Source organism: Drosophila biarmipes, chromosome 2L (genome assembly GCF_025231255.1).
Source record: "Drosophila biarmipes strain raj3 chromosome 2L, RU_DBia_V1.1, whole genome shotgun sequence".
NCBI lineage: Eukaryota > Metazoa > Arthropoda > Insecta > Diptera > Drosophilidae > Drosophila > Drosophila biarmipes.
Genome location: NC_066612.1, coordinates 16,760,971 through 16,901,243, shown reverse-complemented (window position 1 = coordinate 16,901,243; position 140,273 = coordinate 16,760,971). Strand labels below are relative to the sequence as shown.

The 140,273-nt window shown below is 42.1% G+C and overlaps 10 protein-coding genes and 2 long non-coding RNA genes across 27 annotated transcripts in view; 6 read left to right on the top strand and 6 right to left on the bottom strand.

Moving 5' to 3' along the window:
- The window catches only part of LOC108033673 (dual 3',5'-cyclic-AMP and -GMP phosphodiesterase 11), a 43,310-nt gene extending 92 nt beyond the window's left edge, over positions 1-43,218 (top strand). Inside the window, exons 1-17 of one of the 3 annotated variants that reach the window (XM_044094325.2) lie at positions 1-940; positions 6,965-7,036; positions 30,465-30,918; positions 32,562-32,708; positions 33,165-33,597; positions 34,115-34,254; positions 35,302-35,452; positions 36,809-36,964; positions 37,303-37,824; positions 38,402-38,578; positions 39,607-39,693; positions 39,748-39,915; positions 39,978-40,087; positions 40,146-40,334; positions 40,396-40,612; positions 40,671-40,754; positions 40,814-43,218. The exon at positions 1-940 is cut by the window's left edge and continues 92 nt beyond it. In XM_044094325.2, coding sequence (XP_043950260.1) covers positions 6,976-7,036; positions 30,465-30,918; positions 32,562-32,708; positions 33,165-33,597; positions 34,115-34,254; positions 35,302-35,452; positions 36,809-36,964; positions 37,303-37,824; positions 38,402-38,578; positions 39,607-39,693; positions 39,748-39,915; positions 39,978-40,087; positions 40,146-40,334; positions 40,396-40,612; positions 40,671-40,754; positions 40,814-41,911 — 4,194 coding nt within the window. In that variant the 5' untranslated portion in view covers positions 1-940; positions 6,965-6,975 and the 3' untranslated portion in view covers positions 41,912-43,218. Of the gene's footprint in view, positions 941-6,964; positions 7,037-27,111; positions 27,532-30,464; positions 30,919-32,561; positions 32,709-33,164; positions 33,598-34,114; positions 34,255-35,301; positions 35,453-36,808; positions 36,965-37,302; positions 37,825-38,401; positions 38,579-39,606; positions 39,694-39,747; positions 39,916-39,977; positions 40,088-40,145; positions 40,335-40,395; positions 40,613-40,670; positions 40,755-40,813 lie in introns of those variants that run through there. The other 2 variants (XM_044094327.2, XM_017108118.3) reach the window with 2 other exon arrangements.
- A 209-nt stretch (positions 43,219-43,427) lies between these two features.
- LOC108033672 (uncharacterized) lies at positions 43,428-58,783 on the bottom strand. The gene is made up of 9 exons (XM_017108117.3): positions 58,063-58,783; positions 48,260-48,840; positions 47,236-47,971; positions 46,606-46,881; positions 46,326-46,543; positions 44,733-46,265; positions 44,263-44,671; positions 44,040-44,193; positions 43,428-43,981 (listed from the first exon to the last, which is right to left on the bottom strand). The coding sequence occupies exons 1-9, from the start codon at positions 58,098-58,100 to the stop codon at positions 43,742-43,744; spliced, it is 4,185 nt and encodes a 1,394-aa protein (XP_016963606.1). The 5' UTR covers positions 58,101-58,783; the 3' UTR covers positions 43,428-43,741.
- Positions 58,784-63,091: 4,308 nt separating this feature from the next.
- On the bottom strand, positions 63,092-67,032 carry LOC108034190 (UDP-glucosyltransferase 2). Of its 2 annotated transcripts, none has more exons than XM_017109012.3 (4): positions 66,876-67,032; positions 64,726-64,981; positions 64,214-64,660; positions 63,092-64,155 (listed from the first exon to the last, which is right to left on the bottom strand). In XM_017109012.3, exons 2-4 carry the CDS (start codon positions 64,979-64,981, stop codon positions 63,266-63,268), a joined length of 1,593 nt encoding a protein of 530 aa, XP_016964501.1. In that variant the 5' UTR covers positions 66,876-67,032; the 3' UTR covers positions 63,092-63,265. The 2 variants fall into 2 exon arrangements, with proteins under 2 accessions (XP_016964501.1, XP_016964502.1); XM_017109013.3 differs by having other exon boundaries at positions 66,896-67,027.
- A 5,697-nt stretch (positions 67,033-72,729) lies between these two features.
- On the top strand, positions 72,730-89,667 carry LOC108033824 (chondroitin sulfate proteoglycan 4). 3 transcript variants are annotated; one of them, XM_017108451.3, is made up of 12 exons: positions 72,730-72,887; positions 75,337-76,013; positions 81,098-81,294; positions 81,353-81,583; positions 81,724-81,905; positions 81,965-82,553; positions 82,809-83,837; positions 84,246-85,645; positions 85,708-85,861; positions 85,920-86,583; positions 86,642-87,545; positions 87,620-89,667. In XM_017108451.3, exons 2-12 carry the CDS (start codon positions 75,932-75,934, stop codon positions 89,325-89,327), a joined length of 7,140 nt encoding a protein of 2,379 aa, XP_016963940.2. In that variant the 5' UTR covers positions 72,730-72,887; positions 75,337-75,931; the 3' UTR covers positions 89,328-89,667. The 3 variants fall into 3 exon arrangements, with proteins under 3 accessions (XP_016963940.2, XP_050740827.1, XP_050740828.1); XM_050884870.1 differs by having other exon boundaries at positions 72,737-72,903; XM_050884871.1 differs by lacking the exon at positions 75,337-76,013 and having other exon boundaries at positions 72,737-72,887.
- On the bottom strand, positions 89,361-92,362 carry LOC108033825 (protein grindelwald). Its single transcript, XM_017108453.3, has 3 exons — positions 91,639-92,362; positions 90,531-90,839; positions 89,361-90,457 (listed from the first exon to the last, which is right to left on the bottom strand). The coding sequence occupies exons 1-3, from the start codon at positions 91,871-91,873 to the stop codon at positions 90,276-90,278; spliced, it is 726 nt and encodes a 241-aa protein (XP_016963942.1). The 5' UTR covers positions 91,874-92,362; the 3' UTR covers positions 89,361-90,275.
- A 968-nt stretch (positions 92,363-93,330) lies between these two features.
- LOC108034145 (putative mediator of RNA polymerase II transcription subunit 26) lies at positions 93,331-104,416 on the top strand. Of its 8 annotated transcripts, none has more exons than XM_050885093.1 (11): positions 93,331-93,916; positions 100,617-100,679; positions 100,743-100,881; positions 101,279-101,393; positions 101,453-101,677; positions 102,167-102,403; positions 102,461-102,580; positions 103,088-103,141; positions 103,329-103,795; positions 103,956-104,064; positions 104,124-104,416. In XM_050885093.1, exons 1-11 carry the CDS (start codon positions 93,841-93,843, stop codon positions 104,238-104,240), a joined length of 1,722 nt encoding a protein of 573 aa, XP_050741050.1. In that variant the 5' UTR covers positions 93,331-93,840; the 3' UTR covers positions 104,241-104,416. The 8 variants fall into 8 exon arrangements, with proteins under 8 accessions (XP_050741050.1, XP_043949892.1, XP_016964433.1 ...); XM_044093957.2 differs by having other exon boundaries at positions 93,332-93,916; positions 101,453-101,530; XM_017108944.2 differs by having other exon boundaries at positions 93,332-93,916; positions 101,453-101,779.
- On the bottom strand, positions 104,273-105,518 carry LOC122818793 (uncharacterized). Its single transcript, XR_006368280.2, has 2 exons — positions 105,138-105,518; positions 104,273-105,076 (listed from the first exon to the last, which is right to left on the bottom strand). It is a non-coding gene; the product is annotated as an uncharacterized LOC122818793 (long non-coding RNA).
- Positions 105,519-105,794: 276 nt separating this feature from the next.
- LOC108034090 (uncharacterized) lies at positions 105,795-122,510 on the bottom strand. Of its 3 annotated transcripts, XR_007763381.1 has the most exons (5): positions 122,427-122,499; positions 119,838-122,355; positions 106,700-106,765; positions 106,473-106,513; positions 105,795-106,413 (listed from the first exon to the last, which is right to left on the bottom strand). It is a non-coding gene; the product is annotated as an uncharacterized LOC108034090 (long non-coding RNA). The 3 variants fall into 3 exon arrangements; XR_006368278.2 differs by having other exon boundaries at positions 119,838-122,510; XR_006368279.2 differs by having other exon boundaries at positions 122,285-122,499.
- Positions 122,511-124,487: 1,977 nt separating this feature from the next.
- On the top strand, positions 124,488-129,562 carry LOC108033958 (leucine-rich PPR motif-containing protein, mitochondrial). The gene is made up of 5 exons (XM_017108661.3): positions 124,488-124,718; positions 125,123-125,648; positions 125,739-127,047; positions 127,110-128,828; positions 128,892-129,562. Exons 1-5 carry the CDS (start codon positions 124,579-124,581, stop codon positions 129,434-129,436), a joined length of 4,239 nt encoding a protein of 1,412 aa, XP_016964150.1. The 5' UTR covers positions 124,488-124,578; the 3' UTR covers positions 129,437-129,562.
- Positions 129,563-130,065: 503 nt separating this feature from the next.
- Positions 130,066-134,592, top strand: LOC108033965 (pre-mRNA-splicing factor CWC22 homolog). 2 transcript variants are annotated; one of them, XM_050884971.1, is made up of 4 exons: positions 130,066-130,774; positions 130,992-131,374; positions 131,417-132,387; positions 132,449-134,592. In XM_050884971.1, exons 1-4 carry the CDS (start codon positions 130,160-130,162, stop codon positions 134,449-134,451), a joined length of 3,972 nt encoding a protein of 1,323 aa, XP_050740928.1. In that variant the 5' UTR covers positions 130,066-130,159; the 3' UTR covers positions 134,452-134,592. The 2 variants fall into 2 exon arrangements, with proteins under 2 accessions (XP_050740928.1, XP_016964162.1); XM_017108673.3 differs by having other exon boundaries at positions 130,992-132,387.
- Positions 134,593-135,668: 1,076 nt separating this feature from the next.
- LOC108033300 (40S ribosomal protein S26) lies at positions 135,669-136,457 on the top strand. Its single transcript, XM_017107569.2, has 2 exons — positions 135,669-135,808; positions 135,892-136,457. The coding sequence occupies exon 2, from the start codon at positions 135,900-135,902 to the stop codon at positions 136,242-136,244; it is 345 nt and encodes a 114-aa protein (XP_016963058.1). The 5' UTR covers positions 135,669-135,808; positions 135,892-135,899; the 3' UTR covers positions 136,245-136,457.
- Positions 136,458-138,422: 1,965 nt separating this feature from the next.
- Positions 138,423-140,070, bottom strand: LOC108033330 (pyruvate dehydrogenase E1 component subunit alpha, mitochondrial-like). Its single transcript, XM_050885342.1, has 2 exons — positions 139,428-140,070; positions 138,423-139,282 (listed from the first exon to the last, which is right to left on the bottom strand). The coding sequence occupies exons 1-2, from the start codon at positions 139,927-139,929 to the stop codon at positions 138,510-138,512; spliced, it is 1,275 nt and encodes a 424-aa protein (XP_050741299.1). The 5' UTR covers positions 139,930-140,070; the 3' UTR covers positions 138,423-138,509.
- Positions 140,071-140,273: the final 203 nt, after the last annotated feature.

Genomic DNA, 140,273 nt, shown 5'->3' with positions numbered 1-140,273 from the left:
GTGGAGGCAAGCCGGAGCGAAAAGAAGCAAACGTACTAGCGGCCTGGACGCGGATTATATATTTGTGGGATCAAGATAGTGCTGATCCGATCGGGCTGAACGTGTTGTGCGCGCGTGTTTCGCTTCTACGCTTTTACTGCGGCGAGAGATTCGAAGTCGTATATGGTGAATCGGAAATCGGGGGAAATTTCAGAGCCCCTAGAGTTGCCTCCCCTCCCCCCACCAAGAAACAGTGAAGTGTATTGTTTAACAAAAAGAAAGAGCGCATAAAGGCCGAAGAAGGGAGCAAAGCAAGGCGAAAGAGGGCGAAAGCGAGGCAGAAAGAGGCAGAATTACCAATCCAGAGTCTGATTCGCAGCTGTGTTGGTGTGTTCGCAGTGCTAAAACACAGTGTCGCAGTCCCCCAAAAACACCTTCCTAATATGTGCTAAAGGAAAGTGTTGAAGACGTTTAGCCCAAAGTATACAGCTTTTCGGGCGGGACTTATAAGCATTTTTAGCGACAACGCCGCACTCAGGCAACAAATTACGGCCGCCGTCTCAGTTCCATACATCTCCTAATTTATTATAGGCAGTGACAGTGTTTTTTCATCGCTTTCTGCCTGCCCGGTCCGCTGGGAGAGAGACTGGGCCAGAAACAAAGGGAAAAGAGGCGAAAACCGAAATAACACAAAAAATAAATACAAATTAAACGCGCGAGTGTTTCAAACGAAAGTCGGAGCGGGTTGAGTGAATTAATGGAATATATGTACTCGCACACAAAATCTATATACGCGCGTTTTTGTGATATATTGAGAAACGCTCCAATAAACCAAATTTATTCCAATTGTTAAGTCGGCGGAAAACGGCCAGCAGATAAGTACGTCAACAAACTGAGCAGCATCAAAAGGCAGCCTATAAATTTGGATTAATTGGGAAAACCCCAAAGACGGACAAATACAGTAAGTTTTTCATAGTGTTAGGGGAAGATTTTCATTGTAGGGGAACTATGAGTGGGTTTTAAATTATGGAAATATTAAGAGCACAAATGTTAATGTATGAAATGTTATGTTTGGTGTAAGATCCGAATACTACAGAATACTTGTTTAGGCTATTTCTTTTCTGTCTTAAATCTCGGCCATTACTGATTCTAATGGCCGACTTTCTTAACTTGGCTCACACCTTGTGACCGTCAATTTCTTTTTTAGTACTCGTGCACTTGCTCTAATTTCTTTCTCTCCACGATCCTTCTTTTAATTGCATTTTAAGCTTGCTTGAGCATTTCGCTTGTGCCATGAAGTGCCCGCTTGAGACTGTCAAAAAAAGAAAATAAATAAAATAAAGTGAAATAAAATGAGGCACGAAGAGATTTTGCAAGCTCGTTAGCCGAATAACGGTCGAGGTGGAGAGTTCCACGTTATATGGTCATGAGATAAGACACTTCAGACAGCACTTGATGTTTATGGCCTGCCTTCTGCCTCTTCTACCGTTCCCGCCCCCCAAGCCTTGCCCCCCACGGGCGGTTCCTCACCTGAGCGGAGTATCTCTACGTTCGCCGAATGACAAGCAGCTGTCCCGCCAGATCATTTGGGCTTACAGTGCGGCAATCAAGGGACCGACTTCTAATCCGCCCTTTGCGTTTGATTACCTATTCGAAAAAGCCGGCTCTAAGAACTGGCTTACTTTCGTAACTCCCGATTGTTCAAGCTATCTTTTTAGATTTCATATAGATATCTTTCAGTAAACTCAAGATTCTATAACTTCACGATTTGTATCTAAAAATTATTTGGTAATTTCAACATTCTATAACTCCACATTTTTCATTTAGAAATCTTTCAGTAAGCTCTTAAGCACCACGTTTAAAAATAGTACTAGGAACCAAATTCTAAACAATATCCAAAGATCTTTGGATACCGCATACATATAGTTTACAAAGTATTCAGAGATACCAACACGTATGTGCTTACATTTACATACAATTTTAGCATAATAGTCGTATAAATATGGACTTGAAAGTACAAAATGAAATTACATCTACATTTTTCTAGTTACCTTTCACGTATTCCAAAAAGCCTGCTTTTGTGGCTAATAGTTGAAAGTAGTTCTTACAAATGGACTAATAATGGAAGTTCTCCGTTTAAGAACTTTTCCGTTTCCTTCATCGAAAACTTAGTTGCAAGCGCGCACAGTGCCCGCGATAGGTGTGCGCCCTGAACACACGATAAATCGTGCAATGACTTCCCCGTCGAAATTCGGGTTCTTCCTGTTCCATATCAATCACGTCGTTAAGGTCTCCGGCTGACATTTTCCCTCAGTTTCAATCGATTTGCGGCCGCCCAACGTGTTTGGCATTTTAACTATCATATTAACCGCCGTGTTTCGCTATTGTTCTGCGTCGCCGGCATACAAAAGTGTGTAATTAACTCAGGTGGCAGATACAGATGATAATGATGATGGTGATTATTGTTACGAACGTGTGTGGGCTCTCCGGAGCGGTGGGAACGGGCATTTGTCTAGCTGTCAGAGAACTGGAGCAGCCCCGCAGACCACGTGAATCAGATAAGCGCCAATATTTGTTTATCAAATTTTCAGGGAATGACCAGATGAGTGGCAGATAATATTTAAATTTAAGCCAAATAACAATAATAAATAAATATTACTTATTTAGTATTATATTAAACTGACTCCAGGACTTTAGCTTCCAGCACCCCTTTTTTCAATTTAAAATATAAAAATAAAATAAACAAACTTACGCCATTTCATAACCAACTGCTTAATGTTTGGGCTTCCCATGCGGCAATTAAATAATTTGATTTAATGTGGAAATGTTTGACAACCGGTTGGATATGTGTTCATTAACTTATTATTTGGCATCCATAAATTAGTAACATCGATATTCAAATTCAATAAATAAAACTAATGAAGCAAATAATGTGATTATCATATTTAGCAGTTGAATTAAATTATGCATTGTCCTAAATTGAGACTTATATATTTATTAAAATTGGAAAAATTCCTTAAACTTCACAGAGGCCAGAACTCTCGCCTAATGAATCAAATTTAATCATGTGACTCAGGCACTTATCAGCGACTAATTAAACTTTGCATATTCATTCACTGGCAGGGCCTTTTCCAACTACAGAGATAAATATTCCCCGGCAAATGCCAGGTGACTCAACTGTCAGGTGTGTGTGGGGCCCGATTATAATATCACTCCCCCTTTCTGGGGATTAATGCATTCGCAGTCCATCAACTTCAGTTCCTCAAGCAGCCAGAAAGCCCACAAGTGACCAGAAATAACTCGATACCAAATCGGATACGTCAGAGGTTCCGATGTTTGCGTCACCTGAATAATGCACGTCACCGAGCCAGAGTGTGGAAAGATTTTGGATTTTTGCATGAAATTGTTAATTAACTGGTTCGACAGAAAGACTCTGAGGCGATGGCGATGGCGATGTCGCCACGTGAATCACTGCATTTTTCCGGCGGCTGGCAACAATAGGAGTTCCACATTAAAGCCCCAAATAAGTAAAAAAGAAATGTGTTGAAAAGGTGCTGGACGCAAATGAAATTGACTCGCTTAATCAGCACGCTAATGTTAATTCGAAATACGCGTGGCTTTTAGCGATGTGACGGCTCGACTTCCCTTTCCTGCCACTCTGGTATCAACGCTTTTATCAGCGGCAACAAATCTGCTCAAATAACAAATATGTGCCGAGCACACTCCATAGTATACGATGGTATACTATACACTCGGCTTTGTGGTATATCATCAGGTACTATCTTATCTCTGCACGACATGCATGTCAGCATTTAAACGACGCATTAGCCATCGCCCATAAGCCAACTCCATGCACTTCGCTCTGTCGAGTCCCCAAACATACGAGTATATAAAAGTTTGGGCCGAAAGGAAAGTGTTTGGCATGCCGCACGGCCACAATGAAAACGCAAACAAACCAATTTAAGTTTGAGTCTGTTTAAGTCTGTTATGTATGCCAAACAATTACCCAAACTTAAACAAAAAAAAACACACAATTTTGGGACTCTGGAAATCCACGGATAAGGTTTAGATTTGCTGATGCTCTGTAAAAAAAGGGTTGTATACAAAATAAGTATCTCAAAGATAGCTTCACTTTTTGGCGGGAATTTAGGCATATATGGACATGAAACCTACTCAAATCAAGTACAAATTTTATTTCTAAAATATTTAAAACCAAAGCCTACAATGTAGCTAAATACTTTATAGGCCTCACACCTTTTATCTAGCAGCTTAGTGGGTAAAGGAAAACGTTAAGTCATTTTTCAAATATGGGGCTTAGCTTCTGGCGAGCTTTATTAACATGCTCAAGATTTCACTTAACCGGCTGTTTTACAGTTCAGTTTTTATGGCTAGCAATACTCGGTTTTCAAATATGGCCAAGGCCCTACAACAACTCTATTCCAACAGCCTTATTGGGGGTACACACCGAAAGGAGAGGCAAGGAAATAAATTAAGATTGCAAAGCATCATCTCGGATGGCAGCGCAGGAATATTAAAAATGCCAAACAGGTCGCAACTTTTTCGTATGTATTTTTTGGCTGATTGATTTGTTGCCTGTCGCCTTGGCCGCTCCACCCACAGCTCCACAATTTGCTGGGCGTGGGTGTTGCTGTCGGCCCGCAGATCTCACCTGGATTCGCTGCGCTCTCCTTTTTACTCCCGCTTTTGGCCCGGCCAATTTGGGGCCTCCGCCGCTGTTTGCCAAGTTGCTCCGCTCGTGTTTTATTGTTTACCGGGCTCTCTAGCTGCCTGTTGTTTACCCATCGTCAGCTGCTGTTTGATTTGCAACAATAATTTTTGTTTACGGTTTACGGTGGCCCCTGCGAGCGTGGACTGTTATTATTTAGATGATTACGCATTTTATAGGCGCAAGGCGGTCAACGTTTGCGTGATATGCGTTTCATATTAATTATGAATTATTATTCCTCGGCCACTTTTTCACTTACTTTTGGTAATTTTTGATGGTTTTTTGAGAGTGCTCATTGCGAAATGGGATTGGGCAAGTGTTGAGGTATGAAGTAGTTCAATGACAATTTCGAGGGCACTTTTAATCAGGTTAAACGTCTGGCACAAAAGCTAAATTCTCAAACTATTATAATGAAAGAATAGTTGATTCTGTTTGCAAACTTTTGGCGATCAGTGTTCTGGAAAAGTATCAGCCCAAAATAGCGAAATCGGTTGTACATTAGGCCGTTACCTAATGATAGTGCTCTCCTCCCCTGAAAGCCGGTTATCTAATGACTTTTTTCCGTGCCGTTCTAACTGTTTGCATTTCATTTCGTTTCACCACTGTCTTGGCAATGTTTTTTGTATTTTGCAACCACTAATTGCGAATAAATTGTGCGCAGTTATAATCTGTGGAAACGGGCCCTGCCTCGGCCCCTAGCCACCCCTCGATCGTGTGTGATCCGCCCCTGTCGACTAATCTTGAACACGCTGATCGACGAATGGCGCCAACTGACAATGAAATTTCATAGACATAAATTGACAGCCCAATAAATAAAGTGAAAGAAATGCACAGGGAAAAACATCCTGCCATATAATAGAAATAAATATTTTTAAAGTGATTTTTTTAATATTATAGACTGAATTTTAGGTGTATAAACCTTTCCTACAATATCACAATCAAACTCAAACTTTTTCCGTGTAATCCATGCCTTTTTCTTTGATTTTTACTTTGTCGCTTGCAATTGATTGCTTATCAGGAAGTGGAAAAGCGTAAAGCGTGTAACGTAAACAAAACAAGTGCGGTAATTGAATTGGCTGTAACCAAGTGTGTTTAGAACCTCAGCGGAATGGAATCAATTCAGCTCGGATCGAATTGAGAAACCGTCCAGCAGACAGTCGCGATCGCTTGCCGCTCGGTTCATTGACTTTTCCACGCCTCGGGCGACTGCTTGAGTGGCGGCGCAGATTGAAAAGTGGCGTTCCAACTGCGAGATATAAAGTCAAGGTCGGCCTGCTCTCTTTTCCGCTGATAAGGCGAAGGCAGCAATGTGTCGCGATAAGAAACCCCAAACATGAGCCACCAGCAGTGCGCAGAGCAAAGCCATAAAGCACATACGATATCGCAGACAGTCAAAGGAAAGTTCCTCTGCAGGCAAGGGGTTTCGTTCAAGGAATTTGGCAATATCGCATTTATTGCCGATCACACTTTGGCCGAAAGCTGGTATTGTTGTCTTAACAAATGCCCACTCAGTTCAGACCTTTGGAATTGCCGGCATAAAAGCCTTTTGTTGACCTAATGAATACTTCTATAATATTCACCATTGGTAAAGTGAGTTCAAATAAATTGGTAATTTATGCAAAGCTCTTAGGTGTCGTTTGTTGAGAGTCGGTCAACATTTCACAGCACATTATCTAAATCGGACTTAAAATATTCTTAGTGTTAATGTTTTAACGTAACTGCAATATATATTTATTGCTGTATCGTATTTATTATGTTTATCGTATTAAAGCATGCTTCATTAAACAAAAACTATAAATTTGGCCTTCCAACAAATGTGTCTGGAAATTATTTATGATGGAAAACTTTGCCGGTCGATGGTATACATTTCGTTTTTGGTCTGCCAACTTTTGCATATTTTTTGTAAACATTCATAAATGGTCTAATGATGTTGCTTGGACTGCTGACTCCATTAATCAAAGCTTGTCACTCAGTCATTCACCCGTTCAGACCGCCATTCATTCGCTGCTTTTTTGCTGGCGGATGTATCTTGTATCTCGGGGTGTTCGATATTATCTTAGGGTTTGTTTTCGGCATTTTTATGTTGGCAGTTCCATGGCCCCGATGAAAAGTTTTTGCGGGATTCGTGGCTCGAGGGTTTTTCCAGTGAACCATTTGAATTAGTGCCGCAATCAATCAGGCGATGTAGGAACTTAAAAATGAGTTTCTAGGTAAATCCTCTAAAGAATATGAAGTAATGTTTGACCTCTTCAATTGCAGATTTCATCGGAATGGCTTCATCCCCGAACAATGCGGCGCCGCCTGTTTTATGGCGGGCGAGACGTAAAATCGGTAAGTTCCCCCAAAAGATTTGCCAACATTTTTTCAGCTAAGCAATCGGCACTGCTTTTCGGTCGTTAATTTTTAACCAGATTTGTGTGCTGAATTTAAAGCCCGAAGGCGTCAGGGTTCAATGTCATTTGTGCATGCCTAAATGTTCATTATCCTGCCTGCCGAACAGCCGGAGGATGGACGTAAAGTCTTTCATTGTGTTTGCGCCATCAAATATTAACGAGACAGGCAAGATTTTAAGTGGCGTAAAATTGAAAACTCGAAATCAAAGGAAGGTTTATGCATTTTTGAACAGCCCAAGTGTGTCTGCAATTAGCAAATTCATTTGGGATCAAGGCAGAAATCAATGCGAAGCCGATTTGCGGTTTTCGCTGGGCTGATGAGTTAGTTGGGGTCAAGTGGGGTTTTTCGGGCACCTCATAGTAACCCAAACTTCTGCTCGGCTGAAAACAATCACATAAAGTTTTAATTAATTTCAAACAAACGGCCAAACAAACAGCGGGCCAGCCAAACAAACAAAGCCAACCGACAGAACTAGAGAACTTTGCACAATTTATGGTCGCTGTCGCGTGGCTGCCACGCCCCCCTGCCCCGTTTGGTACAGTGAAGCCACTACAGGCGGATTTTGTGTTTGCCTTTGTAATGGTACGAAGGGGCAGCAGAGTAGGGCCGGGGAAAATACTTTGCACGCTTTGTCAACACTCTTCCGGAAGCAGAAGTCGCTGATGTCGGCGCTGTCACGCTCCGTGTGGTTTATAGGGACTCCCGCACACACACACACTTCGGCGCCGTCATTTCCGTTTCCGTTTCCACAAAGAACACAGGCAAACAGGGGCCGAGGCAGAACGAGTTGAAAGTAAACTGAAATTATGCAGAAAAACGAAAAGTCCCCTCTGAGTCACCTTAAAAATGAAGATAGTGTGAAGCTCCGCTTTAACACAACATAAATAGATTAAATTTATCGTTTTTTTAGTTAAAAAATATAAACAATTATCACTTTAGGACAAATTAAATATTTTCATTTAATAACATACATATGCTGATATTAAGTAATTGGTTTAATTTAGAATAAAAACTTTGCATTTGTAAAATCTCAGATTTAAGAAAAATATTTAAGTTCCTTAAGATACTCACTACATAGAGTATCTTTGAGTGTATTTGCCTTTACTCCCGGCTTTACTTTACTTTGCTTTGTTTTGATTCGCATTGTTTTCACTCCACTCCATCTCCGTTAGCCGGCAACTGGGCAATGAGCAAAAGTTTGGTTCCGGACTCAGGAGGGGGGCCAATATCGTAAGTTTTGAGAGCGGAGGGGCTGGAGCTTTTTATTGGCGGAGCCAAAGCTGCGGTGAAGTTTATCCGAAAGTTCAACTTGAACAGCTGCAGTCGAAAGCGAACTTTGAGCGATTTTGAATTATATTCTCCCCTTTTGCGATTTTTGCTGCATTTTTTTTCCCATAGCCGGTTCTTTTGTCCAACTGACTGAGAAGCACACAGATACACCTATCCGTGTGTTTGTGGGCCCTCTGTTATTTTTCTTGTCCAACTAACGGTGCATTTGCCGACACAATAAGATTCGATTCGGTTTTGAGTCATGTCGCAGATACATATGTTTTTTGGGAATAAGTTTAGGGGAAAGAAGAACAGCTGTTACTGTGTTCGATTCCAAATCTCCAAAAAATAAGGAATTTAATTTAAAAAGTGTTTTGGTCAATAAAGCCCTTTTCCGTTTTGCTGGTTCTTTTATCTTTGATATAAAATGACATAAGAATGTTGATCAATGTGTGAATTACCTTTATAAAACGGCATATAACAGGGCTTTTGAATCACTAAAGTGAAGTAAATACAAATAATTTAAAGTAATTTATTTTAAATTTTTAAACTTCCTGAAAATATTATATTATAATTTTTATCCATATATTGTTTTATTTATTTATGTTATGACTGTACACAATATAATATGTTTACTTCAACAACAATCTTTTAAAACAAATTCAGTTTGTGAAAAATTCTGAATATTATAAATATAATTAAATAAAATTAAAAAACTTCTTCAGTTTAAAAAACTATATATATAAAAAAATCTCAATAAATATTAAAAAAAATTCTGAACTCAAAAACAGAGGCTCTTTGAACTACGTTCAGCATTTTAGTTTTTCGCCATCGATTAATTATTCTATCAGCAGGCAGCCACAATCAATTACGGCCATGGTCGCATTACCGTTAACAGCGACTGAAAAAGTCGCGTATTTCCCAGGTCACAGAACACAGATACAATTGGTATTCGCTGATAAGAAATCTGAAAAAAGGAAAAATTTAGCGCTATCAACAAGTTGAATGCGAATGCCAGCGCGAAGGGAATAGGCGATGAACGAGCGGCGGAGAGCGAGAACAAAAAAGAGGGGCAGAGTGGGAATCAAAAGTTCATTAGTCGCTCGCGATAAACTAAAAACGGCAAATGTAAATAAAAAGCCAAAAACAAAGAAAACCACTCAGACTCACACGCACACTCACAGGCGACTTGAGTGACTTGGCTTTGTTTATTTTAGGCGAATTCGCCGCGCTCGTTTTTCGCCGCCTATCTGGCAGCTACGCTCGCCGCTCGCTTTTCGCCTCAGTATCGCTCAGATATTCAAAGCGTTCGGCTGGCTCGAAAAGAGAACGCGCGACAAAAGCGGCCCGAAATAAATTACACTTAAATACTGCCCCACTGGCAGCCCAGAGAAATAGGAAATCGATCTGAGAACCATATATCTTGAAATCGGGCAGAGTTTTGTGCGCGTGTGTAATGAAATGCAGAAGGAAAATCCCAAAGAAAACCCCGAATGAAAAGTACAAATGTAATCATTTCGAGATGATCCAATGAAACGTTTTTATATGCGATCAACGGTCGCGTGCTCAATTCGCCTGTGTGAGAGTGTGCGTGTGTGCGGGTCTGTGTGTCGCCAAGGTGTGAAAATATACCTACATATATACATAAATATCTCAAACGATACAACGAAAAAGTATCTATATACACAACTGCATAAAGCGGTGCCACAATTAACGCAAGCCAAATAAAAGGCGTAAAATTAAGCACACCAATTTGAATTTCTAGATCGTCCGCTAAGTGGCTGGGTAAACCAAATGGATTTTGTGATCCGCCGTTTATTTCGCAGAGTATCTCGTACCTCGAAGTGGGAAAAGAAGATGCATTTCATTCTTTGCAGCTGATCAGCGGCTCTCTCGCTCTCCTGCGACACAGCCAGTGTTGCCAGCTCCGCATTTTCTTGCCCAGTGTGCTTATCGCCATTTGTGGGTGTGCGTGAGCTCTTCGCTATTTTGTTGTTTATTATTTGATATTGTTGCGGCGAATTTGCAGAGCGTCGGCCAAGCGTGCAAAAAAAGTATGAAACGTTACCCTCGACGAATTTTAAACTGTTTTCCTCAGATGACCTCTCACTTTTTCGGTGATTCTGTAAGAACTAAAAGTTCCTGAGGTCTCCCTGTGAAATTTTACAAAAAATCCTTTGATTGGTATTTTCATAACATTTTGTTTGTTTTTAATGAAAAAAGTTTTAATATATTTTTTTTAGTGCAAGTCAATTTGTTTTTAAAGAAAACATGAAGATTTCTTTTAAAATTTGAACTTGTTGCCTTGTTATTGCTTCAACTTATGAACAATTATTATTATTTATAACTTAATATAATGTTTGCACTTAACGAATTTGGGTTTTGTGGGTCAGTTGGGTGTTAAATGGTTTTTTTTTGGCGGAAACTGCGTTTTCCTCACCTCGTATAAAAAACGAAAGAGAGAGAGAGAGTGCCGTAACGCGTGAAAGAGAGGGGAGAGTGCGCAAGTTTATAGGCGATAAGCTGTCTGGGCAGCCCTTGGCCCCCTCCCGCCCCTCTCGCCGGCGGACAGGTGCGTTCACCGAGTTCAATTCGCTTTTGTTGTCACTTTGCTTTTATTGTTGTTTTCTCGCTCTTTTATCAGAGAACAATACCCACACGCTCACACATGTTTTCCCCTGCCAGTGTATGGGTGCTCTCCAAGTTTAGTCATTAAAGTCTTTTGCCTGTAGTTGTTGTTGGTACTGCTGTAACGGAAGTGGTTTTGTCGCTCTTATGTAGTTGTTGCCCTTTTTTCGGCAGTATCTGAGGGATTGAAACCCCACTTAGAACCGTTTTTAGCTACGAAGAAAGGAATTTTAAAAATACACACGTTGCGTGATTAAAGCATAATGTTTATTCAGATTTTTTGACAATAAAAATGTTTATATAAAACTGTGACTAAGTCATTCGTCAAAGCCTGTTTGCACCAGGATTTTCATGAGCAAACTTTTTAATTTAATTTCCCAGAACTCACATATAAGTTAGGTTTTAACGTTTTTATATATCCTAGTATCTTGCACTCACGTTTAGTAAGATACATTTCATATGGGAGAACTGTTACTGCTATTTTATGGATATTTTAAAACGATTTAAAAAGCAGACTATATTAATATTGTTCAATTGCTCCTCAGTACTAAAATATACTACTCTAATCTTTGATGAAAGCCATTGTCTATTGGAATTCATAATTTGTAGGGAGCCGGACGTGAGAACACATCTTGTTTCCCAAAAACCGAATCCATGCTAATCAGCTGCACACACACAGACAGATTGGGCATCCCCTGCCCTGCTCCGCTGCGCATTTGCCACAAGACTGCGTTGTTTATGATTGTCATTATCAGAAGGAATTACCATTGTTATCCAGCTAAATCTAGTCATTACTCACTCACGCGCTCCGCATCTCGCTCGCACCCACGACGCCCTTATCAGTGGGGCGCCCGACTCGTGCTTTCGATGCTGATAATACATCGCCCTGACTTGGCTTACCTGCTCCAGAGTTCCAGTGGGGCTACGGCCTATCAGTCACATTGAAATGACGCCGTCACTTGGCCAAAATAATCATTGACTGGTCATTGTTGTTGACCGTGTGGGGGGAATTTCCTGGTGGAAAAGTGGGGGCCAGATAATGCAGTGAAATTAACGGAAGCTAAAATCTAGATCAAAGGATTGCAAATTTCTTAAGTTTTCCAAATTTAATAAAGCCGAGGTCTCTAATAAATTATATTAATATCTTCTATCTTACATACGAATGGCTAACGCTTACAAAGTCTCAAAGTCTCTAATAAAACGCAGAGATTACCTATAAAAATATATTTTGTAAGCTGAAAAGCATCAACGCTTAAAACTTTTTTGTGATTCCCCCACAAATTTTAATAATCGGTTAGTTCTAATGGCCATCATAAAGACGTCAATATTGTACCACTTCCAGGAATGGTCGGCCCAAACGATTTTTCAAAAGATATTAAGCTCGCTTTGGACTCACTTTTTTGCCTCGAAGTTTGCTCCGTCCTAATGAATACTCTTCTGGCATCAAGTTTTCTAATTAAGTCTCTTTGACGCACTTGCGACCAGTTATCCATGAGGTTATACAAGCCCACAGGAGTGTGTGTGTGCGGTTGTAGAGTATGAGATACAATATCAAGTAGTCGTCGTGCTGTCCAAATGGGCTCTGCATGGTACTCGAGCCTTGCTTAAAAAAGGAGAGGGGGCGGTGAAATTGACCCAGTATAAGTACAGCATCTACAATATAAAATATCTCAAGTTGATTGCAGTGGCAAAAGTTGCACACATATATGGTAATTACGCCCGGATTATTATGGCCAAATGCAGAAGGTGGTCCGTGGAGGCTGTTAGCTGGTTTGGCCCGACGGCAGACTTGGCTGCCTGCGACTGGCTTCCTGCTGCCCACATTTGGTCGGATTGGGCCCAGCTCGTTGGAGGCCTTCTTCGATGTGGGTTAACCGTTCTTGGAGGAATTCCAACAAAATCGAACAAAAGAATCGGACACACTCTTATTCCTCCTACGTTGCCGTTGCTTCATTGCTGCTTTGTTCTTGGAAATAATTGAATAAAATCAATTTTTTAAGGCCGGGCCAACGAATTTTGCCTTATTAATAAATATTAATTAATTGAATGAAGCTATTTGAATTTCAATGAACCATATTCGATATATTTTGTGTTCTTTTTTCATGTCTCTCTTATAAATTTGGTTATTGAATATAAATTTATATAATTTAAAAATTTGTTACAATGGCAAACTTTATGTGCAGTAAATCTGCAATACAAATTCAATACATTTTTAATTTCTCCAAAGCTTCTCTTTGTCTTTATAAGAACAGCTTAGTACTAGTTTAAAAATGAATATATTATTTGACATTTATTAACTTTGGAATTTCAATTCTACATAAATACCATCTGAGATTTAATAAAATTAAGTTATTAAATATTCAGAAAAGTATGCAAATTTCACAAAAGGGAATCACGAATCACGAAGCTTATCCCACTTTTTTCCTTAAAAATCTTTTTATTTATTGAAATCCATAAATGCATTCAAGTTGTATACAAGCCAATATGTTGATATGAAGAGTTCTTTATGGACACTTTATGTTTATTTATCGCTTCTTCGCCGAGTCTTTGAACCTTCGCTTGGTTCGCTTTGTGTTTGACACCTTTTGTTGTTCGCCTCACTTTGTTTTCCATATGGTTCTTGCTGTCTCGACTTTGTTTTGCTTAATTTTTATTGATGTTATTGCTTTTATCGGGGAATGCCAAACAGCTGTTTTACCTTTTCTTCGAGTGCTTCGGGCTCAGTTGCTGGAATTCGGCACGTGTCAGCCGGATGAATTCTAGTTGTATCTTCTGTTGCCGATCTTGCGGATACATTTTATTTTCCTTTATTTGGTTCGTGTGGCTGTTGATTTATTTAATTCGCATCTCGTTTATGGTTCGTCAAAGGCGATGAGCCCCGGCGGGGTTTTTTGGGAGGTGGCATGCTTGCCAAACTCGTTTGGAACCCCCCAAATTTAAATCATGTGCAGTATTTTCAAATTAATTATTTAAATATTCAAATGCCTTCGTTCTGCCGATTGCGAAATTCAAATTCTTTTTGGCTGATTGATAAAAAAGTGTTTTGTTTTGGCTTGCCTGAAAAAAGCATTATCATTGTATATATTTACAATCAAGAGTTTATTTGACATTCGATTTGATTTAAAAAACAGTTTTAATTTTGGGTTGGATAAATAACGTGTTCAAAGTGATTGGTTGCTATTAATTTGTGCAGAACTTCTGAGTTCTTCAGATACTCCCTGACTCATGGCAACAAATTGTTAATCCATTTACCACACGGAAATTCCCCCAGCATCTCTTTAATTTATTTAATTGTATGCTTATTCTTAGTGCTCCTTATTTATGTCGCTCATATGATAAAAAATCATGCGACTGTGACGGGGAAAAGATTTTATTTTATCTTACACAATTCCCGCGACTCGTAAAATGTCGAAAATATTGCCCGACTTTTGCCTACAAGAGCATTTCACTCGTACTTCTGATTATACCTACGCGCGCATATAGCTCACTCGCAGTTCGATGCCTCAAGGCTAGACCCAAAACATATGTAAACCTATTCAACAAGAGTTTTTCCACGTTTGACAGCATTTTCTATTAATTAACGTGACTCAAACAAATGCATTTTACTGCTTCGCAGAAAAGAAATTTCCGAGCACGGAAAATGAGTTTTTTTTTTGTGGGAAACCCATTTGGAACTGACTCACATCATAGGCATTTCCTCCTTGCGAGGGGGTGTGTGCTTGCGTTCGATGGACAAAAGAAAAATGTGTGCCAATTGAACGATTTAAAATTCGTGTATATACATTTGCGTATATAAATTACGATCGGGAGGCACCGAGGCAGCTGCCCACACACCCAATATGTGGGAAAAGGGGAATGTACGTAGGGGTTGAGGTGTCGTCGTACTTGGGCTCTCTCTAAGGTACACTTTGAATTAAGATTAAGTTGAGAAAAATCATAAAATTATAGGTAAAATAAAAAAATATATTTAATACTTATAAAAGATATTTCGAATATCTTGAGGATATAATTTATTGCGGTTCTAATGCTGTTTTTATGCTAAAACATTTCATTTTTAAACCGCCTTGTGGTACTCCACAGTTACATTATTTAAATCTCTTGCTAAAAATTTCGTGTAATTAAATTTAATTGATGTATAGTATTTTTCCGTGTAGATATGAGCACCGCGCTCTTCGCCAATTCGCCGCAAAGCGAGGCGCGCAGCTTTTGCTCATTTCCCCCACGCTTATCACTCCGTTCTCTGCTCCCCCCGTATTTATTTTATTCCCCGTCTCCCTCTGTCGCGATCTGCCCTCTCTTTCGCAGCTGAATTAGGGAAAAATAACATGCTGCTTGTTAATTAATATGCTTTAATAACATATATTCCGCTCGCCGGGCTGCAATTAATCTTCGTTTGTTTATTGAAATCAAACAGATTTAATTAATTTATACCAGGCATATGCTGAGGGGCTCTCTCTCCGCTGTTTGTTTTGTTTATGTACCTATGCTTTGTTTGCCTTTATTTTGTTTTTGTTTTCCTGCCGAGAGTGCTGGTGGAAAATTTTCCAGCGCCCAGTAAGTGTATGGAATTAGAATTGATTCTAAACCGCTAAAAGGGGGCATATCACTGCAGGTGGGACGGGGGCGTCGGGGCTGGCGCCAGCTCAAACGCTTTTGTTGTTCTAGGCAATTGCATTTTTCCCGTTTATATGTCTTTTTATCTCGATTTTTTTTTAATTACCCAAAGGGCAATTTGCAATTGTTGTTCGACCGCAGTTCTGGGCGGCTTGCGGCCGGGCTGATTGCCGGATTCGAACCCCTTGGAAATCATAGAAATTACACGACCACAAATCAGATTGTCTAATGTGCAATGGCCAAGATTCCAGTTCAGTTGAAATTACTCAATTAAATGGGGGAAAAGGGGATAAAAATCATTAGTATATTTTTCAACAACTACATTTAAAAGTGCTTTAAGTTATTTACAAATGCATACTCCCATCTTATTGGCTTATAAGCTCTTTCTGCCTGTCAGATGCATTCGCCAGCGAAAAGACAAAAGCATCTTCAAATGAACAGAAATTGCTTATGATTTCATTAGCCTGCTCATTACCCTTATCAGACGAGACGTCAACAACACTTGCAGTTGGGCAGCGTTTTTGAACTTCAAAGGAATTAACCTTTCCCCCGACGTCAGCTGTTCAGTCAGCATTGAGCACCGTTTCGAGTTTCCCAGTTTCCAAGAAGACACAAAAGTTCGCCGGAGTTGTTTACTTATTAATGTGCAGCGCCGTGCAATATTTTGATTATTGTATACCATTTTTTCCGGCGGACCGCCCAAGGCTCCGACTCAGCCAGGCGTCGTCTTACAATTTATGCTGCTGATGGGTAAATAACCAAGTCAAAGCCACTCGGTATGGGCTCGAAATTAATATGCAAGATACACAGTCGAGTCAGTGTTTACTTCGACAGGGTTTCGGGGAGGAAAAGAGCGGCGAACCTGCCGGAGGCTTGAAAGGTTCCTTCGGATCTGTTGACCCAACCAAAGTCGGCACTGATCCTCGCTAACCGTTTGTACTTACGATTTATGGCCCAAACCAAATAAACAAGTGCCATTGCATGTACTTGTTCCGAAACTTTCCAGTCCCTGGGTTCCCCGAACTAAGCCAACAAAATATCAAATACATATTATCGTACATATTTGTTTGGTTTGTGGTAACGGAGCATCGAGCTCGGGCCGATTTCGTATTATTTATTTGTTCGGTTCATTTCCTTGAGTTAGCCTCCGTGACAATTCCGAAATTCGATTGTAAAAAAGTTTCCATTAATGAATAATATTTGTAAAGATATTTGTATTTATTTTCGGTGTCATTCTCGGACATTGCCAGATCAAAGTCAGCGCTGAGCGCGAGTAACAAATATTGTCGCAGACGCTGTCTGATCGGTGGCTAATTAGCACTTTATCAACGCGGTTGGACAGTTGTCAAGAGCTAGATCAAAGGGACACACAATGGAGATTTGTAGAATAAAAGGGGTGATTGGGAATGGGAAATAGGTTCGTTCTAAGGACAAAGGGCACTCATATTGTGCTAAATGCTCAAGTGCTGTTTCCAGCCCGTACTTAGCCAAATTATCTTTTGGCGCAGAACTTACCTTGCCCACTCATAGATATTTGCCCTTCGGCTCTCGGCGCTCGCCAGCTGACAGACGTTCAAGTATTTGGCCACAGAATTTCCATTTATAAAATTAATTACTTAGCTGCGGATAAAAATCGTTTTAGTGATTCAAAATCATCTGCAAAGTTTTTCAATTTATTTCAACAGCATTCAAGTCAAAAAAGGCTGCTCGAAAGGCGAGGGCAGATCGTGTGCGAGTTGATTAGATTTTCACACGTTGGCGAAGAAGTGTTGCGAGTATTTTTCACATATTGCTAATTGTTGGATTCGATTTATGTAGCTCGCTTTTTATTCCCCTTGATTGATACTGACGTCAGTTTTCTCGGAACCAATGACGCTGTACTCCGTAACTCATTGGTCGTTTGGCGAATCACTCATACTTTTGAGCGCAAACAATTTGTCACCAGTGATGGAAATCTTCTCGCTGGGTGACTAATTTCCACTTGTGTTCCTGCTTACCTTGGTAATTAGTGCTCTATTTTCCCGCGTTTTCCATTGATGATTGCTTTCGACAGATTTTTATTGACAGCTTGGTCGGTTTTAGTTTTCGAAAGTGACTTCAACCTTTAGCGGTCCGTTCGCATCTGCTGATGGGTCCTGATGTCTTCGGTTGTGCTTGGGTTGACTGCACGCGCCGATGGCCAGCAGAGTAGAGTCAGCAGGACGTCGAGGTGTGGCCACGACTGCCAGGGCGGTCAGGGAAAATCATAGGGAATTTCCTGGGAAAATTGCTTGAAATGTGCTTGGGCTTCAGTGAATCGAAGCAAGTGCTGTTGGCTGGAAATAGTTTTAAAGTGGCCGAGCTACACTTTCTTGCTTTTCGCTTGCCTTAGTTTTTAGCTCCTTTCGGCAAAATCAAGTGCCAATTTATTTACCCATTCAGGTTATAATAAAGATTATTTTCCGTTCACCCATTAGGTTTTCAACCATAAACCATAAACATATTGCGTATACGCCCCGTTTAAGCCCTGCCTAATTAAAATGTAATTTAAATTGTCACACATTTAAATTATACATTCTTTTGCGCTAATTGGACTGCCAACATGTGCGTTTTGGTTTATTAAATCATGTCTATAATTTTTGCAGCGAAATGAGAAATTATTCTCGCATGATTGGTTTTTGCGTCCATTGTTTCTTTCTTTTGTGGCATGTGGCATTGTGAATTTTACGACTTGGCATTCTGCAGCTATCAAAATGCGATTCATGTATCGTATGTGTATGCCGCAGAGATGGAAAAAATTAGCAATTAATTTGACAGATTAATTAAAATCTTCGCTCCACGAAAAGACAGAGTTGATTGCCGGGGGGCGGAGTGTGGGAGTCGGCGCGGTGCGTGAGTGTGTGTGCAATCAGCCGGTTAATTGAACTGCACCCAGCCAAGCTCGCACACTCGCACACACAACGGGCACACACTCCTCGAAGGCAAATGCATTTGAGGCGGGGCCAAGAGCCACAGCTGAAATACGAGAAAGGAAGTGGAGATTATAAACACCATGGCTTGGTATACTCTTCTTAAGTTGGAGAAATTCGATTTCTTTCTATTTAGGATAAGATTTGGAAATGATATGTAAGATATATGTACAAATGGAACAAGATACAATTAAAGCAGCGATCGGCAGCTTGCCTGTGCAGTTATATTTCACAAATAAAAGACAAAGTGTCATCGTATAAACTAATTTAAAAAATTCTAACAGATATACACTTTGTGCTTACCATATATGAAAAGTTTTCTATCTCTATCTCTAGGTGATATATTTTGAGTATGTTGATCTAAGCAAATTTGGCTTGTGAGCCAACCATCGTTTGATAAACTGCCAAGTTGAATTATTAATTTATAAATTTTTGGTCTGAAAATCAAATTCTAATGAATAGTGGCAAGAGGGCAACCTTTCTTGAAATGTTTTGAATCTTTGCAGCATTTTGTTTTAAAATTAAATTTTAGGTTAACCATGTGTGAAGGTTTTCTATCGTTCCCTAACCATATGAACTGAACTGTTGATCTTAGGAAGACTTGGCACGTCAGTCCTTATAAATTCTGGTTCAAGAAAGGCTTTGATCAGATTTTTGTATGTTTAGCTCCTCTTTTTGCCAAGTTCCCAATACCTTGCGGCAGGGCATGGCGACGGCTCCTCGCTGGCGACTCGCTCGGAGGCGGGCCGGGCAGGCGGGACGGGACCAGGTCCAACAGTCAGTCACAGAAATTGCTTTGGCTGGCGTCACACTGTTGTTGCTGGCCGGCAATTATAAGTGCAACAACAATGGCTGGCTACAAAACATATTATTTTCTTGTTATTGTCTTATTGCGGCACTGGCAGCACTGAAACTTAACTGAAACCCAACCGAGCGCCGAATGAATGAACGACTGAGCGAGCGAGTGAATGAATGAGTATTTGAAAAAGTGCAGGGAAATGACACGATAATCAAACAGCAACTCCTGATAGTCTTCGACTTTTGCCAGCACTCTTTGCCCGGGGCGTCAGTTTTACGTTTAGTTTCTTTTCGCCTTTCCCTGGATGTGTTATTTTGTTTCGTCTTTCTCCGTTTCTGTCCCATTGACGCGCGAGGGGTTCATTGACTGTTTTGTTGACTTTTATGGTCGGATTGCTGGAAAATCTAATGTATGTGCATGGAATCAACTCGCACTTAGTGGAGGCGAAAGCAGCAGCCCCAGCTGCCGGGGGTTAATGGTGCCGGTGGGGTTAATGCTGCCGCTGTCGTCGGTTGTCGCTAGCAGGTCTTGAAAACGAAGGTCTTTTAACAATGTTGCTGCTGTCCTCCTATATCATTGTCACACGTTCAATCGTTCCTAATTTATTGGTTCCAATTTCGATGTCTTTTCTTATTATAAAGATCATATTGCTGGAGGTACCTCCCATATACTCCTACTAATATTAAACATTTTTGGAGGTGAGAGAGATATTTCCCTTTACATAAGAAAAAATATATTTTTTCCTAGAATGGCCTCATTAACTCCATAGACTAGTCCTTTTTTTCTTACAATTAAAGTTCCTTGAATTTTGTTAAGCCCTTGATGAGTTGTACCTGACTCTCTAGAATGGCCTAGAATGGCCTAGAATGGCCTAGAATGGCCTCATTAACTCCATAGACTAGTCCTTTTTTTCTTACAATTAAATTTCCTTGAATTTTGTTAAGCCCTTGATGAGTTGTACCTGACTCTCTATTTTCGCTAGAAATTTTGTTTTCACCTCCTAAAAGGATTAAATTCCAAGCAAACTACGCGATATAGTGAGTTCCGAGAATCCAATAGAGCTCAAATAGAGCCCTCGAAAAAGATAAACCATTCATATTATGACAAAAAAGGTAGATTCAAATTGGATTTACCTTTGTGTACACATTGCAGCAGCAAGTGTAATTGGTATTGTTCCTGCTGCGGTTGAAACAACCAGTGCTGTTTTTGCAGCTGCACTGTGTTGATTTGCATATGTGGTTGCTGATATTTGGCCAAGCTTTGTGTTTCTAGGCCAATATTTTCGTTGTCAAGGTGCCATGGCTGATGCAGATTCTGCTGTTGCAACTGTTTAAACTGTGCGGCTTCCTGCTGCAGCTGAAGTCACGTTTAATTGCTGGCCAAAAGTGGGGCCAAAGACAGCTCTAAGTCTTCTCAGCCAGCCGGGCCACTGAAGCCTTCTTCAGGTGCACCCTCTTGCTGCCACTTTTGACGCAGACAGGCATGTGTGCTTGTGCTTTTGCCGCACGGTATGCAACGTTTGCTGGCTGCTGGCCCAAAGTGCAGGAGGCAGGCTTCAGAAGGCAGCAGGCCAGAAGACCCCCAGCAGCAGCGGCCTTCGCCACTCTGTCTTCTGGCCTTGACTGGCAGCACAAAACTATTTTGTCTTAATTAGAGCTGCCGACGCTTCGACTTTTCCCCTTGACGTCATGCAAATGCAAGAGCAGCAGCAACAGCCAGATTTCCCTGTGGTCAACCTTTGTTGTTTCGGCTAATTTTAGCCCACAAGCAAAAGCATTGAACTCGCTTTGTTTTGGCGAAGGAATCGCAAGATGGTAAATTTCCACACCGAAAATAGAGTGTTTGCCCAGCTCTAGCAAATTGCCTGAGTTGACCGTCTCCAAAAAAAGAAGTCCGCCCACAGGAAACGACCATCAGACCATCAGATCTTTCTGTCCGTTTTATTTTCGTCGAGCAGGGTAGGTGAGTTTTCGCCCCATTCATAATTTTCCTAGCAACGGGCATATCTAATAAACTTTATTTTCTACTCTTTTATTGTCAGGTAATTTAATTAATTGTTCAGTTGAAATTGTGCAAATATTTTCTTATTGAGTGCGTGGCTGGAAACAGGCCAAATGATATGGGAACTTTCAAGTGGTTGCCAGTCAGAGATAATGACAGGGTGCCATAAGGAAGCGCTGTGAAGATTATGAGGGCGGCCATGGGGGGCCAAATAAATGTTATATAGATACATTCATGTCTCTGGCACTTGAAGTGCGGTCTCTTCATGAAGACTGCTGTGTGAGCTTGGAAAAATTATTTAATTTTCTATTCTTTTATGTTTAAAAAAACACAATTTCATCAAAAGAACATTCTCATTTCAAGAAGAACTTAAATCCCCGCTCCCAATGCAGCCGAGGTGTATCCCAAAATCCCCCACTCTCCATTCCTACTCGCCATTTGGCTGCTTGGCAGATGAAAATAGTTTAATCAAAATCTCAAATGGAGCATTTAAATTCTTGGCAAAGCTTTGACTTCCTGCACAAGCTCCATTCCCCTCACGACCTTTCTTGCCACCCGGCCCCGCCTTTTCGATAGACAAACAAACAAACTAATTTCGCCCCGCTTAGTCATGCTGCACCATGTTGGCCACTGGACATGGCTCTGGGAATTCGGCAGTGGGTTTTGGGATCGGGAGCGGGCTTGGGAGTGGGAGTGGGAGTGGGAGGGGAGTCTCCTAACCGAACATTCCGGCGACAAGCGCAATCAGCGCAATAACACTGGGGCACAAGCAGAAGAACAAGGCAGTCACTGGCAGCCTCCGAATGGGTGACCTTCATTGAGGGCTGCACAGAGAGAAATGAGGGTGGCTTTTGAACAGACATTTTATGAGAAAACCTATCTTTCTTTTGACGTATTTGCCACAAGACATTTAATTGTTCTAAAATAATTTTATTAAAATATAATTTCTACTAAGCAACATGTCTACCTCAATCAAAGGTATTATTTCAAGAACCACAAGTGAATGACCACCAATTTAGTAGGTATTTTCTCGCAGTGTAGCGCCAACTTGGGGGCTGAGTCTGTGTGCGGCCGCTTGGATAGTCAGGGCACGTTTGTCATTGGTAATTTCGAGCATGTCATAATGATAACTCAAACAAACGGGGGAACATATGGGCAGGAGTCGGAGATGCAAAGAGGCCAATGTTTGTTTATAATTTATTTTTAGGCCAAAAGTCCTGACCTCTTCCTGCGCCTGTCGAGCGACCTCAGCTATTAAGCTGAGACCTGTGCAAATATTTGGCCAGCGGCTCACGTAGTTCACTTCGTGTAATTGATAAAGGCGAAAAGCATGAGTACAAAAGGGGCGTCTTTCTGCGAAGCAATTCCTGGGGCTGTGGACGGAAAATGAAATTAAATTCCTGGAAAAGTATCTTTGAAGTGGTTCCGTTCGGCCAACAAATTGTCATGCAGCATTCAGCCATGTATTTTTATTAAAAACTGTTACATAATCCGCTCCAGTTCTTGGCCAGAAGGAAAAGGAGTGTAATAAGTTAGCCGCAAAAAACGAGATTTATGAGGAGAACTCAGTGGCGGCGCCTCTTGCTCGCGCATACAATTTCAATATTTCTTCATCAGGCCAAGAAAGTAGGGGAGGAAAGGCGTCAGGGGCTTCCCTCAGCCAGGGGAAGTAAATTGAAAATCTTGCTCAAGTAGCTGACAGCATTTTGTAACTGGCTTCTTCCTTTCTTATTTTTTTTGTCTGGGATGCGTTCAAATTGGAAATGCGATACGCAGCGAAAAAATGAAGCTCGGGGAGTTGGCCTGACGCAGGAGAATAGAAAGTTGCTCATACGCCGCGTGGTCGGCTGGTCTTTAATGTTTCGCTCAGCCATTAAAAGCGAGTGGGAAATAAATAACACTTGCATTCGCGTCATAAAAGCTGGCTTTAATTAAAGTCATTCGTTCGAACAACACGCCATTAGCCAGACTCTCCTGCGTTTCTTCCATAAGGATGGGTACTATTTGATGGCTCAGAAAATTTGGTTTTAAACCCGAGATTCCTGCAGTGCGAACGAGGGTAATTATTGCCTGGCTATAGTAAAATATAGAAAAACTAAATCTAATTGTTTATTCAAAAGTTTTTGAGCATGTACAGACCTCGAATCATTGCTATTTTAAGTGTCAGCATTAATATGGAAACATTTCCCAGTTGTTCGTAATTTAAGTGGTCTCCGTTAAATATGTTTTTAACCATTTTAATGCTCTTTTCGTGTATGCTAACTATTTTATTTGCCTGCTGCGTAGTAGTGGGTCCCACCAGTTGTATAATCGCCCCTCAGAGCTTCGCCTTTTGCCGCCAGACAAATGAGAACCGTTTATGGCTGCCATTTGGATAACTTTTTCCTCTCTGTGACCTTGGGGCCATGCATGAATACGCGTAGTTACAATATGCATGCGTTCGTATATAAATAAACTGTGTATATTAAAATATTGACTGCCAATAATAAAAGTGAGCAATACGGCACATATGCGGCTTGTACGTACTTTATATCTTTCGGACACATAACTGCCGTCTGTTTTTGAATTTCTCTGACATTTAATAAGGTTTTATTCATTGAAAATTCGGTATTCCTGGCTTTTAATCTTAGTCATTTTTGTTATATCTGCTAGTTCCCTCTTTTTTGATAACTTATCAAACATGTGTGAAACTTGAGCTCATCAAGTGCGTGGGGGTGGTGCTCTCCTCCCTGTCCCCCCTTTTCACCCCTTTTAACTCTCTTTGCCTTTTCGATGTTTACCAAGCTGATAATATAATTGAACACACGAGCCACATGTGATAATGAGATTTATTTATTTATTCAATTTAAATTGGCAGCTCTCTCCCGGCTCGCTCTCTGGCGCTTTGTTTTTCGTGTTATGTGGGACAAGTAACATAATTCGCAGGCAAATGCTAAAAAGAATAATATTGTGGCATTCCCTCGGCAGCTCTTTATCCGAGTCTTCGGTCAGCAACAGGTTATTGATCCAGGCCGGCAATTCGAGCGTTCCAGAATGCAAATAGCATTTCGATTCGTCCTTTTTTGCCTGTTTCCTTCACTAATCGCCGTTTGCTGGCTCATGACGCGCCAACGCCGCCGCCTAATGACACTTTTTCCCGCCTTGACCCGCCTCCTCCGGCTTTTCCGCTCCTCGGTGGCTTACGCCATCTTGCCCCCGCTTGTTTGCACTGCCACAAATACCCATGAAACTGGGCACAGATACTCAGATACACGGATACCCGGCGACGGGCGCACAGACACCGATACCGCGCAGATATATATAGTATACATGGCTTTGTTATCTGTTATCTGGCCCGCCTTTTGTGCCACTATCAACGGTGTCAGCCAAATGCAGACCAAACCGAATTGAGTTTCGCAGAAGGGGTGCACTTGGAAAAACGTAATGGAGCCAGTGGGTAGATAAAAAAGAGCAAAACCTATAAAGCAGATTGCATATACCATAAAACATTTTATAAGAAAATGTTACAAAAGTTAATGGTTAAAAACATTCATTTTCCTTTGAAAGATCACTGAATTTTTCGCTCTGTATGGCGTGCGCCACTAATGAACGTCGTTAGCTTATCCAGACTGACCCCCACAGTGCCCCCGGCCCTCGTCAGAATACCTACCTCCTACCTGCCTTACCTATGCCATTGACATAATGTAAGCCACCGAGGTCTGTCTGTGCGAGAGTACTTTTTGTTTCCCATTTGTTCCCCGGCTCTCGTTGGCATAAAAATAGTTTTTGTCATTTTTTTCGGTCCACCTCCTTTGGCTACCAGTTGCTAGGTGTGCAAAGATAGAAATGCAAAAAGGATGGCGAAAAGAAAAGCGAAGCCACCACGGTGCGTATGCTTGATGGCCAGACAACGTTGCGTATGAGTAATGGGGCATATCAGGTTGAGCAGCGCTTTGTGAGCCACAAAGAATTTAATAGGAACCGAGTTGAGCAATACTTACAGTGAATTGTTTATTAGGAATCCCACACGTATGATTGATTTGTTCAGTTTTGTGGTTGACATAGGCTCCACTTTATTTGTTGAGCGGAGAATGACATTTTTTCAAACGCTGTTTGGGGTTGCTATAATATTTCACATTTTTTATTGAGCTTAGAAAATGTTTCCCCCAGTATATGTTAATATCCTGCAGGCTAAGCTAGCAAAGTCAACGGTTTCAAACACCCAACTGCAACTTTTCCCGTCAGCAGCTCAAACTCATTGTCTATTCAAAATTGCGAACAAAAGCAGAAATATACATAGTTTCAGTTGCAAGTTGTGCTATCCCTTCACACTTCACAGCTGCCAAGCGCAGCACGATGAATTCCCATTGTTGCAGAACGGAAATTAAATCATTAAATCATTGTCAACTATCGCTGGCCCCTGTCGAGCAACAGCTGTCAAATGAAAAGCGGACGAGGACGAGGGCTGCGCGAGCGATTGAAACCAAATCGGTGAAGATCTGCTCATGGCAAGTTGCACTCACCAAGTTCAATACCGAAATTGCCAAACTTGCACCAGGTTTGGCGTGGGAGCAGGATGTGCGGCAGGAGCTGTGAAATTGTGAAAGCCGGATGAAAAGTGAATGAAAAGTGGGATGCTAGAGAGCAGGCTGTTGGTGGATTGGTTGCCAAAAACAAACGAAACTCAATGGGCAGCCCAATTGAGTCGAATTGTGGGAACGTGTTTCCCTAGGACTGCCGCTTGTCATAGGGTGTATAAGCTATGAGAAGGAGTCTGTGAAAAATGTTTAAGAAAGTCCTTTAGTCAATTTTTTCCCTAACATTACTTTGTAAATGTTTGTAAGAGTTTTAAATGTTTAGCACCAACCACAAATTGCCAATTGTCAAGTTTTTCCCTAACATTACATTGTAAATGTTTGTAAGAGTTTTAAATGTTTAGCACCAACCACAAATTGCCTTTTAATGAATAACACTTTTCCATTTAATTCGCACTTTTTGCACGAACCCCTTCAATCTGCATTCAAATATTTGTTATTAAGAGTGCAGCTTTCACAAACAGGTTCAGGGAGAATACAAACATCTACTAGCAAATTAAATGGAAATCCAGAGTGCTTTTTTCAATTACTTAATAAATACCTATTCGCAATTAAAATCTGCTTGACCGCAGGCCGCAACAATCCTTTCAGAGCATTCCCGTCCATTTATCCCTTTCAGACCCACTCTCGTCGCACTTTCCTGCCATTGTTTGCCATTGGCTTTTGGGTATTGGCATTGTTGACGTTCCAGCGATGTTTATTTTACTTAACTGACATTTTACTATGGCCTACGTGTCTTGGGCCGCGCCGTCTGTCCCGCCGCCGCTCGAATTTCCCGCGACATTCGGGGGTCTTGTTTGTTCATCAATTGGCGGGCTGTCTGTGGGTCCCGTCCCCCACGATAACCCCATTGGCGACCCCAAAAGCGTTAATTGAATTGCCTCTCTCGACACATGGAAAAAGCGGCGGCGTAAGGCTTTAAAAACTGCCAGGAAAATGGGATAAACTGGCGTTGTTAGGTGGAAACTCTCGAGTTACTCTGCGAAATAGTTGGGCGAAAAACTTTTAGTCTGCAAAGTTTCTAAACGCTGAGCACGTGAACTCTGGGTCATGCATAAACATATTTATTTATTCAAAACGAAACTCCAACAGGTCTTGAGGAAACTTTTAAACTCTCGCCAACTGAATAATTGACAAAGTAAACAAGTTATTATGAAAGTGAAACAGAGTGTAAGTCGAAACAAAAGCGAACGCAACCAAGGTGTGCAAATTAATCGAAAATTCGAGCACTTCAATTGGCTGACAACATCCTGCGGCCATTTGGCGGCAGTAAAATCAACAAAATTGATTCCACAAGTTCAAATACCACAGCGACAGCAGCCAAAAGATACAATTTACGATACGCGGCTGAGTTGCTCAAGTTCGACAAAATTCAATTCATTAAAACGGAGGGTTTAACATTCGCATTGCTGGCGGGCCCCATGGGCCAAGCGGCAAGTATGTGTCGATTTCGTGGTTGTCGCTACAAAAACAAAAACAAAAGCAGCAAGCAACATCAGCAGCAGCAACAACAAGAGCAGCAACAGCAGCAGCAACAGCAAACACCGACCCACAGTCCTCAGATACAGCATCATTCTGAAGTAATCCCAGCTACAACAGGTGAGAAAGTGGCAAAGAGGAAAAGTTTTGGTCATGTCTCGAATTTGCATAAATATTTTGTCACACGAACTTCGGGACAAACAACACAGGAAAACACCAAGGGGCCGAGGGAACGGAAAGAACAACAGTGCATGAAATCATACTGCTCCTACAGAAGCTCTTCTCCTTTTCCCACAACCCACAACCCACTTCCGCTTTTCCGCTCTTCCGTTTTTCCGCCTTTCAGCTACCCAACATCGATCCGAATGGCAGCAAAAAATTGTTCTCTTTTGCACATTTGCCAACTTTCAATTTGCATTTGGCTGCACTCAAGAGCAACAATGCCATTTACACACTGGTCCATATATGCTTGCAACCGGGTATTTGCAGATATATGGGGTATTGCATGGGGAATCATACTCTTTGTACAGCAGTATTATCTATTATATCACACATCTTTGGCAAAACAAGATGTTATTAGGTAATTTCAGCAGAAGAAATCAATCAACTACCTTTAATATTTTAGTTAGATGAAATGAAATATTTTATAAGATAATTCTAAGAAAAGAAAATAATCTTTTCTACTCTTTACAATATTTAAATTAAATGGAATACTTTACTAAACACTTAAAATTGTGTTATCAGGCTTATCCGAACCTTTTTCTTGGAATAAATCAGGCAATTTAGTTTTAAAGCTAGCCCCAACAACTTGTCAGATATACCTTTAAAACTCGTCTCAACTTACTCCCTTTATCAGTATCAATGTAAATCACATTAATGTCATCCCCGAAGAGTATTAAGTTTGTTATCACATCCCGGACAACCCTTGATCCTTGCTTTTTCCTGCTAAAAGTAAAATTCCATTACAAATGTTGTGTAAAAATTTGCCATTCGCCTGACACAGCCACACACCCCGGGGCCAAGGGGCCAAGGAAAGGGATTCGGGGCCAAAGTTGGTTGAGGGGCCATATGAATGTCTTACATAAAGCTGACGCATCAAACCGCAGCAAAGTGTTGGCGGCAGCAATGAAAATAGGAAACTGGCAGGAGTGGGAGCTGGTGGGTGGTAGGTGGCACAAACACCTCCCACCCGACTATGTCAAGTTGTCATTTGACTTCGAGTGCAGGAAATGGCAGGAAAGCAAAGGAATTCGGGGCGATGGGGGTGGGGGTGGGTGGAAAAGTGCCTGCGCTCTGGGCCAAATGTTTTGCAGCAGCTTAAGCATGTTGCATGTTGAATGTTGGATGTGTGTGCAAGGCAAATGCAGCTTAAAAGATTAAATTCCCTGCCCCCAAAGGGGGTGCCGTACATGGGTGGCATGTGTGCGCTGCTCAGTGAGGCAGTCTTCTAGTCCTTTCACATAAATTCCCCAGTGCAACACTAAGTAGCCGACTTTCAACTTATTGGCAAGCTAAAAAGCGAAAGACCAACGAAAAGTATCTAGAACCCAGAAAAGCGAGGGAGAGCGAAACCCTCCAGATGCTTAGCATCGAAATTTATGTCTGCACAGGGAAATTCTGGGGTACAAATCATGGGGGAAAGCCGAAATAAATACTTAAGTGAATATTAAATGGCAACGCCGAAGTGCCCGCAAGTAAAGTATGATCCGATAAATTCCAATTTAATTCTGCCTGCTATAAATTCCAATAAATAATGGAAAATGATTCAAGAAAATGTGGAATGATGCATGTAAATAGTATAGAATAAATATAAACACAGCATATTTCTCTAACTACTCTGGCCAAAAATAGACTTCTCCTAACGTATTAAGGCAAACCAAATATCCTTGGCTCTCATTGTATAGCAGCTTAGCCCGAGAGTCAAATTGTCAAGCGACAGGAACAAGTCGTTTGTTTGTTGCCTTTGTGTGAGTCCAAAAGCAGCACATAAATCATATTTTCTATAGAATAAATAAGTCAGACACACAAACAGGGAAGGGGAAAATATAGGGAAGGATAAAAGAAAGGAGTCCTGCCTCGCATCCTTGAGACATTCATCAGTGGGTTACTCGTTGTCGTATTTCTATCTATTTTTAGCACTTAATCAGGCCCTCAATGCTGCCATTACCGACGCCAGACACTCCCTCACATACACACAAGGAGTCAATATTTCAAGGAAATTGCCAATATTTCCGGTTAATGTTAACTGAAACACTTTGGGGGCCTCAACTGTCACTGTTATTTATGGCGTTACGTATACGCCGCGTTTGCCATGTGCTGTGTGTAGCACACACTGTGTGCGAGAGTCGGAGTGGATCCCTTAAAAGTCGCTGCTCGACACTTAATTGTTCAGAGCGGGACAGAGACGGCATCAAATTGATGAGCTGAAAAAGCAATTGAACAAATTTATGTGAATCTCACTCACAAGCAAATTGCTGAAATTGAAAAGAAAGCACCGGAAAAGCTGCGAAAAGAAAGCCATGGATGGAGGGGCGTGGAGGGGGCGTGTCGTGGTCACGTGCCAAGTGTGACTTCCCCAAAGAATATGACCCATTTGCAATGCAAATGCTGCGTCAAGCGAGAAGGAGATGGCAGAAAGATCATAAAGCTGTCAGCACATGCAGCGGAAAAATTACGTACAGTGCAAAAGTGCACCTTAAGTATTGCAAAATTATTAAAAATAAAAAGTATTTTATAACAATTTAATTTAATTCTTTTAAGACTTTACAAAAATTAAGATATACCTTAATAGCTACCTTTTCATTTTTATTGATACCTTAAAGTTATTTTAAATCTAAAGATTTTCACAGAAAACGAAGCCTTACAACCCAAAAAGCGAGCCATTTAACAATAAATTTCTCAGAATAATTACCCAATTCGTCCTTGAAGTACATCCCCTCTTATTTATTCACGGTGTATGGCTGTCAAATATGTGGGCAGTAAAAATCCAAAATTTAAACTGCTCTCAAAGCGAATTAAGTATTCATTTTTCCATTACTCCTTCCTCGTTGCAGGCCTGCACCTGCGGAGCATCGAAGAGCCAGCGACGACGCCGCTCCAGTTTCCGCCGGCAGGCAGGATGCACGCGGAGCAGGGGGGCACGGGGTACGGCGGCTACGGGTCCAGCGAGCACTCGCTGCTCATCGCCACACGCCACGCCGGTGTCCCCCTGCCCCTCGCCCAGCAGCAGCCACTCCCCGCCCACTATCAGCCGCAGAGCCACTCCGGCCCAGCCCCAGCCTCCTCCTCCGGCACCAACGGATCCTCCTCCTCCGGCGGACCTCCGGCGTCCGCATACCCGCAGCAGCAGCAGCAGCAGTATCAGGTGCACCAGCAGTACCAGTACCAGCACCACTATCACCACCCGGGCAACTCGCCGCAGCACCACAGACCCTACGATCCGGAGCACGCGCGGATGGAGGCCTGGTTGGACGAGAATCAGGAATTTGTACAGGATTATTTTATAAGGTGAGTCGGGGTCTTGTGACCTCCAAAAAACTCTATCCGAGATTATGCCAATAAGTTGGATAGTGTAGATAAAATGAAATATAGTAACCAAGAGGATCCAAAAAGCTAAATATTAACGAAATTATACTTATTTAATGGATTTTTGGACTCAAAACCGCAACGGGATTCCAAATAGTTATTTAATTATTTTTGTATTCTTTTGTAATTTTAAAATATATTAAAAATAGTTATGTTTTCCAATTTTAGTAATATCATCTAACAGGTTTACCACATTCTACTTCGCAGTTAAACTCTTGTTCCAAGCCCAAACCAATTTATTAAATGGATTCTGAATCAAGTAATTCCCCTTTAGATCCCAAAAGTCCACCATCTGCTTGGTAGTCATACAGTTAAAATCCTTTTCCCAGCCCGAACCATCCGTTTCGAATTCCTCCTGAAACATCCCAATTCAGCAATCGATATTTCTTCCATTAGCCCAGACAGACGGAAAACTAACCGAATCCTTGTAGAGACATAAATTGCATCTGCCTACAAGCGTTTTGCGATGAACCCGTGGAGCCAATAATCTGTTTGCCCATCGAACGGATAAATTCTTAAATTTGAAACTGCATTGTCAGTTGACCCTGCCGGCTTGCCAAACAATCGGCCATATTTATGGGCGTTGGTGATGGCGATGGTGATGGTGAGGATTTGGCCATGGGCGGGGACAGCTCGTTTCCGCTATAAACCGGAAATTGCCTTTGCCACAGCAGGACATCTAGGCCAGCCCGGCGGCGAAGCGACAAAGCGGGCTTAGGGACGTCAGTTGTCTATGACACATAATAAAAATCACTAACAACTAAAAGCATAAATTGGGCTTTATTTTCATGGTCGAGCGGAGCAGGCCAACGGCCGTCGTTCCTTCCTCGGCTTTTGGCCTGCGGGGCGGTCATTAAACGGGGCTGAAAAAGGCTTTATTCTGGTGTGTGTGTACTTTGCATAAGGATATGCCGCATGTCCTAAACAGTATTCCCATTCTCCGAAGTCCCTGAAGGGCACTTCCTTTGGCAACCCTATAGACGAAGCTATACGTTGCCTTTAGAGGGCTAAACGGAGGAGAAATTTAACCTTTTGCGAAGCGGTTTTTCTATTTCAAAATGCATTTTTGAGGAAGAGGAACTTTGGTATTTACAAAATTTGTAAACATTTGGATCGCTAAAACCTTTTGTTTGTTTAATTTGAGGCATTTTTGAATTCAAAACCTTGTACATAAATAATTAAATTCAATTGTATTGCTCGAATGTACATTGCTAGAATATTTATTTATTCGGCTTTGTTTTCCAACTTCCCCTCATTCGACTTTCCAAAGAGTTGTGTGCTGTGATTGCCCGATGTTTTGTGTGGTTTGGTGAGGGTTTTATGCCAAAAGCGCGTGCCCCAAGAGGACACATGTTGGTCAGGAGCAGGAGAAGGAGTAGGAGCAGCTGATGCGGGGTTGCCTCGCAGCCTGAATATTTATGAGTTGGCATTTTATTAGACAATTTTATGCGGCCCATGCATATAGAAGGCGGCGATGTGTCGGTCGTCTAGCGGCGATTCATTTGCGATTTTTAATAAGGTTTTAATGCGTTTCTAACTGAATTTTTCTTCGTTATTTCCCGCAGGAAAGCCACACGTCAGACGGTGGATGCCTGGCTGGTCTCACATGCCACCTCGGCGGGAAACGATGTGGTCAGCAGCACCTCGCCCACCCACGCCAATGGACAGACGAGCTCCTCGCGGGGTGGGTCCGGGGCCACCACACCAGTGCGGTAAGTAATTGAATGGGGCTTACTCAAACTAGATAATTAATATAATTATTGCCAGAGATATAATAAAAATTAAATTACTTTCTTAGCTAAAAAAAAGTATGCCATGTTGAGTAGCCAGAAAACCACTAAGGTGGCTAGAACTCACGTTTTAAAATATTTAAAATGATTTAAGTTGTAACTTTTTTTTCTGTATGCTTAAGTAGCACGTAAATATTGAAAAGAACACGTTTCACCTTTATTTACAAGATTTTTAAGTTTTTAACAGGATATCGTGAAAACTTTCATGTAAATATTAAATTAAAATCGTTGACTTTTTGATAATTCACTTTAAGTGCTTTCTTAAACAATTTTATATTTGAAAATAACTATTTCAACATTTGAAAATGTATTTTTAATTTATATAAATTATAAATTATATAATATAATTTATATATAAATTTATGAAATATTTTGCAGAAAAATCTCTGCTCACGAGTTTGAGCGCGGCGGCCTGCTGAAGCCGATTGTCAACACAATCGACGGCACGCCCACGTTCCTGAGCATTGGTCCGCCCCTGGACAATGGCGGCGTGGGCGGCAGCTGCGGCAATCTGCAGAACGTCGGCGGCGTCGTGGCAGGACAGTATCAGTATCACCATCAGCAGCACCACAACCACCCACATCTGCACCACAGCCAGCACAGTCATTACCAGGCGGGCGGGGCCGTTGGCAGCAGCAGTCTGGGCATCTCCAGCGGCGCCGGGGGAGGGGGAGGAGCCCCCGGACTGGGGGGCAGCGGTGGAGCCGGAAATGGGCATCAATATCCGTATTATCATTGCCACCAGCGACCACAGCGGCTGTCGCGCAATGAGCTCAAGCAGCTGGACGAGAAGGAGTTGATTTTCGAACTGGTAAGTGATAAATGAATACTGGCTCAAAAATCCACCTAAAGTATTCAAAACCCTCACAAGATTAACAAGACTTTCTAATGAATGTGAAGTAAAAGTCTGTTAAATATCAATCTCTGTAAATTAAAAGTTTTTGAGCTTTCTTCTGAAGCCCTATGACTTCTTAGTAAACACCACTCAAAAATACTATGACACACCCCTTTATATAAAAAGTAGTAAGTTGCTACTGAGTAAATGAATGAGTAAAATTTCCCTAGAATGCGTAATCATTAGATACCAAATTCATTGTCAGCGCGAATCTCAATAGTTCGTCAATGACTATTTGTTGAGTTCCGCAAACTTGTTTGTTTGTTGGCCCTATTTGGCTTTGTTGTCGGCCCATTGACGTTGTTATCGGCAAACACTCCAAAGACGTCAGTCACAGTCTGCGCTTCCCCTAGCTCTTTCTCTTTCCTTGGAACCGCGTATTTGGGCTTATCAGTCGTGTAACTAATGCGACTTTGTTTATCTCCGCCTCCAGGTAAAGGACATTTGCAACGAGTTGGAGGTGCGAACTTTGTGCCACAAGATACTGCAGAATGTGTCCATTTTGCTGAACGCCGATCGAGGATCTCTGTTCCTGGTGCAAGGACGATGCAACGGACCCGACGGACTCAAAAAGTAAGTGAATAACATCTAGAAGATGGGATAAGTCTAGAAATAGAAACGCCATGGGCTAGCCATTATGGTGAAATTCAATCATAAGTTGTTTAAATTTCGTGATTTGGGGCTCAAAAAGTATCTAAATAACGCTAAAAGATGGTTCATTTGTCGGGACGGAATTGTGCGGGTCTTGTGATGATTTGAACTTCTGGGGTATAGCTTAAGGCTTCAAAATGCTGAATCACATTATCCAGTCATACTTTATAAATAGAACTGCAATGAAGACACGCATCTACCATAACTCACTCATATTCTATTATCCTAGAAGTGGGCTGGGAGCATCGGTTATGGCAATCAGCGAAGTTGCTGCAGTCCTCCTCTTATTCTCAACAATTTGTTGATGACTTCATAGTGCTGCATTTTTGTGGACATTGTGGATAGTGCATCCCGGCAGAAGCAGAAGCAGCTCAGCTTCAACTTTGTCTTGGCAACATTTTTATGGCATTTATTTTTGGCATTTTATGAGTGCATTGCGTGGAAGCTGCGGATCCCCTTGCCCCGAAACTTGCCCCATAAATGCCATAACCCCGGTGGAAACCTGAATTGTGTTCGGCGTGGTGTGGGGTGGGGTCATTGGGGCATGTCAGCCATTTTGTATGCATCGTATGACGCCATTTTGCTGCCAACACTAATTGCCATTGTCTGCACGCGCATTGCCAAATGCATACTGTTGGGTAAAAACTTTTATAAGCCAAAGGAAATGGCAGAGAAAGCCGAAAAAGTAGGCAAGACACGGGGAGCCAAGGGTTTTTAATAAGGGTAAATATGAAAAGCTTAAAAGAAGGAAATGCAGTACATATTGCCTTTTGGTTTATTTTATTCACATACTTTGCCCATTTGGCTCGAAATAATTTTAAGAAAAATACATATTCTTGATTTTAGACATTCAGTATTTTTCCTCAGTGGAGGAGCAAAGGGTTCGCATTGTCTCCGATGACAATGGACGATAACTTCACCCTGCAACACAATTTATAATTTTCAACTTTTGATTCCGTTTCCCCGCAGATGCCTCGTCTCGAAGCTGTTCGACGTGTGCCCCCGGAGCACCGTGGAGGAGATGGAGCAGCAGGACGAAGTGCGGGTGGCCTGGGGCACGGGAATCGCCGGCCATGTGGCCGAGAGCGGGGAGCCCGTCAACATACCAGATGCTTACCAGGTCAGTACCGAGTGCCAGTGCCGAAAAACAAGTACTATCTTGAGGGAAATTTGACAAATTTGAATGCCAACTGGGTCGTAAATCAACCTCAACTGTGAGAGTTGGAGATTATTCATTCGATTGTAAGATTTATGGTGCCAGATAGGAACCCGATGTGTGTGTGTGTGTCTAGATGCTCTTTAAGTTTTCAATATTGCTCACTGAACTCGATGGCAAGCCAGCACTTTTCACATTTCCCAGCTTCCGACTGCCCACTCCCAGTCTTTTCCTATTTTTTCGGCCGTTTTTCTTCGGCCTGTCTGCCAATTGGAGCGTAATTAATCTTACGCCAAGACAAGGCCGTGTTAGGCATGTTATATCACCAAGATATGGAGTCCCCGTGCCTTAGTACACTTTCAGCTTTAAGCTGGTCGGCTGACGATAACAATTGCGGCTCCTTGAAATGTGTTCCCAAGTCGTACTAAGCCAATGAGTGCGGGTAAACTGCCCGCAAATATGTGACGCACAGACAGATCGCTTGTACTTGCGCCCCTCAGGTCTCCTGATTGTTGGCACAATTAATAAAGGCCTAAATTTGACACTTGCGTCGGTACCAGACAGCGCGACCAGCAGACGGAGAATGGAGAATCGGGCCCAAAGTACACCGAAACACACCGACGACTTCTGGTGCGAATGAGGCGCCGCATTGTGGTTATGGACACACCAGCTCCGCTCGAGTGCAGATCTTTCAGTCGATCCCAGTGGACTTTGAGTCGGCTAAATAGCTGGCCAAACAAATGTCAGCCGGCAGCGACAGTCGGAGGCGTCTCTGCGCTGATAACCTCCCAATTTCTGGGGGGAAAGGCAGATAGATCATGGAGAATGTGTGCCAAGCGGGCCTAAAATAGACTGGCCAAAAGGAGAATATTGATAGAGCACATGCTTCTGCTTGGCCATTATTATCAGTGTTTTTTTTAGGGAGAAAAGATAGATAAATATTTGGGAAATATTTCACAAAAGATGTGGGAAGGGAAGTGATGAAGCATATAAATAGTAATTAAATGAGGAATAATTAGTATGATGAATTGAGACAACATGTAGAGAAATGAGAATTTATTTAATTAACAAAAAATGCATTACAATCATTAATCATTAATATTACATTAACCATTTTGATATGGATAAGGTATGGATTGCATGAAAGGATATGAATCAATTTAATTAATCTTACAAAAGCAGGCAAGGAAACACCAAAGGAAGCATTGAAATCATTAATAAAGGCTTACGTACACAGGGATTAGCTTAACAGCGAAACCCATTTAAATGGGAAACTAATTCGAGCCCAAATTAATTTCGTTTCCCCCCATTTCCCCACAGGATGAGCGATTCAATTGTGAAATTGACTCGTTGACCGGCTATCGGACGAAGGCCCTGCTCTGCATGCCCATCAAGGATTCGGCCGGGGATGTGATTGGCGTGGCGCAGGTCATCAACAAAATGAATGGCGAGTGCTTCTCCGAAATCGATGAAAAGGTGAGTGGTCTGAGCGAGAGCAGGGGGAGGTGCGCCAAATGCGGAAGCGGACAAATGGGGCCATGTGGAGATCGCATGACGGGGCAGTCCGATGGTTTCTTTTGTTCCGAATAAAGCCGCATAAGAGCTGCACCCGCCCAGCCTGGCAAATTGCATTCATTATTCAACAAAGGGGGACTTGTTAAGAAAGCTTAGCAGAATGTCAGGCAAAATGCCATAAGGGATTATCCGGTGTGCGCCTGCCACGGGGACTCACTCATACTTTTTATGCCATTTAGCAAGCTCCATTTTTCTGCTGTTCTGAGCCATGTTAATCCCTTGCGGTAATCCCCTTGCAGGTCTTTGCCTCGTATCTGCAGTTCTGCGGCATTGGACTGCGAAATGCACAGCTGTACGAGAAATCTCAACTGGAGATCAAGCGGAACCAAGTGCTCCTGGACCTGGCCCGCATGATCTTCGAGGAGCAGAGCACCATCGAGCACATGGTCTTCCGCATCCTTACCCACATGCAGAGTCTCATCCAGTGCCAGCGGGTGCAGATCCTCCTGGTCCACGAGGCGGACAAGGGCAGCTTTTCGCGGGTCTTCGACTTCGAGGCGAACGACCTGAGCGAGGAGGAGGCCACCTCCCGGACCAGTCCCTACGAGTCCCGGTTTCCCATCAACATAGGGATCACCGGGCATGTGGCCACCACCGGGGAGACCGTGAATGTGCCGAATGCCTACGAGGACGACCGGTTCGACGCCAGTGTGGATGAGAACTCCTGCTTCAAGCACCGTTCTATCCTCTGCATGGCCATCAAGAATTCGCTGGGACAGATCATTGGTGTTATCCAGCTGATCAACAAGTTCAATGAGTTGGTGAGTACCGGGGTCTTTTGGGAAATACAATAAATAATTTATGAGAAAAATAAGATTTTGTATGCCAGTTTAAAAATATTTATGTGCTACTCAGGGAGGAACAACTTATTTTATGATTTTTTTTAAAGGTTAATGAAAGTTTTAGATTATTAAATACTAAAGCAACCCAATTAAACAGGTTTTTTTTAATTAAATAGCATTTTTGCGATATCCATACTTCAAGACAAAGTGCACTTGATTCTTTTGTAATATTTTTGAGAGCATTTCAACTGAGTTAGGGACGTCAGATTTACCTCTGTGAGGGAAATATTGGACCTTTACTTTCGAATCAATTAAAACTGTAAGCTATTCAATATATTTATCTATACTTAGTCATCTTCGAGTTCTTAAAACTGTTGAAATATATTGTGACATATCTTTAGCCCTTAAACTATTTAAAACTTGTGTAGTTTATCTTTATTTACTTCCAGCTATCTTTAACCCCTTACGATTCTTAAAATATATTTAGTAACAAATGTACAAAATTACCCTAATATACTAAGCCATTATTTTAATCCGCTCTTACCTGCTCCCCTAGGACTTCACCAAGAACGACGAGAACTTCGTGGAGGCGTTCGCCATCTTCTGCGGCATGGGCATCCACAACACGCATATGTACGAGAAGGCCATCGTGGCGATGGCCAAGCAGAGCGTCACCCTGGAGGTGCTCAGTTACCACGCATCGGCCACCATGGACGAGGCTCATCGGCTGCGGGTGAGTGCCACTGCCATCCGCTCCGTTCTAGAACGCTCGTTTTCTGGCATTCCGTTCCGGATTAAATTGCCCTCCCGGGTGCCGTTGAACGGAGGCCAGTGAAATGCTTAATTTTATTTGCACTCACTTAATTTGCCAGAGGCCAAGAGGTCGTCCACTAGTTTGCTCTCTTAATTTTTACGCAGGGCCATAAATTAATGTGTCCTGCCGGAGACCCACTTTGGGTGCTTCCCTGTTGCATTGTCTGACTTCTGTGTTAGCTTCACGGTTTTTATTCCTTTATTATTTCTGTGCGACTGAAACAGCAGCAACAAGCTGTCCCCCAGCCACCCAGCGGCCCATCCGCCCAGCTCCCCATCCTCGCCAGAAAAAGCTCCAACGTGTTGACAGTTGTAATTAGTTTGTTCGCACAAGTATGACAAAAAGAAACTTTTCTACTGAATCGTGCGACTCCACGTCGCTAGCTCCTCATCGCCGGACACTCTCTGTAATTATGCTGGGAAAATTATGACCGCCTGTCGAGTTGCCTGCCAGACAAAGATGCTGGGTTATTAATTTTAATTAAAATTATGCCATACTAGGCTCTATTCTCACAGCGAACGCAGGCGGAGAGACGATTATGGCATCAAGCTGGGAAAACCCTTTTTTCCGGTCCACAGTGGCCCCGGGCGGAGTTTTCCTTCGCACCCTCTAGTGGGTGCCTTGGCGGAAAAATGCCAGAAATTTTGATAAACTTCTCGGCTTTGGTGGCTAATATAGCACCATTTACATTTGCCGACAGCGAACAGATGAAGGTCCGGCGGGGAGATTTTCGTAATTTATTTCTTTTCTCGGTGCTGACTTGGGCTCGAACACGTGCTGCCTTTTTTAAGGTGTTGAAAATATGTGGCTCTTGTTCAAAGTTTAAGAAACTTGGAGATACAGTGGGTACTTATAAAATTAGACACTTTTATTGGTGCTTAGATTTAGAGAATTTTGTTTATGAAATGCAATACTGTGCTATATTTGAAACAATTTCTTATTTATAGCGCCTGCGGGTACCCTCAGCTGTACATTTCCGACTACACGACTTTAAGTTCGATGACATACACTTTGAAGATGATGATACATTGAAGGTAAGCTTGTGATGCAATACATAAATTTTAAAATACTAAAAATACATTTTTTAGGCTTGCCTTCGCATGTTTTTGGATCTCGATTTTGTGGAACGTTTTCATATCGACTACGAAGTGCTGTGCCGTTGGCTGTTGAGCGTCAAGAAGAACTATCGCAATGTTACCTATCACAATTGGCGGCATGCCTTTAATGTGGCCCAAATGATGTTTGCCATCCTAACTGTAAGTAAAAAACCTCAATTTATATACACAGTATCTAAAATGTTAAGTTATATTTATTTTAGACCACACAGTGGTGGAAGATCTTTGGCGAAATCGAGTGCTTAGCGCTCATTATTGGCTGCCTTTGTCATGATCTCGATCATCGAGGGACTAACAACTCCTTCCAAATTAAGTGAGTTCAAACACTTTACCAAAAGAATAAAATAACTAAATAAAACATTCATTTTTAGAGCCTCGTCGCCCTTGGCGCAGCTGTACTCCACTTCCACCATGGAGCACCACCACTTTGATCAGTGTCTGATGATCTTGAACAGTCCTGGAAATCAAATCCTGGCTAATCTGACCTCTGACGACTACTGTCGGGTCATAAGGGTGTTGGAAGATGCTATCTTGTCCACTGATTTGGCAGTGTATTTCAAGTGAGTTTTGGTGAATTTACTATTAATGGGATATTCCATAATTAATCGAATTATCTAACAGGAAACGCGGTCCTTTCTTGGAGAGTGTGGACCAGCCGGTGAGCCATTGGGTGGCCGAGGAGCCGCGTGCACTTTTGCGTGCCATGAGCATGACTGTCTGTGATTTGTCGGCCATCACGAAGCCGTGGGAGATCGAGAAGCGTGTGGCCGATTTGGTGAGCTCTGAGTTCTTTGAGCAGGGCGACATGGAAAAGCAGGAGCTGAACATCACTCCTATTGTAAGTTTGGCAACATTACAAAAAATGTTCAAATTTAATGATTAAATTGCCTCTTTAGGACATCATGAACCGCGAGAAGGAGGATGAGCTGCCCATGATGCAAGTCAACTTTATAGACTCCATTTGCTTGCCAATCTATGAGGTTTGTGTTGGATACTTTCTTGTGTATGATTGTATAATAATTTCTGGTTTGCTACCCAGGCCTTCGCCACCCTGTCCGACAAGCTGGAGCCTCTTGTCGAGGGCGTGCGCGACAATCGCAGCCATTGGATCGATCTGGCAGAAGTTGTGAAAACCAAAACTAGTCAGGATCAGGAGCCAGGGGAGGAGCAGCAGAAAAATGTGATATCGAACGGGGACTGCAAGGCAATGAGTGATGATGATGTGGCTGCGCCGGAAACGGAAGTGCCAGTGGCAGCGGAGCAAACAAGCGTAAATGGCGCAAACGTTGCCAGTACCAACAGCACCACTAATCAGAACATTGCCGTCGCTTCTCATCCCACCAGCACCCAGCCCAGTGATGATGATGATGCGGATGTGAAGCCTGACGGGCGGGCCGCCGAGGAGAATGGTCTCGATGCCGAAGTGGAGGAGGCCTCGCACAGCTCCTGCAGCTCCTCGACCGCCTCCAGTCGCCTGTCCACGCCACCGCCCACCGGCGAGGATGACAGCACGCCAGTTTCGCCCTCCAAAACCCTGCAGGCCCAACTGGTGGCTGCAAATCTGAATGCCCTGCAGAGGCAGCCATCCAACCCGGCGCAATCCCAAAAGCAGCGTTGCAAGAGCTGCGACCACTCCCGCAGCGGGCTGCAGGTTCGCAAGACGAGCTCCCTGCGCGGCGCCCAGGAACTCGAGCTGGATGGCAGGGCGAAGAATGGAAACAACGCTGCTCTCTGCAAGAGCACGCCCGTGATCAACAACCACAGCCATCACCATAGTCATAGCCACAGCCACAACCACAACCATAACCACCACCATCATCATCATCACTCGCATCACAATCATAGCCAGCATGTCGTCGGGATTGGCAGTGCCAGCATCGGTGGCAGTGGCCTCATCAGCCTGGCAACACCGCTGCTGGCGACGGACAGTGATAGGATACCAAAAATCGTGGGCAAACTCGGAAATCTCGATGGCCTGCCCTTTGCCAACGGCATTGGAAGCCCACAAAATGGTCATGGGTTGCCGTTGCCCTTCGGCAGCTACCAGCATAATCTTCACCATCATCATCACCTCCTGGCGCGTCGGCACTCGGAGACTAACAGCAACGGGGCCACCGCCGTGGCGGCTGAAAAGTAAATACATCCCAATCTGGTGTGTTCCTAGATGCTCATGCAGAAACGCATTAGGGATCCAATGCTAAAACTGAAAACTCCTAAAACCTATTTGTGATGTCTGAAATTATGCAAGGCACTTGTATTGGTCTAACTCTTCGAAAGTGTTTTCAAAACGAACCCACTGTAGCGAGAATTCTGGATCACATTAGCATATCTTCAATATGTACATAGTTCTATCCACCAACTCATCTTTATCGCCTCACACAACCACCACCCACTCTCATCTTGTATATAACATCCACTTTGAGCAACAGTATCGCAGTGCAGTAGGAAAGGATAATGAAGGGATAACACATACCATAAGCGAATTGTGGCACAGCAATTTAATAGCCTACAACTAAAACTAAATAGAAAGATTCCTATAAACGTATGTAAATCGTATATATACCTATGTATGTGTACATTTTGATCTGTGTGTTTGTAACTTAAATACTTAGTTCGTATCCTCGGCGTTAGTTAATGATAATGCAAAGAAGTCAAATTCTCTAGATGCTTAAGCACCAACCAACAAAGGAAACAAAAGAATAGTAGTACCAAAAAGGGGCACAGTAGTGGATTCTCCAATTGTCGTTTGCTTGCAAGTAACGCTCATCTTCTAGGGGAAACACAGCCAGGATTGAAGTATTGTAATGTCCCGAAACACATGCATATTCGAGTACGATAACACTGTATAACCGTAAACCGTAAACGTTAGTTGAATTATCTCTATGGGTACCAAAAGTCTAACTTTAGTAGCATTAACCAACCGCTTAGTGATGATGTTAGCTGTCGAGTGACGAAAACCGATCCGATCGCGAGCCTAGATTATAGTGAACACCCCCAAAAGTACACCCGAAGCAAGAAACCAGAAAACAAAACAAACACTAAGCGCTTTGACTTGCCCGTCTCTGCGCTCTTTTCGAATTTAAATAATTGTAATGTTATTCGATAGTAAGAAATGTATTTGTATCTACCTATGTACTCGATGGCCTCAGTGGGCTGGCCTAACACGCAAAACCCAGACCATCCAGGAAGCATCTTGGAGTGTCCTTGTAACTTCACACCAGCACGTCTAACGTTCTCAGTGTGTCACTAGGACCCGATGCTCGTACACATTTACCAGATGCGTCTTAATCCATGTAATCCTTCTTTAGATTAAATTGTACTTTGTGAGTTTTGTTATTTATTGTCGGCATTATAGAGAAACCTATCGAAAATACACAAAATATTTGCTGTAAAGGACCATGTTCAATAAGGCAAAACTAAATAAAGCAACATAATATCTAATAACTTTGTTTTATTTCTGGGATATGTCTAAACCTTTTGAATAGAGTTTTAAATTACTATTTGGGTGATCCTTTCTGGTACCTATCTTTTTTTATAACCTATGTGCATTTTAATATACTAATTTCTGTCTCTCAAGTTTTCAAAGAAGACTTACTGCTCCTAGATTATAAATCACTTTTGAATTCAACGAGCATTACCAACAAAACAACCACTTATTATTTCACTCACGAAGTGTTTATTATAATTTGTTAATAGTTATGCTGTTATTTTAATTAGGATATAACTAGGACACTGCGCAGAGCAAATGTCTGATGATGGGGCCGAGTGTTTTGTATCTTATGACGTACAGAACTGGCGAGTATGTGTATGTATGTAGATCTCGCTCATGCATTGGACAAGTCTTTAGGTAAGCAAACAACAACGAAACTTATGTACAAACGCAAGAGTTATTCACCAAATGCGCCATTATTGATAGCCTTTGCTTACTCCTACGCACTCAAATTGATTGATTAGCATCCTTTCCGCTTTACAAGGAAGCGATGAAGGGCGTCAGGTCGGGGAACTTGAAGAGATTCTGGTTGCGGGAGCGGGTCACACGAGGCTGGGCCTGACCCTGTCGCTGCTGGGGATTGAAGCCACTGGCCTGCTGGCCGGTGAGGTAAATGCCGCACTGCGAGTTGCACACCTCGTCGCGCAGAATGGCTTCCTTGGGCCACTGGCGGATCAGCTGGCCGCAGTCGGTGATGCGCAGGGAGGCGCACTGGGCCTAAAATGGAATATAAACTTAAGGAACGTTTTACTTTAAGTATTATTAGGTGACTTACCCCCTCGGCAGAGCAGACACAACTGGTGCAGGGCGACGGGAAGGCGGATTCGCCCACACGGACATTGCGGTTGCCAATCTGACAGCCCTGGACATTTTCGCGCCAGGCGTTCAAGTCAATCTGGGGCATGGAGGCGCAGGGAACACGTGGGTTCCTTTAAAAATATTCAAGAAAAATAATTATCACCCAAATAATAAATTTTAAAACAATAATCAATACTCACAGGAAATTGCTGGGCAAATCAAAGGCAGCGCGCTGCATGTCACCGGTGATCTCCAGGTTCTCGCACACAATCTTGGCCAGCGTCACCTTGCGGACCTCAGCCAGCTGAGCCTCCGTGAACTTGACCTCCGGGTTCTGGTTCTCGTACCAGAAGCGATCGCACTTCCTCAGCTGCCTGAACTGGATGCCAATGATGCAGGCCAAGGTGGGTCCCACCAGACCGCCCTGGAGGGGACGCTCAGTCATGGCGCCAGGGAACAGATCGATGTCATCCACGCTGGCATAGACCTTCTGGAAGCGGTTGATCACCTCGGTGGGGATCTCACGGCTCAGATCGTTCCAGTTGGTGGCGCGTTTCAGGTTGCAAAGTGCTCGGTAGTTGTTGTATGAGGGGATGCCATGATCACGAGCTGCGGGCAAATACATTTAAGGTTATATCTTCTCCAGAAAAATCATATTGCTAGAACTTACCTCTTTGGATATTCAGAGCGATTAAGTCAATGCCGGAGAAGGGAATCTTGCGGTCCTCGAACAGATGGTTGGTCACCTCGCCGGTGATGAACTGATCCAGGGTCTCCATGGGCGTGGCCACCAGACCGCGCAGGATCTCGTCAATGATTCCGGGCTGCAGAAGAGCATCCATGCGGAAGAAGCCATCGCGCAGCAGTAAAGGAGGCTCCACGGGCTGGTGCTGGACACTCAGGCGGGGAATATGGGGACGCAGCAGGGAGTGACCAATACGGAAGGCCGCAGCTGCAAACTCATTGAAGACAATGGGCGAGCAGGATGGATTGTAATCCTTGTAGTAGCCCTGGGGCAGGAGCTTCAGGCCGTACAGATTGACGGCATTCCAGCTGAGGATGCGGGGCAGGAACTCATTGAACACGACATGTTGCACCTGGGCGCCGACAATTTTGCGGGCATGATGGAAGAGCTGCTCTCCATTCCAGTGGGGATTCACTCCGCGCAGACCCTCGACAATCCGGTTGTGCTCCCGCAGAAAGGCAGTGTGGATGGAAGTCAGACCTGGCTGCTCGGAGGCACGATCATCACCTCCAAGGAAGCACAGACCGTTGCGGGATTTGCACTCGGGATGGGGCCCCAGGGGGAGAAGTTCCTTGCCCCTCAACTGAGTGCTGTTCATGCGTCCAGAGAATCCTCTCAGCTTGCTCGACAGACAAGTGGTCTCGCCGTAAACCATGGAACCATCCAAGAAGTGGGTGTTCTGGTTGATCTGGTCACGGGGTCCCAGCGATTGCTGGCCGGGCAGCGATCTCATCGAGGGGAAGCAGAATCGCTCGCCACTGGTCACATTCACCTCGGGATAATAGAAATCACCGGCGGGCACCGGGAAGGGATTGCACTCGGGATGCACTGTCTGGCGGGAGTTGCAGGGTCGGCAACTGGGAATGGACTCGTGGAAACCCTTGTGGATCGGGGTCAGAGTCAAATCGTGATCGACAAACTGCGCGAACTGCATCACCATGAGGGAGTAGCGAGTGTGCAGGTTCGAGATATCAGGGTGGATGGTGGTGGAAATGGTCCGGGGGTTGGGCAACTGGGTTCCAGTCACGCCAGTAATCCTGGGTGCCGAGATACCATCCTCGTACTGAGCGGGTAGCAGGCGGGAGAACGTGGTCAGCGACTTGCCCCAGTTGGGATTACGCAGATTGTTGCACTTTCCGGACAGAGTACGGAACGGAGAGTTGGCATCGCACTGCTGATTGGGCTCGGGGCACTCGTCCAGTGGCTTCTGGGCACCACCAAGCAGTCCAGTAATGTCCACCGTTTGCAGGGTGTCAGTCAGTTCGTTGCGATTAAAGGCATTCTGGTTGGGATTGAAGATCTGGCGCTTGCGTCTGGTGATGTGATTGAGGGTCTTCACAATCTCATTGGAGGTCAGCTCGAAGATCAGCGAGGAGTTGGCCAGGTTAAGGGCAGCCAAGTTGGCCTTGCTGAAGGAGGCAGCCGTGCCGTCGGGGGAGCGGGCACTGATTCCACCCTCTGATGAAGAAAATGGTCTAAGTAAGCTAGAATTTTGATTGAAAATCAAATAGAACCTACTTGTACGCCACACTTCGTACTCGAAGCGTTTGCGTTCCTCCAATTCCTGCTTGGCTCGTTCTACAGCAGCCTCGATCAGTTCGGGGCTCAGCTCGGCAATGGCTTCCTTGGTAGCTGGTTCCACTTCCACGTGTTCCACATGAACCTCATCTTCGGGGTTTACTTGCCAGGGCTTTAGGTCAAACTTGGGCAGCTGGTCGCAGTCCAATATTGAGTTACTAAAGAAGAAAAGACAGCTATAGTTATTTTGATCTTTATCATATAACCATGGTTTACTCACAGGTAGTTGTCCTCCAGAATGAAAGCCTTGGACTGGGCAGTGCTCACTTGGTGGGATCCACAGAGCAATCCAGAGAGGGATGTCTGGCGAATGCTCTTCAGCTGGTCCAAAGTGAAGGAGGAGGGCGGGATCTCGTTCTCGTACCAGAAGCGATCGGTCTGCTTCAGTTGCTCGAACTGCAGGGTCAGCAGGCAGCTGATGGTGGGTCCAAAGAGAGCTCCAACCACAGGCTCTTCAAGCAAAGCACCCACCAGCAAATCAATATCCTCAGCGTTTCTAAAAGAAAAAAGAATAATTTTCATTTCAAAAACCACTTATATAAACAAAGATTAACATTTTTAAACGAACAATGCGAACGAATTTCAAGTATTACTTATAATTATTAAAAAAAAATTGTATTTTTTTACTTCTTATTTTAATTTATTTATTTATTGTTCTAAATCAAGTATTGGTTTTTTATTGAACTTATTTACATTCGTGTTAATTCCGAATATGAAGAAACCTAATTTTTAATTTATTTTAATGGTACATAAAAGTTACTTGAGTATTAAAAAACAACTGAATTAAACCTGTTTTTAAAAGGTTCAGTTCGAATGGGGTTCCATAACTTAAGATTGCCATAAAACTCACTGGTAAATGTCACGCAGATTGGTAATGTACTCCTCGGGAATGTTGGACACCTGGGCCAGAGTATCGAAGCTCACATTGGCGGCAGCCTGGTCGGCAAACCGACGCTCGCAGAGATCCAGGGCGTGGACGTAGGAGGCCACTCCGTGATCACGACCACGATGGACGGCCAGTGCCAACTCGGACCAGCCCTCGGCATTCGTTTGGCTGGGAACCAGGGACTTTTGCAGGGCGGCAATGGACAGCAGCTCGTGGGCGGACATCTTCTTGGCCAGCATCTCGGGGGGATACATGCTCCAGAAGGCGGGCATGGCGGCGGTGGCGAACTCGTTGTAGATTCCTCCCCTCACCGAACTGGAGTAGTTGCTCGAGTGCTTCTCGGGCGTGAGTCGCAGACCCTCCTTAGCTGTGGTCTCCTGTCCCAGGACCAGGGGCAGGAACTCGTTGTAGGTAATGTGCTGAATGGTGGCCGTAATGATTCGCCTGGCCTCTAGGAACACATCCTCCTCGGACCAATCGGGATTGATGTGCGCCAATCGCTCGCCAATGTTGTTGTGCTGCTCCAGGAGGGCACGGTGCAGGGCTCCAGTGGCTCCGGCCACCTGGCAGTACTTGCAGGACTCCACCTTGACTCCTCCACTGATGTAGGTGCGCAGCTGGTCGAACTCATGGCGAGTAGAGCCATACAATCCGGAGCCATCGATATAAGCCGAGGCAATGTTCATCTGCTGACGCGTGTCTGCAAAAAAGAATAATTTTTTATATACACCGTTTCGAATTCTTCTTGGCTCTTCACACAGAATACAAAACGTTCATAAAACCGTTCTCTCGACTTCAACAGTAAGCAAAGATTGATTTGATCTTGAGTATATAGATAAAGTTTTCATTGTTTACGACACAGGAACTATTATTCTTTCTTGATTTTAAGAACGTTTCTTCTTGGATTAGTGAGAAGATGAATTCTTAAACAGAGACCATTTGATCTATGCTTTTTTCCTTTCTCAATTTGTCTGGGTGTTGAACCTACGTTTCTGGCACGCCTCCGTGTCGAATCCTGGTGCGGATCGCTTGTACTCCTTGCAATCGGGGCCCGCCCGAACGAAGCACTGCTGCAGCTCGCTGGGATCCTTGACGGCGGAGTCGCGTTCGCAGCACTTCCCGGAGATGGGCAGTTGTCCGACCTCGACCAGGTCATTGGCCAGCAGTTGACCCCAGGCGGGCAGCATGGCCGTGATGTGGGCGTGGCGCAGCTCGCCCTCCACATGGCGCTGCAGTTGCTCGATCACCAGTTCGGCATCGGGCAGAGCATGGGTTCCCTTGGAGGTCCTTGGCTGGCTAACGCCATCGGCATAGTCGGCCACCAAGAGGCGCTGGAAGATGTCTCCGCGGGCACCCCACTTCCGGTGGGACACATTGTTGCACTCGGCGGTCGGCTGGCGGTACTTGCTCGGCGGGCAGACATCGTAGTCGCCGGCCACACTGCCCTCTCCCTCCTCGGGGGAACCGCATTGGGTCAGGGAACGGGCACGCTCGGAGCTCAGGGCATTGATGGCCGCGTTCTCGAGGTCCTCGGGGATGCGTAGTGTCAGACTGGGAGCGCAAAGGCACCTGGAAAATATATGAAGAAGGGCAACATGTTAGTAAGATCTAAACATCGAATTATTTTTCGCTTATTTGATATATTTTTAAATAAATACAAAACAAATTTAAGGCTGTGTGTTTCAAAAACATAATATTATTAAGTCCTAAAGCTTCTACTATAAACATAATACACAATAACTCCAAGATATCTAAAATATGACCTTTAAAAACACGAAATTTAGGAATGAACAACCAATCATTGACTTGTTGTCTTAATTAGGGGTTTTTAATAATTAATTTAAAACGTTGAATTTTATTTTAAATCCTCATATTCTCGTTAATAAAAACAAGTTTTCATTAATAAAGAGAGAATATGAGCACAGTTTTATTCTTCTCATTCATTTTAATGAAACCAACCATTAAACAGTCCTATGAATAAAATACAATAAAACCACTCGTTAATAGACTTAGAAGATTGCTTACTCATCAAAACAACTCAGGTACTTTCTTTCCGGGTTAATTTTCCCAACACAATGATTGCTAATTTGTTGGCTTTGCCCAAAAATATTAAAAGCTTTTGCAATGGTTTTCCCTGCTATTTCGTTATCACAACTAGGTTTACCCCAAAAACTCCGACCACGTGCTAATCACTTGCGCGGAATCGTCTCCGTCTCATTCATTCATGCATTTTCCGGCATTTAATTACAAGTTTTCTCACATCGCCGTCGCTTGCTCACACTGTTAATTAAACCGAAACTGAAAACTATGCATATAAAAAGCTAAATAATAGAGGAGGCGTAGGTCTGCGATTTTCTGCCTAACCGGATATGAGAAACGTCTGTCGAACTAATCAATTTCGAATTATGAACAATGACGCCGACTGCCCCCAAAAGGCTTTGACTGACTGACTGAGTGACTGACTGGCTGAGTGACTGACTAGCTGATTGACTGTATGACTGATTGACTGAATGGCTTATTAAGCCGCACTTTGTGGCCTGTCATTATGCTATTCTATTGATTTCGGCCAGCCGCCTCGGCTCACGTGACGGAGTTTCTTTTGTGGTTGCATTGACATTAATTTCCGAATTGAAGTCTTTTGTCAACAGCCACAATATGCAATTTATTTGCGCTTGACGTCGAGATCCGAGATTATGCAACACTCTGCCATCTGATGGATGTGGGCGTAGAAGATCCGCTTTTAGAACCCGCCTAATGAGCTCATTTCAATGTTTGGGTAAACGTCCTCACCTTCCCCTACATAGGTTTTTTAGCCAACTCCGCTGATACAAAATGATACTCAAGCAGAGTTAACTTTCTGGTTTCAGTTTAATTGGTTTTATTTTTGCTTATTTTATCGAGTTATACGAACGTATATATTTTGTTTAGCACTCATTAAAAGTTGAACGTAATTTGTGGTATTTCGTTCGGGTTGTTTAGACGAATGTTCAAGGCTTTTGTGTATTTTTGGTAACTTTTAAGTGACCGCTTGACGAGGTCTATCTCGAAAGATTCCAGTCGATTTTAATGATTGAAGATAGCAGTGCTTGGGCTGTGAACTTGTCTAGAGTTCAAGAGCCACATAAATCTTATTTGTTGGAGAGAAAAAACGCAGGAAATGATTGGGTTCATTAAGAATGGAGTTTTCCATGGCTCAGATGTACGAGTATTAGGTGTGGCATCCTCTTTATGAGGTAATTTAGGTCACTGTTTCGCATACACAAATCTCACTCATTTATTCGCAATCAGCCAAAACCCATTACAAAATCATATTCATTATTGCGATTCTGGCATAAAAAAGAAATGCCAAATGAAGTAACGATTACCGAAAATAATTCGTAATGCGATTACCCATTTGCCAGGTGCGTGGCTGCCCATTGGGGCCAGTCGAAGTCGGATTCATTGGCCAATATGCAGGCAGCCGTCGGCTGGCAATTGGCACACATAAGTTAATTTATTACCGGGCACGAGTAATCCCCTTTTAGTTGTACTTGTGCAGAACTTGACTGCCGTCACGACTCTCGAAAAACTTGGCCGAAACTGAGCTGAAAGCGAAAGCAGAAGTGCTGGCAATTTACATTTGTTTGTTTATGGCTTTTATGCGGCACCGAGCGGGTCGCCTGGTATTTATGTCACCAGCTGAAATGCAAAAATGTGTGTCATGCCTCACCACTGATGGCACCCATAAAACCAACAAACAAACAAACAAAGCAGCGGTCGAAAAAACCGCAAATAGAAATGCACGGCACATGCCGCGTATACGTTATTTAACAGCATTATGACATCAATAGTTAGCATTTCTTTTCCTTTATATTTTTATCGAGCGCTGTTTGTTGTTATCCAAATGGCCCAACAATTAAATAAATCAAATATTGAAAAGGAAAGTTCGTGTTGGGCTTATCAATCATGGGCTACCATGGTCGAACGGAAGCAGAGATCGACTTTAAGTTGTCAAAAGCCTTTCAGCTGGACGTGGGGATTTTTACTGATTTTTCTGATTTGCGTGGCGGTTGCTTGAACTTGTTTTCGGCGAAATTTATTTATTTGTTTGACATTTATTTGGTTTGCTCAGCTGACTGGTCGGCAAACGGAAACAGCGCCCAGTATGGTAATCGCAGCGAGATGATTTTATAAGAATTCGCCTGAGTCAAATTCCTCGTAAAAATCGCACTTGATTATCGGTCACATCGACATCCTTTCGGGGTAAATGCAATTGTTTATTGCTGAAGGGGCTTATTATCAAGATGCATAAGCCCATTGTAAGCCGCTCGTGGTATTTGCATTTTGTTTATAGCCGTTTTACAATCGGTAGTTAGTCATACGGGCGATCGATGGGCAATTACAAAACACGTGAGTAAGAACTGTAAAAATACCAAATGGCACATGTAACAAGTCAAACCAGTTGCTGTGAAGAGCTGATGAACGCGTGCCAATCCTAAAATAGTTGACTTTTGTCTGGCAATCAAGCGGCTTGCATAAGCCCACCACAATAGCTTACAATAAATCACTGTTAATTTGTCTTATTTAATAAAAATTGCACAAGCGTTGGGGCTGGCTGCAAATTATGCTGTTTTGCGATTTGCATGAATTCCCGGCGATGCCGATAAGCGATTTATGTTTAATTTGCAAGTGCTGATAGTTCGGTAGCTGTGCGCAATTGAGAGTCACGAATTAATTGTCTGAGCAAATCATGAATTAAGTGGCCTTAGATAAGGCACTACCCACACATGAATGAGCACTCTGCAGGGGAATGCTTAGAAGCGGAAAATCTCCGAACACCCCCAATCGCGCTTTGCGCAATCGGCGGGAAAACAAAAGACTTAGGCAACAAACTCGACTGGCTGCCAATTGCCAAATCATGCAGCAATGGCAACAGCAGCCGATATAAAAATTACTTATGCCTCCGCAGCTTACACAAATGGGTTAGTGTGGCACCCAGCAATAATAACAAATAAACGCGATTGCGGAAGCCATCGAGTGTTTGGTATGCGCATTACTCATGCGAACGGCCGCTTGACGTCGTCTTTTCATTATCAACCGTCCGCAGCTGCTGCCGCCTGGCCAAATATGCAGACGGGCCGGCCAAACACATACAATGTATCTGCTTGTATATATCTTCATCCGTGTAGCTGCTACCTATATCTTTATGTATTTGCACGCCTGTCGGCGGCTGGCAACACCCCCTGGCATCCATGTCTTGCTGCAATTACCACAAAGGCACGTAGCGTCATCGTCATGTGACTTTGCACATGATTTCCTACCACCAACACAGGCAGCAGGAAAACCAGCAACGCCAACGACAGCAGCAGCAACTACAACTACCACAAAACCAGGGAGCACATCAAGAAAGCGAAAGTATTTCCAACAGAAGTCGAGTCCTGAATACCCTACTTCGAAGGGGAATTCAAAAAAACTTGAACAAGGTTTCTTGCTTCTTTTTTCACTTTTCAAAAATATATACATATTTATTATTTCCTTTAGTAAATTGCTTAATATCACATTTACTTTATGTTAATTTAGACGTTAGACCTATAAGTTAGAAACATTAAGTTTGTTGGAAAGTTTCTAAAGGTCCCCCACGGCTTTAAGAGAAATTATCTTTGTATTATTTCAGAACAATAAATAGATATAGAAAAGAATTTAATCTGCTAGTGCTTTAAGCACCTGTTTAAATATTATCAACTACTAGTGAGCAATTCTCTTTCGAATTGTTCAAATGTTCAAAAATTTTAAGATCAGTCGGTTTGGGCATTTTTCCGAGTCAAAGACTCATTTTCCTTGCACCATGTGATGGTCATGTGATCAGCAATATACACTCCCCAAACACTTTTTGTTTCACTCCAGCGTCGTGGTTTCTTTGTCGTGTTCATTAGACAGCCAGTTTCTTGGCTCTGAGCATTGCACAATGGGTGTGGGTAGGAGTGGAATGGCCAAAAACTAGACAAAGGCTAAAAACATACTCGTGATTGAATACATTACGCCCTCATTCAGTTTTTCTGCTTCTCTCAGGATGCATGAGGAAATGTGCTCGAGAAAAGCGGGCCAACTGAAGACCTGCATACCGAAATTTTCAAGTGCACTTCATTACCTCGACGATGATCATTGCAACTTTGATGATCAACCGACGTCAACGTCAGATGCAGGCATGATGCAATTTTCGTGTTTGCCTCTTCTTCCAGTGAGGCTCATCGATGTGGCTTCGAATATTGGTTACATTGCCAAGTCTGTAGTACAGTGTGGCGGCTGCAGATGGCTGCAGCCTGGTGAACGTTGGCTGAGCGCCAGCCAAGAGGCGTGAAGATCACAATTCTATGCCAGTGTGTGTCCCCATGGGGCCGTTGCTTTTTATGGCAAGAAAGTGTAAACGCTGGCAAAGTCACGCGCCGCAGACAGGCACATGGATATACGAAGAAACGAATAGCGGGGCGTAACTTTCGTTTTCATTGCGAAAGTGCATACAACTTGATATTGGTAAACAATCCGTAGAGCAGCTTTTGGCCCCCGTATCTCAACATCTTACAGGGTGCTGCCTGCATGCAAATCGACTGGGAGTTTTCATTTTATATACGATCAAATGCCAGCTTGTAACACACAGCAAGGTCGCAGCTCGTTGGCCAATCGCCGACCCATTTGGCAAGGGAAAAGGTAATAGGGCTATTTAGCTCAATTTTAGGCCTCAAACTCTCTAAGAGGCCCATTAAGGTGACAACAGCGATACGATCGCTCATAATCGACGAGTAATTTACCGAAATTGACAACGCACCCAGGTGTGTATGGTGAAAATGTTTCTGTGTTCCCTCGCCAGCAGCCAAATGCTGTGAAATCTTTTCGGGCAATTTCAGGTGAAATGTGAGAAAGTTAAATGAGCTTTTGGGTATGGAAATTAAGATAAAGATCTATAGGGGTAACAGTTAGCAAGCCCTAGAATTTGTAAGATAAGAACTTAATAGGATTTATTTAAAGGTCATAAATATAAAAAACATAAGCTTTAATGATAAATATATAACATTTCAAAATAAAACAAAATTAGAAAATTTTATATATATATATATAATGTTAAATTATCTTAGTCCTGTTAGCAATATTAAACGATTTGGGCAAAAAGGCCCACCATGAAAATGAGGAAAACTCCTAAATTTGCACTTTCTCAACCCCTTCATACTCATCATCTTCATTACCATCCTCATCCGACTTACGTAAGAAAGCAACCTGTTGTAGCACCTTGAAATGACGGAAGACGCCGGCTGCTCTCGGCAGGCAAGTGTCAAATAAAACCTCAAAAGGCTCTTTAAACTCCGTCTGAAGAGCGGGGCGCATTAACAAATACTTAGTTCCGTTGCTGGACAGCCAAATTACTCAAAAACCGAAAAAAATGGGGCCCAGTCAAGCCTGTTGGCCACTTCATCCTGTTGAAGTTGATTACGTCTTACGATGGAAACAACAAAAATTTCACTTTCGTCTGTTTGGCATTTTGTTATTGGGCTTTTGGATTTTTTTACGGACGCCTTGTACCGTTATCTCTTCAAGCCGCATCCGAAAAATTTCTTTTAACCCAAATAAACCAGTCGCAAGCAAGATGTATGCATGGGTACACATTTTATATATGTTTTGCGGTTGATTGTGTCACATTTTCGTGTATCGAAGGGAAAGACTTATAGAGTTATATGGAAAAAGACAATTGCCGGCCCGTTCCTTTTAGATTTTTCTCTTTTTTTGGTTCCAGTGGTTGTGAATATTGGTCGATACACATTTATTTTATTCGGGTTAACCCGTTTTTGGGACCTATGTGTGTAGAAATGAACAAAGTGGTCAGACAGGCGCTGCCAGAGCTGGACACTCGCAGAAATATTTGTGCGCTTTGAATTATTCTTGGCGGAGCAGAAAACGAGTTGGGCAACGGCTTCTTGATTTATAATCACTTGGAGTTGGCCAACGACAGAGTTATGCATGCTATCTCAGGGTCAGCAACTACACCGATCGCTAGTTCTGATTGCCTTTCACCAGGAAGGCCGAGGAAGAAAAGGAATTCTCGGCCATCTAGCCACGGGCTGAATGACGAAAAGGTTTATTCAACTTTTCACTGAAACAGCTTTCGATGTTCGGATCTCTAGCCCAGACAAACGATGATTAATTAGTCAATATATTAGACTTAGACATAAATAAAAAACGTGTCTCAGACGCAGCAAACAACGAATGAAATAAATATGATAAATGGCAGACCATCGAAAGACGGGCGAAACTTGCAAATTAAATTTACAAAAAGACATAAAAAACGAATTCTCGACCAAGAGAATTTGGTTTCAGTTTCAGATTTCGTTTTAGCCTTGAACTCGTCGTTCTGTTTTTGCTCTCTTAATTACTTACTTATCATATACACGTTGGCTAATTGATTTTTAAGCATTCTAGCAAACAAAAAATACGATAACATCTTGACTAATTCTGTCTTCAAATATGTATTAGCCGAGGAGGCGGCGCCAGGTTTAATTTAAGTTTAAATTTTAAATTTTGGCCAGGTGCTAATGGATGTCTGTGAAATAGATTAATCACCGCCAAAACATTTAAATGAAGATGGGGAAGCTATGCGAAATAGAAAATGTGTTTGAGAACCTTGCTGAGGATCTTCTAAAATTTATCTTGAATTCTTACTTTCAATTTTTGGCGTTCCTACTTGAATAAATCTTTTTTGTGCAATTTAAGAAAAGGCTTTAAGTTACCCCTACGTTAAATTTCAAACATGTTCAGTCCTAGCTTTTTAATATCATTGTTAATCTACAAGTAATTATAAAGTCTTTTTAGTATCCGGCATTTGGGATCTTTTAAACTAATGGTTTTCCCCAGTTCTCCTTTGGTTCAAAAGTCTTGACCTTCGAAAACTATCCTCTCGGTAGGCACGTGCCCCATTATTTCATCCTATAATTTCCACCCACATCCTCTTTGGCCTTGCTACCGTTTGAGCTTTCAGCCTGATGGTCAATTCAAGTTCGTTGCCTAAGTCTTTCGTTTCGGCCCACGCATGAGGTCCAAATTCACTTAAAATATTTCGCTCGCAAAAGCCAAAATTATGAGCCGGTGACATCGCTCTGGGGGGTGCCAAACCTTGACGCCGCAGTCAGTAAAAAATGTCAAAAAGTGTTTAAAAATGTTTGTATGCTGTAAAACACTCGAGAAAACTTTTAGCAAGAATTCTACGACATTTAAGTGACTTAAGTGTGTCAACTAGACAATGTCAGCATCTGGCAGCGCAGTCGGCAGTTCAGTTGGCAATCGGCAGCACTTGTGCTTAATTTGCCTGAGCAATCAAGTTGCTCGGCTGCATTCTGAGCGTCGCCGCATGACTAAGCCAAAGAAGTCACAACTGGCCAAGGCCTTTAAAATAGTAAATCTGGTGAGCCCGGCCTGGTCCACCAATGTCGCCAGCCGGCGAGGGGATTATCCAACCGATTGCATAATCGAAATGCTAACGCCGCGTTCCAATTTGCATAACTAACACACACTGATTAACACAAAACGCCAAATTAATGCGACCGGAGATAGGAGAAAACTTTCTACACTTAGCAGCCGAATGTGAAGTTACCGAAAATGAATCTGTTAATTAAAACTAGGCTGCGACGCCGAGCATCTCCATCGATAAAGCCAGATTAATTGCAGGCCTACGAATCGGATACGCCTGAAAATTATGTAAAGTTTTATGCTTCGGTTTCTTTTTTTTTGGGATGCCTACGCTGGAAATTATGTCAATGCGGTTAACACAAAACCCAAAAAAGAGGCGAAAAGCGCGGACTGAAAACGAAAATAAAGTCAAGATTGTGTAACCGTTCCAAAAACCACCTGGCACGACACACAAACATAAAAAGCGACAGAGTCTTTTGTTGCCGCTGACAACTTTTTCTCTTCGGCTGCCCTGGCATCTTCCCAGTCAAGAGAGGGAAAAATGAAAGTGAAACTTTTCAAATTGATTTTTCACCACTGAACAAAGAAATCCAATTCGAATCGATATTACATGATCGTCTCGGCTTCGATCACGTCTCGACACATAAATATTCAGATGCAGATTAACCAAGCGATTCCATCTTTGTCATCATGCAAATTCTTGAAAATAGTTTTCGATTTTGTGTTTGAGTTAATGGCATGCCTCAAGGACCATTAAAACGGGGAAGTCGAATCGCTCTGTGATAAGCTGACTGACTCTGTCAATCTCTGACTTCCGTTGACGCTTCTTGTTGAACGCGAGGCGGGTAGAAAATTCATGATTGATGATGCTCTCGGCCCGACCAAATGGCCAAATTGTATTCGCCTGCCTTACAAACTATAATTTGCCTTAATGGCCATCTGCGCTTTATGCGTGCTCACTGTAGTAGGCCGGCCATTTGGTCATTTGGCCTGGGCTCTAGTGCTCCGAGCTAATGCATAAATATAGTCATAAATGCAGCTGAAACCCGCCTTCAAAAATATGCCAAAAACTAGTTTTTAAGGTCAAACACATAAGTTGAGATTTACATATTCTGGCAATAAAACTAGCGGATTATCCATAATTTGAGGACACTTTAAAACAGAAACATATGTGTACTATAACTTTAAAAATATTTTTTAGTTCCACTTTAAGCCAAATGCTACGACAACACGTTTTCGTATAGACGATAAACACCTTAAATTTGTCAAACAATTTAAAGATTAAGCAAACAAAAGCCATTTTAATTCGGGACTCAACCAAATCTCAAGCATCAACGGCTTAATTAAGAATGTTCAACTCACCATAAAATTAAACTAATCAGCATTTCTGGCTTCTTCATGTTGAAGCCAATGGCTGCTCCTGCGGCAACTTCCTTTGTTGTGGGTTTTATGAGGATTTAAATTAAACGACTTACTAATTTATATAGTTAGGACTTATTAGCTCTTTGTTGAACAAAATAAATAGATTTAAATTATATTTGGCACGTTTTGCAAATTTGTTGATTGATATGTATTATGTTAAATAAATATCAGTAATATATAGATGTGTTGCTAGCTATTCTCCTGGCTGTATTATCTCTTTACTTCTAGCGCTTAAAGGCGGGTTGGGCACCGGGCGAGGATTTTGTCACCAGCGGTGCGACGGAGTCTTGCCAAAGAGATTGTAACCGATGATGTATGCTATGATTTGTATCCTTTCGGTAATTAGCATAACGTTGGCAATGCAGAGCACAGCATTGACCCGAATAGCAGAGCGACGAGCCTATCTTGGCCACCAAATAGGGGTGTTATATATCAATATATTTATGTGCTTTTTTTGGTTGTGTGATTAAAGCCGTGCACACGTCTCGATCCGTGCGAACGCGCCAACGAACTGAAACCGAAACTGACACCGAGTCACACAAAACGAAACCGAAGTCCGAAAACGGAGACCAAGATCCAAGATCTTTTCCAGACCCAGACCCCGACGATAAATCCGACTCTGACTCTGAACGCGGCAGAGGCAAAAACGTATCTGAAAGCTGCCCGTCCCGGTGGCCGGGCTTAAAAGGCAAGGCACACAGACACCAAAACGGATCTGCTGTAAGCCAAGCTTCACCCCATAGCGAAACCGGTAACACAGACTCGAAGCTCCGCTCTCTGGGTCTTGGGCTCTCTGGGCCAACACCTCACTCGCTCTCCTGGCGTCTTTCTCGAGCTTCAGCTTGGGTTTGGGGGGAGAAAGTAAAAACGATGCGACTGCCGTACACTCAACTACACAGCATGAGACAGGGCCAATACCACCAGTATTGACCATCAAAAAAGGAGATGAAAAAGAAATACATATAGACCCGAAAAAATCAGGCCAAAACTCACGCTTTTGTTTCGACTGCGGTCGGAGGCGCTTTTTTAACACCTTTTGTCTGCACTTTTGATTTCAAATCGCATCTTGTGAAAGGAGTCACGCGCTTTGTAATTTGCACAAGAAGCAAAAACAAAGGTTCCCCAAAAAAGCAGACGAAAAGTAAGAAGATATGTATAAATGCCGAGTGAGAAGGCAAATATTTATCGCTGGCAAAGAGTCGAGGGGAAACAAGTTTCATCTTATTGTGGGACGAGTAGAGTCTCGACTCTGGGATCTCCTGCTGTGATGTAAGATCCAAAGCACCCAAGAGCCCATTACCCCGGCCCATAGACATTCCCAGACCCAGTCTCGATCTGGGGGTTCCGACTCCAATTCCACTCTAAGACTCAGATTCGTAGGCAGCTGCAAAGGTCTCTCCTGTGCCATTGGGCAATGTGGCTCGTTTAGAAATCGAATGCACCGACAGGGCATCCCCGCGATGCCCAGACACAAAGCTGACTTGGCCAACTTAATTATTTGGCCAAACATTTCAGTTAGTGGCCGGGTGCTAAAATGCCAGGCAAACACCGCCGACAGGTGGCGCATGTCCGACAGCCATAAATTGGACAGCTAAATGTCATCAAAAAGGAGGCTTCGCCCCGAAAAGAAAAAATGAATATTAGGCTGACACTTGAATCGCTAATTGAAATCAGCCAAAAGCATTTAGACCTCTGAATCGGATATAATTTCGGTGCAGAGAAATTTGCATGGATCTGATGCATCAGCCTCACGTGAATTTACTAACCGAAAATGTATGGTATACATTGTATACTGTTCTTAATCATCTGAAATACCTACGTCATAGCTTTGTCTAATTTGAATAATTCTGTTTAAAAATATAGTCAACTTTGTTTAACGGGTGATATTTTATCAATCGGGAATTCCCCCTACATTGTGAAAAAAAACTTCAGCATTTATCAGCTATCATTTAAGAACTTACTATTACTTGTTATACTTATTAGCCAAATACAAATTTTTAAAATTCTAAATGAAGTTGTAATTTTGATAAAGTTATTTGAGTTCACACATTCTTTTTTACGAAATTTTAAACATTTTTTATACGTCAAGTTGGAAGCTAAAAACTGAAATGGAACTATGTACATTTATAGGTATTTTTCATATTTATTAGTTATTTATAATAAATAAATTCCCACACTCTTTAGCCCAAATCATTAGCCACTATAAACATGAGTAAAATATCTTCCCAAAATCGTTAACAACTCAAAAACAACGTCAACACGTTCCCGTGTAGAAAGTGCATTCTGACATGAGTGCCCACCTTTTCGTGTTCATTTTCGGAATAATTTCATCATTAAAGACATGAAGAAAACCGTGTTGTGTTGAATTTGCTCAGGCCGCAGGCATGCAGGTCAATGTATTTATCGAGAGCTGGAAGATGCGCATTTTCATTTGCATAATCTCACATTAGCTGGCATTATGTTTTCCTCATTCGATGATGATGAGACAACCTTAACTTTCCAATCAATCAGCGCAGGGGAGCTGAAACGCACGGCGACAACTGCCACGACATTTTGCTTTGGAAGATCTGCAGTCGGTGTCGTTTGATTTGTTGCTATTCCAGCTGTTGTTTTACCCTTTTAATGTCTCTTCATGGCTAATGGACGCCCCTCACATGACCTTGCGATGGGGCCTTAATTTGTCACCTCAGTTGACCAAAACAAAAGCTGAGCTTAAATTACATTTAAACGACCATTTCAGCTGCCGCTCGCTAATTACAATAGATGTGTCGACAAACTTGAGCTCACAGCGAGCCACTATCTCCATGAAGATATTTCTCTGAAAAATGAAATACAAAAACCATCGGTATCACAAGATGGCATCACGTGCTTTATGCTAATCTCCATTTTGGGGTTTTAACGTTTTCGACTTCGTGGTTTGCCCTCTGCAGCTTGACTCCACAATATTTAGTAGTAGTAACAGGAACCAAGTCCCAAGCTCTAACTAAAGACAACATCGAAAACTCGTACCAAAGTTGTTTGCTCGGTGGTTTTTTGCTGAAAAAACGCTTTGTTTTTGGCTGGACTCATGTGATCTGAACGACGCGAACGTCGAGAGGCAAATTTTTTTGGTTAACAATAATTAATAAATGCAATGGCGAGGCATACACTTTATATTACTTTCGGTTTTGACAAAACACTTGCTAATTGTCAATACGGATGTGAGGTCTTTATACGGCACAATCGACCTTAGGATCCTTTCTGCATATTTGAAGAAACAAAATTAAGGTGAATTCTATCCGGTTATATTCGATAGAGTCTGGCGCCAAAGTTCCGAACTTGTATCTGGGATTTTTGGCAGATCTCTTTTTATAGGTTTCGGTATCAGAAGAGGCTCTCATGTGTCATAGAGGGGCCGTTGTCCAATCTTCAGCCTCGAGAACATCGTGTGCCAGGCACTTAATCGCTTTTTTACTGCTCTTCAAATGGCGTCAAGATCTGCCAAGTTTCGAGGTCCGGTTTAACGCATTACGTAAAAGAGACGCACACAGAAAAATAAATAAATATCGCTTTAATGATATTTGAAAAAAATTTATACACAAAATAAGACAAGAAATGGTAAAAAATTCCGTTAGTCAAAAATAATATAAAATATAAAAAGCTGCCTCCGAAAAGTCGCTCAGGTGCTGAACGTATTGTTCACGTTATGTCAAACTAATTTCAATGACAAAGCAAGGGGGCGAAAGGGCCGGCCGGTAATTTATGTATCGATAAAAGAAAAATTTACAATTTAAAATCAGCAAACAGAAGACAAACAGTCGCGTCAAAAACAATTAAGATGCCCACATTGCTTTGTAAGACCGGTTCCTCTCTATCAGCAAAAAATTCGCACTCTAACCCCCCTCAACGTGGAAACGCAGTGAAAGTTAAAAAAAAAAGAAATAAGCTAAATTATTAATAGGTTTCACACAGCTGCCTAACTTTTTGACTTTAGAAACAATGTCCTAGTCGCAAAACAATAATGTATTTTTTAGCATTACGATTTAAAATAAAAATAAACTCCAATTCCTCGTTGCAAATAAAGCCCTCTCCACTTCAGCTTAAATTGCTGCATCACTTCAATTTTATTCCTTATAATCCAAAGAAACGTGCTTTGCGTGGGTGTTTTATGAGGTTCAAGAATGTCTTACACTTCGTGATTCTTGACTGAGCCGGCAACAAACAAAGCACTTTTAACTATTAAGAATTGGCATTGGCATTTTTTCATTGTTTTTGATTGTTTAACTATTTCCCTATTTCAGCTTAATTAATTGGCATAAATATAAATTATTTTAAAAATTGAATTGATTGAAGTGTTTTTATACAAACGTTTAGTGGATAATTTTATATACAATCACAATTTGATCTGTTAAAAAAAATATATATTTAATTTATACTAATAACCTATTATTCCTTCTTATCTGGTCATTCAATTATAAAGCTTAAGGAAATTCAATAGTTTTAAGTCCAGGCGCCTGGCGATCTTCCTCTTCTGTAAGTATGTTTCCTGATCTAGTAGGCTTGACCTCTATTTTGGTCTTTTTCTAAAATGTATGACTAATTTCTTGCTTCCCTCTAAACTCTCGCCAAATTGTCTTAAAATTGTCTCTAAATTCTTTGCAGGTTGTCATTCAACTTGCTTTTAATTTGCTTGTGGCAACTCTGGTGGCTTAAAATGAACAAATTAACTTTCTGAGAATTTTAAGGTATGGTTTGAGTCCAGGTTTTATTGTTCGACGTCAATACTTACATTTTACATATCATATCTATGTACCCCCAAAAGCATGCAACGATAGCTCAAGTTATTGTTTAGTAAACCGTTAAAAAGTAGTTTGTCACAGAAACAGAAAACTAAGGCAAGTTTTGCGGAAATTATCCAAATAATTGATTTCTTTGAACCAAACGATCGTTTGGTATACACATACTAGCAATGTTAGACATTTTGGCACAGTTTTAATGTATTATTAACTATTTTATTAAGCTTTTGTAAATATTTCACTTTTTATTGCTAACAATAGCAAGTAGTACGTACACAACAACAATCAAACTTGGTTTCTGTACATTTGTGATCTAAAAATATATCACAATTAATTATATCGGCGACTAGTTAAGAGCTGGCCTCCTCCTACAACCGCTTCTTGTTCTGGTTAAGTTTGTCGGAGGCCTCCCCTTTGAGCCACCACTTGTGGACCCTCTTGATCATCCGCCACGGGAGCCAGATGGCGAGGAAGGCGCCCAGCAACAGGCATCCCAGGACGTCGAGCAGCAGATACTGGTACAGGGGGATGAAGGCGCCCTGCGACTTCAGATGCCGTGCCCCTCGGTGCCGGATGGTGTACTCTATCCAGAAGGTGGCCTCGTCCAGCGGATGTATGGGATTATCGCGGAAGCGCTGCGAGACCTCCAGAGCACTGCGCTTGTACTGCGGATCGTTGATCAGAGTCTCGATATTGCGCACCAGTTCATCGGTGGTGAGTTTGGAGAACACCAGGGACCGGGCATAGCCCTCCCGCACCGATTTGATCGTGTTCCGGTGCTGGTCCCCATAGAGAGGTATGCACAGCATCGGAACACCCCAGTAGATGCCCTCCTGGGTTCCGAAAATACCGCCGTGCGTGATGAAGAGCTTGACATTCGGATGCGCCAGAATGTCGTTCTGGGGCATCCACTTCTTAATCATCACATTCGAGGGCAGATCGCCGATGGATTCATTTTCAAACTTCCAAATCACCTGCTGCTTGAGCTGGCCAAAGGCCTTGAGAATCAGGGCTGTCTTCTCTGGCGGCAAATCAGTGCTCTTCACGTAAGAGCCCATGCTAAAGTAGACCACTCCGTTAACGGCATTGTCCAAGAAGTTCTGAAGGTCGGTGGGCAGCTTCTTTGGTTGCTGAATGTGAGCCCCACCCACGTCTATGAGTCCTGGCATACTGGGTCTCGGAAGATCTATACTGCGATGGGCATTGATCAGGACAAGCGATATATTGCGCTCGAGCTCAAGAACATTGGGTAACGGACCTAGAAAGTAATTACTAAATAAATAAACGATCAGCTAGGTCATGTCTCAAGAACTCACCCTCAATGGATCCCTTGAAATACTGCTCTGCGAGCTTCTGCATTTTTGGTAGGTAAACCCAACGCCGCATTATCACATCATACAGGGATAAGTAGGCATTGTAGGCCCGCTGACTGAAGGTCATGCGATCAGTGTGCGACAACAGCAGATGGGGGATCAAGGACCAAGGAGTTATGAGACCCATGGCGTGATCGATATTATCGGCATAGCCCATAGTGCCAATGGTCACCACCGGACAATTAAACCTCTTGCCGAACATCAGGAAGGCCTCGTGGAAAAACTGCTCCAGTATGACCAAATCGTAATGATCATCCTTGCTCTCGATCAGCTGCTTAACTTTGGGATCATTGAAGGCATGCTCCGTGGTCATGAGCCCGATAGTCCACCAAAGATCCAGGTTATTGAAATCGCTCACAAACTGCATCGTAAAGATGTTCTCCTTTGGAACTGGATAATATAATATTATTTATTTACGAGTATAACACTTTAAAGCTGTATCTTATCCAACTCACAGTGTTTGGGTATGTCGAAGGAGGGGCTGATGATGATCTCCGTGAGATTCTCGTGGGGCTGCTTGGTGGGATGATTGTTCACACTGGTCACATGGTGTCCCTGCCGCAGCAGGTCCCTTTGGAAGTGCTCCAGCCAGAGCCAGTGACTGGGGGCGGGAAAGGGTCCCATGAAGAGTATCCGATAGCCGGAGCAAAGTCCCGGCAGTCCGATCAGGAAGATCAACATCCAACACTTCCACTGCAGCTGCATCTCCATCTGGTTCGAAATCAACATTGACAATTAACAGCCTCAATTAAATTGTCAGGCGAGTAGGGTAAAAGTCGCGTCATTAGCGTCAGATTAGCATTAGCCGCAGTTTATGTTCGGTGTTTGATTTCGTTATTAGCATAACGCAAAGTGCTTTAACACAATCTGATTGCAAGTGGTTGCATTATTGATGGTATTTCAGGTTTGATGGATCTTCCAGATGCAAAATGAATGTGTGGCACTTGGATGAAAGGGAAACTGTTACAACTGAATAATTAATTAAAGTCAAGACCTCTTGTAACCGCTTACGTTCGTGTGTTCTTTGTCCACTTGGCATAAATAAGTATTTAAATTATAATGCAACTAATAGGGGGATCATATCTGATCTGATATTTCTTCGTACTGCATCTGGATTTTTCAGCCTTTTATAGATTCAGTCTATTAAACGAACACACCTTCGGCATCTGACAGAGAATTGGATCTGATTGAAATGCAGCCAGGTAATTTCATCATTTTGAAATTAGCAATTAATATTTTATGTGGACCAGACAGCATTCTTGTTTGCTTACACCCCTTATATGGTAGATCTCAACTTATCACCATTAGATTTACAGACATTATAAAATTCAAGCAGATCATGCAATTTTCATTATGGTTGGACTTTCATATCTTTAATTGCTTATCGCTCGCTATCTGGAAGTGGGTCAACATTCGTAAACCGAAAAAGATTTCACTAGTTTATGTGCTTGAAAAAGTTAGCCCATACAGCCAACATAAAAGGTTGTTTATGGGCTTCAAATGATTGTTTTGTTATTTAATCGCATTTAATTTGTGGGTTACCCTGGCAAGAGTATAAAGTTAAGCCCTAAGAAAAAGTGTTTGGAAATCCCATTGACATTGGGTTAACTTGATTTCAACTACAAGTATATTTCATTTGTTTGGTAGCCTGATAAAAGTAAAGCAAAATTTATCTGTAAGTCACTCTACTTCACTTCATTAATCCCAAATATATAAGAAAAAGATAGAGTATTTCAACAGCTGCCTCATTTTTCCGGTCAATTTTACGTGTAACTTATAGTACGGGTTGACGCTCTATAGCAGCTAACTGAAACACAAGTAAACATGCTACAAGTTGTCGTCATTGAGCCGTGCTGATAAATCGCATGTGGAAATAATTTTGTCATCGCAGCCGGCAGCTCGCAATGCACTTTACTGTTATACTTTTATAGCACTAATGTATTTCCTCATATTAGCTACCGCTCAGTTTTGTTGCTGTATGTAATTTCAGTGGAAATGTAAGCTAACTAAGTTTTTCGAGGCGTTGGTCAAGGTTGGATGTTAGGGCATAATTGCGCTGTAATTTGTTTAGTGCTTGCCACCACTAATTGTTTATTTGTTGGGAATTAAAAATATATTATTTTTTTAGGCGCTGGAAGGTTTGGCCCTGTAACAATTTCGAAGATCTGATGGATGATAGAGTTGGGGCAAATGAGTATTGAAAGTAAAAGTAATTTTTTGTTATTGAGGTAAATGTGAAAGTTTTTTGTGCAACCGAAATTACTTGTTTTCATTTGGATATTTATATGAGTTGATCATTGAATTGAATCATTTGCGGGTTTTTGCAATACACATAAAATATTTTTTATGCATTATTAACTGGTTTCAATTTTAACGACATTAATTGCCACAATTAAAGCCGTTCAGTTTTAATTTTTTTTTAAGATCGACTGTTTAAATTCTAGTAATCTTCGTGTCAAAGTAATCTAACGTTTATAATTCAACAAAAGCTAGTAATGCTTAAAATAAATGTATTTTTCTATTTGGTAAGTCATATTCAGCTTATTTAACTTTAAAAATATTCAACCATTCTGTCATGTATTGTATTTGAGGATTGTTCATTAACCTTTTTTCAACTGAGCTCACTTTTTTGTGCACAGAAATAGCTCTTGAATATATATGCACTCGAAATTCAACAAAATTAGCACGTTTTAAATTCAAACTGAAGTTGAGCGCGCAACGCGACCACTGGGCACCACAGTGCGGTTATCACTAAAACTCGGCGGCACGAAGCGTTGAACACCTCAACTTAATCAGCATTAGCCTCAGCCGAAGTCGAAGTCTCAGCCGACGCCGGCGGACACACACAGCATATAGAAATAAAAGCTTAGCAGTATCTGTGGGATTCAAGTGTTAATGCCGCCCTGGCACTGAGACACAAAGATACAACCGGCGCGCCGACTGTTTGCCTTAATCTTATTGTTTGATTGTCTCGTATATGTGCTGTGATAATTACAATGGGGCTCAGTTGATTGCGAGTCTTGCCAAAATAATTGTTGGCTGTCAATTTCACCCCTTACCCAGGCGATCACGTGTCGATCGACAGTCCAGATCTTGCAAGCATATAATTTCGTACTGCGAAATAGACCTGGCCAATGAACTTATGACAACAGAGTTCAATAAATTAATTAGACTGGGAATTTTGACAGCAAACAACAGCGAACCAGCTGAGCAAGAAATTTGCTTTTTCGTCAAAACAATGAATTCAAATCCAAATTTAATTGTATATAGGTTATTTACAATTTTAACGGTAATGTTTATCCTACATTTTGCCATTTAAGGCAAAATAAAATGCAATCAACCATTTGAAAATCAAAAAAACATTTAAGTAAAAAAGGATTTCTTACTTCATATTCTTCTTATCTTCTTTATCTTTATATCTTCTTATCAACTAAGAATATAATCATTCTTTCTACAGAAATTGCTCCAGGATACATCGCTTTAAATACATCACGAATTTCTCTCGAAGAAAACCACTTGCTTTCCCAGGGGATTTCCGCAGCCAGTTACTAACCGCATTTCCTTGTTCGTCAGAATTAAAACAATGACCTGTCATCATTGAATAAGTTTACAGAAACGTGTTTCATATGTTAACGGAAAGGTAAGCCGACATTTTTCGTGGGCAAATTACATTTAGTATAACACGTATTAAATGAATGTATTTTGTGCATTCACCTTGGGAGCGGTCAAGTTCGCTTCACGATAAGTCGTATCATTAAATGATAATTGATGTTTGTTGACATTTTATGGTGGCAAAGAAATAAGAGTGGAATTTCAAAGATAGCCCAAATGTCATAAAGCCCACCGAGAACATGCAACAAATTAAGGCAGTAAGGGAATAAAAATAAACAAAACCAAAGTCGGCTAAAAAAGGGCACACAACACAAGATGCCGAAACATTTCATTGAAAATTGGCACGCTTCATTGAAGCGAGTCACAAAAAGCTGGAAACGCAGTCCCGAGGGGCGGAGAGGGCGCAGGGCGTGGCAGGGGATGGGCGTGGGCGTGGGCGTTCACCCAAACCGGCGACGATGATGGACGACCATGCCCCAGGCGCTGTTTTGATGGCAACTCAAGACATGGCCAGGAACGGCACTTTTGATGCAGACGATCGCCAGGAAAGGCCACCAGAAAGAAAATGTTCATTCATAAGACCGCAGTGGACATGCCACAATGAAAATGAATGGCCTGTAACACAAAATGTCGGAGGAGAAAGGCGAGGGAAAATGGTGGGGAGCAAGCAGCTCATTAAAGCAGGGGAAATAAATAAAAAATTGAATATATTTAATTTTCCAAGTGGAAGTCGAATAGGAAGTTATAATAGGGGCTTAGAACTATAGCCAAATAATCGTCTATTACTGACAGTAATCGTGTTATAAGAATTTATTTTAGGCATCTAATTTAAATTTATAAAATATGCTTCCCAATGAAACTTATCCATTATTGAATCAACCCTTGGCGACAATAAAGCATGATTCACTATGAATCATTTACGAGGTGCAAACGACAAATTGCCTACAAAACCCAATCCCACATAAAATTACTTTGTTCAATGGAACCATAACCCATTTCATACCAAAGCCCAGCCCAAATGAAAATTGACTAAAATGGGAATGAGATACAGAGCACTATTTGTTAGTTTGCGCCAATTTAATGTTGACTTTGCACTTCAGTCCACGCTACAAATTAGGGTAAATCAAACAGAAACGCATAGACCGAGACCTTTTGTAACTCATGATGCCATTAGTCTATATCTATCTATCAATCAATTAAGGCAACGTGCGCTTTTCCCAGGCGCGCTTTAGATAAAGACACCATCGAACCTAGAATGGGAACCAAACCCTGCGATGACGCTGACAATTTCCGAGGAACGTGGGCCTTCCAATGCGATCGCGTTGCGTTGCGCGGGTCAATTAAAAATTTCACCCAAATAGCAAACGTTGCGCATGATTAGTCGACGAATTTGAGGAGTTCGATCCGAACCCGCATCGGAAAAACTCGAGTCCCACAGTCAGCGGGTGGTCGGATGGCCCACGAGGCAGAAAATTGAAGAGACCGAAAGGGAGAGAATCTTGTTTTGGCAGCTGTCAATGTGTCAATATTAATTTAATATGTCGAAAGCAGAATTCAGCACAATTTAAAATTGAGTTATAATGTGACAGACGAGATGGTCTCGAAGTGCGTGGCACTTTAAGGGTTGTCTACAGAACTCAAGTGGCTGGGGATACTCGGTGGATCAGTGACCAACCCCGCAATGTCAATTGCTGGCTGGTATATTCTGGTAGCCTTATCCTCGACCAATTTGTTAATGGGCAAATTACATGGTCTTTGCATATAAATTCCAAGTTCATTACCTTAACATATCGTAATCCATTTAACCAGAACACTGGACACGCCCTTAAAGTGATTCACTGCCGCAGGAACTCCCCCACACTTACCAGGAATTTCAAGCATTTTCTTTCGTTATAGGCAAACACTATAAAAACTGCTGAAGCGTAAAAGGATGCACAGGCCCTTGGAAATATACATTGTAATAGGTGTACTTGCCACTTCCTTTCGAGATAGCGCTATCAGGGTTATACTGGGGATCCTCCATGGCTCAATTGCATCCTTCAGATGTTGTGTGAAGTGCAAGAGTGGTTTCGTCCTTAGGTGATTTAAGTAGTTACGGAAGTATAATATCTCTTTTATATACTTTATGATTTTTTCATTTAATGTAAGGAACTTTTGCATCTGTTGGTTTGCATTAAATTTTAGTTTATGAGGACCATAAACTTAATCTCGTCACCAAATGTTCTTTCACATAACACGCCCTATTTGGGGTAGTGTTTCGGTGAAGGGTCCCCAGAGGGTTGCTTTTTATCTCTTTTTATAAGGAACACTAATGTTAAAATATGATTTAGATAGACTACGCAAATACACCGAAATGTGGCCGAACCACTTGACAATCATGAGTGCAGACAGCACGTGAACATTAAGTTTTCCTGCCACAAACATAATACTTTCGAAACACATTTGACTTCGTATCTATCTCTCTGGGGCTTTAGTGTCGATTTGGTTTCGAATGTTTTTTCGGATTGCACCCAAGGCATTTTCAGTGTTCCGATGGTGGTGCTCCTCTGCTTCCCTGGAGCAATTAGTAAAAGTGCAGTTTTATGTGTTTATTTTTACATATGCCACAGCTGTGTGGCCTAACCTAGATCCATCCACGTGACGCTCTCGCAGGCACTCCTCCGGAACACTTTTACCGAACACAAATTGTGCGTGATATGGAGCCGTTGCCGCCGTCGTTATCAGGAACAGCCCCTAAGGGTTTCCTTTCCCGCTGCAGTTGTTCTGCTCAGCCTTGAAAGGGGGCGTGTAATCGAAGGCACACCGGGAAAAATACATATTGCTTTGTCTATATTTAAAAGCAAATAGAACCTTTTATCTATACATATAAAAATGAGTTATTACATATAAAGTAACATTACTATATACATTTTAATTCATTTAGTAATAACATCTACTGTTAATGGTTATAGCTTCAAGAAGGAAAAAATAATAGAGAACGTAAAGTTATATGTATTGTTTTACTATAGTTTTTCATAAATACTTTCCCCATTCAATTTGTTATATTTTTAACCAAAAAAGTGGCTACAAAGGATTTTGGATAGATATTATTTTTATTATTTTTCAGGTACTATTTTGTATGTCTAAGAAAAAAATTAATGTCTAGGCCCCTATTTCTCCTGAACTTGTTTTTGTCGGTGCAACTATGGCTATGCTCCCGCCCAGCTGGCTCAGGAGTATCCCTAGGTGATTTTGTGTGATTTTATGCATTTAATTTATTAATGAGCTGGCCGCAGCGAATTCTTCATTCGCAGCGCCTGATTTATGTGGCATCTGCTGTCAGTAGGAATTCCTGATGGCTGCCAGGGGGTCGAATAATCGCTGGGTGCGGGTCGCCGGTGGCTGAGTCCTCCTGGTGTCAAAGGGTTCATTAGCACGCCAAAGGATATTTACCCAACAGGACAGACGGAGGGCAAAACAACAAGCAGGAACCGTGTGACTTATGTAACTTAATAGGCTGATGAAAAATGGTTAAGAGATTTTTATCACTCGACGTGCAGCGACAGCCAGAGGAAGGCAAACAACATGTGGCAGAGTCAGAGGCAAAGGCGATGGCCCTGCCAAATTGCAGCCACATGTGTGGGTGCACAGGAAGAAATCAGTGCATAGTTAATGAAATCACTAATTAAGGTACTTAAGATCAGGCCTAAAATCATTATTTATTATTTTAAACTTTTGATGGTAAAATAATTCTGTTTTGTTCTTTTCTCAAGTTATATACATTTTGTTACCACACACTTTTAATTTCTCAAACCTTATTAATTTTTGTCCATGTACCAGACCCATGCCATCCACATTGAAGATGAAGATCATCAGAGAGCAGCGGCAGCAGCGTCCAAGACCCGCTAAACAAATTGAAAAATTTCAAGTCCTCAGCCTCTTGGCGCTCGCAATTGCTCAATCCGCGTATTTTCGCGTGCTGCACAGGAAAATGAAAATTAAAAGGAAAAGAGGGGAAAATGCGGAGAGCACCCAGCTTTGAAAATGAGCAGGGGAACAACAGAGTGTCATCAGCGGTGTCTCAGTGATGAGCAAAGAGTCTTTCCGATTTGGTAAAGGGGTGAATGGATCTTCGGAGAATCCTATAGTATACAATTAATGAAGCCGAAAGCACGGAAATGTACATTTCACCAGCTATGATTCACTAGTAATACCAGGAATATGTGACAAAGGAGACCAAAGATGGGTAATGTTATCTTAAAAGTAATTCCTTTTTGAATGGAAATATGATTCAAAAAGTCCCATAAATGAGAAAAATAACCAATAAAAAGACAAATTTAAAAAAAATTTTAATGTTATGTTAACAAAAAATACTTATTAGAGTTATAACGATAATGCTTTAGTAATGTAAATGGTCTTGTGCACACCATTTTAGCACATTACGATCATAACTCATAAATCAATTACTATAAGTATTACTTTTACTATTACTAAATCAAACGATTTTTCTAACATCGACTTGTGGATCTTTCCATTAAGGTATGATTCTAGCACAAATTGTGCATGTTTTGCGGAACCCCTTTTAATTTGCAGGACCTACAAGACTGGTGGATATTCCTTTGCATCCCTTGGATACGAGCAGGCGGCTCATCACTGCTATCTAGATAGAGATACATATTGGACTCGCGTTTGCGTTCGCGCGTTCGCAGAGCGCACAAAAGTCACTCGCGGGTGCGCCGTGGAGTGGTGGGCACGAAATCGACATCGGAGGCATCTGAGGCCTTTCAGCCGCTGAGGGAAACCATGGGGTCCGGGCCTCACTGGGCATTTCGAGCGAGCGCACTACTGCGTGCGGAATTTTCTTTCCTCTCGGCTCAGTCTGTGAGAAATCGTTGGCGTGTTCGGTTCGTTTGCTTATCGGAAAGTCAGTCGGCGATTCGAAAATTCGGGCGCTTCTTGGTGCGGGTGGCGGTAATCGGAAAACGCGGAAAACTCTGAGCGCGCCCCTTCAGAGTTTTTCTCCAACGTGAGTGGGCCAGTGTGTGTGTAAAAAATAGAAATTTAATTTATTTTTAAGTTCTGTTCTTCCTCCTCCATCTTTACGTTCGGCACTTTTCTGACAAGAATTCCGGCTAAAAACTCTTTGTGAATGGAAATGTTTGTTGTTGGCCCTTTGGATATCTTATTGGGGAAAGCACAAAAGATACAGAACTTTGCAAATTGACCGTGAATACAGTTCGTTATGATAATCTGTGAAAACTGCCAAAGGGCTAAGGCATACAAAGCCAATGATCTTAGAGGAAGTGAAGAAAAGATGTGTGTACAAGTAGCTAAGGAAAATCAAATATAAATAATTTCATTTTAAGGCACAGGAAGTGTGAAAAATGGGGTGCTGAAATCTTTGCCAGAAATTCGAGAAAATGAATGAATCAAGTTGTGAGAAATGAAAATAAATGCCGAAAAGCCAATGTGAAAAACAAAAACTGTGCCAAATTAGAGAATGATAATTATATAAAAATAAAACAAATTAGTTAACTGAAATCTCAACTGTGAACCAACGAAAATTAAAACTAAGTAAAAACGAAAGGAAAAAAGTTCCAAAATTTTAAACTCTATAAATTCAACTGTACCCAATTCACTCTTCCTGTGGATACATGTTTGCACCAATAAAACTCATATTTGTGACATATGGTGCTGAAATCGCAGCAGAGCACAACTCCATTCATCAATCGCAGTACTCAGCGATCATAAATCACAGTGCCCAAAAAGAGTGTGACTAAATCATCGAATGCAACTGAGACGGAGGAAAAACTTTGCACACCTCGGAGGCCTTTTGAGTTAGGAAAGCGTTCAAATCGGCGTGGGCAGTGACGCCTACCAATTTTCCGTATAAAAACGGCGTTTTCATGGCTTATCAAATCAATTTTCAATTTGGTAGAGCGGTATTTTGTTGACCTTTGTTTCCCCAAACTTTTGTGTGCCACCAATTTTTTAATTACCATAAAATATATAAACTAGTATCACGGAACGAACTCTCCCAAAAGTGCATAGCGGCAGCTGACAGACTCCGACTATCCGGTAGATGCATTTATTAATTTCTATGTAAATGGGGGAAGAAAGAGGGAACACGCGTCTCTCATAAAGCCTGGCACCCTGGCGATTGTCGCTTTATTTTTTCGGTTTCGGTGTCGTCTGCAAGCGGCAAGGCGTTTCAAATTGTATTTTGACTGCTGCGACGGGCTATAAAAATATTCGAAACGACAAGAACTTGGGCGGTGCATATAAAAATTAACAAGCTGAATTAGCAGAGCGATCTTAACGAGAACGCAAGACACGACCATGTTCTGTTCCTGGAGGCTGTGCAATTGACCTCATGATGTCGAACCTGCCGCAGATTCGTGCTGCATTTTCCCTCGGAAATAAATGCATAAACATAAGAGAGTCGTCTGGCGGTATTTTTAGATACCCCCGGCGTAAATAATTCATTTTCCAGTCACAGTTGTTGACGTTTTGGCATCGCCCGGAGTTTCCTTTTCCTCGGGGATCTTTCCCCCTTGGGATTACAAGTCCCACTCGATTTGCATTCTAAACTTGAGAGTGTCCTATATTTAGCATGCGAGCATTTTTGGTAGCCCAAAGCCCATGAACTTTTCCTGCTGTTGCAAAATCTCGAACTAGAAATTCCACTTTATAAGACAAAATCCCTCATATTGCCGGGGAAAAAGAGCTTAGGCTTCCCGGCCACTTAAGGCCACTTTTTATGGGGCGATCCCCCCGCTTCGTCACCACCGAAAAATACAATAAATTTTACTCAACTGTGCAGCAATTTCCAATGAAGTGGAGGAGCATACTCGTATCTCGAGCATGCTGCGGCAGCAACTCAATTAAGTCTCCATAAAGTATCTGTAGATACGCTAATCAATGATATATATGTATTCTCGTATGTAACCCCAAAGCTTCGGAGGTCTTGGGTACTTGAATTTATTAGAGATTTGTTTGTCTTAAAATCTACGGCAATTAAAATAACAAATGAATGACTCAAGTGGGAGATGTATATAATATTCGGAGAATATAAAATCAAATTGACCATAAAATCTTTGAAAATAAACAGGGCAGAGAGCAAGCGAAAGCAACCGTGAAAATAGTGTGTACTATAAAAAAATCGATTGATTCTAGCTTTGTTAGAGCAGTTTATTTCTAATAAATACAAATAAATGATACTAAATATTTTTCAAATCAGTTAATAAATTGGTACAGCATACTTAGCAAAGGCATTTTATTTGGCAAGAAAACTAAATCCACAAAATCAAGTTTCAAGTTTCAAAAACTAAAATAAAATGTAGTATGTAGGAGTAAATGTCTTTTCCCTACTGGCCAATCAAAAAACCATAAAACGTGCCATATAAATGCCAGTAAAAATTTAAATAAAAAGGAAAGCCCATGTGTAATACCCATAAATCTATTTCCAATTGCAGTGCAGTGCGATTGCCAAGAAAAATAACAAATAAGCGGTTAGGCGCTTCAGTCGTCAATGTCAATGTGTTTATGATAAAACTTCAGCGAAATAAAAACGCAATCGGGCGAAAGTTGGCTGGCAAAGTGCGGACATAAGCTGGCAAGGAAATTAAGAGGAGCAGCCGCCTTTCAAAAGGAAGCCAGTTCGACTGTCAGTCAGTTCGTCAGTCGCGACGATTCGAGGTGATGCCCCTTCCTGCCTAGCGAACTCATGAGTTCTGTCAACGAAATGACATGCAGCATCTGTCTATGTGGCCATCGGGCCAGGACGTGATGCTGTGCCGGTGCCGCTGTTAGAGAGGAAGCCTCGCCGCCTCGATGCCCCGATGATGCTATTTTTATGAGGCCCCCAGACTACGACGACGACGGATGCGTGGCCCCATGAAAAATCAATTAACACGCAAAATTATTAAAGACGAGAAACAAAAACGAATACGAACGAAGCGCGAGTGGTACTTGGGGTTCCGGATCACTGAGTCCCCCATCATCCGATCATCCTTCCCGACGATCCCCCTCCGCATCTGGCCTGTATAACTTCAAAGCAGCTGCAACGGAATGTCGCGCCTCCGTGGATTAGGATGGCTATGGCTGTTATTGCTCGCCGTACTGCAATTGCAAACTGTCGCAGCCATGAAAGGTGAGTGGTACAAAATATAAAAAATACTAAAAAAGAGGTAACAAGAAGCTGCGACACAGAACGTACAGTTAATTAAATGTTACGACAGCCAGGTAGCCAAAGATACGCGCCCCAGAACTTAATACCGCGCATAAACATGAGATTTATCATGGCAAATGATCAACGCACGATTTATGCTCATTACAAATATGGCCAGCCACGAGTTGGCCACAAAGAAGCGGTCCAGAGAGGCAGAAGCAGCTGAGGCCAAATTGCATTTACTTTGGCTGCCATCGAAGCCGACATAAATAAAAGTCAAAATAAAGAGTTGCAAATGGTGCAGTGCCACATACATTTTGGTGTTACTCGCGTGCGCCAAAGTACGGATACAGTGGGTCGGCTTGAGAACCTTGGAGCTTAAAATGGGAAGTAAATGGGACATAACAAATAAAGATAAAGTATATTTTTTAAAAAATAAGTAGGAACAAATTTTGGTAACCAAATTTGTATATAAAAATATAATAGCACACATTTTAAGTTATTTTTTTAAGATGATTGTGTTGAAAACAATTATTTTACATGTTCATTAAATGTTTGCAAATAGTTTTTTTGGATCTAGGTATCCTAGTAGATTGAAATTAAATAAAGGTAATATACAATGCCATACTGAATTTCTAGTCGATTAATTTAATGCTTTAATTAATTTTTTAGATTTTTTGTTTTGGAATTCAAAAGTATTTATTTCCTTGCCCGTGAGCAGACCTTTTTGAACCTTTGCTGCTCCCACGAATATTTTCTGTTGACCTCTTGAACTTTTAAAGATTTATGTCAATCCATTTCTCTGACTAATTTGACCAACTGGTCGCTGTCTACTTTGGGCTTCCTTCCTGTTGCTATCTACCCCAGATATATATGTATAGCTGTACCCGTAATTTGGCATTCGCAATGCTCCATGGCAACCCCGCCGGCCCATAAAATCCAACTACTTAACTACAATGCGCCGCTGCAGTGCACTTAACGCATTTTTCACGCTTGACATTTGACTTGGGGCGCACTTTTTTTTCGTTTTCGTCGTCGTTCCTGCTTCTCTGCTGCCTTTTGTTGTTGGGCCAAGCCAAGGGAAACGCCGAGTATCTGAAAAGCAAAGTATCTGTGCGGTGCACCGCACAAGCTATCCAAAGTCAGACGTGCTCTTAATTTCGTTGTATCTACACAACGAGACACACAGAAATGTGTACGATTTATATTTTGGTCTTGGTGCAAATGTGTTTTTAACGATATTTTTAGTTGGCATGTGACGTCACTTGGGGGCTAAAAAGCCAAACGTGAATCATCCGCAGCAGGCGAAAATTGTTTCTCTCACTTTTTTTAGTCTGTTTCATTTTATTTTTTCTGCACTTAAATAAATATTAATTAAAAAAGAATGAAATAAACAATTTTTACATCATTTATTGGTTTCCTAGAGCTTAGTTTTTTATTTAAACTAAGTAAAAACTAACTAAAATAAATACCAAAAATACAAATACCTCTGAGAGCCTTTTTCTGTGTGTATATTTAAATATATTTTTTTATTTATACGTGAATTGTAAATCATTTACACGCGCAAAGCGTTGTGCCAAATTTAACATAGACGAGTGTGGATACAAATGTATCTACACGTTCGTATCCGTATTTGTATCTGGTGCGCGCCATCTGCCGATCTGTGTGTCGCCTCTTGATTATTCATTTGCATTTGCAATATAAATATCAACACATGCTCAATGCTAACTGCAGGCGCACTAAAAAACGATTGCCTGCATATAAAATTCAACAATTTATTTTGGCGACATTGTCCGTTCCCCATTTTTCCCCTGAATCATGAGAAAATATGGTCTTTATGACTTGTCGATGCGATGTGCTCAATTGCCGATAGTCGCGTCTACCCTTTGCAGATACATAATTGAATTTTATGCGGCCCCGGAGTCTAATTAGGGTGAAGACGTTAGCATTGGCGACACATGTTCGCCCATTGGAGGCCATAAAACGAGGCAAGCGGCATGGAAATGCCAACTCAAAGGGGTTCTTCAGTGCGGTTTTTATTTGATTTAGATTGATCTCTTAAGCCAACCGATGGGGCCTTAGAATGTGACAGCGATTGTGAATGGGCGAGGAAACTATTTAGATGACTTCTTGGAAGATCACAGGAATTACTGCAATGGTTATGGCCAGCGAAGAAATGTAAGGAGGTTTTCCTGGGGAATTTGAGATTCTGTATAATAAATATTTCAATAAATAAAATTTAAATGTCTTCAATATGTGGGAAATATCTTACAATGAGCTATTCAGGAAAGTTTTGGATAATATTGTTGTGGGAAGTTTCTTGATGCAACAAAGAATTTGATTTGATTCAGTTACACAAAATAAAAAAAGGAAAAATAGCAAAAAAAAGCACAAGCAACAAAAATACACCTACATTGCTCCATTATTAATTTAAAAAAATAACTTTATTACGATCAACTCATGGGAAACATTTTAATACCCCGTTCACCTCAATCTCTTGGCCAATAATACCTCCTCTTGTTCGACCATCAATTTACCTATTAACGTCTATAAGCAGAACTCTCAGCTCCATAAATATTAACTGCACGTTGCAAGAAAAATCCACTCGAGATCACGTAATAAGCCCACAAATCACAAGCACCACTAATAAACTTTGACATTATTAGTGAAATGAAAACTACGAATAGGGAAAAATAATTTATAAATTGCCAATGTCAGATAAAGTTTTAATGAACGGCGACTTCAGCGGGCCACCAAAGGAGCATTAATTAAAGACCAACAGAAAAAGAGAAGCGAATAAAAACATGATCATAAAATCTATAGAAACCCGAATAACTCCACAGCCTCGGAGACACCGGGCGACATATAACTCAAATAAAATAAACATTGGCCATAACATAAATATTCGCTGGCTACCTAGCAGCTCCACCTCCGTGCTGCATAAAAGATAAACATAAATTTAGCATTTGATAGGGGAGTTGCCTTTGGTGGGGCCTTTGGCGGTGCCCAGAGTGGGTGGAGAGGTGCCCAGCATCTGTGGCCATAAGTCTTGCGTCGTGTGCTCGCCTCTGATGTTTCCCCATTTTTGGACGGACTTTGCCTGATGATGTCTCATTTGTTGCCGCCCGACATTTGAAATGACTTTTGACGCTGATGTTGATGTTGATGCTGGAGCTGCCCTCCTCCGGCTGCACCACATTTTGTTGATGCAAATTGCATTTATTGTTAAGCGTCCGACTTCCTGAAAGGCATGTGTTTGCCCTCACAAAGGGGTGTTTATTTCGTCCAGGATTGGCAAGAAGAAAGGATATTTTTGACAGGGCTTTTGGATTTCTGCATTTTGTCCAGAGGTTTACCACAAAAGATAAAATGAAGCTTGACTAATGTACCTTAAATGTTTGGTGGAAATTGCAAAGCTTCAATTTAGTTATAAATACCCCTCAACAGTTTGTAATTTACAAACATTTCTTAATATCAATAGCTCGTAAAACCTCTTCAAGCTGATTTGTAAGGTATTTCTAATTAACAGAGGTTTCATTCTTATTTTCTACTAGATTGTATATTATTGCTAAGTTTACAATTGTTATAAAATGTTTTTAGGATCTGTTTTTATTTTTTTAGCTAAACATTGGAGATCTCTTCTATTGTAGTAATATTTTTAAAGAGTATTATTATTTTCGGTGGGCAGTCGCTTGTCCATTTGGCTGTTGTTTAACCAACGATAACGCCTCCGCATCTTTGTTCGCCTTTGTTTTGGTTTAAGGCACGCGCATCTTCTGAAGATGAAAAAGTAGCATTTTCAACGGCAGCCGAGCACATATGTGGGTCAAATGGTTGGGCCCGCAGATGGGAAAGTGTTTTTTCTTAGGTTTTCCGCCGCTTTTAACGCCTGATTGCTGCTAATTGGCGTCAAAATGGTCCGGCCAACGCATCAATGGTTGACTGTTTGGTGCCCATTTCGCTTTGTTGCCTGTTTATCCGGCTGCCTGCTGTTTTGTATGCCATTCGTATGCAACTGGTCCGTGTTTATCCTACGTTCTCCATGTGGGTTAGGTCAATATGTCGCCCCAACAGCGGCGAAAAACATAGGAAAACAAATAGATAGCGAACATTTTCCCTTTCCCGCACAGTTGCGAGAGAAATTCTTAAAATATCTCTCGCGCAAAGTTGAATTCCGTGTTTTGACAAATGCATGTTTCCGAAATAATTTATTGCACAAGCATACAACAGAATATAGGAATCCATTAATCATGCAATTTTACGAGGTGGGATTGACTCGAAAGCCGAACGAGAAATGTGAAATTATTCAAAGAACGTTCGAAGCTGTCATACTCTCTTTTTGGGTCCATGTAATTTCCAAGAAAAGCTCGTTCGACTCAAGCCCACAACTAATTAAGCAAATCAAGATGCAGGAGATGGCTCTCAATAGATAGCCAGATAAATGACTGGCTGACTGAGTGACCTCGGCAGACATTGACTGACAGCCCGACAGCTGATGGCCTGATCTCCAACGATCCACCGATCTGGACAAATTTGTATACGGATTGCAATAGAAGGCGATTGCCAATCAAATTGGCGGCAGCTCTTGCAACATTATGAGCAGCGGACTGTTTAGTGTATCCATTTCCACGAGCTGCAGCTGTATCGCTATCTGTATCTCTGGTTCGGGTGCGTCGATTCTATAGCCTTGGAAAAGTGTGATACAGATACGTGGTTAAAATATACATATTTATAGTTAGCTAAGAACCAAAATGATACACAAAATTTAAAAAACAAATACTTAAAGCCTCGAAAAGATTTTGTAAGTGCCTTAAAATATATATTATTTTCTATTAAATTCATCTCACAATAGCATTTGAGGCTTCAATACTTGATGGGCAATAATATATCCGGCAAAAGCAATTCTGCAATTGAATTAAATTAAATGTTATAATAAGTTTATGTTTTAAATGGTATGGATAACCAATAGAACTATTAAAAAGTGTAAGCTTCTTTTCATACCCGAGTATCTTTGGCCATATCTATTCTGCGACTTTAATTCCCCGCTGTTCTATCCCATCCTCCAGTTTCGCTCTTCGGCGATGGCTACGTCTCGATGCCGCTGCAGGAGGCCAAGATGTCAACGAACATTCGCGTCAAGTTTCGCACCAGGCAGGAGAACGCCTTCCTCTTCCTGGCCGCCGGACGGACGGACTACTGCCTGCTGCGACTCGAGAGCGGCCTGATCAGTTTCAGCTATAAAATCGAACGGGATGTGGTGCAGGTGAGCCATCGATTACCCACCTTACATATGAGTGCAATTACAGCGATTCTGGTTGCAGTTGCGCTCGCCCAAAAAGCAAAAGCTCAACGATTTGGAGTGGCACGATGTGGCGGTGCAGCGGTTCGAGAATAATATCACCTTGCAGGTGGACGGCTTTATAATGCGCAAACAGCTCCCAGGCGATCTCACTGCCCTCAATATCCATTTCGGTACATTTCTGGGCGGCGTGGGGGACTTTACGGCCGGCTACTTGAATGATGTTATCGGATTTCGGGGCTGCATATCGGATGTGAGTATATAAATCGTGAAACACATACTGTTCTAAAAACAAAATTTCTAAGAAATTATTATCTTTTCTAAGAAACCATAGTTTTATTTTTATATTTTTTGTTAATCTTAAGTCATTTGCTTGTTTAAATATGTTTATAGGTCTTCTATAACAACATAAACATCATCAAGCGGGCCAAGGACCGCACGAGTCACACGGCCAGCACTGCAGTAACCTGGACTTGCAGCACCGAGTTCGATGGTTCGACACAGGACAGCATTAGTTTCCTCAAGAACGATTCCTACTCACTGATGTTGAAGGAGTCAAGTGCCATTGGAGAAACGTGAGTTCAGGGGTCTTAAATCTAAAACTTTAACATTTAATTTTTCCCACTTTGCGTAGTCTCTCCTTGCAATTCCGCACAATGGCTAGTGCCGGCGTTATATTCTTCAACGGCGGCTTTGATTTCATACTGCTGGAAATATCGGAGGAGCGCTTGAAGGTGACCTTCAACAAGGCCGGCAGTCTGGTGCAGTTCATGACAAACGAGCACATCTCGGATGGCAAATGGCATTCGGTTTTGCTGCGCTACAATGCCGCCATCGCGGAGCTAATCCTCGACGATGCCACGAGCGGTTACCGGGGAGCCCACGATAATGAGACCAAGGCGAGCATAAATCTCGAGAAGAGCGTCTTCTTTGGCGGCGTTCAGGAGGAGATGCGCCGCCGGCTCATCACCAAGGGATTGCGCATAAACGAGATCAGCTTCAGGGGCTGCATGCGCGACATCCGGGTCAACGACCTCCCACTGGGCTTCGCCGAGATGGCCATCTCGCGCAGCCTGGGGCTCGGCTGCCAGTGGAAGTATCCCTGCGTGGAGCACAATCCCTGCCTGAAGAGCGGTGTCTGCAGTCAGCATGGAGTGGACGGATTCATCTGCTACTGCGATCAGTCCTACTGCATCAAGGCTGATTTTCAGGGACCCTTTAAGGTAAGCCCACAACAAAACAGTACATTTAAAAATACTTAAAAAACAAAGATCTCAAAGTTAAGATAACGTTTTCTAAGTTTGGGAGAGAATTTTAATCTTTATTTTAAAACCCTTTCATCTTGAATTACAAATTTAAGAGAACTTTCGATTTGATTTTAAGAATGTATCTTCTCGAAAACGTGAAAGGTAGTTTTTACCACTCCCAACTTTCCTGGGTGTATCTCCTATTTAATTTTCCATTCAATTTCCTTTCAGATCTTCACCGAAACAAGTCCGGAACTGGAGTTGCTCTATGTGTCTCCCATGCAGTTATTAGAAGGTGGAACTGCCTTTCTTTCCGCAAACTACATTGACATAATTCTAGATCTTCGTCGTTATCCCAGCCTGAACGAGCAATCAATTGTTTTCCATGTGGTACATCAGCCAAAGTTTGGACAACTCTTGCAATACTCGCCAGAGAAAAATAACTTTGTGCCCTGCCGCACATTTAAGCTGGTCGACTTGGTCACGGACAAACTGAAGTATGTGCACAATGGCCAAGAGAACTTCAACGACCATGCCACATTGGATATGCAGGTCTTTGGGGATGTGCACAAGATACCGGAGAATATATTGGGCAAACACAGGTTCCTTTTACACGCGAACATAACACCCATAAACGATCCGCCACAATTAAAACTGCATTCGCATAAAATCCTGCGAGTGATCGAGGGGATTGAAAGGGTGCTGGATGTGGATTTATTCAACATTGACGATCCCGATAGCGAACCAGGAAATTTGATCTACACCATACTGCCTCCACACAATCCGCAGGAGACCTTTGGTTGTTTTATGGTTGGAGGTGCGACCACATCAACCTTTTCCCAGGCCGAAGTGAATGTGGGAAAGGTGTCGTATCTGTACAACTCCACGACAACGGAATCTTTCAGCTATCAACTGCAACTACAAGTATCCGATGGCATAGAGACGAGTGATACGGTGTATCTGCCGATATCCGTTCATCCGCTGGAGCTGAGATTGGTCAATAACACGGGTCTCATCATGATCCACAAGAGCTCCTTGCTGATCAGTCCGGCCAATCTGTCGATTGGCACCAATGCCGTGGACGAGCACATCGACATCAGATACGACATCGTCAAGGCACCACAGCATGGAGTTCTCCAGCGGCTGCGGCAGATTGATGGCTCCTGGGTTAACGTGGACTGGTTCAGCGATAGCCAGCTGCTGCTCGGCCACATTCGCTATCTGCACAGCAGCGATTTCCCTTGGCAAGACGAATTCAAGGTGTGTATCGTAAAAACCAAACACGAGTTAGGCTATAAATGGGCAGGGAGCCAACACTAGGTTGCAGGCTTCGGGGCGATGTAAATTTTCGGGGCCCACTAAGTCTTAACAGACTCCCAACTTTCTCTAAACTTCGCTAATCTCACTAGGATCCATCTTGTTGCAATGATTACTTTCGAAAGGGGCTCTTGTTTTAAGAGTTATCTTTCAGATACTATATTTTAATGTATATTAGATATCACTCTATCCTTTTGCCTATTGAAAACTTCTTAAATTGCATATCTCCTTTTTAAGCACCTACAGCCAATTCAGATTTTCCCCTCCTCACTGCTCAATCTGGTTTAGCTTCACCCATTTTCTTTGCTGTCCAGTGTAGCCAATAAATTTGCATTGATTTCACTTTCACAGTTTATTGCCTCGTTTGGCTTTGTGACCACGCAAACGTTCGATTTCCGCATCACATTCACGCGGCTGCGCATAACGAGCAACAGACCCTCGCAGATATCGATCGATGGCAGCCGGGAGATCCTCCTGACCAGCGACATACTCACCTACGAGACCACGCCCATCGGCAGCTTTCCGCGCAGCGTGATCTACAAGATAACGAAGCCAACCCGCTACGGGGGCATCTATGTGGAGGGATCCCGGAAGGCGGCCAAGCAGATGGACTCCTTCACCCAGCAGGATATAGAGACGCGAAGAATTCGCTATCAGACGCATCACACTAGCTACTCCAGCTTCACCGATCATCTGGAGTTCGTGGTTTCCGTTGCGGAGTGCGATGATGTGGTGGGATCTCTGGAGATTAACTACAGGCCCCCTGAGGAGCTAATCAACAAGCTGGGCTATCAAAACCACGAGGCTCTGCAGGTGCAGGAGGGCGAAAGAGCTGTCATCACCAAGAACCACTTTGGGATACGCTTCAACATCTACGAAAGCCTGCAGTTTCAGGTTTCCTCCAGTCCGGAACATGGTGTTATTTGCAAGTATGACGAGCAGACGGGCCTCACAACCCCCGTGGAAATGTTTACCCTGGATCAGTTGTTCCGAAATGACATATACTACTGCCACGATGACACGGAATCCACCAGGGACACCTTTGAGTTGCTCATACTATCGGGAGACGAAACAGACCTTCAGTTTGTCTCCACCATGGAGGTGCACATTAAACTGGTGAACGATAACGAACCCTATCGCACTGCCATAGAGCGCATTTTCCACGTGGTAAGGAATGGCATCCGGACACTCAATCCCACAGTGCTGCAGTATCTGGATGCGGATGTCAATACCAACCACACAGACATCCACTACATCCATGTCTCCAGCACCAATGGAGCCTTCTACAAGAGCGGCCACTACATAGATAGCTTCACCCAGGACGATATAGCGAACAGGAGGATTATGTTCCAGCACACGGGTGCCGATTCGGGAACTGCCTCCTTTATAGTCACCGATCGAGAGCACGAGGTTAATGGACTGCTGGAGATCCGAGCCTCAGACCCGTTCGTCTCCATGTTGGCCACCAATGCCTCCATTGTTCAGGAGGGCAAATTCGTAGTGCTCAAAAACAAAGACTTTATATTGGAAACCAATTTGGACATGAAATTAGATGAAATTTACTATGAAGTGATCAAACCGCCCTCGTACGGCATTCTCATGTACTTGAGCAGTGCCAATGAGGGTGAGAATGGAACTACCATTTATAAGGCCACAAACTACACGTCACTGAGTAATTTTACCCACTTGGATATTGAGCGGGAGAGATTGGTCTACTGGAATACGGAAATTGCTTCTATGGATAAAGTTAGGTGAGAAATGATGAATACTTATAGATTTAAAAAACGCAGGTTAATAAAACTTTTAAATACAGATATCGGGTGCACATCAAGAACATTACAGCTGAAGGAGAGGTCATGTTCCGGATTTATCCTTCGGCATACTGGGAGCCACTGCAAGTAAAACAGAACCACACACTCTATGTGGAGGAGTCCACAAGTGTACTTATCTCGAGAGATGTCTTAGAGGTGGGTCTTAGTTACATCCCTTGCAAAACATTCAACTAATCCTTGCTTCCATCCTTAGGTTGTTCATCCCAACATTTCCCCAGGAGACATTACATTTTTGGTGACATCCTCACCCATGCATGGATACCTGGAAATGCAGTCCATGTCCTTTGATGACGAATACAACTGCAAGGTGTTCGATCAGTCCTCTGTGAACACTGAGAAAATGTTTTACATACAAGCAGGGGTCAACCAATCCACGGATTACTTTGTGTTCGATGTTACCAATGGCATTACGTGGCTAAGACAACTGACGATGAAGATTGTGATCATGCCAGAAAAGCTGTACATGCACTCGAATATTATATCAGTGGTAGAGGGAAAGACTGTGCAACTGAACCCCACAGATATGCAACCCTATTCGGAGTACTATCGAGGGAAGATCTTGGAGTACATTGTGACCATTACTCCCAATTCCGGTCACATATTGGCCGGGAATTCGAAAGTCAAGAGGTTCACTCAAAAACAACTCGAACAGGGTAGTATTCAGTATGTTCACAATGGCAGTGAAAATGCCACCGATACCATTACTTTGGTGGCCATGGCCAGAAACAAGGAGAGCGTTCCCTTTGAGCTGGAGTTCGCTGTGGTCCAAGTGAACGATGAGGAGCCCATGATGGTCACCAACACGGGACTGCAGGTGTGGAACGGTGGACGCTATGTCATAAAAAACACTGATCTATGTAAGTTGAAGCGTACAATGTATTAAAACATTAAATTTTAAAATAACTTTTTTTACAGTGGCTCAAGATTATGATACCCCGCCGGAGAATCTCACCTTTGTTGTGCACCACATATATGGAGGTTATTTGGCTAGGAAATCCGCACCACATCTCAAAATAGAGCAGTTCACCCAAGCCCAAGTAAACCGCGAAGAAATATATTTCATGCACGACTCCAACTCCAGGAGAAACGAACTATCCTTTATAGTTACCGATGGTCTATTCAACACCACTACTCAAATGCTGAACATTGAGATCAAGCCCATTGAAATACTCGCCGAACACAATGAAAATCTTCATGTTTTTCCCTTGACCAAGAAACAAATTCTGCGTGATTATCTCTACTTCAAATGCTCCGATGAGGAGCGCGAGATCCGCTATAATATTACAGTTCCTCCAACTTTGGGTCGCATAGTAAATGAGTTCATTGATAACGGCTTCACCAAGGAAGTCAGCGAGTTCACCCAAAACGATGTGGATAATGGTCACATATTCTATGAGCACACAGCTGTCATAATGGAATTCAGAACCAATGATTCGTTTTACTTTGATGTGGTGGCCGAAAGAAGCGATCGCTTGTTGAATCAAAAGTTCAATGTGGAGATATCCGTTTCCTCCGGGGGCCTACTCAGATTCCTGCCTGTAAACAAGCTCAATGTGGATGAAGGTGGTTCGGTGCCTATACGACTGGATTTCTCAAAGATTTTAGAATATCTTAAAACCAAAGCTGGCATTAATAACCCAGAGTTGTTCATAGAGGCCATTCAAAAGCCCACGCATGGCAACATAGGTCTGGGTCACGAATTTAAGCTCCTGCAGAGATATCACCCAAGTGATTTCTTCACAAAGAAGGTCTACTACATACACGATCATTCGGATACTTTGGAGGATACCATACTCATGTCGGTTTACCTGACGCAAGGGTGAGTTTTCAAAATAAACTTTCATTTAAATAAACAGGAATTGCAATTTGATATGGTATTTTCAACATCTTTAGGAATATTTTCCTGTGCAATTTGACAATACCTGTGTCCATCAATCCCATCAACGATCAACCCTTCCACTTGGTCACCCACCTGCCACAAATGACGGTCGTCGAGGGTGAGAATCGCACCATAACCAGAAAGGATTTGCTAACCGAAGATGCGGATACACCCCCAGAGGAAATCATGTACGAAATAATGAGTGGCCCCACTTTGGGAGTGCTGAAAAAGATCACAAGCGATGGACAGCCGGAGGACCTCCTGGCCTTCTCAAATCAGTTCACCCAGGCGGATATTAACAACGATCGAATAATTTATGTGCACTTTGGCATGCCGCAGTCGACGACATTTTGCTTCACCGTGTCCGACGGACAGTCGAATCCTGCCTACGAAATATTCACCATCAAAATAGTTGCAATAAGTCTGCAGCCTTCTGCAATGCAGTTACCTGTACGAGTTCAGCAAGGATCCACCACAGCTCCAATGAAACTTGAACAAATCGGAGTGACCACAAACGTTCATGTGGAGAGGCTGTCTTATAACATAACAAACTCCCCGCTATATGGTATTCTAGTTTTCAAGCATCAGCCAACCCTGAGGTTCACCCAGCAGCAATTGGAAACATCGCAGATCAGCTATATGCAAACGGACTTAAATCGATCGAATGACACCTTCCAGGTGAGTGCCTATGTTCCGGGCACCAATTACGCAGCTCAGGTCGACGTGGTGATGGAAGTGGAGCCCGTAATACAAATCAACAACATAGTAATGAAGGAAGCAGATCCTGCTGGAGGAAAAATAAAGCTTATCACCACATTGGACAACGATAATCCCCTGTCCCTGAAGCTCAACAAATTCAATCCCAAGTTTGTGATCACAAGGATGCCGTCAACGGGGCAAATTAGAAAGATAATCCGAAGCACAGGCCTGTCAACCGACGGCCAAAATGATAGATCTACGAATATATTCTCCTACAAAGAGCTACGAAGCGGAGTGGTGTATTTCGTGCCCCACGAATCCTTGGAGGAGACCGAGGCGGATAATGATAGCTTCGATTATCAACTGCTCATAAAGACAGTACAACCTGCACAGGCCACTGTATCGATTGCATACCGTAGCCGGGTTGAGGAAACGGAGACGGTTCACTTGGGCAATGCAGGTTTATCCATAAACTACCTAGCCATAGGATGTGCCATATTCATCGTATTGATCTGCCTGCTTATCGTGCTGCTAATATTGAAAATCAGGAAACTGAGGAAGCACAAAGCAGATATATCCAAGGATCAGCCGCCGGCCCTGCCCTGTCCTCCAGATCTGACATCCGTGAGTCCGCAGCACCATCTGCATCACCACCATAGCCACCATTACGCCAGTTCCGAGGTGGATTCAGTGCCTCCAACAGGGAACTCAACACCCCTACCGGGCTTCAGTAATATTCCCCACTGCAAGATCATACCCGTGGAGTCCTATAAGCATGAGTTCCCCGACTACGATCCCGACGAGGAGGAGACGGACGACCAGTGCGATCCGCAGCAAATGATGCTGCCGCAGAGGTACAATCCCTACCATCTGGAGCACGATGCCTGGAGTTCGTCCTGCGACATGGCGAATGACTTTGCTGGTTATGCATCTGTGCCGCAGAGTATTTCCGGATCGGTCAGTTCTCCGCCCTCGGCCCCGCCCACCAATCCACTGCTAAGGCGGAATCAGTATTGGGTGTGAGTTAGAAATGCCTTAAAAACTGAGAAAAGGGGATCAAAATATATACTTTTTATATTTCCAATTGGATCGGAATTAGTCCTAGGTTATTTATTTAAGTGTAAGCTTACGTTTAAGGCTGATTTATGAGATTCGTTAGCAAAAGTTAAGCATTTTATACGCAAAACATTAATAATATTATGTGGAGAAGCATACATACATATCTGGCGTGTCATATACAAACGATTAGCCTTAAGGACGAAAACAAGAGTTATACTCAAAAAGCCAACTTAACTTAGCCTAAGAATTGTGTTTGCCAACGCGGAATACTTTTTACAATAAATGACAGTACACTTAAGCGTAATCCGTTGTTTTATTTAACATCTTACATTTTTTTAGGTTTTGTTAATTTTTTTTTTGTCGATATCTGTTTGGCCGGATGGAAGATGGGTGAGTAATTCTAGTTTTATATTTTAGTCTCAATGAAAATAATGATAATGTGCCGTCAAATATTATTTTGTGATGTAAGAGCATAGTTTTTTTTAAGGAAAATGGAAAACTAAATATAAAATGCGAAAATCAAGTAATAAATCTGACCACGTTTCATTAATTGCTATGAAAACAAATACACATATTCATTGATTAAACTTGTCTGAATCCGAAGTACAATTAAAATCTTAACTCAATTTAAATATTAACTTAAATTAATAGTGCATTTTATACAGTTTGTATTTAATTAAGTATTTCAGGCCGCATTGGTAGACGTAGAACGTAAGGCGTAAAATTAACTAATAAAATTCATTCAAATAAACTAGTTCATAAAAATATTAAAATCTATACGATTTTGTGTATAAAAAGAGTGTAAATTTGCTTTACAAATTACAAGAATATCACTAGTTTCAATGTGGTGTACTTTTCGCTTTCGCTGGACTGATTTAGGCTCAAGAGTTATTTTTAAGTGTTTAGATGGCTTTAGAAAGCGACGGGAGCTGTCGTCGTTGAGGGTTTCTCGGAAATCGGCGTTACGACCATGGCCTGATTGTCGTAACCATAGCCGATGTCCGTCATAACCGTAGTGGGCGTGGTACTGTTCTCCGCCGGATAGCGAGTGCTCACCGGCGTTGTCATGGTCACAACGGAACCCTCGGCGACACCTGCAATAAACAAGGGTATTGTAACATATACGAGTTGCAAAACAGAACCGGACAGGTAGATCCTTGCACTTACCTGCCACACTGTAGATCTGCGATTGCGCCCTCTCAAGGTCGCTGCCATGGCGGTTGATGGCATTCATGTTCTGGATGGTGGTGGCGTTGAGGTCCTTCCCATTCTCCGTCACCGGGTGAGGATAGGCCTTTTTTTGCAGACGGCGCATTAGCTTCTGGAAGCACCAGTTGCCTACCATCCATCGAAGGAATTGGAAGACATAGCGAATGGCGATCAGGACGAGTAGGATGGTCAGCAAAATAATGATCAAACGTTGGGTGTGTTGGATGTCTAGCATCTCCGCCTTCAGCGGCTCGAATGTATTGTAAGCTGCGGGTAAAACATATTTAAGTATCTTAATCAAAAAACATTTTATAAGCCAGCCCCTTCCAATGACTAAACATCAAATATGCAAAAGGGCTTTAAGTACCGTCAAATATAAACATTTAACAACGTGTCAGACAAACTAGTTTACAAAGACTTCTTACATCCTGTCTTGTCACACGGACAAAAAACATATAGAACGTTTCCTTATGAAGTCGAAGTAAAAATTAAAATTTGGATACACGGGGTTCATATAGGTATATACGTATAGGTATATGTATATAGATAAAAAAGGAAATTAAAGCCATAATCAAATTTCCGGACTATTATGATAATAGTGCGTGTATGTTATCATAAGCAAGCAAATCCCATATTCACCTCTATAAGTATTTAGGTACTTAAGCTCAGGGAAATGAGATAAGTTGGTGCAAATACAATATGACTATCTTGAAGATTTGCACTTACAGTTCTAACAAAGCAACGTTTTCAGATAGTGCATTTATGATATTTTATTAGACTAAGTCTTTGCTCAAACAAAAAATGTACCAATAAAAACCAAAAGTTGTTAGAGTATTAATATGATTCGCAGTGCGAATTCTAGCAAATCAATTTAAATATATACTATACATTTCCACGATATCTAGCGTCTTCTTTTAGCAACTCATGGGAGATGAGTTAATCGCCCGCTCAAACCACTGTAATTGCCAGACAATTGATTCCGGCTGGAAAAACCTGAACTCACATATAATGCCGAATTACCCTATGGATTGTGAGGGTATCTGAGGTAATCTATCGATATACTTGCCTGAGCATTCCTTTAGGCACAATGTCTCATCGTAGTTGTGGGTTTGATTGTTGCAGACCGAGGTGCAAGGGTGACAATTCTCCGTTACAACATAGCAAAATTCATTCACCGGATGGCAAACCATTCCGTGGCAGTCCTTACTGCCTCCGTTGGCCGCTGCCACCAGGGAAAAGCTTGGTATCAGAGGTATCCCGCCAACGGACAGCGATAGGGCACTCATTTTTCTGGCCGACATTTGAGGTATCTTATGTTATTGGTTGAATTTCCGATACTAAACTTTTTCGATATTTCAGCTACGGTTGAGCGCAGTTTACATAAGCAGGGCTTCCTCCTCGGAAGGTTTTGTTTTGCTATTTTTAAACGTATCCAAAGTGTGATTCATACACCAACAACGCGGCCCAAACGTTTTCTGACTTCTCTTTTAATTGTTGGCTTCTGGAGTCTGAGTATTTTTTGTTGCCTTTATGCCTAGTCACATGTGTATTGGTGCAAACGAGTTTATCTTGGCCAAGAGTCACAGCGTTTTCTTTGATTTCCCTTTTGGATTTTGCACAGTTTCACGCGTTGCTATTAAGCATTTCCGGACACTTGATATTTGGATTTATTTATGCAATTTTTACAATTTTTTTAAAAAGGTGATTTTTATCCGTTTTGAAATTTTTAACGTTGTACGCTAGCCAGTTCACCGAAGCGTTTTGAGCCACATTCAACTCGTTACTGGCTGTAATACCTCGATCGCTCGCTGTTACCAGCACTCACACAGAGGCACCGAACTCGAATACAGACTCATCCGCACTGTGACTTGACTTTTGTTTACCTTTTTTCACGTCGATTGTGGATGCAAAAGTATCTCTATATTTAATATCTATGCTGAGGCAGGTAACCCAAGTGCTTGTGTGTCTGCGATCGTCTGTTTATTTTCTGTTTTGAGTGAAATACTTCCCGAATTCGGGATACTTTGAACCCGGCTTCAGTTCGTCTCAGCAGTATTTGGACAAATGAAAACAAACAGCAACGGGAGAGAAAAAAATTTCATTGAAACTTAGTTACTCACTACATGCTTTAAAATATATTATTTCTAAACGTTGAATTAAAATGAATCAAGCTCAGGAAAGTAAAAAAAACAAATACTAAAAAAATTGAGATAAGAAAAACGGATGTTAAAGAAAAAATAAAAAATAAAAACGATGTTTAATTTTACATTAGTTGCAAAAATACTTTAAATACAAAATTGTCATAAAATTAAATTATACGTTTTTACCTTTTTGTTTTTAATACGCTAAATTTATCTTTCTCTTACACATATATTTCTTTTAGTGTCGATTTTTTCCAACCCGCCATCCTAATGCGAGGGTGCGTGTCTTCGCTAAACACCAAATTGATTGGCAGCATTGATGTTAGAAAAGTAAATAATTTATTAAAACGACATTACGAAGGAACCCAAATAAAAAAAGAAATTATTAAACTTTAGTAAAAGTAAAATTTAAAATCCGTTGTTAGGATAAATAAACCATTAATGTTAATAATTATTTTGAATTTCTCTTTCGACTTGGCAGCACTTTTTCATCTCCTCTTCTCCAGCCCTTCCAAGCGCCCGCTCTCTCCCTCTCTTCTTTCGCTCTCTTCCGTTGCAGTGCCGCCTGCGAGATACTTTTGTATCTGCTTCCAGTCGTGTTCCAACGCCGCTTGCAGTGTTATTATTACTTCCAGAGTGCTGGGCTGGATGGCCAAGTCAAACAACATCCATTCGCTGAGCGGCTTTCGCTGTTGAATGAGCTGTCTGCTGTTTTCGTGGAACGACGGCCGCCGCGTATCTTTCAGATACAAAAATTAAATCGAATCGAATTGCAGCTGCTGTTGCGCGCGTGTTTCCGATGGAAATTGTGGAATTATAACAATTATTTCTCGTGTGGAAGTGTGAAAGTGAAATAGTCGCCCCAAGAGCGACGCAATTAGATGAAAATATAGTTTACTCACGCTCTGTATCCCCCGTGTATCTTTGTATCTTTTGTGCGAGCCCGCTTCAACAAGTAAACCGAAATTTTAAAAATCACTCGAGTGGAAGGCGCGTCCTTGGGCTGCACCCAATTTTAAACACCTGTTTTAGAGCCCAGATACAGATATTCGTTTGCGATTTGATCCACCGAAAGAGGCAGCCGCAGCCAGTTAGAAAGAGACAGGGGAAGCGAGCGGGGGAAAGAGATGAATAATTTCACAACCGCAACAGCAGCCGCACCACCAAAGGAAGCGCTGCCCCGATCAGGACATGTTAATGAGGGTAAGCATGGGTTAAGAACCGAGCCGAACCATTTCGAAATTGGTTGAACATGAACAATTTCGTACGGGGCCTTGGATAATTGGAAATTGATTGGGTTTGAGTGGGGCTATTGAGATGAGGGAAAGAACATGGGCAGGGGCACTACATAGAAGTGATTAATTTGAGGTCTTTTAGAATTCCTCTTCGACGTTTCTTCAAGGGTAGATGTAAACTCTCTGGGTATTTCCCTAACAACGATTCTCGCTTGTGATCAAATGTATTTTTACAGAGATTTCTTAGGTTCCCTTTTGCACTAGTATTCCTAAATAAAATTCCTTTGTTTCTTAAAGAATTTTAGGGACTGTGTTTCTTGTTGTTCGTAAAAATCAATTTAAATAAATCAAAGGAGACGATCTAAAACTTTTTCACCAAATATATGTAGTTCGCAAAATCTCTTTGATGAAATTATTAACGAACATTATTCTTGCACTTCCTATACCCTCCTTCACTCCACCGATCAGATATCTCTGAGTGCCGACATCAGCCAAAACAAACATTCAAGTTCCCAGAACTTCTAGAGTGTCGTATGTGCCTTGGGATTCAAAATGTAAGCTCTTTTTCTGTTGATTCAGAAGTAAACAAACGCCATCGAGCACGTTTCCCCTTATCGCGTTTGGCCTGACCTTATGTAATAATCAAAACATTTGCATAGGAAAATGTTACAACATGAAAAGCTGGTTCATTCATCACATTGAATAAGCTGAGTTAATTGAAACCCTAATACGAAATACCCGATGACAAAGAAATGGCTGTTGGGCAAATCTCTTGGGATCACATTTAGTATTTGTTGTTATGCTAATGAAAAATATTGCCCAAAAGAAGAAAAATAAATACACAGAAGACACGAGCTGAAAAAACTTTCTCGACGCTCAGTCACAATCGCAAGAAGTTGGCAAGCTCCCTCTTTTTTGGGGGGCTTTGAAAGTCTTTTTGATACGATAAACAAAAACAAAGACTGCCAGTCAGCAGCTGAGGAAACCGCATAGTTCAGACCAACGACCGAAAGCGGACAAAGCTGTGAAGAAGAAATTTCAGTCGAAAAATAAACAAACACCGAGCTCTTATATAGTTTTCTTTTAGAGCTATCGAGGGGAAGCCGAGCGATCCCCGCTACAGAAAGGGAAAATACACTGTTTTTTTTTCTTTCTGGAGGTGCAAAAAATGAGTGCCGCCAGCACTTTCCATTTAATGGCTACACTTAAAAAGATAATAGATATATAATCCAGTTATAAGCTGTTAGCACACATTTTTTAGAGTTTGCCCTCCGTGATAATAACCCACTGAAATCATAAAAATCGCTGTGATACAATATGATAAATTTATATAAATTTAAATAATTAAAAAATCGAATTCTAATTTTTGAACAAATCATCCAATATTTTAAAATGTTTTATATGCAATATAATATCTTAACTTTGATTATAAGGTGCTGCCCTGAACTGAAATAATATTTGTTATACAATTTTCTAATCCCAAAGACTACTTTTATTTTTGTATTTATCATGCTATGTCTTCTTACCCTAAGTCATTGCTGAAAGGTACTAATGTAGTTCTGGAAAACCACTTTTCTGAGATTTTTCGCCAGTGCAGATATGCAAAAAGGCTGACTCCGAGCATTTGTATCTTCAAGATACAGCGCGTGCAGCAGGCAACAGCTGACGGTTAGCCGAGGGGATTGCAGCCGCTTCATTTGCGCCCAAGCACGCATGACAAAAGACCCCCACAAAGAGTGGGCCCTCGGTTTGGAATAGCCGTGCCTCCAACTGAAACTCACTCAACTGCTGGCCTCTTTTTTGCCAACCAGCCTGACTGACAAGTGAAGGGGTTTCTTTTCAGGAGGGGTCGGTGTGATGGGAAGGGGTGGCGGGGGCACAGCAGCCCCAACAGCAACAGAAACAGCAGCAGTTGCATGACGAGCCGCCTGAATGCAGTTTATTTCTTTTTCGCTCGCATGCCAGGAATGATTCACTTGCCAGGCCACGATGACAGGATGTGCGAGTGCCAGGAAAGGGGGCTCCTCCATTTGGGCCTGGCTCTTAGCGTTTCTATGGGGATAGCACTTAAAGGAAACTCAAACTCCACTCTTTTCTGCCCTTCTTTATTGCTTTGTCATGACTTGCGGTGGCCTATAAAACAAGTCCTCAAGAAGCCGAAATAATGGAGTTGGGCTATGCACCTTAAGGGCTGGTGCTTACAAATGAAAGTCTAGGTAAACTGAAGAGCTCTATGCAGAATTTAGGTAATGTTAAGAATGTCTAGTTTTTTCCCCCTCGACCATCTGGTGATTTTGTTCGTGATTAATAATACTACATTTTAGCATATTTGCACTTTTTAACTAGCCTATAAACACTGAGGCAACCAAAGACAGAATAGTAAATATTTAATCATATTGTTTATCAACATTTAAACTGCTTAGCCGACTTGCAAAAATAAATAAAAACTGATATTCAAACGCAAGCGACTCATAATCCATTAGTTGCAAATACAAACTGACTGGCTAATAGGCTCACTTCCGCTTTTCAAAAACAGAGAAAGCTTGCTGGCTTAATTCATTAGTATCGTAGCATGAAACCGAAATTAAGCTAATTTTTGGGCTTTGCTTTGCTGCCACAAAACACAACACTCGAATAGACAATTATTGGCCTTTCTGCTTTCGATGTGCACAACTTGGATTATGAGTGCCTGAGAGGCAATTCAATCAATCAACGGAAACCGAAACTGAACCCGAATTGCGAGTTCATTTGAATGAAACAAAAGATCGGAACGTTGCAGCCAGGCTAGGGTCAATGTAAGGCTGGCTAAATATACTGCAGTGTGTATCTGTATCCGAGGCGTATCTGTATCTGTCAGATGCAACATTCAAATAGTCGACATTGCAGGCCGCATTTCTCGTCCAGTGGCGGTGGCATGTTCAACAACCTTGAGTCAGGTTTTTCCACTTTCGGCGCCGCGCCGCTTCTTCGCCGCTGTTGCAGTGGCAGTTGCAGTCGTCGTCGAGCGTCAACAGCATTTTTTCCCGCCGCACACACATACTTTCCTGGATTTCGTTCGGGGGCTCTCTCATAAATTTTCCCGTCAAACTGCTTTCTAATTTTGGTTTTCCACCTTGTTTATAGTTTTTTATATGCATATATGCACAGGTTTATATATTCATTACCATCTCGGGTTGTGTAACTCTTCACGCGATCGGCGGACCATTCATGCGTGCTCAACCATTTGAACTTGGTTGCCAATCAAAGAGAATCTGAACTGGAGAAATGGGGAAAACCGAGCCGACAGTAAGGTGGAGGTGAAGCCCTGCAAATGCAGAAAGACCCAGACAAAACGCTGCGATCTGCGAATCGATTGGCCAGCAAGGTTAATTGAATGTGGCAGGCAAATTTGTAGAGGTTGCAGTGCAAACAGTTTGGCCAAATCGCAGGGTGCCGCATCGCCAAACAGTTGTTGCTGCACATATGTAAATAATTAAATGCCCCATTTAACTGGGTTCATTGCGAAAGAAAGGAAACAACTTGGGTAAATTTCAAAATAAGGGGGTTTCTTCATCAATTTAAAAAGTAGTCTTATCATCTTGAAACAGTTGCAAAACCTGTTTTTTTGTAACAAGTATAAAAATATTAACTATGTTAAATACATTATTTTATTGTTAATATTAAATAGAAAATAATGGATTGAAGTTTGAAGCGTAACAAAATATATTATCCTAATTCAAATCGAATAGTTATTCTTTGGAATTTGTCATCCAAAAAAGGCTCGTATCCACAACTTTCAATCAACCTTAGCTCAGCTGATTTTGGCCCAAAATTCTTCCCCTCTCTTCCCCCGTCTTGCACCCCCGCGGAGTGAATTCTTAAGAAACCTCCAGACCCATGAATCATGCATTTGTTGACTTACTAACCCGTTCTCGGACCGCCGTTTTTTGGTCAAGTCAATAAAATGCTTTTTGTGACCCACATTGCACCACCCATTGTAGTGTGAATTTCTGGGCCAGCAAAGGTTAACAGTTTCTGTTTTTTGGCGAAAACCCGTTTCAGTGCCAGTTAAATATTTTATTTTCCCTTCCAAATGGACAGCCGCATAAGTCAGCTGTCACTGGCGGAACAGGAAATCGAAAGAATTTCAAATTTGTCGTGCGAGTTTATAGCAACTAGCGAATTCAAATGGCACTAGCAATAATTTTCCTAGACTTATATGCTTTGCGATTTTTATGCCTCGGCCATTTCCTCTCGCACTCTCGGCAAAAGAAACACTATTTAACGGCCAGCGCATGGAGTACAGTAAGTTAATTTCAGCACTGGTTTCTTTGTTTTTCCCCCATATAGGAACATATATTTTTTTTCGTGCCGAATGATTTGTTTTCGTATTTTACCCGTTGCCCGTTGTGCATAATAAAAAGCCGCGCTTGCCCGGAGAATTATAAAGCAAAAGCGCAGAGACGCAGGAACAGCAAGAAAATCATATACACACAAACTGGCACTTATTCGAGACTTTGTAAGTTATACGCTGAAAGCGCAAAATAGTAAGCAACTGGGGTTAAAAACAATCGAAGATCAGAGTACCCATCTGAAGTCTCAAACTAGGTGATCTTTATTTTCCATAGAACAAATTCTATAAATAAATAAATTACTTTGAAAATAAATATTAACACTTACAAAAACACTTAATTTAAATAAACCAAGAGAGTATCTACAGATACCCACATTTTATCTGTCCAATCTCTAACGAATAAATATTTTGCCAAGTCAGCGAGATCATATTAAGATGCATCCCCCCATCTACATATAGCACCATTTTTTTAATCGTTGCAAGCAACTGTCTTGAATTACCACACGCTTCTAGGGTATAAACACAGTGTTGAGTACGCCAAGGGGGAGTGGTAAAAAACTGAAAGATGGGGCTTCGAGGGCAGGCGGGGTAAGCAACCTGAGCCGAGCAATCAGGCCGAACCACTCAGCAGACCGAGCGGGCCAAGAAAAGTGCGAGTTTGCAAAAAATACTTTGTTTTTCAGTTTATGCAGCGGCACAAAGTACGTTTTTTTCCTTAGCAGCATGCCCGGGCATATGTAGAATCCGCTTAGCTATGTATTTACGTGTATATAGTGTTTATGTGCAGTCAGAAATCAAACAACTAAATTGATTATGTCTGCCAGTGCGATGCCCCAACATCTCGGCTCTTCCTGCTGCGACTGCAGTTTCATTTCAAATTGCAGTTAATTAGTGAAGCGCCTCTAAGTGCATTAGCTGCACTGAGAGTCCGAACCATAATTCATTTTCAGCTGGAGTGTTCTAATTGCACTTGCCCTGGTGGCGTAGAAATCAAGGGTCAGAGGTCGGCTAATTGCCAGTTGACAAATGTCAAGTCAAAGAACCTTTAAATTAGAGCCACTATGGGGCGATCGGAGTGTAGCGATAAGGAAGTTATGCGTGTTAATAGATGCACTGAAAGGAAGAAGCTAATGGAGCTACAAGTGTGGGAAGCCAGGAAAATTATGGGGTCAAAGGCGATTAGAGTTGATAACATAAGTGTGGAGGTACTGAAAAGATCTAATCAGGGGGGCAAATTAACATTAATTATGAAAATGCGAGGGTTACTAAGGGGGAAAAAGTGATGGTAAAGGTGAAAAATGTATAACTAAAAAATATTTAAAATAACAAAAATCAAGTAGTTTGTTTTAAATTATAAGATCGCATACTTCAGAAAAATTCTTTCACAACAAATTATAGTTAGTAAAGCATTCCACATTTTCCAACAGCTGCTCTACTGCCATTGCCAGTCAGCCTATAACTTTCATATCTACCTAGATACCAACTATCAATCCGATAACAAGACGCACTTGAAGATACAATTCATAGCCTCTTCAGGCCAACAACTTTCCCACTTTGCCACACTTCCACTTTCCAGAGACAGTGACAGAGTCGCGGCTACCCCACTAAATGAAATGATAAATGACAGCAACTTAAACACAGACCAGAACACCAATCCAGACGGTTCCAATTGCGTGGATCGTTCATTAGTGCACAGAAAAAAACATTTTCCAACTTTAAAAACGAGGACTAAACTATTACCATAAAGAACACTTCTAGTTGAGTACTTCTAAAAACCAATATATATACATCTTTTAAATATAATTAAATTACAAAGCTGTCAAATCTAACAGATATTTCTCTCTGTGTAAACACATGAGCACACGACCGAACTGGAACCCCAAAGCGAAATAACAAAAACATATAAATAACCCCAAGCGAACCCCAACCGAAATTCTACACACACAATTAAGAGGAAGTTTGTACCACGCTTTCGCTTATCAACGAGCTGAGATCGCTCTACGGTCGGTTAAATCGATCAAAACGCTGTTCCAACTCCTCAAAAATAATCCCCCACTCCAGCTGCATTACATCTTCAATGGAATTCCTTTGTTCGGGCCCGGTTCTGTCCCCATTTCGAAAGACTGCATCTCGAGGGTGACTCATCGCCTTACCGGGGCATCAAGTGGAGCACACAGATTTTTACGATCTTGCAGGGCTTCTATGGGGATTTGACCGGTAATCCGATAGGTTCCGCATTAAATATCACTTGTCATTAGATACTGTAATTAGTGCCATAAAAAGAGGTGATTCAAGGTACTCACAAGTGCTTTTTTCTATCGTTTCCGCATTGCAGTGTGCAAGGAGTGGCTCGTGCGTGAGGATGGCGCTTTGGCCTACAAACTTCAGTCCCAGGAGAGTGAGTACCAGAGTGAAGCTAATGTCTGGCCATCAAACTAATGCATAAAACCATTTCCCCCAGTTAATGACTTCTATAAGGGAAATCGCTACAGAAACGCAGTGGTACGCGAGGACTTCCCGACTGCCCTGCACGAACAGATCAAGGAAAAGGAACACGCCCAGCGCAGGGTAGATGCCTACAGAAGACGTCTTACTGAGCAGTAGGTCCTAACTATACGAACAAATATTTCAACAAAGAAAAACACTTAAAAGCACTGAACAAATAATTACCAAACTTATAACACTCAAGGCAGCTTAAGAATTTTTAAAAAAGGTTGTTTATTTTATTCGAAAAGATTTAAGGCATTTTTTACGATTATAATATTCGTTTCCTAAAATAATTTGTTATTTATCTGAAATGAATTGCTTCATACTAAACTGTTTTGTAGTGCTACATTTTTGATTAATGATTATTTCCTCAAGCCTTTTAACACATATTAGGATTTTCGTAATTATTTGTTTCGTACTGAGAAATGGTTAATGAGTAACAGAGAATTCTGAAAGTCATGCAGACACTTTTCCACATTTTCAAGGAAACTAATCACAATATCTCAACAGGGAGGAGCATGACAAGCGAGTGGCCAAAGAAATTGCTGACAAGCTGGAGCGTGATCTGCAGGAACAGCAGCAGAAGGAGCTGCAACAGAGCGAGCTAATAGCCAAGCAGATGCAGGTGAGTACCTTGGATCTCTTGGCGTCATCCTCTCCCTTGAGTGATGAACTCGATTGCAGGAAATCTATGTTAATTTGCCGCCCGTGCCGCCGCCAGCAACACGAGACAAGAGCCGTCCGCCGCCGCGTCCCGCCAAAGCAAGTATACACCTGCAACAACAGCAGCAGACACAGCAGCAACATCAGCCAGAGGCGAGCACCTCACAGCAGGCTAGATATCACAGTCAGCAACACCAGCAACCGCTGCAACTGCAGCAGCAACACTTCTCACAAACAGACAACTATGTAGGATTATCGCTAATACCAAATATTGTAGATTTGCCAGCGGCAGCAGCAGCAACTTGCACCACTCCCTCTAGAAATGTACAGGCACACAGTCAGCTGTTGGTGAGTGATGTGTTATCATCGCAACACCAGCAGCAGCAACAGCAACATCACTCACGTTTTCATCAGGCACAACAGCAGCAGCAGCAACATCAATCATCATCGCCGGCACGTCGTCCACCAACAAATCCGACCACATCTGCAATAACTAACATGCCCAGCACTCCATCCATAACTCAGCACCCACCCACACACACCGCACACTCGGCTGGCATCGATGAGCTGGTGGACTACGCCGATGTTGCTGACAGCATACGCGACTACAATATCGCTGCCATGAGCTGCGCTGCAGCAACATCGGGCAGTGTTGTCGATGCAGCTGCAACATCACTCCAGAAACAGCGCTCCCCGTCACACGAAAATCTCCTAAGAACCGAACCGAAATTTCAGAAATTGTCGCCCGAGAAATACGATCAACTGGTGGGCAATTTCGGCTTGGGAAACGGAAATGGATCGGGATCGGGTTCTGGATCGGCCAAGGCAGCTGAGAGACACATGCAGCAACACGCCGATGACATCGAACTCTATGTGGATCCCTGCGATTATGCGAGCCTGCGGGAGATCGGACTGCCCATGGAGGAGATCCAGGAGATGAGCAAGAAGCTCAAGCAGGAGCAGAAGGATGAGGTGACTGCACAAAGCTCGCATCAATTGGAAATGTTTGACGGCATTTTGATATTTCAGTTGCTGGCTCGCCGACTGCAGGCCATTGAGTCCAAGGACTGTGTGCGCCAGGAGCACAGGGATCGCCTGCTGGCCATTGAGGCTCAGGACAAGGAGCTGGCCAAGATGCTGCAGGACAGGGTAAGGAAGTCTAAAATAGGCTAAAATAAACATCCATTACGGCCCGATTCAGGGGATGTAGTCAAAAAATGTGTTACCAATACGAATCTATTAAGATTTGATTAATAAGATGTAGTAATGGAAAAATATTTCTAAGCCAATTACAATAGTTTGAAGGTTGGAAGAACTTCTTATCAAAAATTACAAGGTTATTTAAGGTTACAGTATTCCAAAGTTAGTTAAAATATATCAAAGGTTGGAATACTTCCTTTAAAATAGCAAAGCAAATATGAATCCATCTTAAAAAATAATATTAAAAATTTACAAAATTAGTCAGGGTTAGCAAGGTCAAAATAAGCCACCAAACATTTGAATCAATTTTATAGAAAGCTTTTCTGAGCTTACGAAATTTTATATCTAAGATATGAGATTAAAACCTTGCAAAGACTAGAGCTCTCTGAAATATTTATTATTTTTTAATAATACTATTTCCCGACTCTAAATTCTGCACCGCAACCCAAACTACAGATGAATTCCAAAAATTCGTTATGCTATAGATACAACTATTTAGGAATCAGAAAGGTAAATAATCAAAACATTTTAAGTCCGCCTTGTTGATGTGTTATCGTTTTTATTTAACTATTTTTCACGTGTGTTGAGATCATGAGCATTACATTTGTACACCTTTACTCAATATTCAGTAAATTGCTTCCTTTTATTTGTTTGTGTGCACCTAATGCTGAAGTACTGCCTCGATCTGCCTTTTCAGGAAAAGGCCAAAGCCAAGCGGGCCAAGGAGAAAGCCCGTCTGCGAAAAAGCCAGCAGAAGGAAGCCGCAGAGGCTGCCAATGGCAACGGTAGTCTGCTCTGTGGCACCAATTCCCATTGTGGTCCTATGCTGCCGCTGCCCCCGGACTGCCTCTCCAGCAATGCCAATCATTCACAGGCCGACATCGATGTGGAGGCCTACTCCAATCCCATAGATGTGCTCAACAACAGTCGTGAGCAGCGGCCACACAATGGACCTTTGACCAACGGCAGCCTGACCAGGGATGGGGGCTCGGGCTCCAATCACAGCTCCATGCAGCGGCAGCAGCGGCACATGGCGCCCATTAGGGGAGAAGATGATATCTACACGCTGCCCGTGGACAGCTGCAGGCCAGGACCAAGGCCTGTTTCGCTTCACATGGCCGCTGAGGCGGTGCAGCAACTGCAGAACCACAATTCCATGACAAGGTGAGTTGGAAGCCCAAGGAAGCCCATAAAAGCAATTTTATTGGGAACGCTCTGAACCGTGTTGTAAAATTATGAAATATTTTTATATTTTGCAATATTTTTATTCTTTTGTTTTACATTATTGTTGTGTGTATTAATTAGTATATCCGAAAACCCACAGATCCGAGCACTATGGATCCGAGGCCGGTTCGCACGACAGTTCCCATCTGAGCGGCCAGGACATATCGCCCCACATGAAGTACTCCAAGTCCGGCAATTTCGGTATATATGTATAAAAGCACTGTCCTCGAAATGTATCGCTATATATTGATGTGCATTCCCGTTGCAGATCAAAGTGCCAGCCCCACGCCGCCTTACATGCCAATTCAAGGTACTCGACGATCAAATTCAAGTGAAGATCGTAAAAAGAAGTCCAAGGACAAGTGCACGCATCAGTGAACCATAATCACCCATTAAATACAACACTACACACATATGTTCGTGCTCTCTTGACAATGAAATTGTTCAGATCAAAACCATGACTTGTATCGATTTATTCAAAGCTCTCTCACAATGTATCTTTAGATCTTAGAGGTAGTTTGTAGTTTAAATGCATTAAAATCATGTATATTTTACCACGTGGCTTCAGTGATGTTTTTAGTAGACGACATCATTGGGTTTACAATAAAGATTTTTTATGGATAAATAATTGAAAACAATTTTGTTTTTACTGGAAAAGAACCTCACAAAAACAATATAATGTTGAAATTTTTGAAATTTTCAATGTAAAAAGCAAACAAAACATTAATTTATATTTAAAAATAAACAAAATGAATATTCTAATATTAAATAAGTTTAAATTAAGTAAAAAAACTGAACTGAAGTAAGTAAAAAAAAAATATATAGTCCAGGATTTGGCACAATGTGATTTATCAAAAACCGTTTGCATTTTCGTAACATAAATTCGAATGTACTTTTTGAAAGCTGTAGATATAGGAGATTGTTTTTTGAATCTTCGGCTTGTTACATTTGTCAGTACAATCAAATCCAAAAGTTATCTATTAGATCGTTATCCACGCATATATTGCAAAAAAATATATAGAACAGGATTTGGAACAATGTGATTTATCAAAAAGCTTTTGAGTTTTTGTAACATAAATTCGAATGTTCTTTTTGAAAGATGTAGATATAGAAGATTGTATTTGGAACCTTCGGCTTGTGACCATTGTCAGTACAATAGAATCCAAAAGTTATCCGTGAGATCGTTATCCACGCATCCATAACCAGCTGAACTGCTAATTTCTGTCAAAGAAACTTTAATCTTAGGGTATGTGCTTTGCATTAGTTGTGTGTAAATCTTTACCTCCTGAAGAATTAGTTTTTTACATTTGATAAAACCGCTCTCGATCAGCTTTTGGTCTTGCCTTTGTTTTTTTACTAACATCAGCAAGTTTGCGTCCAATACCGGAGATCAAAACTTGTGAAACTGGTATTAAAAGTCACAAGTTAGGGTCTCAGGGAATCAGCCATACAAACATTTGCACATGTCACTAATGCCAATATTTACATATGCCCGGATGCATTCAAAAGTCCAAGGCATTCGTAATGAAAGTCGACGAAGGTCTGGCTAAGAACACTATTCTTGTTGTCCACAATCACATTTAACTGCACCGCCAACTTTTGTATGGCTGGGAGTGGGTTGAGTTGGTGGTGCAGCTGATTGGGAGTTTAAATCAATTGTGGCTTGTAGTCAAGCAAAGAAAGCTAGCACATTGTATAGTATGATTTGTAGTTACTACTATACAACCTACTACCTCAATTTGCCAGAGAGAAAAAGGTCCTTGGTGAGTCCTTTTTGCTGGGTGGTTTGGTGTTTAAAGGAATTTCTGGGTAGTTTTATTGGCTCGGTTTTTGGTTGAAATGATGTGGGAAATAAGAATAACGATGGGGAGAAACCATATTAAAATATATTTACAAATTAAAGTAGTAAACATGCCTTTCAAATAATATTTGTTAAAAGATACGCAGTCCTTTTAATTCATTAGGTTTTTATATTATTATGGAAAACTTATAATTCAATGTTATAAAGTTTTTCCGATTATTATTTTTACTTAGCATTTTAATAAGAGTATTTATTTTTAATTTGAAGTCTTTGGTCGATAACAATTAATGAACCAAATGAACATAAAATCCATCTGTTTGCCACTCGTTATTTTTTCCTTTTTAAAAGGCTTCATATTCCATTTAGTTATCAATATTATTATTTATATTATATAAATTTAGTTAATTCATGTTATGGTTTGCATTGTTTAAATGCTTTTTAGCTTTTAATCCTTTCTCCGCCATTATTACAGCTTTTTGATATGTTACTCGATTTTGTTGCCAAAAACCAGTTGTTTGCATTGACAGACTCCCATAATGCCGGTCTTGTAACAGATATAAAACAGCACAAGTTCGGATTTACGGGTTTCTGTTAATGGTCCATATGTAAGTATGCACCATTTCGTGTTGGATTAGAAATTGAATTCGGCCTGGTAAGTCAGAAGCAACCCCTCCTGGGTGCAGAAACGTTTTAATCCATTAGGTAAGGTTGTGAAATTCCATCAGGACAAAAGAAATGTCATTCGTGTCTGAGTCATCTGAAATGTTAAGAATGTGTTTTAATATATTTTTTTAAATTTTAAATTATATTAGTTACGATTGTTTTTGATTTCTTGAGTTCGGGCTTATAGTAAAAATCTGCAAGAAAGAGGCATTTATTGTTTATATATATTTATCTCAAGCAAAACCTACATATTTTCAAAATTAAAAACAAATAGGATGTTAGATTAAAATAAATTTTAAAATCAACATCAAATTTATATATTTTTTAATATAATTAAAATGGAGCCAGTTGAAACCAATATTTAATTTAATGGGTATTACCACATATTTGCGTTAATTGTTATTTTGGTTTCAAAGAGTCTTTGTGGTCTCATTATTCCGAAGAATCTGCAAGAGAAAGAGGAAAGCAAAATTATATACAATTTATATTCATTATTGCTATCTAATGTTTACCATTAGATATATTTAAGCGTCTATTATTTGTTTCTCTTTATGCAGCGATAAACCGCAAGGAGAGCCTTGTGAACGAAACAATTCCACTTGACTTGGTCTAATCCCCGGTAGATTTGTCTCTCTGGCCACGTAAGCCGATCGCCCAGCTCGCTGCAGTTCGATTCGACTTGCAACAAAGAAAAGCCAGCGGTGGAAAAATTGCATTACATATTCATTTTTTTGCACGGAATGGGAAAATCACCAAAAAATACAAAAAAAAAAGACATAATAGTTCGACGCGAATCTAGCCGTGGAAACTATGCGGAGCTGCAGGGAACGGGGTATATATGGAGGGTATATGTACTATGTACGGATAGATGGATGGCTGGATGGTTGGATGGTCGGTTGGATGGTCGGTTGGGTGAGGAAACGTTGCTGCAGCTGAAGCTCAGAACCGAAACTGAGGCTGAACCTGAAGCTATAGCTATGCCACTATGCTCGGCTGAGCGCCGGCAGAGCGGCGACTGCGGCTGTATCTATCGAGTGTTATGGCTCTATGTGTGTTGTTGTCCCGAGTTCCCTGTTCCCTGTTCCCAGTTCCCGGTTGCAGCCACCATGCTACATATGTACTAGGGGGGCACTGGGCTTTGGGCCCTGGGTACTGGGTACTGGGTACTACTGATGCGATTCTCTGGCCGTCTTCACCCATTGGCCCTGCCACTTTGCCACATGTTTTCAGTGCTTCTTTCGGTGGTAGCAGACAGCCGTCTGGAGCGCAGTTCGTTGGCTGTACCTATTTTCGCGTATTTCAGCCAGGACCTGCCTCAACAAACTCACAGCAGACAGACGCCACTCACACACACAGAGCCAGCAAACACACACCAACACCAGCAGAGGGGCTGCTTTCTGGTTTCCTTCCTATTAAAAACCGGTAACAGTCCGCAGCAGCAGCGGCAGCGGCTGCAGCAGAGCAGCGCTGCAAATTTTTGCACAACGCTTTTTTGTGCAACTCGTCCGGGCCTCTCTTAAGCTCTCTTAACCCTCTCGGCGCCACTCTCTTTGTGTTTACCTTCGCACATTTCATAAAACTCTACTTTCATTTAAAATATCACCCATACGCCGTGTGTGCCGCCTGTATTTACATAAATCTATTTGCTGTGCCGTTTCATTAAAAGTTGCTTATTTATGGGGAAAAATCAGTTTAACCGCTTCCTTTGGCCCCTGGCTCATTAATCAAAGATATATTTCCATTTTTGTCCAGTCGGCGGGATGCAATCATCTGGAAAGCGTTTGCTCTTCCTTCACTCGCTGCCTGTCAAACGGAATTTTGGCCATTAATTTTCATTTATCGCTGGCAGCGGAAAATTCAATTAAAACTGCGCTGTCAATGGTAATTTGCATTTATTAAATATTCAATAACTCATCATTTTGTAAGAAGATATAATTTTTAATCGATTGATTAATATATTGATAGATAGTTTAAAAACCTTTATGATCAAAAATTATTAGTTATAAATACATATTAACTAAAGAAATGATATGAATTTTTTGTTTTTTAAGAGGAAATAAAAAGTTAGTTAAATATTGCAAAATATTTGAACGTTTGAAACCGAGTATATTACCAAATATTTTTTGGAAATATTCTGAAGCAACAAATATGTTACCATTTCATTTTTGCAAATATCCAGAAAGCCTTTAATTTTTGTGTATTATTTAAATTAGCCTAATTTTTAAACCTTAAACCCATTAGCAACAACATCAGGCACTGCAAAAAACCAAGGCCAAAGCTCCCACACACACGGCAAACAGCTCGCATGTGTGTGGGAGTTGCACAAAATTATGCAATACGCTAAGCTCTTTGCTTTCTCCTAACTCTTTGGCTGCTCTTGAAGAGAGCTCTTCGCGGTTTTGTTGATTCTCCCTCAATGCCATTGTCTTGGGAGCCCGAAATGGGGCTTAAGGGGGGTGGGCCAGTTGGCAAGGGGTGGCGAGGGGGAAGAGGAGTAAAAAGAGTGGAGCAGAGTCGACATCATCCAGCCAACCAATTCAATTAGACTCTCCGGCTTGGCCTTCGCCGCTTGCCTCCCCAACCCCCTTGGTGCAAGCCCCCTTTTGCGCCACCCCCCTTTCGTGCCACAAACAACAACAAAACGCGGAGTTGCGCGATGGCAACCTTATAGTGCAGATGGGAGAGTCGAGAGCTGCAGAGTTGATTAACCTTTGGGCGTTCTGTTTTGCAACTTCGTTCGTGGAGCTGCTCCGATTTAAATGCTGCCCCAAGAGCCGCACGTATTGGTGTGCCACGCTCGCTTGTGTGCCCTATGTGTCTCCTTCCGCAGTGTCTGTTGCTCTTCCTCGCCGCATGTGTGTGCGTGCCGTTCGCAGCCATGTTAGCAGCCATTTTTAATGGCCATATACGAGCATGCGACGGATCCAGCGGCACGCGGAGAGAGTCCGGAGAACGAGCCTCCATCTGCAGTTCGGCTCAGATTATGCTCCGTTCGCTCTAAGCCGTCAAACTCCTTCTGGCCCACAACATAAGCATGTACACGGAGAGAAAAGACCTGCCCCGGCAGTTGGGTAATGTAACAACAAGTGTGATCCTATGGGCTTTCATTCATAAACTAGTTAACATCACATTTCGAATGAGTTTTCAAAACTCCAATTAAAATAGATGACTAAAATTTATTGCATTCTAAACATGTTTTGTTATGCTGTTTCAATGTAGCAGATTTTGAGTAGTTTAAAAAAATATAATGAAAATACATGAATATTTTTTTTAAATATTTGAAGCAAATTTAAATAATTTTTAAGAATTTTGTTAAAAACCATTTTTTACCAAAAAATTATGGTTATATAGATCTTAAAAAAGAAAATTATTTTATTATTATTGTTTATTATGGATCTCAAGTCTGCGCAAAATTATGTTTTCGAACTATAAAGCTCCACAAAGTATGCAACATTTTTTTCTAAAGTTTTATTTCAATGAGTTGGCAAGTTAAAGGATTTTGAAAAAAATTTAAAACAAACTACGGTTATAAACAAACATTACGGTTATAAAGATTTAAAAAAACTAAACTAAAAAAACACTGTTTAAGTTGATGTTTCTTATGGATCACAAAGTACATACAAGTAACGCGCAAAGTTGTTTTTTAATTGTTGCCCGCCACAAAGTATGCAGCACTTTTTTAAAGTTAAAAATAAATGACTTCTCCTAAGACCCCATTATGTAAAACTCGTACTTTTCCTGGATTTTTCCTTCCTTCTCGGTCGTGTGGTAATTGTAATTGAAATTTGGCGTTGAAGCGAGTAAATGCTCGCTCTCTGTGCTCCCACCCCCGCCCGCTGCCACTGGGGGCTGCCTCCTCCCTCGCACCGCGCCTGCACTTTTATTACAGTTGCCGCTTTTGGCCAAAAGTTGTTTTGGCCTTTCGCTCCGCTCTTCCTGTTTGTTGGTGTGGGTCATGGCTGCCGCGTCATGCTACGGTTCCCCTCATCTCTGCTTTGTTTTTCCCTTTATTTTTATGTTTCCTCTTCGGGGTTTCTACTCTTTTTGCAGTACATTGACTGCTCCTTTTTATGGCCGAGTCTGGGTCTGGGTCTGGCTTTTTCTGTTTCTGGGCCTGGGACAGCGGCACTTGCTTGTTTTGACTGGCCTTTTGTCGCCGCTCGGCTGATGGCTGCAGGCACAAAATTGTGCAATATTTTTGTCGCCAATTAAATCATATGGCAGATGACGCGTCTCCCTCAAGGTTTTTCGCTTTTGCATTTCTCAGATTTCTACGTTAAGTTAGGAAACGAAATGCATTCCTAAATTTAATCTTAATCTATCAAATATTGTCACTTTTTTAAGGTATTGAAAAATCGGAAACAACAAAATTTTTGTGTTAAAAATAAATTGATTAATTATATATTTTTGAAAAAAAAAAACATTAAAAAAAAGTCTTTAAAAAATTAAAAAAAAATATATATATATATATATTACTTGAGAGGAAATTTAAATACTCCCAAAAAAAACTCATTAATATGGTTTTATCAAGAAAAAAGTTATCAAAAAACTAGACTTATGTATCTTTAAGTAAAATATTTTTAAATTAATTAAGAAGTATATTTTATAAACGCGGTTCCCATCGACCTTTTAGGAAATTCCAAAATATGTTATCACTTCGTTTTTATTGAATTTTATATATTTAATCGATTGATTATGGCACATTCTACAATTGCTTTTCGCCACGATCGGTTATTTCCAGAGCAGAAAGCATCTTATAAATCTCAATTGATCGATCGATCCCAAGGGCTTCTTTGGCTGGGACCCATCTCAACCTGTTCCCTTGACTTTTTGCAGCTCCTTTCGCGTAGCTTCGCCGTCTTGGACTCTTCTTTGGGCCCGTTGTGACAGCAGGAGAAGAGTATCTTTGGCTGCGATTTGTATCTGCACAGTCGTATCTCTTATTGGCTGCTGTTTATTTGCTCGCTGCGTTCGCTTATTGAGTTTGCTTTATGTCTGGGCGCAGGCGAAGGCGTTCAATGAACTCGGAAACTCGGAAACTCTGCGACTGAAGCCCTGGGACAAGACTCTGTAGACAATCGCTGGCAAACTTTTTCCTTCTTACAACTTGCTTTCGTTTTTGGAGTTGTCGCGAGTTATCCGCTGGATGGTCAATGGGCAAGTGCAGTGGAGTGCAGCAAGGAGCGTCTTTGTTGCTTTTCAGCTTTTTAATTTGTGCAACACAAAGAAAGAGTGTTCTTGGTATTAGGCGATCGGATTAACTTTAAGGGATTCGTTGTTTGAGCAAGAATGGTGTTGAATAAATAATTAAATAATAAATATATATTTTATTTTTAAACCTACTTTTTAAAATTTTTTTTTTTATGTCGCAACTAACAATTCCTCTTGCAAATTATTTAGAACTTTTTATAATTTTAACTTTTAAATACTTAGTGAGTTTTTTTTTAGTGGAAGATTAAGCACCTAATTGAAGCCGAAAGAAATCCCCAGATATTGGCCAAAAAAGTGCTTGAAAAGTGGATGGGAAAAATCGGGGGCGAGGGACCCCAAAGATATTGAAATAACTTTCGGGAGCAAGAATGGAGGCGGAAGATAAGCGGCAATGTATTCCTTCCTTGATATCATTTCGCCCTGCGAAGGGGGAGCGAGCGAGACGGGTGGCGCGGCGCGAAAGAGAGGGCGCACGTGAGCGGCCAGACAGCAGGCTGCCTCATGCGGCAGCAACTTCAGTGTGGCAGCGGCAGTGGCAGTATTCCAGTGCGAAGTAGCGTAGAATGACGTAGCCGGAGGAGAGCAGCGGCACACGAGCGAAAAGCGACGCCGGCAGCACAGCAGCAACATGCAATTCCAAAGGTCAATGACACGCAACTTGCAGCGCAGCAGCAGCAGCGGCGGCAGCAGCAGCAGCGCACCGCGATAAAGAGAACCCCGGAGATAACTTTCTTTAGCCGCTCTCTTCGGCGCTCTTTATATTTGGCTTTTACTCTCGCGCTGCATTTGCGTTGCAGAATTCGCAAATTTTTATTTGCACTCAAAAATATTCATTTTTGGGGCACTTAAAGTGTGAAGAAAAAAATTATATTTAGCAAACCCAATTAATTGGGTAAAAAATGTTAAGAAATTTAAAACTAAAGAGCTTTAAACTACATTTATATGCTTGAAAATTTGTTTCTTTAAAAGAAATCATTTTAACATTAAGGTATTTAATGAATAGTTCATGATTACCTAATATTTTTGCTGGTATAAAAGTGTACTTTATGAGAATCGCAGAATATTTTCAACAAGGAAGATTATTTAAAAAAAGTTATAATGGACAAAAAAATAGTTAAAAACGTTTAAGGACTTATAGTTTAATGTTTAGGCAAAAAAATGGTCGAAAAATTAAAAAAAAATAAAATATTCAAAGTTAACTACCTAACTTTAAATATTTTATTTTTTTTTAAACATTAATCTATAAATCCTTAAACTTGTTTAACCATTTTTTTTGTCCGTTATACCTTAATTTTTTTTTGAGTTCTTGGGTAATATTTCAAAAGTAAAGAAGCTTCATTTAGACAGTGCACTTTCAGGCATTTAAATTGACTAATTTACGATTTCAATCTTGTTCCATTCACTTTTCTTCGAGTGTACTTTTGTTTGTGGAGCCCGCTGACGTTTTCATTCATTTTGCATATTTGCGTACAAACACACGGGCAAACAGGAAATACGCGCAGCTTACACACATTTGTTGTTGGCTTTTTGTTTGTTGCCCTTCGGTGCCTGTAATTCCTCATTGTAGTTGATTGCATTTCACGCCCCCCTTGCGGCACCCACAGCCGGCCTTTATTCAGAGCCCACCCACATGTGCCACAAATTACTTTTGCAAATTTTCATATGCCAGCAGAGCGGCCGGAGCATCCGTTGTCTTTGCCTTGAGTGAGTTATGAGCGTGAATGCAGGAGATTTCGAGTCTGCTCGACTTTTCTGCCAGTGTGTGTGGGTGCCAGTCATAAATTATGCACAAAATTGCAATTATTTCCATTAAAACGAGATCTCTTTCACGTCTCCTCACAGCTGACATCCCAAAGTTTGGTCACAAAAAAGAGGCAGAAAAGTTTGCAAGACTTTTGGTGAGAGCTCAAAAGGTGGAAAGGTGCAAGAACTAGAGAAGCTTTCCACGGAAATTTAATTAGTTTCAGTGGCGTTGATGGTATTAAAAGGGGAAAACGCATTACTTACACTTAAACCATGTAATATGGGTTAGGCACTAGGTGAATGGCCTTTTCTTCAAGTGGGATTGGTTCTCCTTAAGCAGTACAAATTAAAATTAAACTATTCGCTCATCCTATAGCCTGGCCAAAAAAGCCCAGGATCCCCATTACAACCCGTACTATCCAATTATCTGCGCAAATGTCAACAGTTTGCGGGCAAATCGGGTTAATTAAACAATTAACACATGCCACCACAAACGAGAGATAACGACAAATGCAATTCCAGCCATGAAAACCCATAAAATATTGTTGAATTCTTTTTGCTTGCTTTCATACCTTTATGATTGTGCGCTTGTGTGTGTGTGACGACAACAAACAAAACGTGCAGGGCAAACACAACAAACACAGGAGCCGCAACACAGAGCGGAAGGGGCAGAAACAAAAAGCTTGCGCTAAAAGTTGGGTTAGGTTAGGGACGCCACATGCAGTGGGCCATGGGCGGCGGTCGGAGGGCGTGAGGGGGGGCGGCGAAACGGGTTCAAAATCCTATGCAACATGGCAACTAAACAAAAGCCAGAAGGTAGACGAACCAAAGTCGCAGCGCATCAGGAATCCAATAGAGCGTGGTGCCCGGAAGGGGGGTGCGAAAGGGGTTCAAGGTGGGCAGGGGGTTGCGAGGGGAGTACCAGAAGAATGTGGGCATCGTTCAGGGGCGGGGGCCCGACGTGAAGAAGCGGCAAAAGAGCGGGAAGAACAGTGGCAGAAACTCGTTTTGTGCCGCTTGCTAAAAAATAATGCAACGTCACTGGGAAAAGGGGTCTGGAGAAGTCAGAGAGAAGGCAAGAAGTTCTGGCGAGCACCCTAGGGCCGAGGATCGTTTAGAGCCAAAACCTGAATTTCATCATCGTCATTATCAACGTCAGTGCAATGCCAGTGTCTTTCCGCCACTGAAAACAATTTAGCACGTAACCAAAAAACGGCCATAAACGACCATTAAAACTCCACACCATTAGGCACTTACGATCTCATAAATCCACCAACAAGATCGTAAACTAACCTTATGGATAGGACCTCTTCTAAAGCTCCTAATTAGTATCCCCTTACATTTTTTGTCCAGTGCATTCTGGTTCTTGTTTCTCTTTTTTGTCAGCCTTCGAGTGCAATGTGCTGGGCAACTTTAGTCCAATTAGCAGACGAAGCTAATGCAAACACAAAGATCTAATTACGCATACGACGTGTAGACCAAACAAACAAATTTCAGCCAAGAAGCTGAGGAAAAGTGTCTGCAAACCGGTTGCAGTTCTTTCACTTCTCCATTGCTTGACTCCTTGGTCCTCCTTCTGGCCTCCTCAAGGCAGCTGCCAATTAACTGGAGTTTCTGCCACCATCGTTCCCCAACCTCCGTTCCACAATGTCTTTTTGTTCCTTCTCAATCAGAAAAGGGGAATTTAGCTATCCGAAACAGTTGATATTGTACAATTTTAGGAAAGTTCTATACCATCGAATTCATGTGTTTATTGTTCTTATTGATTGCTCTAGCTTTTGTATTTTATTAATATATTATATTTAAATATTTCACTATACCATACTTTTAATCACTACTAACCTTTTTCCAAATCTTTTAAAAGAGTATTTGCACAAAGGCTTTTGTCCCCTTCACCGAAACTTTAAAGTTTCGTTCAACTGCACTTGTTCTTAACTCGAGTTCTGTTTTTATCCAACTTTTTCGCATTCAATTGGCTTCTTTGGCGAACTTCCGCCTGCAGTCGAGCTCTGTTCGGTTCGAGTTCATTGTCTGCTTCTCTGACTTTGTTTCGGGCCAGTTCTTCAGAAGTTTCTTCGCTCGCTGGCGGCATAAATTAGTTGTACCGTTAAATCCAGCGACCTGGACAGCAAGCGAAGATCGGGGAAGGGTTAGGGACAACCACTATATAATTTTCGGCCAATTTCAGGGCGAAACAAACGAAATATGGTGTCTTACAAGGGATTTGCTGGTGTTGAATGAAGGCTGTAATTCGGGCTTATGATTGTGATAAAATCTTATGAAATCGAGAGCCACAAAATATGGGTTACACATTTGAAAAGGCGATCAGGTAACTGATAAAGATGCATTTGAAAAAAAGGGTTCCTTTAGATGGAAAAAGAGGTGTAAAAAGAATGCATTACTGTATGCGAAAATACCTTGTAGAAAAAGTGAATGTAACACAAAAAATTTACATTTTAAGAGCAACGTTTTTTTATATTTGTTGTTGTATTTAGCGTAATAGTTTTTTCCTCCACACGCTGTTTTCTCATTAATTTAAATTTTCTCATTTAAACAGCGGGCTGTGGGAACTTGTGTATTGATGTCGGTCAGCCCATTTTTTTAACGATTAAAATTGTTTCTGTTGTGTCTGGTGGGTCTAGGAAAGCGCTCTGTAATTTATTGCAATTCGCTGTAGCTGTTGAGTCAACTCGGATTACACAATTAACGAACGATTGTAATGTATATCTACAGCTAAATTGAAAAATATTTTACATAATATTGCTAGAGAGTTTGTGTTAAAATATTCTTTTGACCCAATGTATATTTCAAACTTATATTTGTAGCTTTTCTGAAGCCCAGGTAAATCCTTCTTTGAGTGGAATTGTTATGCTTCGCGCTTTTAAATAACCCAAACGGAATGGGGAAAGCAGGCGAAGGAAGGGGTCATTTTCTATGGCTAATGAGAAACAGTTGGTTGGGCTGCCCGTGCTTATATTTATGTGATTGCATACAAACGACTATATATATCACTCATGGGTGTGTATCTAAGCTGTGGTGTTTGGAAATGTGTGTCACAGTGGATGACATAATTCAAAGTGAAACGGATGACATTCATTACGATGCATTTGAACGAAGCCAGCGACAGCAGCGGAAAAAGTGCATATGGAAATATTTCGCAAATTGCAATGTAGACAAAGCCAACCCTTTGTGCGACCCGGAATGCAATCTCTATATAGTTCCCCTCCTTTCCTCTGCTTACTTCCCCCATTCCTTTTTTGCACTTCCCTTATTCTTCGGATGCGGATTCCCCCTTTTTGTTTGGTGGTCATGCTCTGAATACGTCTTTTTTCTTTTGGCCGAAGTACAGTTATGGGACAAACTTGGAACCTTGTTTTTTCGAGAGGGTGATCCTCCTGCTCATGCGTATAGAAGTCAGCCAAGCAGTTGGCCAAGGGTTAATCCGCTGTCGACCCTCCGCCGCTGTCAATCTACCGTTCTGAATTCATCTCCGTTCCAATTGCGGCAGCAAAGGTCCTTGGTACTCGAAGGGGGAAATGCCAGCCACGGGTGACCAGGATTACGGTCGTTAGTTATTGATGACACAGCAGGAGGGCGAGCTCTGAACAGGTGCATCTCCCGTGTCAGTTTGTGACAGTCACCATGGCGTATGCGCAATTTTGACCAGCAATTTGTTGGCCTCAACGAAGTCACTTGAGAGTCTGCATTTGAGGGATTACTGGATTAAATGGCTCATTCAGCTTGTTCTGACTTAAATATGAAAACTATTTAAACACACACATAGCTAAGAAATATATCTATATTTAATAGAAAACTTTCGGCCTCCAGCCATTTGTTGGCCCTAACAAAGTCACTTGGGAGTCAGTATTTGCGGGATTATAGGATTAAATTGCTCAGAAACTTGTTATTGGTCACATAGGAAAACAGCTTAAAGCACATACATAGCTAAAAAAATATATGTATTTTTAATAGAAAATTCCCAGCTTCCGTTGCTCAAAAAATGTAATCAACATTTATCCTTCTTGAGTAAAAGAATTTAGATGAGGAATTTCGGTTTTTTAAAATTCCACAGCACTGTCTGGAGAATTTTATACGAATTTTCTGGATATTTAGGAGGAAACTCGCTACCTAAATTACCCACATCCTCCAATAACTATTTGTAAATTGCACCACATTTTTTAAAGCTTATTTCGTGTCCTCATGAGTTTCAGTGATGAATTTGTGGCTTTTAAGCCCCTAGCCTAATCTGCTTTCATCCCACCAACGGGCAACGCGGCGTATGCATGATATGTTTTTGCCTCTAATTGAAATACTTTCACAAAGACACTTTGACTTGAAAAAACGAAGAGAAGGCTTTAATTGTGCACTAAGCTGCTTATAAGAACCCCCACCTCTCCGCGCATCACGTTTTTTCGTAGTTTTTGCAGATGCAGCTGGCGAAACGGGGAAGAAGAAGAAGAAGGCAAGGCATTCTATAGATACACAAAAGAGAGCCAGGAACATGGACTTGGCTCGATGCAAGATGAGCAAGTGGGCGGCGGGCGGGCTGAAGTACTAGCACTTGCATAGTTGTTGCGGCTAGTTATTTTATGAATCTGTTTTCCTCTATTCTTAGAGTCTCATTTATTTTTTCAAATTTTCTTTAACTTTATACTCTTTTACTCCATGTTTTGGCTTTGTATTTAAATTTTTTTTACCGTAAAATGGGTTTTTTATTTTTTTGTCCTCGTATTTTACATTTGTTTTTTATTTTTTGATCTCCTTCTCAATATTTATAGCTAGCTCTAAAAAAATGTCCATCAGCTTTCTTAACTTTGTCCCCTTCTCGGCATCATTGTTCCCCTATACCTTCCCTTTTGACACATTCTACATAAATCTTTAATATATTTCCATCATATTTTTTCAAATTTTGTTGCACTTTTTTGGCGACGAGAGATGGAAGATGGGACTGGCGAGGAGGCCGCCATTGCTGCCTAGGTTCGGCATCTCAACGCACGACGTGATGCGATGACGTCGTTGCCATGGCTGCCGGGGTACAGTCATAGAAGGAGAGGGCATGGTGGCCAACGAAAGAGACGGCAGCAGGGCGACAGGAGGGAGGAGAGGCTGGGGGGAAAAACTTAATGTAGACAACGCATCGCATGCATAAACTACAGAATTCCTTTTAAAGCGTAAAACTGCATCCGATAGATATAGATACAGAGATGCCCACAGACACAGGCTCACCGACACAGACCAAAGATACAAGCTGAGAGACTTTTCCCCAGTCTATTCATCTGTCTGTGCATGCATCTACGTACTTGTCGATGTGTCTCTGAGCGGTTTCTGCATGTGTGTGCGTTTCTCTCGGTGTATTTACTTTTCACATTGCATTGCTCATATTTACTTGAAATTCAATTTGCAAACATTTTACGTAGCCCTTTGTTTGCTCAAGTTTCAATTGTACTTCTTGTTTCTTTTGCATCAAGCACCTCTCCTTTTATCTTGTAAATAATTTTGCATTTATTACGCATCAGTTTCGAATAATTTATAGGGAGAAAAAGATGCATGGTAATTCTATAGGCAGTCGCTTTGCTTGCAAATGCATTTCGATATATAAGGTCAAGTACATTATTCTGAGTGTATTAAAATAGTATTGGATATTGGATAAGTTCTTTATTATTCTAAATAAGTTTTCTATTAGGAAAAATTCTTGCTTATTCTTTGAATAACTGAAGTGTAAAAAATAATCAAAGGCGTTATAATTTTATAGTAATAATAGCATGACACCTGTAATTTTGTTTGTATTAAAGATATCATGATTTGGTTTCATATTTAAACTTTCCTGTAAAAATTGAAATCTTTTTCAATTGCGAAACCCAACGAATGAGCCTTTGAACAGCAAATCAAGGTTAAATACGATATTGCAATCACTTGATGCTGCTTCTCGTATTACTCTAAGCCAACACCGGCTATCATATTTTTCGCTTCGGCCGCTTCTTTTTCAAAGTGTTTGCTAAACAATCAAATTATTTGTATAAATAAACAGCCATGACATCAGCAACTGCTGACAGCTGAGTCGAGTCGAGCGGGGGGTGTTTGGGGAGGGACAGCCCTGCACAGATACAGATACCCCGCACAGCTGCAGGATGCACAGAATCAATGTCAAAGCCTGCTGAGCTCGGCGGTCTGAGGGGGCAAGGACTTGGGGCAGGGTGAGCGAGCGAGTGGCAAGCACCAAATCACCGCTTGACTGGCGACATATGCACTGGGTGCCCGAGTGCCTCCTGTCCCGCACCTCCAGCACCTCCGAGATCCCCCCGGTGTGTGTCCAGCCAACTGGTTTCCAGCTGTGACGACTGCTGGGCGGGTCGAAGGGTACGGGATGGGACAGGACTGGAGACTGGAGACTGGAGATACAGGAATAGTTCGCCAGCAATGTTAGTTCAAGGGCGGAATCAAGGCTGAGCTCGGTTTCGGAGCTGCCTGCTATAAATAGCGGCTCTCTCTGTCTGCCCAGACGACGTGGTGCCCTCTCTGTCGCACTGTACACCACACGGCGTATACGCAATAGCTGCAACTCACCACAGAAAAGGAAATTGCACGGCATGTCCTCGGCGTTCGCTCGGCCCTTGTTGTTGGCATTGTTGCATGCGGCTTGGCATCCTCCTTGCACTTGAACCATTGTCCTTTGGCACTGCTACCCGTCCCTCTCGCTCCTCCCCAACGGAAATAAGGAGTTCAAATGGTGGGACAAAAAAGAGGAAGTAGGAAAAAGTGCTGCCATTTTTATATATTTTCCCCTTTTGTTTGCAAAGTTTTCAAGTCCTGAAAGGTTTCTATAAATTCACATTTACTTTGATTTCAGTCTTCCGAGTTTGTAAACATTTGCTCTACGATGCTTTTAAGTCCTTCGCCAGGAACTGCCTTTATTCTTGTAATGTGTTTTGCTTCTTAATTTGCAAAGATTTCATTTAAGACGTATTGTTTGTTCGGTGTTTATTGCAGGTTTGCCGGTTTATATCCAATGCCCTTCCCTAGTTGCAGCCCTTTTGTTGTGCGCTTTGATTTCTATGGAAATGCTGATGATGAGTAATTCCAGTTGTAGATACACAACCTGAGCAAGTGGCCGGGAGAGGGACAACCAGCAGGTGCAGTGGAATGCCTCCGGGGCTCGCAGAGAATTTAATAATTGCACCGACCATTCTACTTTAAATACTTCACTCAAGGTCGAAAGGAAACGCTGGACTATGAGTCAGAACTTAGTAGCTTGTACAGGATGTGAGGGCTTTTAATTGTGCCAGTCAACATTTTTGAGACTTGAGGACTGTAAGTGGGTTTTACACTAAGGGCATGTTGAAGTTATGGAACTTTTGGTACACAAATTAAAGCTGCCCTTTTTTAATATTTATTAATATAGTATATAGAATAATTAAGCAGTCTGAAATACTGAATATATATATTCTGCAGAGGAAGATAATCTGCTGGATCTGTTATATTAATGCATTGGGAGAAGCGGATAATCTGTACATTTGCATCATCAAACCAATGGCTTCCCCATTCGAAAAGGCCGAGTGCATTCAACTGCCGTTGGCATGACGCGCATTTCAATGAAATAAATTGAGAAAAAAGGGGATCAGTATGATCAGTAAGGAAATTCACTCCACCTGGCAATGTTTTCGAATTTCGTGGACTTTTTCGTAGTATATAAAGTAATTTTCCAATTTTAATTATATTTTTAAGTACTTTTTCCCGCTGCTTCTTCTTCCACCGAGCGAACAAAAGCGCACACATACCACTGCAATGTCGCTCAGTTGGCGTATCTGTGTGGGTTGGAGTTTTTCGCGAGTGTGTGTGCATGTGCATGCGCAGTGCAGTTTTCAATTTGTTGTTGCTGGCTTTCGTAGGGCCCCTGCTTGTTGTTTTTGTTATTTTTTGCTCGTTCGCTTTTGGCCTGCACTTTGCTTTTCGCTGCTCGTGTGTGAGTGCGGGTCGTGTGTGTATGGGTATGACTTCATTTCCTTTGTCGTAGGTCATCATCAATTGCACAGAAAATGCGTTTTAATTGCCTCAATTGGCTTTCATAATGAAAGTTGCAGCACAGAAATGTTTAATTTTAGTCTCACTTACTTTCCTCTTGCTGAACTAAAATGTTAATATATTTTTTGTAGAGGAAAAGGTTAAAAACTCGTAGAGAATTGCTTTTTTAGGGAAGCAATTATTAAAATGGCATTTGATTTCAATATATATTTTTATCTAAAAAGTTTTTTTTAACGAACTGTCATTAAAATGTTTTTATTTGTGTATTGACATGGTTTACTACAAATTCAAAATATTTTAAAAACTCCTTTTATATATAAAGTATCTAATATCAGGTATTTTAAACGCTATAAAAAAGGCTTGCCAAAAACATATTAACTTTCCAATTTTAAAAAATGTTTTTAGGGTATTTATAATTTTTTTTATGTGTCTAATTTTGACTTAATTATTTTATTAGTTAACGTTTTTGTCCGTTCGCAACCATCTACATTTTTTGGTAAGTTGTACAAAAGGGTTTTTAATCACGCGCACACTGCAGATAATTTTATATCCATTATTTATCCATTTATTCATTACAAGTGAATAAATTTGTATGTTTTAATGCACTTTCCGCTGCAGTGCCACTAGCTGCAAGCATTTCAAAGTCGCGTCCCACACTGACGAAAGGGTAGAGAACTTATTCACCAACGCACTCGGCTGCCAGGGTTGCCGCAGAGCCAAAAGCGCCCACCAGCAAGCGAAAAAGAGTGCAGAGCGGGGCAAAAATGGTAATAAAAGCAAATGAATCGCACCAAGTGCATCCAATGCACACACACACAGGGGAGGGGGCACAGAGAGGAGAGGCAAGCCGGCCGCTTTTTGCGTGGCAATTTGTTTGTGTGTATTGCAATTTCTGGCTGCACTCTCTCGCTCTCTCGCACACGAACACAGGCAAATACTTAAGATTCGGGCTACATATATTTTTAATATTTTTCATAAATTTTATCGCTTACCAGTGCTGCAAAATGTGGAAGCAACCGCAGATTCCCTGGTTGTTGGTTTCCTCTGGGTCACTCGATCGCACCTGCTAAATGCAAATTATTTCTCTTTTGAAAGCCACAAAAATTCGTCACAATTTTCAGTGTAGTCACGCACACACATACAGCCAATACGAGTACACCCACACGCACACAGTTGCAGCCAGAGGAGGAGGCGAGATCCGCGAACCGCCGTGTGCAACGAGACATTTGCAAATGAAATGCAGTTCGCAACTCGAAATTCGCGACAAAAGAAAGCGGCTGCGACGTCGGCGTCGACGTGGCCGTCTGCTGCAAAGTGACGCTCGGCGAAAGCAACAACAAAAGCAGCGAAAAGAAGTTTGCAAATCAAAGAGAGCCGGCGAAGCTTGCAGTTTCTCTTAGTCAGGTGGATGACTTGCTTCTGTATGTGCATGTGTGAGTATCTCTCGTTTCGCTGCAGTTCCGCAATTCATCACTTGCCAAATTCAGCCAAGCTTCATCACTCCGCCGACTGCGGCCTGTGACTGAATACCCATAATAAAAATAATCCAAATATTGAATATTGATATGAGTTTTTAAAGTGTGATGATATTTTGACTTCAAAAACAAAATCATTTCGCACGGTATGTATTTATTTTTCATTTTGAAGTACCAGCGTTAAGTATAATATCAGCTGGGACTACATTTGAAGTTGTTTGCTTAACTTCCTCTGATCTTTATATTATGTTACCCTTATCAAATGTTAAATCACAAAAATAAATGTAACAAAATTGTTATCACCTTTCCCTAAATTACTTTTTATATTGTAAATGCGATTTATGTATAATAGCTCATACTGAAATAAAATAATAAATATTATACTATTGTTCATCTCGAAATTTCAATAAAAACATTTGGAGCTCTCGTTTCTAACGTTTTTTAAAGTACATTAGATATCATCAGGAACGGATTTTTATATTGTACTTGCTGTATAAAAGTGATTTTCTATTAAATAAATGGTATTTGTATAGCAAAAAGGGAGTTGAATTTTCAATATAAGCTACGCGGGCCTAACATTTTAGTTAAACTGACTTAAGTGTCTCCCTTAAGCTGAGTAACGGGTATCTTATAGTCGACAGTCTTCAGTTGGCAAGACTTTTAAGGACATCTGTGCTAACTTTCATGTCTGCATTTTTCGAATTTTAAAATGTTTTCTAAAAAATCGTCGTTTTTTGTGGCCATTTTGCATATGACTTATGGCTGTGTCAAAAACTCCAAAGATCAATAGAGTCTGTTGGGGATATAACAGCTAAATCGGAGAAGGAGCACATGTCTATACCGCAAAAGGGACTATTTAGCATGTTTCGAGGATTAATATAAGTGTATTTTGTTGGGAAAGGGATTACTTTCAGGGGGAATTTAAATTAAATTAAATTTTTTAAATAATTACATTTTTTCCATCCATTTAAACTTTCAATTTTTACGAAATATTTAAAATTATACCCTTGCAGAGGGTACATATTATGATTTCAGTAAGAATCGGACAGGTATATCATTTACATAGATTATTATAGCTTCGTTGTTTTTTGACAAATGTATCAGAAACGATCAGAGAAATAAAAAAATATTTTTTTTGTTTTAATATCTCTGAAGCTAGCAACAATCCTTAAAAATGTTACATGGTCTTACTAACATTGATTATTTCTTATAACTGCAAGGCTACACAAACATCGGCTTGCCAAAGTAAACAACCTTTTTTGTTAATCTTAACTAAATTTAGAAATCATTTGTAAACGGTAAATAAGCAATTTAACATAGATGAACATAGTTTTCGTATAAAATTATGCGGCATTTAACTTTTTTTAATGGAATTAGTTCTTTATTTTTAGTTGAATAAAAAAAAAATTCGTGGTCTTTTTTAATTATTGCATGTTAACTGAAAACTGTCTGTAAAACAAACAATTACAAAAATCAAATTAGTACAAAAATAATAATAAAATAAATTGAATGTAAATGGGATGCCATAGCAAATGTACTCCTGTAAAGTTTTCATTCCTATTAGGTAAAATAGGCGGATGGCAGACCCAACAGAGATCTTATCAGCGATCTGTTTTCAAATTCGATAAATTGAAATAGGTTTGGATCCCAGCTAGATTTCCAAGCAGCTGTCACATCACGTTGCAGCAATCGATTGTCGCCCATCGGGGCTATCGAGCAGTCATCGATTCTAGTTCCTGCTCCACCGCACGTCGTGCGATTCAATTTTAATAATAATTTGAAGTTATTAATTAAAACCGAGCAATCCCGCAATGGCATCCATCCTGAGGACGGGGAAACTGCTGCGCTACTTCGCCGGCTTCACGAGAAACGTGGTGGTGAGCTCGGTGCGCGAGAACGAGAGCAGCAATCTGCTGAACAATGCGCCCTGCATGTGCGGACAGTTCCAGAAGTGAGTAAAGCCCCAAAGTACCGGCATTACGCAATGCATTCGTGCATTTATGTAAATAGTCGGGGATCCGGCGTTTTCCATTGATTAGTATCCGCACAGAGGGGAGCGTGTCACATAATGTCGGGGTATTCCTGGCCTCATAGGGTCTCGGATGTTTACATAACCTCATCTGGTCTGGGGGACCCATGGGAGCCACCTATTTGGTCATCCCACTATGGGCTAAAAATGTTACCTTTATATATTATATGGCACTTACAAGCTATCAAGTTAATGAATTTGTAAACCCTTTCAATTTATACTTAACTTCCACATGGTTTGTTATTTATAAATAAGTTATACTATTTCTTCATTTATTTTTATAACATTTTCACCAAAAAAACTAATTTAAACTCTTCCCCTCTCAGCGGTTTTGCCACAAATGCCGCAGCGAAGGCTGAACTGAGTCTGGACAAACAGATTCGCCGCCTGGACCAGGATGTGCGCCGCATTGGTCGCATTTCTCGCCGGGATCTGGAGGAGATACTCGATGAGATTCGCACCCACAGGACGGCCACCAGCTCGCAGTCCCTGCTTGTGATTCGTTGCTGCGGAAACCTGGTGCCCGAGGAGCTGCCCGAGGTCAGGACGGCCTTGGTCCAGGAGATCTGGAAGACCCTGAACGCCCTGAATGTGCCCATGGACATCTCGCATTACAATGCCCTGCTCCGAGTTTACTTGGAGAACGAGCACGGCTTCGCCCCCACTGACTTTCTGGCCGAGATCGAGGCCAAGGGCATCGAGCCCAATAGGGTGACCTATCAGCGTTTGATTGCTCGTTATTGCCAGCAGGGAGACATCGAAGGAGCCACCAGGATCCTCGAATTTATGAGGGCGAAGAGTCTTCCGGTCAACGAGAATGTATTCAATTCCCTGATCCTGGGACACTCGCAGGTTAGTAAAGTGCCTTTGTAATTTTATATAATTCGTTCATAACTTGATTTAAGCCATCCTAATAAACTGTTTATTCAAATATCTTTGCAGGCCAACGACTTGGAGTCCGCCAAGGGCATCCTGGGAGTGATGAAGCAGGCAGGATTGGAGCCCAGTGCCGACACATACACGACCCTTCTGTGTGCCTTTGCCCGTCACGGCGATCTGGCTGCCCTGAAGGAAACCCTGGCTGAGTGCGAGCAAAAGGAGATCATTTTGCTGGACAAGGATCTGCTGGACATCGTGTACACGCTCTCCGTCAATGGCCATGGAGAACAAGTGGATGAGGTCCTGACCAAACTGCGTCTCTCACCCGGCTTTAATCAGGATGCGGTGAATGTGATCCTTCGCCTGACCAATAAGGGTTACGAGGATGTGGGTCTGAAGATCCTCCGAGTGATGCCAAGGAGCAGTCGTGTAAATGGCGAACCCGTTGATGTGGGAGCCTTCTTTATCAGGCAGATGGTCAAGGCTAACCGGCCCGTGGAGAAGATCCTGTCCATTTGCAAGACATTACAATCGGAGGGACTTAATCCCAAGGCATTGACAATTGCCACGGAAGCTGGCTTGACGAACGGAGTGGTTAACAATGCCCTTCCCCTGCTGCAAGAGATGAAGAACGCTGGTTTGCCCATCAGACAGCACTACTTCTGGCCTTTGATCTGTTCTGTGGAATCCAATCAGGTTTTGGAAATCGTGCGTCGCATGCAGCAGGATTTCTCGGTGTTCCCTAACTCCGAAACCGTCAGGGATTATGTGATCCCCAACTTGAAGGAGAAGAACTGGGAGAGGATTGTCACCGCTTTGAGGGATGCTGGAGTCCCCAACTCCACTGCTGTTACCTCGGCCGTTTACTCCGCCCTGGTGACCCACCAAATTGCTGATGCAGCCAAGATAATGGAGCAAAACAGAGCGTACTACGTGCCTTTCTTGTTTAGACAACCCTTGATCCTGGCCCTTAGTCACACCAATGACTACGCCTCCTTCATCCGCTGTGTCCGTCAAATTCACGAGGGTCTGCAGTTTAGACAAGGCAAGGAGGAGGAATCTGAAGCTGCGGAAGGCGGCGCTGCTGCTTCTGCCGATCGCAACACTCCCGATGTTGTTGGCGCCATTGTCCAGGAGGCTTCCACCTACTTCCGGCGAGACCGCGCAGCTACGTTGGAGAAAATCCTCAAGGGATTGGTCAAGCAGGGATTGTCCATTAGCAGTGCCAAAGCCACACAGTTATCTGAGCAATTGGGTTCCGAATTGACTCCAAGGATATCTGAACTTTTGGGCAAACTGAGCTCAGGTGAACTGCAGCCAGTTGCTCTGCCAAACAGCGGCAAGAGAGGTCTGGATTCGCTTTCCATTGATGGTAAATAATTTCAAACATTTTTCTTAATTATATTTCGCTAATAAGGTCTTGTTTTCTACCAGAACTGGAGCGATTCATAGTCAATGTAGAGGGCAAGGGAGAGAATGCCAACAACATCAAAAGACAACTTTTGGCCGCCTGCTTCCGTTCGCAAAACCTGGACAAAACCCTTCAGGTCATCGAGAAACTTGAGGCCGAGAAATTCCAGATCCCGATTGGCGTCTATGCGCAGCTCATTGATCTGTACACGCATCACAAGAAAAGTTCGGAGGCCTTGGAGAACTATGAAAAACTGAAGGCCAAGGATGCCACCTTCAAGTTGGATAACCTAAAGGCTGTTCGTCTGGCGGATCTCCTCCTGCAAGAGGAACGTGTTGATGCTGCTTTCAAGGTGCTCGAGGATAATAAGAAGGATGCGCCCATATCCGAAGCCGAAGGTAGCTTTAACTATGTGAGCACCGTGTGGAGAATCTTAAATTCCCTCGCTGAAGCTGGTCAACCGGAAAAACTGCGAAAAGTATTTGATGCCCTGGTCGCTGCCAATTACGTTGTGCCCACCAATGTGCTCCTTGGTCCCCTGATCAAGGTTCATCTGGTCAAGGATGATATCCCAAAGGCCATCGAAGCCTTTGAGGACATTTGCCAGAAGTATAAGTCTACTCCCTGGAAAAATGAGCTGGCTTGTCGCTTGATCCAAAAAGAAGATGCAGCGAATCTGCAGAAGTTGACCGATTTGAGCACCGGCATTCACGGTGAGGTGAACAGTCTTTACGATCTGGTCTTCTCCTTTGTGGAGTGCGGCCGTGTGAGGCAGGCCAGGAAGATCCTGGAAACCCCCGGATTGCGCACCCGCCCCCAGAGAATCAGCAGTGCCTGCGATCGCTACAAGAATGAGGGATTGCTCCAGCCTCTGGAGGGTCTTATTGAAGCCACAAAGGACCTGGGCCACATCGATAGAAACAAGATTTACTACACCCTGCTCTTGAGCTACGACAAAGCAGATGAGGCTGAGAAGGCACTTGGACTATGGACCAAAATGCAGGAGGAGGCTGTGACACCCAACGATGCCTTCCTTTTGAAACTGGCCGAAATCCTCAAGAGGAAAAACATTGATGTGCCTTTTGTGGTGCCCGAGACCCAAAAAGAACAAGCCAAAGCCAGAAAAAACAAAACTAAGGACCAAGTGACCACAGAAACTGCAAAAATTTCAGAGCAACCCAAGGAGAAGCCTTCCAGGAAGGAGCAGTCCAAATCAGAAGCAGCCAAGACTAGTCCGCCACCCAAACCGGTTTCCCATTTGTCTGGCTTCCGCAAAGCCATCCTGGCCAACGATCCCGATGCAGCCATCTCCCATAAACAAAGTTTTCTGAGCGGAGAGAAGGTTGGTGCCCTGGACACCTCCCGACTGATTGAACTTCTGGTTCGCGCCGACCGCCTGACTGAGGCCACAAAATACGTTGAGGAACTCCTGGGCGACAAGTTGCATCCACAGCCCAAGATCTTTAAGTTTTACCTCAACAAAATTGCTGCTGCTGGCGACTTGGAAACCCTTGAGAGGATTGGCAAGCAGCTGAACGAGGAGCAGAAGCGTCTGGTTTCGTTCGACAACCGCTTCTGTCATGCTAATATAGTGGCCGGAAAGGCGGATCAGTTCCTGAAACAGTTGACCACGGAAATCGATGGAGCCAAAACCCCTGAGGAGACCACCAAGCTGGCCGAGAAGTTCCCGCGCGGAGGAGCTGTGGGCATTTTGGAAAAACACCCGGAGTTGGTGCCGCAATGTAAGTTTTAAAAATTTTCAAGAGTGGAAAATGCAATATCTAAGTAACCCATTCACTTTGCAGACCAATCCCTGGCTGAGAAGTTTGCCGCCCACAATCAACTTGGACCCATGAATGTCCTATGGATGCACCTCGTTTCCAGTGGTCAGGAGGTGGCCTCCAAGGAGATCTGGGATAAGCACCTGTCCAATGCCCCAAGGCTGATGTTCCAGCGCGTTTTGCAGACGGCACGGGAGCAGAAGGACGAGAAACTCGCCTCCACGGTCATTTCCCAGCTGAAGAACAGCAAAATCTCGGAGGGAGCCATCGGAAACGCGTACTCGTGCCTCATCGATATACAGACGACGAAGGGAAACTCCGACAAGGCGCTGGAGGTGCTGAGCGCTGCCATCAAGGAAGTCTCCCTAGAAAACATCAACAGGACAGCTCTGCTTCGCCTAAAACAGGCTGTTGAGGAGAAGTCGCAGAAGTTCCCCTACACGATTCCCGAGAAGCGAACGAAGGCCGACGACTCCAGCTCCTCGTCATCCTCGTCTTCCTCCAGCGACGACGATGTGTCGCCATCGATACCCGAAACCGTTCCACCCAAGCCGGACAGCAAGGCTTAGTGGCTTTTGGATAAGGTCCTTCTCTAGTTTAACCCGTCGTGATTAAAGCCTATTTTTAAAGTATTTACTATGGATAAACAATTTGTAAACTAAAATAAATTTAGTTGTTTTGTTGCGAAATTACAATGGTTTATGTATTTATTGGAAATTTGAGTAGGGCTATTCAATGGAGTTAGAAAATATTTTGTTGGATCTATGCCCATGATGAGCTAGAGAGGTTTTCTCCAGTTCCTGTCCAAAACTTTAGCAATAAGATATTTAGACAATCTAGCAAAAGGCAAGCAAACAGCCTAGCATTGAGGCAATCAAAAAGCTTAGCATTAAGCATCGAAATACCCAAGCAAAAAGACTAGCATTGAGGGCTTGCGCTTAGCGAAAAGTATAGCAATAAATCAAGGAAAAACCCCTTCAATTCTCCCAGAAATAAGCCTAGCAAAGAGCGTAGCAACAGGCCTAGCACAACAAAATCCAATCAGAAATTTCATGTCTCCCATAAATAGGTGTGTGCCTTTGCTAAGCCAGCGGGGAGACGCCGCTAAGTCAGCGAAGACACACTCCCTACGTTTCAGCGTGAACGTTTGTAGTGTATACTTTTGGTATATTGAAAAGGTAGGACCAGACGGCATAAGTTATCGATAACTCCGCTGTATCGCCGCGTTGTGTTTTTTGCCCAAATAATTTTCATCGTTGTTTTTCCTTAAATTTCCCCGAAATAACCGTGCAATGGTGGAAAGCGATGCCGAGAGCGATTCGAGCAGCAATTCCAGCAGCAGCGGCTCCTCCAGCGGCAGCGACAGCGACGCCAGGAGCGAATCCTCCTCCTCGGCGAGCAGCGGGCGTGAGGAAGAGGAAGCAGAGCCGGAGCAGTCCGCCAAAGATGCGAAAAAAACTGATAATGGGGATAAAAAGGAGGAGAGCGACAAGGAGGGAGTAGCTAAGGAGGATGAGGATCGGCCTGACCACAAAAAAGATCCAGCTAAAGATGCCCCCTCGGAGCCCAAGCCAGTTTCCCATTCTGCTGGCGTGGAAAAGCAGCAAGAAGAAGCAGCTGCTGCGACGGCGGAGAGTGAGAAAATAAATGAAGCGGAAAATGTTGAAACACCTGTCCAACGGGAAGAGGAAGCAGCCGCCACAGGTGTGACGAAAAAGCTGGAAAGCCCGAAGACCCAGGCGGAGCCCGCTGAAAAAGACCAAGATCGGGGGAACGGGGAGGAGCAGCCGGTGACCACCAATGGAGGCGGCGGCGGAAGTAGCAAGGAACCGACAGAGGAAACAGCTGCCGGCGCAGCGGAACCTCCCTCAGCGGACAACCACATCGAAGAGGGCGAAATAACCGATGTAAGACCAATCTTTGCCAAAGGGTTTCATTTCATCACCATCGAAATTCAAAAATGGCTCTTTATTCTTTTAAATACTTAAAAGCTAAACATAAAAAAAGATTTTTTTGTATTATTTATAACAAATAAGCCTTTCTAAGATCTAGTCTTAGAGAGTTTTTAGCCACTCCATTTATCTATGAGTTATTAATATCTAATTAAAATTTCCTTAATTTTAGAAAGACGATGATGACGTGCCACCTGCTAGGGAGGGTGAAAAACCGGCCGCTGCCCAGAGCAGTCCATCCAAAGAGACGCGCCGTCAACGAAGCCACAGCCACGATGACAAGCGACGTCGGCCACGATCCTCCAGTAGGAGCCCCTCGCCCCGCAGCCGTCGCCGTCATCGCTCGAGGAGCGGGAACAGTAGAAGCCGAAGTCGCAGTATCAGTCCCATCCGCCGAAGGTCCAATTCCTTGGAGAGGCGACGCCTTGAGCGCCAGAAGCGACATGAGGAGCGGGATAAACGGGACGAGAAAAGAGCTAAGGAGCGAGAGAAGCGCCACCAAAAGCGTGATGGGTCCACCAGCAGGCGTAGAGATGATTCCAGGGAAAGAAAAAGGTCCACCAGCAGGCGTAGAGATGATTCCAGGGAAAGAAAAAGGTCCACCAGCAGGCGTAGAGATGATTCCAGGGAAAGAAAGAGGTCTTCGGATCGCAAGCGAGACCGTTCCACATCCAGTCCAGGATCGAGATCATCCAAAACTGCGCGCAATCCAGAACGCACTAATGCTGATAATGAAACCGTAACCGAACCTGCGGCCAAGATAACGGAGCGTCAACGAAAGACGGTGGACGTTTTGACTTCTAGGACAGGAGGAGCCTATATTCCGCCGGCCAAGCTGCGTTTGATGCAGTCACAGATCACGGACAAAGCATCTGCTGCCTATCAGAGAATCGCTTGGGAGGCCCTCAAGAAATCCATCCATGGTTACATCAACAAAGTGAATGTAACAAACATAGCGATTATCACCAGGGAGCTGTTAAGAGAGAATATTGTCAGGGGACGGGGCTTGCTCAGCAGGAGTATTATCCAAGCCCAGGCTGCTTCGCCCACGTTTACCCATGTCTACGCCGCTCTGGTGAGCATCATAAACTCAAAGTTTCCGAATATTGGAGAGCTCCTCCTCAAACGTCTCGTCATCCAATTTCGTAGGGCGTTCCGCCGTAATGATAAGTTGGTTTGCATGTCGGCCACTAGGTTCATTGGTCACCTGGTCAACCAGCGTGTGGCCCATGAAATTCTGGCCCTAGAGATCCTCACCCTGCTGGTGGAAACTCCAACTGATGATTCCGTGGAGGTGGCCATCAGTTTCCTCAAGGAGTGCGGCATGAAACTAACCGAGGTTTCGTCCAAGGGCATTGGGGCCATCTTCGAGATGCTGAGAAACATTCTGCATGAGGGAAAATTGGACAAGCGAGTGCAGTACATGATCGAGGTGCTGTTCCAGGTGCGAAAGGACGGATTTAAGGACCATCAAGCTGTGGTTTCGGAACTAGAGCTGGTGGAGGAGGACGATCAGTTCACGCATCTGATGATGTTGGACGAAGCCACCGAAACGGAGGACATACTGAGTAAGTCCATCCAGTAAATACATTTCCATTGTTTCTAATGCTTTGACTTGATTCCTTCCAGATGTTTTTAAATTTGACGACAACTACGCGGAGAACGAAGAGAAGTACAAAGGACTGAGTCGAGAGATCCTGGGCAGCGATGATGGCAGTAGTTCCGGGTCAGGCTCCGGATCGGACTCTGATAGCGATTCGGATGCAGAATCTGGATCGGATGCGGAAAAGAAAACCGACGGTGGCGACATCATCGACAACACTGAGACCAATCTGATTGCCCTGCGACGCACAATTTACTTAACAATTAATTCCAGTTTGGATTACGAGGAGTGTGCGCACAAGCTGATGAAAATGCAATTGAAACCCGGGCAAGAAATCGAACTCTGCCACATGTTCCTCGATTGCTGCGCGGAGCAGAGAACATATGAAAAGTTCTATGGTCTGCTGGCCCAGCGGTTCTGCAACATAAACAAGATCTACATACCCCCCTTTGAGGAGATATTCAAGGACACCTACCAAACCACCCATAGATTGGATACGAATCGCTTGAGAAACGTCAGCAAGTTCTTCGCCCATCTCCTGTTTACCGACGCCATCAGTTGGGATGTGCTGGAGTGCATCCAACTGAACGAGGATGACACCACTTCATCGAGCAGGATCTTCATCAAAATCCTATTTCAGGAGCTTGCTGAGTACATGGGGTTGGGCAAACTGAATGCAAAGCTCAAGGACGAAGTTTTGGTGGAAAGCTTAGCTGGCTTGTTCCCCAAGGACAATCCGAGGAATACCCGCTTCTCCATCAATTTCTTTACCTCCATTGGCTTGGGTGGTCTCACCGATGATTTAAGAAGATTCTTGAAGACTGCCCCCAAGGCTGTTCCCGCAATAAATGCTGAAATTCTGGCCACTACCGGAGGGAATCCATTCAGAGATGGGTCTGCTCCCGCTGGAAATTCCAAGGTAACCCCAACTTCGTCCTCCTCGTCATCTTCATCGTCGGACTCCAGCAGCGATGACTCCAGTGAAGACGATTCAAGTTCCGAATCTACTAGTGAATCTTCAAGCTCCGATTCCAGCTCAGAACCCAAGAAGAAACGCAAACGCAAGGACAAGGACAAAAAGTCGAAGAAAGTCAGTAAGGAGAAGGCCAAAAAGGGCAAGAATAAAAAGGCCGATAAGAAAAAGAAGGCTGATAAGGAAAGAGAGAAGGAAAAACAAAAATCTGAGAAGGATCGGGAGAAAGATAAACAAAGGGAAAGACAAAAGGAGCGAGAGAAGGAAAAGGAGAAGGATAAAAGACGCGAGAAGGAAAAAGAGAAGGAGAAGAAGGCAGCCAAAAAGAAATCAAAACGCAAGCGAAAACGCGAGGAGAGCTCAAGTTCCAGCAGCAGCGAAGAAAGCGAAAAGTCCTCGTCTGAATCGTCTTCGTCGAATTCTTCCAGCGGAGAAAGCGACGCTGAGCCCCAGGCAAAGATCAAGCGCCAGGAGCAGATCCAAAAAAATAACAATTTCCGGGGGCAACCGCAAGACAGCGATGAATTCAACCTGGAAGGTCCGGAATCTAGGGAACGCAGTCGCTATCAGTCGAATGGGAATGGCCCGAGACGCAGGGACAACTCCTTTGACAGACAAAGAAACCAGGATTCTCCCTATAGCAGGGATCGAAACAACAAAGAAAGAAACCGGGAGAATTCATATGACAAAGAAAGAAGGGTCCAAAGATCTGTATCTCCCGATAGGCAACGGAAACGTGATCGATCCCTTTCTTATGAGAAACCTCGCCGACGAGAGAATTCTTCCCCTCGCGAAAGACGCGTCGAGAAGAACAGTCGTGGTGAGAAAGAGAGCCGACGTGGTGACCGTTCGTCCAGAGATGAGAGGTCGGATCGAGGAGAGCGGTCAGATCGTGGTGAAAGATCAGACCGCGGTGGTCGGGAAAAGGAACGCGATCGTAACAGGGATCGTGATCTGAAAAGACAACGGGAACGTGACCAGGAACGCGCCCAATCTCGTGACCGTGACCGCTCGCGAGGAGAGCGTAGTTCCCACCGATCCAAGGGGCGTGGCTGAATTTGGAGACTGGACTGGAAACCGCGACAAAACAAAGGCATATACAAATTTGTGTTAAATATTTACCTTTTACATGTGTACAAAGAAAGACCCACTAAGCTGATAAACAAAAATAAATGTACAAAATGCATCTGTCAAATAGTTAGTCACGTTTTACTGTGTCGTGCATCCACGGCTTTTACATGGGGTATAATTGGATAAATTTATAAATTTGTACTTATACAAAATAGCTTTGTGTTATTTTCGTTTTTCTCCTATTGTCAGCAGCTTTGCACTAAGGATACGCGATTGTAATATTTTGACAAACCAATTAAATAAATTTAAAAGCATAAAGTATATATATTAATTCATTAAACTTTACTGACTTTCAAAATGCAGTTGATCGAAGGATCATAAAATTGCCAAATGTTAATCTGGTAACATCAGTGGTCGAAAATACTTATCGTATTTTTATTTAAGGACTACTACAGCTTTGTTTGAATAATCAAAAAAAGTTTTATCAAACTTTTTTTAGATTCAAAATGAGATTTATGTTAATACAATTTTCGAGACTCACCATAATTTTTGGATTATTTTCTATCTGCTTAAATTCTATTTTTTCTGAAATCATTTCCATAGAAAACCAAAAGTTACCGATGCAAATAGTAAAATGATACTTGAGGAAAGCTTTTTTTTTATATTTCTGTAACATGTTTACTTAATAATTTAAATCAATTTCTTTCAAATACGTATGATTCGCTAACTTATTAATAAAAATATCCCGCTAAAGAAAGCTATTTTCCAATAAAGAAACTGGTCTCTCTAATGTGCCTTGCCAACTTCCAATAAGAAAAAAGCTGTTTCTGACTAGAACAACAGCGAAAAAAACTAAAAAATATGACCTTTTCTAGCTAATGAATATACCAACATTTAAAATGAAAAAAATTATATGCTACATGTTGAGGAGAGGGCTTTATTGTTTTGGTGATGATAATTTTTTTAATTTTATGTTTAATAGTAAGCTAGTATAAAGTGGACACAGTCCACAAATATATGTTAATTTTTATACATCTTTTATAACCGATTTAAAAATAATCTATTTTATTTAATGCAGTTTTTGTTTTATGGTTTTAAAGATGATAATTCTCACAAATTAAGCTAGCTGCTAAAAGGCAGCAACTACATTTTCAGACCAGATTTGGCGGGAAAATTTCTGCAGCCCTGGTTGCCAACCACGCCGCCATTGCCGGCTTGGTATTTTTTAGGCCCTTTATTCGAGTTTCGCCGGGTGCGTCCACACTATTTTCTTTCTTTTCGTTTCCCGAAACGTGAACACACGCGGATTTCGCTGGGCGGATTTTGAAACTCGATAAATAAGGTAATTATGGCAGCCATCCGAGCCGCAGAGCCAGTGATAAATGCTAACCGACGTGCGGTCTGTTCTAATCCGTTGAAAAACAGCCGGCAAGATGACCAAGAAGCGCCGTAACGGAGGACGCAACAAGCACAACCGCGGCCATGTGAAGCCCGTGCGCTGCACCAACTGCGCCCGCTGCGTGCCCAAGGACAAGGCGATCAAGAAGTTCGTCATCCGCAACATCGTGGAGGCCGCCGCCGTCCGTGACATCACGGAGGCCAGCATCTGGGACTCGTACGTGCTGCCCAAGCTCTACGCGAAGCTCCACTACTGCGTGTCCTGCGCAATCCACTCCAAGGTGGTGCGTAACCGATCCCGCGAGGCTCGCCGCATCCGTACGCCCCCACTGCGCTCCTTCCCCAAGGACATGGCCCGCAACAACCAGAATAGGAAGTAGAGATCTTGTCCAGCGGAGGAGCACTGGTTGCAGCCACCTGACATCTCTATATGGAGTCTACCATCTAGCCGGGTTTCCCCATCCGCACTGCCCCGTTCGGACCGGGCCGAAGCCAAGATAAGCAGACGAAATATACGCATCCAGTACTTTTTTAATTTCAAATAAACAGCGTGCTTCATTGGGAAACAGCTACTACTTACAAAAACACCTGAACCATAAACCTACTTATTGTGCCCACCCTCTGCAACTACATCAATGTATGCAGTCCGGTTGGAGAAGATGATATCGATGGGATTTGTAGTGCAATAAGAATGGCAATTAGTTATTGTTAGTTATTGACCAGATGAGAAAATCGCCACTGCGAAACCATTAAATGTTCGTGTGGAGTCCGGCATTTTCGCGGGAACCGCTGATAAGAAACTGCCAAGCGCCTCGATGATAGTAGCCAGTACTCCCCAAACCTACCTGTGCATTTAAGCTGTTCATTAGTATATTATCAGCAAACCCTTTAGATGTGGTTAAGCCAAAATTTAGTTTTTTGATAATCATTCGGGTACGTTATAACTTACGATAAAGACCTAGGCCTTCATTGTAATCTATAAATTGTTTATTTTTTATTACACCCATTCAAGTTCTACTAGGAGTGGTATTGTAAGGAAATCAAGTCATTTGTGCTATAAACAGGCATTTTAAAAAAGAATTGTATCATTATCAACCTAGACACATACATTATCTTCTATTTGGATTATTCCCGAGTAAGGAGGAGAATACATGCTGACAGGCCAACGTTGGGTTATATGCAAACCAATCTCTATAATATTCGTTTTCCCAGATCCTAGACTAAGTATTTCGCATATCAATTTGATATCAAAAAGTAATTGTGAATCCAATGCCAGTTGATATGTAACAATTAAGTTCATGTGAAATCTCCATTATTATCAGTTCACAACCAACATTGTGGTCTCAGCAGGTGCTGTGGCTTAAATTAATTATTCTGCTTTCAATATTCCTATAAATTTCGTGGTTTTTGAGTGAAAACTATAACTCTTCCCACCTTGTTCGTAACTATCTCCCAACATCATCGCTTCCACTTGTTTCCTGTTCGGAGGTGTACTTACTCGTGTGTGATATCTCATTTCCGGCTTGCCTCTGCTTGAAAGTCAGGAATCCCCAAGAGGATGTATTGTGGAGATGGAGGTAAGTAAATTATACTTTAATTCAATTATTGTTTCACTTTATGTTTTTAAATGATCAATAAATGTGTAATTTACTACCTTGAAATAAACTCGCCGCAATGTAAAATGTCATGTAGAAACCAAGAGCTTCCATGTTCTTCCGTAGTGGCGCCACTATGAAAAATGTCAAATACAAATACAAAGGTTTTTATAAAGAAAGGCTTAGAACATAAAAGCTATAAACTCAGAAAATATTTAATTTGGAATTAAATATGTTTAAATTTGTTGAGATAAAATAGGAAATCATTATCAGTTTTGTGGATTGTTTGTTTATAAGAACTACATTTCATAAAAAAAAAACAAGTTTTAAATTAGCTTTATAGCTTTGTAAATAGTTTTATAATTAGCCAATAATATTTTTACAATATCTATAACTTCGTGCATAAGTAAAAAAATTCGTTAAATATTTTTAACGTACCTGTTGCCACATATTTTTGCTACATATTTTTAATGAGAGGGCTGAGAGACTATTTTGGGATAGAACCCTCCATTCTCATATACCCAAAGTAATTTTCCGCTGCCCAGGGTAAATCCTTGCATACTGTTTTTTGGCATAAATTACACAGACGTGAGTGCAAAGGCAAATGAGTGCGTGGGTGTGGGCGGGGGGCAGGGGGAGGAGCAAGGACCTGCCCCCAGCGGGTCGCATGCGTGTGTATGTGTGTACACTTCCTTTTCCTGCTTACCCTTTTTTCCCTTTTTTTCTTGAGCCGTAACAATTTTTTCTTCGCTTTCTGCTGTTTCAGCAGCTCGCTGTGCTGAATTATTGTTTTCGTTTTGCCGGGAAAATAAAAATAAAACGTAGACATAAGGAGCAGCCGTTGATCATTTAGCATAAATTAAATAGAGCACACACAAGTGCTAATGAAAGTTATGATGAGGATGTGCGGGGCTCAACTTTAAAGAGTTTTGATTTCTCAAAGGACCGTGCTGACCTTGCCTCTTCGATTAAATCACTGATTTAATTAGGATTCTTTAATTAAAATTACATCATTTACTTATGAGATTGTATGGTTTACAACTTTGAATTTCAGGATTCTGATTTAGCTCTTGAATCACATTTCCTATGCAAATTTATATGTTTCACTGAGTGTTCGCTGACATTCCTTAAGGGCCCTTCATAGTGGCCCGAATAGACGTCGCTCCAGAGGTGAGGTAAACTGGGAACCTCAGCGCCTCTTGCTGCCTTGGTGGCCTCCTCAATTTCAATCCTCACCAGCGTATCCAGTTCCCCGATTTCAGCCTCCGCCATGTTGAATTCCTTCATAATAACCTGCTGGAAACTCTTGATGGGATCGCTCTCCAACCGAACCTTCTGGATTTCCTCTCGACTCCTGTAGCTCGTTCCAGGATCCGACATCGAATGACCGCCATAGCGATAGGTCTTAAGTTCTAGCACTAGAGGACCTCTTTCTTTCGCATGTTGAATGGCAAATGTGGTGGCACTCCTTACGGCCAAGACATCCTGACCATCGACTTGGATGCCTGGCAGATCACCTCTCCTATAATACTCATTGTTGCTGGAGGATCTATTGGAGCTCGTGCCCATGCCATAGTTGTTGTTTTCGCACACGAAAATGATGGGTAACTTCCAAAGTTGAGCCATGTTAAATGCCTCGAAAATTTGGCCCTGATTAGCAGCCCCATCGCCATAGATGGCCAGAGATACTGCTCCATCTTTCAGATACTTTCCTGCAAAAGCCAGCCCGGCTCCCACGGGTACCTGGTCTCCAACGATCCCAGTTCCTCCGTAGAAGTTCTTTCCGTACATGTGCATGGAACCGCCTTTTCCACCCGAGCATCCTGGAAATTTAATAGTTTGATTATTAGTATTATAAGAATACATTTTCTTTTGCATTACACATATATAAGTTGCACTTTAAAGCCAGAACAATTATTCTTATTTTCTTAATAGGCAACTCATTTTTAATTACACGAAAGACCCCACCTGTTATGCGCCCGGTGAGTTCAGCAAGGACACTCTGAGCAGACACGCCCATCATGTACGCCCAGCCGTGTATTCGATATCCCGAAATGAGTTTATCCTGTTCGCCCATCGCGGCACGGACTCCCACGGCGCAAGCCTCTTGGCCAGTGTACAAATGACAGAATCCTCGAATTAATCGCTCCTTGTAAAGATTCGAGGCTGCCATTTCCAAGTGGCGAAGGGCCAGCAGTTGCCGATGGTACCACAGGGCCTCGAGCTTATTCAGAGACACCATCATACCGGGGCCTGCCGCCAACTGATGGAGCTTAAAACCCTTTCGGAGGCCTACGAAACGCGGTCCCTCATATGGTTCGCCTTTGCCCTTGCCCTTTTGTTTAGGCTCATTATTGGCGGGAACTTCGTTAGATTCCTTTGGGGGCAGTGGGTGCGGCAGATCCGCGGAGGAAGAGAGAGCTCCGCGCCGCAGGAAACGGAGAGAAAATGCCAATCCAGCCGGGAACATCGCCCCTCTTCTTCTTTTGGAAATAGGTAACTTGTTTGGTAATACAACAAAGTAAAACAAGTATCATTGTGCCTACTTGTGGTGGAAAAGTAAAAAGAAACGTTCATAGAATTTATTTTGATGCTTACAACTAAGGTCAAACGATGAGAAGTGTTAACAAGCGACGTATTTCCCCCAGAAACTCATTATTTCTATTAAATATCATGAGTGTTGCATCGTGTAAAAAAATATTTACAATAAATATTTACACGTTATGTATATTCAGATAAGCAGTCTTATCTTTTTTTATTTCACTTTTTCAATATGAAAAACCATTTTTATTAGTTAGCTATGTGTGTTGAAAT

Coding starts and splice junctions, on each gene's coding strand:
- LOC108033672 (XM_017108117.3), bottom strand. CDS start 58,100: ATGAAGAAGCCAGAAATGCTGATTAGTTTAATTTTATG. Junction 44,672..44,732: donor CGCTCTGAATATCCAAAGAG/GTAAGTTCTAGC, acceptor ATTTGCCCGCAG/CTCGTGATCATGGCATCCCC. Junction 44,194..44,262: donor GATTTGCCCAGCAATTTCCT/GTGAGTATTGAT, acceptor ATATTTTTAAAG/GAACCCACGTGTTCCCTGCG.
- LOC108034190 (XM_017109012.3), bottom strand. CDS start 64,981: ATGGAGATGCAGCTGCAGTGGAAGTGTTGGATGTTGATCTTCCTGATC. Junction 64,661..64,725: donor CTTCGACATACCCAAACACT/GTGAGTTGGATA, acceptor TATATTATCCAG/TTCCAAAGGAGAACATCTTT. Junction 64,156..64,213: donor TTTCAAGGGATCCATTGAGG/GTGAGTTCTTGA, acceptor ATTACTTTCTAG/GTCCGTTACCCAATGTTCTT.
- LOC108033824 (XM_017108451.3), top strand. CDS start 75,932: ATGTCGCGCCTCCGTGGATTAGGATGGCTATGGCTGTTATTGCTCGCC. Junction 83,838..84,245: donor CTTGGCAAGACGAATTCAAG/GTGTGTATCGTA, acceptor TCACTTTCACAG/TTTATTGCCTCGTTTGGCTT. Junction 86,584..86,641: donor CATAAAAAACACTGATCTAT/GTAAGTTGAAGC, acceptor CTTTTTTTACAG/TGGCTCAAGATTATGATACC.
- LOC108033825 (XM_017108453.3), bottom strand. CDS start 91,873: ATGTCGGCCAGAAAAATGAGTGCCCTATCGCTGTCCGTTGGCGGGATA. Junction 90,840..91,638: donor GTGCCTAAAGGAATGCTCAG/GCAAGTATATCG, acceptor TTTTACCCGCAG/CTTACAATACATTCGAGCCG. Junction 90,458..90,530: donor GCAGATCTACAGTGTGGCAG/GTAAGTGCAAGG, acceptor TGTTTATTGCAG/GTGTCGCCGAGGGTTCCGTT.
- LOC108034145 (XM_017108939.2), top strand. CDS start 93,841: ATGAATAATTTCACAACCGCAACAGCAGCCGCACCACCAAAGGAAGCG. Junction 100,882..101,278: donor AGAAGACGTCTTACTGAGCA/GTAGGTCCTAAC, acceptor ATATCTCAACAG/GGAGGAGCATGACAAGCGAG. Junction 104,065..104,123: donor CCGGCAATTTCGGTATATAT/GTATAAAAGCAC, acceptor TTCCCGTTGCAG/ATCAAAGTGCCAGCCCCACG.
- LOC108033958 (XM_017108661.3), top strand. CDS start 124,579: ATGGCATCCATCCTGAGGACGGGGAAACTGCTGCGCTACTTCGCCGGC. Junction 125,649..125,738: donor TGATCCTGGGACACTCGCAG/GTTAGTAAAGTG, acceptor ATATCTTTGCAG/GCCAACGACTTGGAGTCCGC. Junction 127,048..127,109: donor GGATTCGCTTTCCATTGATG/GTAAATAATTTC, acceptor GTTTTCTACCAG/AACTGGAGCGATTCATAGTC.
- LOC108033965 (XM_017108673.3), top strand. CDS start 130,160: ATGGTGGAAAGCGATGCCGAGAGCGATTCGAGCAGCAATTCCAGCAGC. Junction 130,775..130,991: donor AAGAGGGCGAAATAACCGAT/GTAAGACCAATC, acceptor CCTTAATTTTAG/AAAGACGATGATGACGTGCC. Junction 132,388..132,448: donor CGAAACGGAGGACATACTGA/GTAAGTCCATCC, acceptor GATTCCTTCCAG/ATGTTTTTAAATTTGACGAC.
- LOC108033300 (XM_017107569.2), top strand. CDS start 135,900: ATGACCAAGAAGCGCCGTAACGGAGGACGCAACAAGCACAACCGCGGC.
- LOC108033330 (XM_050885342.1), bottom strand. CDS start 139,929: ATGTTCCCGGCTGGATTGGCATTTTCTCTCCGTTTCCTGCGGCGCGGA. Junction 139,283..139,427: donor ACTCACCGGGCGCATAACAG/GTGGGGTCTTTC, acceptor TTAAATTTCCAG/GATGCTCGGGTGGAAAAGGC.